The sequence below is a fragment of the Anabas testudineus genome, chromosome 4 (assembly GCF_900324465.2).
Source record: "Anabas testudineus chromosome 4, fAnaTes1.2, whole genome shotgun sequence".
In the NCBI taxonomy this organism is placed as follows: domain Eukaryota; kingdom Metazoa; phylum Chordata; class Actinopteri; order Anabantiformes; family Anabantidae; genus Anabas; species Anabas testudineus.
Window position 1 is genome coordinate 4,444,675 of NC_046613.1, and position 144,179 is coordinate 4,588,853.

The 144,179-nt window shown below is 38.5% G+C and overlaps 2 protein-coding genes across 3 annotated transcripts; one reads left to right on the top strand and one right to left on the bottom strand.

The window, feature by feature from the left end:
- Window positions 1-43,027: 43,027 nt before the first annotated feature.
- Window positions 43,028-107,175, top strand: LOC113152830. 2 transcript variants are annotated; one of them, XM_026346295.1, is made up of 5 exons: window positions 43,028-43,298; window positions 48,044-48,165; window positions 52,353-52,400; window positions 97,058-97,263; window positions 105,643-107,175. In XM_026346295.1, exons 1-5 carry the CDS (start codon window positions 43,241-43,243, stop codon window positions 105,842-105,844), a joined length of 636 nt encoding a protein of 211 aa, XP_026202080.1. In that variant the 5' UTR covers window positions 43,028-43,240; the 3' UTR covers window positions 105,845-107,175. The 2 variants fall into 2 exon arrangements, with proteins under 2 accessions (XP_026202080.1, XP_026202081.1); XM_026346296.1 differs by having other exon boundaries at window positions 43,028-43,247.
- A 22,071-nt stretch (window positions 107,176-129,246) lies between these two features.
- Window positions 129,247-141,788, bottom strand: lmo4b (LIM domain only 4b). The gene is made up of 5 exons (XM_026346496.1): window positions 141,284-141,788; window positions 139,499-139,739; window positions 134,947-135,043; window positions 134,078-134,233; window positions 129,247-130,485 (listed from the first exon to the last, which is right to left on the bottom strand). Exons 2-5 carry the CDS (start codon window positions 139,732-139,734, stop codon window positions 130,477-130,479), a joined length of 498 nt encoding a protein of 165 aa, XP_026202281.1. The 5' UTR covers window positions 139,735-139,739; window positions 141,284-141,788; the 3' UTR covers window positions 129,247-130,476.
- Between the last annotated feature and the right edge of the window lie 2,391 nt (window positions 141,789-144,179).

The window sequence follows — 144,179 nt, forward strand, 5'->3', positions numbered from 1 at the left end:
AAAATGAGAACTTGAAATGATGTCAAAGTCTGGTGTAATGAAAGTGAGTGTTTTTCTATAATAGATCTCAGGAACTCAGGAAATCATCCAATTATCTTTTCACTGAAAGAAATTTTTATTGGAAATGCTGATGCTCAGAGATGTTTTTTCTTGGTGTTTATTGCCTGAATTTAGATTGACAGTTCTTTGAAAAGTAAATTCCACTTGGATTATTATAATGCTGCTGGTAATCATTATGGGTTATTGGAATTTATCTTCCTGTCTATCTATCTTTTGATGACAAGACTAAAAATTAAATTAAAAGTAACATTTGAAAACAAAAAGTATAAAGAAAGATATTAGTTTTGTCAAGGAGTATTATTACAGACAAGTTTTATTACTGACAAAATTACAGTAATTACAGCTTTAATGCAGTTTGTTAATGCATTTTTTAAAGATTTTCAGCTTTTTCAATTAAAAACTAAAATGTACTATCTAAATATAAGCAAAAGCTTTATCTCTGCAACATGCTAAAACATTTTGAAATAAGATGTTTCTAAACGATATTGTTTTACATGATTCCACACCTAGCAGGTTAATTGGTGACACTGTCATGACTGGGTATTAGAAGGAGAATCCATGAAAAGCTCTGTCTTTGCAAGCATTGATAAGTTGTCGTTCACCATGACCCAAACTTTGAGAGAATGTTGTCTATCAATTCAAAAAGAATATTTTATATATACACATAACACTGAAAAGATTAAGGGACTTAAATACACTGAACTATAGTGGTATTTCTGTGTACTTTATGTTTTTGTTGATTAAAATGAGACTAAAATTAATATCCAAACCACTGAAATGAGGCTAAAACAAGGATCCATGTTTCCAAAAAGACAAAGCTAAAATGAACAGAAATATCTAGCAGTCTGTTGGCCTTTCAAAATGCATCATAAACTGGACTGACCTAAGCAAAGCTCTTGGTTTGGTTAAACTGCTTTTCCTGGTTTGGCCACAGCCTTTTTGACATCTTTCATTAAGACACAAAAAGAGGTGAATGTGGTCCAGTAGTGGAGTTAGGTGCTTAAGTTACCCTGAGAGTCCTGCTGGTCATTTAGTGGCGCCATGAACTCATAGCTAATGACTGAAGATCAATGGCCAGAAACTTGACTGTGGTTTGTTTCAGTGTTATGTTTACCATTGCTGCACCACTGACACACTTCACCTCAGGGAGAGAAAAAAAAAACAGGCTCAGGAAATACATTTGCTCAAAGTGGTTTTAGTTGCTTATTAAATTTTCAACTACATGAAAAATCACTGATTGTATTAGTAAAACAAGACAGTATATCAGCCAAACAAATCCTAAATAAAATTCCCCAGCATGTCATATGGCGCTGTCAGTTCTAACATCAGGCTTCATCTCGACTAGAAACACAAATTGTACAAATGTGCACAAATTTTCTTTTTTAAAGTCTATTAACATAACTATATATAAATAAACAGAAAATAGAAATCACATTCACACAACCAGTCTGACACAAGGCTTTATTTATTTTCTAATCATTTTATGTAAAAATGAAATAATAATCTTTATAATGTATGAAATCAGTAAGGAACTGTAAAAAAAATATTCTTCCCTGTAAGGGATTACATGAAGTGTGAAGGAAGCATCGCTCAGCACAACCGACCGTGTGACTCAGCCTTCAACTGATTTGAAGGACAGTCAGACATCGGATCTCATGCATGTTAGGCTAAAACATCAAGTTATCTAATTCATAGAGAGTATAGAGTATATTTTCATTAAGTGGAATCTAGGGGTGGGGATAAGATGCTGTAATGCTCAAGACCATAGGGGGACAGAGCAGTTTCCTTTGCTTGTTTTGGTGATTTTGGCTGTTACGTTATGTTTTTGAAAGGGGAGTTAATACATTTTTTCTAAGTCAATTGTTGTATAGTCCCTAGCAGAGTAAATAAAAACAGTAAAAAATTCTAGCTCCTCTCTTACATTCAGTGATGTCTCCCACTGAAGATTGAAAATGACTCCCAGCACCACCATGAGCCGCTGTGGTTTCGGGCTCATAGCCCACATTCAGACAGGGGCTCATCCAGGCCATTTTTTTCAAATATAGACTTATTATTACCTTCCCACAATAAATTGCTCTGGAGGGCTGGGGAAATGCTGCTCTCTGTTTCTGTAACAGTGGCATCTCAGATATCATTAGGAAAGTACTATGGAGGGGGACAGCAGATCAATGGATTCCACCACAGAAGCATTAGTACACTCTGTGTATGATCATTTTACTGCACAACACCGCCTCTGCGTCTCTTACTGGAAACAATTCATGCATTGTTGCAGTGAAATTAATCCTCTGAATTCATAACCTCAATCAGATATTCAATTGGCACTACCCAAAATAATTGTGTGGATGCCTACAAATGAGAAACAAATTTTGCAGAGGCCGAGGCAAGACACAAGCAACGCTGCCCATTCAATATCCCATGCTGCTTTCTCATCTGTATAAACGAGTCTGAGCATTTGGCTTTATTTTATGTCATTTTCCACAGACAAATACACTAAGTATTTCAGCAACATAGTTTTTTCTAGAAAATACTTTTGCAGATCAGCATGTCATGTTGTGAATCTGGCTGAGAAATATTGAATTCTCTGCAATCCAAACATGATGGAAATTTTGGACGTGATTATTCCTCAGATGAAAATACTCAGAATTGACATGCTGAAATTTAAGCCTAAAATACTGTAAACCAGACAGATATGTATGTACAGAAATACAGAACACAAAGGGAACAGTAGATCTTTTTAATTAGAGGAATTTAGCTTGGAAAATTGACAGATAATACAACAGAGCCCCTCAGTCCACATGAGGTGAAGTGTTATTTACCTGTAATTAAGAGGATTCTACTAATCCAAGTGGATGCACAACCTTTGGAACTAAGTCTAATAGGTTTCTGTGCATACATAAGCTATGCTGTACAATAGCAACATGGTTTACTAGTGAAAAAAAAAATTCTGTCAAAACCAGCTGCAGTATTAATACACATACTGAATCACAATCCTTTTGAATCCCTTACAAAACCTAATTATGTTTAGGCTTCAATATGTGGAATTAAGTTATAAAACATTAAAACAATTTCTGCATTCATTTGTCATAATATGTGATCTGATCTTTATTTAAGTATTAAGTATTAACAAATATGATGTGCCAAAAATAATAACATAATAATAAATCTTTCATGCCTTTATTTAGAACAACCATAAAAACCTCATAATGCTATTGTAAAAACTATCTGAACTCTTGGAATAATAAATATAATAAAAAAACAACAACAACAAAACTAAATTTGTTTGTAGGTCTGGACTACAGCTACTTTGCCTGACAGAAATCACTCAAACATTTTGACTTTGCTTATGTGCTTATGTGAGCCATCTCTGGCCAGTACATAAAACACTGAACAAGCAGGGTGTTCATGGCAGGACACCATGAAGGAAGCCGCTGCTTACTAAAAAGAACATTACTACACACCTGAAATTTGCAAAAGAGCACATTGACACTGCACAGCAGTATTGGCAAAACATTTTGTGGACTGATAAACTAAGATTTGGAAAGAGCACACAGCCCTACATCTGGTGTAAAAAGGGAACTGTATATCATCATGAAAACATCTTCCCAATCGTAAAGCATGGTGGAGGAAACATCATGATTTGGGTCTGCTTTGCTGCATCAAGGCCTGACCAGCCTGCATTGATTGAGGGGAAGATGAATTACCACGTCTGCTGAAACTCTGTAAAAGTTGGGTGATGCTACAGGACAATGACCTAAAACACACAACAAAATGGCTTCAGAAAATGAAAATCCACCTTTTGGGTGACCAAGTCAGACCCCAGACCTCAACCCAACGGAGATGCTGTGGAACGAATTGAAGAGAACCACACAAATGAGACGTCCAGAATTTTTTCTATTATTTTAGGCAAATTGTATTTGTTAATACCCTTGACTTAGATGAAGATCTCTTTGTCTTTTCAATTTGATATATATTTTAATATAATGTATATGGTTCTTTGTGGTTTATTATAATTGCAGTCTGAAAACATGGAAATAGATGAGGTCAAAATGAAGATTTTTTGTTCTAAATGTCCCATCATGTAGATTGCCTAGTAAAATGTTGTTTTTACCCGCAACCCCTCAAAATTTCACAAGTCACATCTGCTGCAGGGGGCAATAAATATTTCAGAGAGGTTGTATCAGTTAAGTGACTTGGTCACAATGAGAGAAGCTTGCAGGCTGAATTAAAGATGTACTCTGTACAAATGCTGTGGCCGCATTAGATTAGCCACAACCTGTAATCTGTCACTTAGTTGCAGCATGCCTTGCTGTTTGAACTGATGTAAACTGCTGCTGTCTGGGCACAGAGATGGGGAATGTAATGGGGATTCATTGATCCACTGGTCTTTAGCTGATTGAGTCAGATAATTAAAAAGCCTCTTGTATCAGTTCCATTAAGGATTGTTTGTGTTGCTTTTTTCTTCTTGCTCTTGTTCTTGAACAGCAAAACTTAGAGCTCCAGAGAGCTGCTGGAACACAAACATATGTCTTTTTGGCCCAATTTTTAATGTATTGTTTAACCAGTTTCATTATTAGCTCACTGATAAAACACACACTAAGTGGCAGCGTTAACCTGGATTACGTGGAGATGTTTTTATGATGAGATGTGAGATAAAAAAAAAAAGTGGCTGTGTAAATCTGAATATTAAGCAGCGTGTGTGATGTGCTAGGATCACACATATTCCTCCAAACAGGATCTAGAGTGACTGTGCTGTCCTGAAGCGTGCAGGCTGAGGTCTGCTTTGTACCTCCTCCAACAGGCCAACTGTCCTCTGCTGTCACTGGAAGCTGCGCCAGGCCTCCTCAGCAATGGCTATGATGTCTGCGGCAATGCTGAAAATAGCCATGCTGAGCTCATTAGCAGATTAGGTGTTGCAATGAATCTGTGTGGTTAGAGCTCCGAATCCTGATATTGTTCCTCCAGGATGGCAATTACAGCTGATTGACGTGTTGGCACATGGGGATGAAGGGGTGGAGCCCACAGCCTGTGCCTAGGGTGGGGCTTCACATGAAGGGCAAAATAATCTTAACATCACCATCCATGTCACTGGCATCAAATGAGAGATCTCAGTGTTGTAGTTGTGATGTAAGTCATACTTTACTTTGCATCAACAGAAATCAGCACTGACTCGCTGCAGGGTTGTAGGTTGTGCCTAAATTACATGCAGTGAAAATGTGAGTGTCTACCCACAGTTTGTCTTAAGAGATTGTTGTCAAATTTAAATCCTGTGGCTCAAAGCCGTTAGCACAGTGTGCACGTCCTTGCATACCTGGACACAGTAGCACTACAGAGAAGGATTCATTGTTGTAATTTCTCCCCTTTTTTATAAAGAATTTCTTTGCCCTCTCTGGGGTTTCCAATCATGGCTAATAATCAAGTGAGTGTGCCATTTTTACATAGATGTTGTAGTGGGATTACAAATGACACCCCAACCTTCTCCCTTTGAAAGGCAATCATTGTGAGATGCCAGTGACTGACTGACCCCTTTCTCGTTTAAATGCCACAGTTTGATCTGTTGCTGTTTAAACTGCAAATTTTAAAGAAAATTTTAAATTTAATTGTATAGGAATCTATCAATAGGATGTCAGCAGTTGCAAGAGAATATTTGATTCTTGCAGCAAACTGGCACTGAGGTGTCTGTTTATTTCAGATGGGTTGATTGAGAAGATTTGAGCATGTTTTTGAACATATTATTAGTTATGAACTTTGCATGAAGTGCACATTTTATTATCAGGGTTTAGGACATGTATGTATAGTGTTTTTTGCGTGGTATTATTTTGGGTACATTATATTTGTTAATACTCGTTGACTCAGAGTAAGATCAGATAGGACAGGATATTTTGGACAGCAGACTGGTCTGTTGTTGATTAATTCAAATAGATAAATTCTTGAGGGATGAAACATTAAAATACAAATTTTGAACTGCTAGGCTTGTGTGCTTTCCCAAGAACAAAAAAATAACCGCAATAGTTAAGTCATGGATAGATGAGAAAATATTATCTGCCATCAAAAGAAGACTGAGGATTTGTACAAAATTGGAAAACTATGGAAAGTTGGATCCAAATACTTTGTCCTGATGCAAGGGAGAAGTAGTGCCAAAAAGAAATGCAAGATCTTAGGGACAAATGAATATCAGGCTACAACTAATGAGGTCCTGAGACAATAAGTATCAAAAAATAGGAAAAAACTAATTGATTGCTGATGCCCTAAGTATCTTTGCCAAGTCCTGGACCATAACATCCGTTTTATGTTATGTTTCTACTTTTCTGCCACTTAAACAGAGCCTTCTCTGGAGAATAGGTGAAATTAATCACTATTTGAAATTAGCAATAAAGGCATTGTAGCCAGATGACTGAAGGGTGACGATGACCTGATGTCTGGAAACAAACCAAAGGTTTCCTGTCTCATGTATCAAGTGGAAACCATCTCTATGATGTTGTGTTTGACATTACAGTATTCCTTAAGGTAATATAAATATACAGAAATGTAATAATTTTTCAAAAGATTTTTCATTTCTTAAGGTTTACCTGGTGCTCTTTCAATTAATTTGTCTTGTTTTTGGACTCTCATTATATATTTTTATTCAGTGTGGGTTATGGGTATGGTGTGGGTTGTGTTGGTGTAGGTTTTCTGTGTGCTAAATAGTTTTCATTAGAATATAAGGTAGCCATGTTGGATTCTGCATCCATTGTTAGAGGCATAAAGTGGCTACTTTTCCTAATTATACTGATATACTACTTATTATTACAATGTTTTAGTCTGTAACTTATTTTATGTATTGGTTTCTCTTATTTAATAAAATGGGTTGTCTTATGTCCTCTTAAATGTTTTTTTTTTAACAATGTCAGTCTATGGTGTGTTTGTATGCCATTACATTTAAAAATCTGATGCAATGCAGAGAGCCGGCATGAATGAATACATTTAAAGTCGGGTTTCTGATCTAGAGACCATCATCAGTCCTAATGTGGAAAGTATTTGGTTTATATATTTAACCATATTTAACATAATTCCATATAACCTTTGTACTTTGCTAATGCTAAATTGTAGTTTATTATTCTTCAAGTGCATTCAATTCAATTTAGTTTTATTTGTTCCAAATCACAACAGAAATAATCTCAAGGCAGGTTTTGTAGGGTTTAAGACATTACAAAATATAACTGTATACAGAATTATATAGAAAACCCAATAAAACTCCCTTTATAGAAAGTAAGTCTCACTTTATATGTGAGGAGAAGTGTTTTAAACACTATTCTAGATTTTACAGGGAGCGAATGGAGAGAAGCTAATGTAGAAGAAATATGATCTCTCTTGCTAATTCCAGTCAGAACTCTGGCTGCAGCATTTGGGATTAACTAGAGGACAGCCTATTAATAGTGAATTACAATAGTCCAGTCTGGAAGTAACAAATGCATGGACTAGTTTTTCAGCATCACTTTGGGACAGGATGCTCCTAAGTTTACCAATATTCCCCAGATGGAAGAAGGCAGTTCTAGAGATTTCTTTTATGGATGATGTAAAGGAGATATCCTGCTCAAAGATAACTTCAAAATTACTCACAGTGTTACTTGAGGCCAGTGTTAACAAAATAACCTCTGTCTTGTCTGAATTTAGCAGTACATCATCACTACAACTCGCAAGAAGTCTTGGTCGATGTAAGTTATTTTTACTTAATTACTTTTACTACTAGTAAAAGTCATGTTAAGTGGGAAATATTTTACTGAATAATTTCTGTGTTCTACTATTTATTTTGCTGAGAATGAACTGTAAGTCAGATAATAAATTGGCAACAATCAGCATGTTTTGCACCTACTTGTTATATATTTTTAATTTGAAACACATTTCCACATTATTCATTACATTTAGCATAGGAGAAGAAAAACCATGAAACCTTTGTATGGCATTAGGAGAATTTTGTGCTTCATACTCATAAACTATCCTTTTAACTGTCCCTTCTCTAACCTATTATAGCAGGCTAGCATAACAGAATAGCAGATTAAGGCTGACAGTGTCACAACATATTCCTCTTTCAAAGGGCATTGTTTGACCCCCTGTTGTCAAGGAGTGCAAAGGTTTCCACAGTAGACTTTAATAAAACATCACATTTTCCTCTTATCTAGTGTTCCTTTTCTGAAATGATCACAGCCCAAAAATATAAATACATGAATACGAAACACTGTTTGTAAACAATAGAAAAGAAATCTGGCCTTTCTTTTTTTAGGTTTATAACAAACATGGGTACTGTTAGGTTGCACTGCTTTATTAAAGAATGGCAAAAAATGAGGAGAAAGCTTGTTTCAAAATTAAATATCGCAGCATGGTAGGAAGCTCAGCATTGCAAGTACTTCGACCCATTGACCTATCTGGACAGCCTGAAGTACTACAAACAGCAGGAACAGTGAGGGCTGCATTATTTCATGTGCTTTAGTTGACAGGCCAAAAACGCAGTCAGGGTTATAGTAAGTTTGGGCTTGGGAAGTAATGGATGGAAATAAATGCTTTATGGAGAGTTGTGTGTGTTAGGGCCTGGAAATATAGGATAATCAGATACAAAGTAAACCACATTTGTTGTATTAGCAGACAACGCAAAATCCCTAATACAGTTATTGATATGTACAAGTTACACAACACTGCTTGTGTGTCAGCCTATGTTCACGTGCGTAAACGCAATTCAAAAGTGTATTTTGTGGTTAAAGTTTATTTTGTAGCTTGTTTTGTCTACGTGTATAAACTGCCTTATAAAGACCCTCAATTCCAAGTATTTCTACAGAAGATAGAGAAATATATCAAGTAAACACAGCTTGAACTATCAATGTTTCATCTCTTTCATTGAAATTATAAATCACTCATGGTCAATATAGGACTTTGACAAAAAATGTCAGAAAAGCACCTCATTAATGTCAAAGTGAAAACAGGATTCTACAAAGTAATGTCAATCAAATAAAAATATGTAAGGTGAAATCAGTGTTTGAATTAATGTCCCCCTTCAGGTCAATATTTAGTAACTGCACCTTTGGCTGCAAATCTTCTCCCAAGCTGTCTTGCTGACCGAATAAGATTGTCCACAATGATTGTCTTATATTTTGCTGCATTGATCTTACCCTCTACCTTAACAAGCCTTCAAGGGCCGGCTGCCAAGAAGCATCACCACAGCATGATAATGCCACTACCGTGTTTCACAGTGGGCATGATGTGTTTGTGGTGGTGTGCAGTGTTTGGTGTACGCCAAACATAAAGTCTTGTCTGATGGCCAAAAAGCACCATTTTGGTCTCATCAGACCAAAGAACCCTCTTCCATTGGACCATGGAGTCTTTCACATCCCTATTGGTGAACTCAAGTCGTGATATAACACAAGTTTTCTTCAACAGTGGCTTTCTCCTTGCTACTATCCCATAAAGCTTTGACACAAGTGTCTTTATACTGCATTCACTTGAGACACATTCACTGCACTCAGCTGATCCCCATTTTACTAATTGTGGGACTACTAGCACCAAAGGACCTAGGACCTCTGTTGGATTAGGTCAGTCATTTTAAAGGGGTGAATATTAATGCAAACACTGATTTCACCTTACATATTTTTATTTAATTGACAATACTTTGTAGAAATCTGTTTTCACTTTGACATTAAAGAGGTATTTTTCTAAAAAGGTTTTGTCAAAGTCGTCAACTTCTTTGACCATGAGTGATTTCTAATGTCAATAAAAGGATGAAACATCCAAGAGGGTGAATACTTTTTATAGGCACTGTAGCCTACAATTCTTCTACTAAGCCCAATAATCTGGGATTAAAATACCTAACCAGTGTCATACGTATTCTTCAAACTTTTCTTTAACCATATTGTCATGATCAAAAAGGAAGATAACACTACTGCTGTTTTATTGGAGTTTCAACTGTAGTTTTATCTTATGATTTAAATAAGATTCTATGTCCTGTTTGCTCTAATGGTTTAGACACTGTGTAAGATCTATAGCTGGCAATATACACAGGTTAGAGTACATCTGTAAAGTAAAAAATACTATATTATGCTTATAGCTGTTTGACTGTATAATAACCTCCCAGTATATTAAATGTTCAGGTGATTTAACATCATAGTTTTATTTGATTTGTATTTTCATCACTTAATTTTTTTAGCCTTGTGGTTTGATTCAGCAGCATTTTATCAGCTTTCTTCAGTATGTGTAGAGCCTAGATGCAAACCTCGCTGCAATGAAAACCTGACGAAATCAAATAGGAGTAAAATGCAGTTAAAGTGCTACATAATGTGTTTGCTACATTATGATGAATATGCTCTCACTTTGTTAATGTTAAAAGCCTGAGCCTGACATGCAAAATAGCCCTAATCCACTCTGTGTTTTTTCCACGTTTCTTTATTTGACTTTTATTGATGTAGATTTTATATGACATCTACTCTGTAAGTACTTAAGTTTGATCTGCCTTGGCCTTGGCCTTTATCATTTGATAAATGTTTTTCCTCTGAGTGCACGTCAAGTCCTCTTACAAGAATTCCACGGCTTTTACCAAAAGCCATTGCACCAGGAAGTAATCTAATAATGAATACAACAACAGTTTACACACTGCCTGCCTTTGTACCCATAATATAAACAATGGAACTGCAAGCATCCAGACCTCCTCTAATGGAGTACCAGAGCAAACACATTCATTTAATCAGAAGCCTTTCTTTCAAAGCAAACTGGCCAAGCAGCAGAGGATGAGAGGCTAATGACCCATGAGCAATAAGCAAGTGTTAGGCTGAATGTGCTCTCACAAAAAAGAAAAAAAAAAAAAAGCTTTTACGGAATAGCGTATCAATATTTTAAAGCAAAGCCTCTATGGCAACCCCCTCTAACTGGATTAACTGTGTGATGTGTTCTGACAGTATGTTGTTAGTGGTCCTCCATTTGCTTTGTCTATCATCTGATTTTCCCTTGGTAATCCACAGAGCACCGTTATATTTCATAATTTGTTTTGCTATCATGGCTGATTTGTAAATCTGCAAATTCTAATTAGCCATAGCTACTGTTTCTAATTTATTAAATATTAAATGATTCCTGTGGTGGAGTCTTTCTTCACATTTCCCAGATGAAAGTTTGTGGTATGCAAATTCAATTGCCTTTTAGATGTCAGCACTTTTTTTAAATGTCCCATTTTTCGAGTGAAGACATTTTCCCTCTTGTTGTTTTTTTTTTTTCTGGTCTGTCCTCGATCCTCCTTAAGTTGATATTTATCAATTTCTTTTGTGTTTTGGTTTTCAATAGATGTTACGCAGTGGTACTAGAGCAGTGAATAATTTCAGTGTTGTAATAATCTACTTTGTTCACTTACAAAAAACAACAATGCTTTGCATATTTTCTGAAATTAACTTGTATACTAGACAACAGATGTGTTTTTTTCCACTAATAAATGAATCTGTATGTTTTGCAGTCTGTACTGCAGTTGTGCTGGTAGTGATTGGTTTTACAACCGAGAAGTTCTAACATTGTTTAAGTCTGTTTCCTATTAGCTGTGTCCTATGTTGAAACCAATACCAGGGTCAGGGTTAGGATTTCATGTACAGGTCAGACATTGAAATATCATTGTGTCCACCTGTGTTGAATTTTATGTATGGTTAAGGTCTAACAAAAACGCAGAGTGGTCTGTAATACTTAGTACTAACTATTTATTTCTAAATATATTTCAGAATAAACTTTAAAGTAAAATGGTGTATATTGTATCTGTAAGCTGTACAGTAGCATATATTAAAAAAACATCAATAACAAAAATTACTGGTAAATAGCACAAAGACATGTTTTTATTTATAAACAAAATGAAAATGAAACAGGTGAAATATTTTAGGATTCTGCCCTTAGATTCATTTGAGACTGAAATTATTTACTTTCCTCAAATATGTGTACACTTTGTATTGTCCTTAAATGCCTCACTTCATTTACATTTCCAATTCCTCATGTCACCTGCTGCCCTCGAATGGCTCCCAAAACAACGCTTGAGATTAAGCCACTTCTCCCTTTAGTTTTTCGATTTTGTCACTATGTAGAATTCTCAACATTGATTTGAAGTTGCTCTGCAAAGACCTTGAAGATAATGGAAGATACTGTATTACATTTAAGTGTATTCTTTTGTAAATGCTTTTACAGTACATTCAAATGTGTATACTCTGATCAGCCACAACATTAAAACAACTTGTGGTCTCAGTGTTGTGGTGGACAGGGGTCAGCATGGGCACTCTGAAGGGTCTGCAGCTATGTAGTTCCACACACATCAAGCTGTGTGTTGACACCCGTTGATCATAATCGCCATTACATTTTAGTTACATTAAAATAACCAGGTGCTTTAAATGTTGATGTCTGTAAGTAACTAAAAGATGACAGGAGATATGGAAACTGACAACAGAACATCTGGAAAGTACAAGGGAGATAAGGAATGGAGAGCTGGGATGACAGAACTGGCAGATTAATTATGCAAATCAAATGTTTGATCATATTTTATATGTTTGAAACATGCAGGCTTAAAAACACTTCCAACCAGGACTGCCTTTACTCTCAGCCCTCTTCCTTCTTCTTGAGTCTCTTCCTGCTGCTCTCTCTGTTTTATGCAATTTGAAATGTTTTTAAATGCCACTTTTATTCAAGTGACAGACATTTATTGAACGCCCACTTATCCTGAGTGAACTTCACACTAATTAAGTTTTAAGAAACACATCCATCAAGCTATTGAGGCAGTTAATTTACTATTGCAGTGTGAATCTGAATTTCTCCTCAGGATGGTGTGCATATATTTCACACCACGTTGTGCTGTGCCTACTCAAACTAGAATAAAGATTACAAAACTTACTGACCTACTGTGTTATAAACAGAGTTTTCTGAATAATCTTAGACTATGTATACAGTTAGTAAACACTGACATATACTCCTCACTGTATAGCATTCAGTGTATTAAGTGGATTTTGCTTAAAATTCAAATAAAGAAAACACACTCTTCTTGTTAATTTCCACAAAAACAGAAACCGAGCCAAAATTTTACAAGTCATTACCACAAATTCTGCCATTCTTAACTACACCTCCCTTTATTTTAGCTCCTCTCTGTCTCTGTTCTGCCTTCCCCTTTGCATAATAAACCTCCACCCAATTTGTCATGAAATCCCTCATTTGCTGGATACTCAGAAAGGCAGATTATGCTTATTTTTCATTTGGACAGTTGGAGATGGAGCCAGGTGTTTGGCAGCAGCAGAGTGTTCAGGTGTAACTGTGCCGGTGACGGGACCTGACGAGCAGTCGCAGATGAAGGATGAGGCGTGGAGGATTTTGGGAAGAGGGGCACCCCACGACCTGGTCCCTCAAGAATACCCCCCACTGATCTAGAATAGGTAAAACTTTCTTTTGAATCACTTCTTGCTAGAATCAGCTTCTATTTCTTAATTAGCTAGCTAAAGCCATATTGGAAATACAGCTGTTAATCTGGGAGACTAGAGAAGTGATTCTGCTGTGCTCAACAAAAATAAGTCAGGCCTCTTTAGATGTTGGAGGTGTGATCTGTATCTTATTTAAATCAATCTGCTTTGGCTGTCATATTTATTTTGAATTATACTGACATAAAAGCTGTTGTGTTCAGGGGGACCTGAGGACCTGACAGTGCTTGCTTATGATCAACTTTCTAAGATGTGCTACTGTAATTCTGTGAACCAGATGAGTGACACATGAGGGCATGCATCAATATGTGGATAAGTGGTTTTCTAAACTTTGTTTACCATGGACCAAATTTAACTCAAACTCTAGCTTTATTGTTGGGGTGGGCATTTATAATATTTAAATCGCTGTACAATATAAAAACTTTTTAAATGTGGCATTTTTAAGCTTGTCAGAGGTTTATAATATTATTATGCATAAAATGAGCTGAATACACTATATGATGGACAAATGTCACCATCATTGTTTGAAAATCAAATAAGCAGATATAAGGATTATCAATCTAAGAAGAATTTTAGAAATACTTTGGTAAGTAGGCAGCATGTTATAAACACGTTAATGTAGCAAAACAAGCTACAGCTAGCCTACTATGCATGTGCACTAGAAAGGTGTGACACGATGCAAAATTAGTATAGGTAATACATCATCACAGGTAGCTAATAGAAAAACTAGACTAGTGGCTCATATATATATATTGTGGATATCATATAAAACGTCAATTTCAAAACAAAGGTTAATATTAATGTGCATAAGGGTGGTTTAACATGTTTGTTAGACCCTAAGTGTATTTATAACACATTTAAGTCTTTTTATAATGAAAATTTCACAGAGCACCTTTAATGTTCTGCTATCCCCTTTGCTAGTGTAAAATAAACATTATAATTTCTTTAAAGTCAAGTATAGCTTGTAAGCTATATGTATATGTATATGTATAGCTATAATTTTAAGGTTTAAAATTATTCTTAAGCAGTTGTTGATTTGTCCAAAGTAGCTACGTTTAGCTTTGGCAGAGTCATGGCAGTCTAATGAAATGCATGAAGTAGTCACTTTGGAAAGTCTTCAGTTCACTAACTGCCTTGTCAAGAGTTCATTTGTGACATTTCTTCTTAATGTGGTTCAGACATCAGTTATTGCAGAAGAAAGGTGGGTAAAGATTCCATAGCTCCATTAATGCTACAGCAACTGTACAAATACATTTTATGGCAAGAAACAAGTGCACCGAGAAGACAGTCCATCATTACGTTAAGAAATGAAAGTCAGTCAGTCTGAAAACTCCCCTTTAGTCTGATAAGCCAAAGTTTGAGATTTTTGGTTCTAACTGTCTTTGTTGCACGTAAAGAGGGTGAACGCATGATTCCTGAACAAATGGTTTCTATGGAAGAGGAAGTGTCATGGTGTGGAGGTGCTTTGCTGCTGACACTCTTGGTGACAGACATAACTGAGGACGCACTTACCCAGCTTGTATACAACGTATACAAGCAATGTAGAGGACATGCTGTTCCATCAGGTTTGCACTTAGTGGGGCCATCATTTAACCCAAACAGCTCTAGATGATGTAAGAACTATTTGTCCATGAAACAGAGTGATAAAGTGCTGCGTCAGATGACCTAGACTCCACAATCACCCTATCTGAATCCAACTAAGATATTTGGGCATGAATTGGAACAGAGAATGAAGGAAAAGCAGCCAAGAAGTACTCAACACCTCTGGTAACTTCCAGATAACTACCTCTTGAGGCTGGCTGAGAGAATGCCAAGTGTGTGCAAAGGTGTCATCAAAGCAAAAGATAGCTACTTTGAAAAATCTAAAATATAAAACCTATTCTGGGTCATTTGACACTTTTATGTTTACTACATAATTCTATATATGTTCTTTGTAGTTTGGATGTCCTCAGTATTGTAAAATATTGAAAGTAATAAAAATAAAGAAAAACCACTGAAGTAGAACTTGTTCCGTTTCTAGCTGCACAGAAATTTCACACTTGAAAATAGGGTGAAAAGTCCATCTAGCACTGTTCAACCATCCACCAAACACTTCTGAAGAACCATGCATTGAACCCTCAAAGAGCAATTCATGCCTTTTGCTTCTCTCTTCTGCTAGCGTTAGGGTAGGCTGTCTGCATTCCCAGTACACTGTGTGCACATGTGCTTGTTTCATATAAACTCTGTGTTTCTATGTCCAGGACAATGTTCTTACCATGCACGTTTCACCTTTTTATGTTCAGTGGAATACAACAAAAAAGGGCTTCTTCTTGCTGTTGCTGCTGTTGTTTCAATTTTATTCTCCCATCCTGCTGTGATGTAGCATGTTAACATACAATTTTGCTTTTTTAACTTAGTGTGTTGACCTTTTAAAAGGAATGATTTTGAGCATCTTTATATTTCCTGTCATGTTTGACATCCAAATCCCTGGGTTTGACTTTTCTAGCAAGTTAATTTTGTGGCAAAACTGTAGCCATGCCTGCAAGCCAGCTCATCTCAGCACACAGCCCGTATCATGTAAGCCAGTGAATTGAAATATCCTCTGCTTGAAATATTGACTCTAATATCTCATTTGAAAAATTCATGCAACCTTTTGATGTTAAATCCATACTCAATTTTGCAGAATGTTATAGGAATATGCAGAAAGGGGATAGGAGGCATTATTATGTTTTTTTTCCTGCTGAGAAATTACATTTTATGGCTGTAACACCAATCTCCCCTGTGTTCTTTTTAGTCCACAAGAGAAAAAAGACGAGGCCATTAAGGCAAAATGAAAAGAGCTATTGATTGGGCTCTTATGCCTTTTCTATTTGCCTCATTTCCTAAATGCATGATAATAAGGGCTCAGCCACTGAAACTAACAATACTCCTTAATGAATCGAACTCTAAAGAATTAGCCTAAGTTTGCATAATGATTCACAGATGTTTTCATCAATGGCTGATATGCATTTGGTTTGTTGTTTTGTGGATTCATGTTCCATTTACCAAATAGACGCTCATCTCCTTATAGCATTATGATGCAATCAAGACATTATTTGATGATTTCTGTTTTGAGAAATGCATGGCTTGTTATCAGAGATGTCTGGGTGACATTTTTAAAAGCGATCATATTAAAATAATGTCACAGTTGATGTATTAGATCTAATAAGAGTAAAATGGGAGCAGTAGGTTATAACAAGTACAGAAAAACATGCTTTTAGCTAATGGAGTTTGTCTTTTAATACAGAGATGGACATCACAAAGAGGGAGAGTAAAAAGAAAAGCCATTGTCAAATCCACTGCCAAATTAGTGCCTTATTAATTTGGAAATTTGCAAATTGTTTACCCCAGGTAGTCAGAAAAAATTGCGGGAGGCAGGTTGGCTTGTCATCAGCCCGAGTCATGCAGACAGTTTAAGTGTTACTTAATTAAAATTAGTGCAATGTGAGATGCCCCTCATTTTAATCATTACATGATCTCAAACTGCCTACAATATCCTTGAAAGGATATTGCAAGATGTTTTGATCACAGTAGGTGCAGTTCTTTATTGATTAACTGACTAAAGTGTATGCTATACAGCATTCCAAATATTGCATAGTAATGATGTATATGGCAAAATATATTTTTTAGAAGTTACTAGAATAATTAAATATGGCAGTTTGAAAATGTAATTTGACTTACTTAATGGCTAAATAGATAGCTACTTTATTAATCCCAAAAGGGAAATTCTGGTGTTGCAGTAGCCATTACATAGGGACATATACACAGATGTCCAGTTGGAGTCAAGGATAAACTGATTCAATTTTGATGGTCAAATCTCAAGGTCACTGTGACCTCAGTTCCCTCCCTCCCATCCATCCCTCCCATTCTTTTGAATGTCATATGTGAGGGAATTGCTTCAAAATTGTTTAACATTGTTTATTTGGACTCAATAATCAGCTGACTAGATATTTGTCGTCAAAGGTTCTGATTCTCAGAAACACCTTGAAAGAAATATGGCACAAGTGTCCATTTGGACTCAACGATGAATGGATTCAGTGTCGGTGTTTACAGATCAAGGTCACTGTGATCTTCTATTCATCCCGTCTGCTATGTGCTATCATAGGGTTACCTTAAAGGAATTTCATTACATCTGTCACAAATGTCTAGTTGAAACTATACATAAACGTATTAAAATATGTGTATGGACTGAACTAATGGCCTTTAAAATCATGACCAGCCATACTCTGCTTTGTTGGTCCTGTCTCACTGACTCCATGAAAGAAGAAGCACTTGTGTGTACTGATTCACAGTAGTTGTAGTGATGCTGACAATACAATTAAATTGAAAATATCTTATATCATGGCAAGAAAATTACCAAATCTATATCATTTAACATATTTATTTCTCAAAACTAAACAAGTTTATTTGTTTACCATGTCAATTCCACCGGATAACTTTGATTATCTTTCAGAATCTAATCCTGACCTAATTAATTCTGGTTGTTGTTTTCCTTAATGTATCTAACTACTTGGACAGATATTTGCTCCTTGTATTTGCATCTGTGATGAACTTGCCCAAGTTTTTCCTACTTTGTCCTACTTTATCTTGCTTACAAACTCTTTGGCTACAACAGAACCATATCAAATTGCTGTAAGTCTCCTTATCAGCGACGTTTGATGATCCACTGATTCTAGGTAAGTTATTTCCTTCTGGGCAAATTATATATTATGTGTCCAAGCAGCATATCTGAACATGAAAGCAAAACAAGGTTATCTTACAGCCCTCACTCCTTTGATCCCAAAAAGAAAAGTAACATCGTTAAGTAAGATGTTATTTATTGTATCTTCACTCCACACAATTGTTTTGTCTAATTTGCTTTGGCTGTTTAGGTTTGCATTACCTCAGGCTACACATTTGCATAATTAGCAATTGGAGCAGTGTATTGTTGAGCTAAGCGATCAGAGGTGAGATGGTTTCTTGAAACTGGTTTTAAAATTTATATTCACTCTTAAAGTAAGAAAATAATGTTTTCATGACCTTAATAACAAAATGAAACTATTAAAACAATACTGAAATACTTGAACTCAGGGTAATAGTTGATTTCTCATTACTGAGCTGTTTTTTTTTTTGTTTTTTTTTGGTTTAGGTTTTTTTTTTACATTTTAACTAATAATGTGATTCATGACCATTATTTTTTTTAGGTTTTATTCTCAAATTGTTACAACCTCGTATTAATTGTACTCCCTCATGAGTCAGCAGTCTCACTATGTGGCACTCTTAGCCTTTTTAAGACAGTGACAAACCCATGGCAACAGTGTCATGCTTGGTGAGCAACCCAGGGGATGTCATTCAACACTGAGAGCAGTGCCCCTGCGGTTAAGCACATGGTCATTTATAAGTGAAATTTATCACAGAGATGGTCAAGGGCAGTAGAATTTAGAGAAGCGGTGCCAGCTGTAAGGTGGCTTATCGTGGGCCCTATTACAGTTCTGTGCCTGCTGCAGCAGCTTCTTAGCAGCACAGTTTGCCCTGCTGCTCTATTTCGCTGTCTCAGCTTAACTCCATCCTCCATTCGCGAACAGTCACCTGCAGAGGGGCAGATGGTCTCATTTCTCCCACTGGGACTGGGACTCGCATGCAGCAGTGTTTTAGTCCTTTGGAATATGCGTAATATGAATGCTTATTGTAGAATTAATATTGCTAATATATTTAATGCTATTTTAAACTTGGATTTGTGTGAATACTATCATCATCTTAACATTTCATATTCAAATGGACCAATGGTTGGACCACTGAGTGGGTTAGCTGACCTACTTTGGGAAGCCTGTAGAAAGTGGGTTGTGGGTCATGTTGTAGACATCAGTTATACCAACAATGCAAGTTGCAAAGGCTACTCTGACACTTACTGTCCACATTTATTTGTTGATGGACTGAATGCACATTCTGGTGTGAAAGGATGTTTCTACAATCTGATCTGACTTACTAATAATTGTTTCATACTTCCTGTATGAGACACAAGGACGCTGTACAGTGTTATAGTTTTAGCTTCATGACACCAGAATTGTGTGTTTGTGTTGTGATATTTACATCTGTTGCTTGTGGTCACATTAAGTAGCATGTATTTGACAAAAGACAACATTCATATGCACAGTGTTATGGATGGAGGCTTTCTTTTATGGCCATCTTGGTATGGTGAATGGTAACATTTCAACAATGTTAGAAGAAGACAGTGAGTGGCAGGGCAAGATTATCCCAGACAGTTCATATTTATAGATACATTCACACTGTGTGCCTGTGAGTAATTTGCAATTTTTGTAATCACAAATGGCTAATTTTTACGCATGCAAGTTCTGATGCTGAGGTTTTATTTTCCTGCATACACAGTGGCCGATTTGCCTTGCTTGTCCCACATCTCAACATCTCATTAATATTGCATGATCTTGTTAGTGTCTTCTACTTCTTTTTTACCCCTCTGTATCCTGGCTGCAGAAGCTGGAGGGTACATCTGAAAGTCAACTTACATCTCTTGCTTTTACCAAACTTGCAGACATGGAATAGGCTCATATCCATCCAAGGATTATCCTCCACTGTCTCCTTTCCAAAAAAAATCATTATATGAAAGTGTCAAATGAAATGAGATTAGTTTCCTCTTCTTTCCTCTCTGTGGCGGAAAATACATTTTATGTGTGATGTTCACCCAAATAAGCCAAAGGTTCAGATGAGTAGGTTCTCGACAGTTATGAATGAAGACTGTACAACATGAAGGTAATGACATAAGGAGGAGCGAGTGAAGGTTTCAGAGAGCATTTGGATGAATCATTATCAATGTTGTTGTGAGTTTAACACAAATCATTTGACCCTTTGTCACAAAACATGTTTAGTGACATTAAGTCTGCACTGAACTGGTGTCCATATGTGGAGGCTTTCTCTCATTACAACAGACAGTCAGGGCAGAAGCATTTACATATTCAGTGGTAATGGCCGCCACACAGGGCCAAACAAAAAGGCTGCTGTGGAGGAGTAAAACAAGTACTTGAATAATAATGAAATAATGATAAAATCAGTTATTGTGTGTGTTGTGTCTAAGGTTGAATCGTGTAAGCTTGATGCATAGGCTAAGCAATAATCAGTGAGTATCAAATGAACATAATTTGTAGCCTTTTATTTAAACCAAGTGAATTTGAATTTAGTGTAGGTGCAGACTGACTGTTTATCACAGTTACTTCAATGATTAACCGGTTATCATATCATAGCATAAAAGTAGTAACTGCTGTTACTACTTCAGTTCAATGTCACAATTTCACTGTCCAAGCAAAACCTGCTGGCGATATATGCTGCAGCTAGTTTTGGACCAGCTCGATGCTACTGTAGCTTGTTGCATTCTTGCCCAGGACGTTTGGAAGTGAGTCTAGTTAAACATAAAAGGGAAATGAACAATTTTACAGTTAAACCTTGACATTCTGCAACTAAGATACTAAGAGCTCTGCTACGTTAGGCTGAGAAACAGAATGATGTGCCATTTTGTTTGTTTTGTTTGTTTGTACACTCGTCTATCTTTGTATTTTTGTACATTTTGCCATTTCTGTTTGTGACATGGAGTTCATTTTGTTGGTTTGCCCTAAATAACAATGATAAGTGCTTCATTCATTCATTATGTTTGTATATGTGATGTATGTGTTCAGCTGACAACATGTACTGGTGCTTTAATAGATTGTTTCCCTTTTTTATTTCAAATCTTCTGTCATACATTTTCATGGATGTACCTACCTGTCTAGTATCATGACATCCCCATTGCTTTTCTGTCCCTCAAATGTGGGGTTAGTCTATGGTTTTGCCAACTGGCAGGGGAATTGTCAATGCCAGTGGACACCACACCAGGTAATAACTACATTAAACCAGCCAGCACAGTACCTCCTAGAAATTCTAAAATTATATTCATCTTAATGTGACTGTTATTATCAGCAAAATATAATGTTTTTGTAAGGATCAAGAGTGTGCATTTCCAGTATCTCAGGACAGCGAGTGGCCCAGACTGCACACACAGACCATCTGCCTGCTGAGGTTTCATTCTGGCAGGAAAAAAAAAACAAAAAAACAAGGAGCTTTTGTTTTACAATGAGCAAGTGTTCTGTAGAAGTGCTGTTTTTATTGGAACAAGGTGTAAAATGTGAGACTGTCCCCTTAACTGCTGGTAATTGCAAACACGGGCCTGTACAAACATCTTTAAAATAACTTATGGGATGACTTATATCTGAGGTTAGCAATCAAATCTGTTTTCAGTAATGTTTCAAATGACTGTGAAAGCACAATGATTCCTCTTTAACACTTGGTTCAAATAAAAGGTAAATCTACCGTACTAAAGGATGGCACACCAAACAAGGTATGGTGTGCAGTGAGCATGTGTGTTTAATGTAGAGAATTTAAAACGAGAATTCAGAGAACTCTTTGGAGATTACATTTTGTTAATTGCCATCATCCATCAAGCATAACATTCAGAAATGGAACAGCCATTGGACATTTAAGATAATGCTTAACTTTTATGATGGATCACAGCTTCAGTGCTCGTGTTCAATCTGGTTAATGTCTGAGATAATAATTTAGTTTTAATCAGTCTGAATTTGTATATTTTAAATCACCACTAGGTCCTGAGGCAATCAGTGTCTCATCTGGTGCCACAACTACTAATGATAATTTACAGCATATAATATAACAGCTAAAACAGATTCTGTGAAAGAAAAAAAAGTACATATAGATTTTTAGATTTAGTAGTTGGAAAGGCGTACAGTATTTATAGTTAACATGAGACGGGCACAGAGTAGCTACTACATGTCTGCGTCATTGAGAGTTATCTGCACACAGATCAATTCAATTCAGTTTTATTTATATAGTACCAAATTACAACATAACTTCACATATTGAGGTCAACACCTTGCAGGGTTATATAGAAAGAAACCCAGTAGAGGAAAAACTCCCATTATCTGAGTGTTAAGCCTTTTCTCCTTTCCTGAGAAGTGGTTTACAGACTGCTACTCATTCTCTGAGATGGCTACTTGATGCCCTTCTTTTGACAGTAACAAAGCTTAATATATTGATTTTCAGAGGATTGGCCATTGTCTACCTGATCACACATTGGATAAAACTGATCCCGTTTCCATAAACGGTGCTGTGCACTATGTCCCCTTAGAAACTTTCAGTGTAGCAGCAATTTGATCAGGTGTTTTCTTTTGGTGACGCCAGCTATGACTCTAGTTACATGGCAGAGTACATTAACAGTGTTTCTGTGTATCTGCAGAAACAGTATTTCATTGTCTCAATATACGTTTTATTTGTTTCTACGTATAAACCAAACAAAGAAACGCATCACAACAGAGGTCTGCTCTGTGTTTATGTGCCCTGGAAGCCTCAGTTTTTCACATCATACATTTTGCAAGTTAATTTCTGATTGCCTCCAATCTAGCTGTGATGTCACAAAAGCCTTTTCGTAAGTGTAAATCTTAAAGGGAGAATTAAGATGAGCACTCAGATGCTGTCCTCAAGCAGATGACTGTGAGAAACAGCTTTTTAATGTCAAGTGAGTGAAACAATGAGCAAAACACATTTTTGAGAGGAGGAACACTTACATGTAATTGAGTAATTATATGGTATTGGTGTATACTGTGGATTATTACATGAATATTTATAAAGATCACAGCAGTACCTCAAGTCCTTGAAGTATTTCAATCTAAATCTTCCTATATTAGAAGAGCTAATGATAGACAATTCATCAGTGATCTCTTCATACAGTTCAATGTGTATTAGGTGAAGCAGTGACCAGTTCAGTAAAAATAAAATTTAAAAAAAGGGTAGAGTCTGTAGTGAGCTTCCACTTGCTACTCATAAACTACTTTTATTTTGTGTCTGGCTTTCCAGTTCCAGTTTTTTTTTTTTTTGATAGGGAGCTTCACATGTTTCAATATACCAGTGGCAAGAAAAAGTATGTGAACCTTTTTGTGGATTTCTGCATTAATTTGTCATAAAACGTTATCTGATCTTCATCTAAGTCAAGAGTAATAACAAATATGATGTGACTAAAATAATAACACAAAAAAATTCTGATATTCTTCATATATTTTTTTTAGAAAAAACATAAAAACCTTATAGTGCTAATGGAAAAAGTATTTGAACTAGCATACCTGGAGTCTTGTTAAGAAAATTACTTTGGACGTGTGGACTGACAAAAAACACTCAAACTTTGTGAGTTTGCTCCGCACTAGAAAAATGTGCTTATGTGAGCCATCTCTGGCCAAAAGGAGCTTTCAGAGGATCTACATCACAAATAGATGATTTACATAAAGCTGGAAAGGGTTAGAAAGTGATGTCAAACACTCACCAGTCTACAGTTTGGTAAACAATCTACAAATGGAGACACTTTGGGACTGTGGCTGCTCTACCAAGTGGGCGACCAGTCAGAGTAACCCTAAGAAAAAAACACTCTGAGGTTTTTATGGTTGTTCTCAACAAAGGCGTAAAAGATCAGAATTCTTTTTGTGCCTTAAGTAATAACTTTAGGCAAAGACTATTTGTTAATACTCTTGACTTGATGAAGATCAGATCAGATTTTATGACATGTTAATGCCGAAAACATGAAATTCCAAAGGGTTCACATACTTTTTCTTGCCACTGTATATGTAACGGGTGAAGAGGTTGCAACATTCACACAACCGACTTTCCAGCTTGACTTTCAAAAGACATATGTGTCAATATCAATAAATGACAAGCAGGTGGAGCTGTGAGCAAAGTTAAGCTCAGAAAAACTCCCAGTAACATATCATTGAGGTTTTTTTTTTCTAAAGAGGCAGACGTGCTGCTGCTTTATTCCTGAGAAGGTTCCTCATAGATGGATAGAGCCTATTATTACTGTGCAGCCTACGTAGCATCAAGACCTCGCGTCCCTGCACTTACTCCTTATCTGACATAACTAGAGGCTAACTGTCTCATTTTAATTGATGTTACTTCCACATCTCTGCTTTTTCCTGTGTACTCTGACGCTACTGCTGGTTGGTGCTGTAAGTGACAGCGTGGAGAGGCGCTTCTAATCCGGAGGTGGCAAATAATCAGAATAATTTGGGTGCTATGTGTGTGTGTGTGTGTGTGTTTGTGTGGGGCAATTGGCCTGTATGTACCGCTTGTCATTTTTTCAATTACTCGAGCTGTGGTTAAATGTTCATTTTCAGTAGTCAGCCCGGAGCAAAAACTACTGAGCCCCATTAGGTTTTACCCACAGCCTCACACTCATTAGTTTTCTCCGGTCAAACGAGAGTGAGAGAGAAGCTGGGCCGGCCGTTCAAAAGAGGTCAGGGTGGAGTCTACTGCTCCTTACAGCCACAGCAGATATTGTTAAGGAATTTCCTGCCAGTATCCTAGAATAGGAAGATTGCTATGAAGACTTTGGTGACCTTTATAAAGCAAATCAGCACACTGTCCTAAGTGACCTTATCTTTTTTTTTTTCCTCTCTGTCTTTATTCCTTTATCTCACATGTAGGAAACTACTGACCTGAAGCTGATAATCACGACAGCACAAGGCAAGAAGTAAGTACAGTGGTATGCAAACTAATATTCCATGAGTTAAAACACAACACAAGGAATATTTACATACGTAGGGGACTGGACAACATGAGATCAATCGCTCATTTTGTAAAAACCTGTGAAAGTCGAATCAGGGTCAACTATTTTTAAACTAATACAAACAATGTAAGGCTGCTGGGGCATCAAAAACCTTTAGTATCACATTTGGCATTGTACTTGGAATAATGTTTAGAATTGCACTTGGTTAAAATGACATTTGTTGTGACGTCTTTGACTTCATTTGAATCCCTGCTATTGGGTGTCCTCTCAATAACAATACAGCTCAGTATCACACTTGTCTGTACTACAGTATCTTCTAGCAGGAGACGTCTTGGTGGAAGTGAGAAGAAAACGATCCCCTTAAGAGTGTTTCTCTCTAGTCGTTTTTGATAGAGATCAGTAATTATAATATTGTTTTCTTTCATTTTTAAAACATCCCAGAAATTAAGATTGCTGGAAACTGTTTATTGAAAATGTTCATTCTCTCCCATGTTAATAGGCACGGGGGCTTTTATCTTCCCTCTTGCATCTAGCATGATGCTCTCAGAGCAGTACAAGCATCATTAACCAACGTCCTCTGTTTCCATTGACCTGAGGGATCCTGTCTTGATTTTGTGCCGCCACGGCTCTGCCAGCTAAATGGAGGTTACAGAGAGATGGCATCCATTATTGAGGTATTCAATTCAAATGTCACCTGTTTCCACTTGGCACTGTTTTCTCTCTCGTAATGTTTGCTCGGGGCATGGAGGGGGAGGAGGAGAGGAAGGGAGGATGAGGGACACCAATTTTTGTGCCTTGTTGTCTAAGCAGTGGGGAGGGACTTTTTAGCAGGCATTAGCGGTTACGGATGCAAGGTGACACTGTTGTAAGTCTCGCCACTTCACCTTGCACTTTGACACCTGGACGTTCTCTCACACTCTCTTTGCATGGTTAGTATCCTCCTGAGCACAGGCCTCTAAAACAAGGCTGATTGTAACTATTCATCATCCAGCCTCTGCTTAATTGGACCAAAACTAGATTGTAGGGGGACACAAGCCTCTCAGGTGCATGTGGATGGAATACAGTTCAGATAAGAGCTGAAAATACTTCAGGCACTCACATGGAATAAACCTACTTTCTCTCTAAGTGCAGGTTACTTATTTGGCCACTACAGACTCGGCTTTCATTACCCGGTTACCCTCCTGTCAGTCTAATTCAGTCCTATCATCCTTCAACCCAGTTGAAATTAACAGGTAATTTGTAAATGTCACTTTGGGTTAGACACCTCATTTTCTTCCTTTTCCAACAATCCAGCACCCACCAGCTAATTTTTCTTGTCTTTTGAATAAGATTTTCATTCACAAATAGAGTTATGGTCCACTAAATAAATGAGAGTAATTGATGAGGGGAAAAAATGTGATTTACCGTAACCTATTAGAGTCAATCAATGACATACTACCCAGGATTCCTTCAGTTACCGTAATGCTTTGTGTCTGCTGATATTCTGAGCAAGTGAAATGAGATGTGATGAGATGGTAAACGTCCTGTAGTGAAAGATGTCACACAAATATATACCGTATTTATATTTAACTCAGAAGCACAAAGCGCAGAAGTTTCATATACCTTAATGGTCCATTATTATCAAATTCATTTACACAGGCTGTCAGATGGCAACATCACTGTGTAATGGTCTTTGTGATAATCTTTTCACAGACAAAACATAAAACTTCAGAGTGCAAATTGATGCTGCATTTTGGTGGAGACCAACACAGACCTACAAGAATGTAAATATTGGACTCACATTATAAATAAGAGTTTTGAGTTCTATATATAATGGAGCACATTTGCACGGTTTACTTGAGTTTTTCATGAAGGCCACTAAAAACAAAGTGTCTCTATTTGTAGATTGTTTGTCTACCCGTAGACTGGTAAGTTTCTAAAGCCTTTGACATCACTTTGTAACGCTTTCCAGCTTTATGTAAATCATCAGTTCTTGATCATAGATCCTCTGAAAGCTTCTTTTGGCAAGGCACGGCTTACCAAAATGTTTACATACTTTTTCTTGCCACTGTATTAAAAATGTTTCATTAGCAATGTTGATGTGATGACCAAGCTGGTATGGTATGGTAGGAATTTGTGTTTTATTTCACTCTGCTACAAGAGTATTAAAGGGAGAACTGTTCCATTGACTCTAATGCAGCTTTTAGGACCAGGAAAAGACTACATTTACACTTTATGACTATATCATAATATTACAACATCCAAATCCCTGATAATATCTACTCTCATTTGAACATAGACCAACTCCAAGTGGCACGGGTGCAAAATTTGTTAGAAGCAATAACTGAGATTAGATAAAGCATCATTGGCTTTCATATATAATGTAATAAATGTTCATATTTGAGGGGATTTGCATAAAATAATTCAAGTTAAGTCAATGTTATTGGTATAGCTTTTTGTATTCAAGGTGCCTCAGCATAAAAACAATAGTTTAACATTATAAAATCATCTCAAAACAGATAGTCCAGATAATGAGGAAATAAAAGAAGTAAAAAAACAAATAGCTAACCATGGCTTTAGTTTGTTTTAAATGTTTTAACAAGATGTACTTCTAGAATTTCTGTTATTTGTTCCAGAAAGTGAGAGCAAAGAAACTGAAAGCTCTACCAGGTGGTCTTTCTGGTCTGGCTGGACTACAATCAGTGAGCAGGACAGTAATATACTGGGCAGTCAAACCATTAAGTGCTTTATAGACAGCAGAATTAAGAGTTAATTCTGTTCTACTAGGAGACAATGAAAATATTGAATAAGTGTTTGTTTGTTTGTTTGTTTGTTTGTTGTTTGTTTGTTTGTTTGTTTGTTTGTTTGTTTGTGTGAGCACCCTGGCTGTTGCATTCTGAAAGGGCTGTGGTCTTGAAATAGTTATGTTGTTATTTTGGTGGTCCAGCAAAAAGAGCATGACAGTAATCCAATCTGCTAGAGATGAATGCATGGACCAGTTCTTTGAAAAGCAGCTTGAGATGCAAGTCCTCTAACCCTGGCTGTGCTCTTTAAGTGTTAAAGTTGAGACTACCATAAAGAGAGCTCTAAGGTTGGTACTTCAGAATTATTGCTGTTTAATTGTTTGGACATCCACCTCTTGATATTGTGGATAAAGATTCCCATCTGGCTTTTTGGGGTTTAGATTATCAGAGAAGAGATAAATGTACAGTAATGTGTCATCAGCATAATAATGACAGGATCTAATATGTTTTCCTCATAATACAGTTTAAGTTAAAATCTAATGGTCTTATGATTGATCCTGTAATATGAAATATGACATGCAGCACTGAAATCAAGCAAAAGTAAAATCAATATTTTTTTACATCTCTGATATAAAGGTAATTGATTACTCCGATAAGGGCTGTTTCAGTGATAAGATTACTTCAGAAACCTGACCTGACCAAGCAATGACGCATTAACAACATTCAATATGTCAAATGTAAGAGGGAAAGCTGACTTAAACAGTTTGGTGGGGATAGAGTCAAGGGAGCAGGTGGAAGAGCTAAGCTGCTTGATTACTTCATCAAGATCTTGTTGGGAAATTACACAGTGGTTGTTCTATCATGCATGACTGTGAAGAAAGGTGCATATCAGAGGTATTTGTGTAGGAAGATGGAAAAGTCCTAAAAAATAACTAAATAAATGTCACATTTATTAGATGAGTGGAAACTGTGGAATTTATGGGGCCAAAACCGAGATATAAATTTTAATATTTCATTAACAAACATATGATTTCATGGAAGATTTCATTCAAACAAGAAACTCTTTAGTTTTACGTGGTGCAACACAACCAATAATTTCAGATAGAGCACTACAAGTGTCATTATTTTACAACAAAAGCATGCAAATAGAGATTGAAAGAGAATGACTCAGAATTAAGCTTTTGAACATCCATTTCTCATATGCAATAATTGTCTCTAAGCTGTTACATGACCATCACTCAAAATAGCCTTCAAGCTAATTCCCCAATCAGTCAGTGCACTGGCTAAGTGGAATTCAAGACTGATTTGCTGATTTCCCCGTGTGATACTCGTGTGCCTCCAGCCTAAAAGCCTCTTTGTGATTGATAAATATGAGAATTGAGGAGACATTGAGACTGGGAAAAATGCCTCTCTCATTAAAAATATGGTGTTTGTAATGAAGAGGAAATAGAATTAGCACTGAGAAGGATGAAGGAAAGCAAATTGCTGTAAATATTGTAAAGGCTGATCGGCAACCTCCTCCTCCTGCCACAGCAGAAAGTCATTATGTGGGTTTTGGATATAGGTTCCCCATGACCGCATATTTATTATCTATCTAAATAGAATCACTTACCTCTGATGCTGGCTCTGATAGCCAGTCACCACAAATATCAGTTCCCCCCTGTGCCTCTGCCAGCAATTTTACATAAGGCCAAATGATTATGCGCACGACCAGACAGGATTGCATTCTGTTGTTAACTTGATTCGTGTTTTCCTCTGAGAAATAACCGTTTGTGGGGGAGATCTTTTTCCCTTTAAGAGTGTAAATTCAACACTGTTTGACATCCTCCATGGTGGAAAATGAGGTCAGTGGTAGAAAGTCAGAACAGTTTTGAAAAAGAAAGATGCCTTCTTGTATTTCCATGACTATGGATGTGGTCATAAGTTTTCTCTATGATCCTATAACTTTATTTACTGTACCTTGTTTGTCAGTATAGTGTGATTTAGCTGTATTTTTACTGTGCAGACATTCAGGCGTAAGGAGTTCTAGCAGTAAATATGTGTTTTACGGAGGGGATGCAGCACAATGCCTATTCATGAAGGCAACATATGCAGTGCTCTAAAGCATGTATGCACATAGGCATTGGCCCATTTATCAAGCCAGGAGAGCTAATTATCTCATACCTTGTGATACTGTTTTCAAGGCCTGCATTTCATTTTGCAACATTAAAACATACGTGGTGGAGCAGAAATGGTTTCCATGAGTATGAATGCATTAGAAAATTTTGGGAGGTGATGTTGTATTAGAACTCCACAGGGATATCAGCATGCTACACCTCTTTTGGTTTGTCATTCATCTTCCTCCATGAGGGCGGAGAAAGAACCAGTGGGTAGTGATGCCTTCAGCCAACTTGGCAGGTTAATGAAGGTAATTTGATTTCATACATAATGGCTGCCCATGCCACGCGGGGCTTAATTGTACTCGGTGTCTGCGCGCTGTTCGTGGTACCAGCCGAGGCCCTGTGTATTTCCTGAAGGTTGTGCAGAGGCAAACAAGTTCCTTATTCAAGTGAAATGGAACCAATAGCTCTGTTTCATCTGCTAATAGTTTATCTTATTTCCCAGGCAGCCTCTGTCACAGTGTGGCGGCGGCAGCTTAGTTTTAGTGAATCAGGCAAGTTCATTACTACATAGCAAACAAACACCATAGTAGGCCTTACAGTCCTGTTATGATTCTAAAGGAACACGCTGGTGCTAATGCTGCCCTGCTTGTTGCACCTTGTTTTAATAATATCCATTGTAATTCTGCTGTTGCTGCTTGGAACATCAAGTCACTCGGGCTATATTTCAGAGCTGTTTAAGTTGTCTTAGCTGTGTGAATTTTTTTAGTTAAGCTGTCGTCCATCTACTGATTATATGTATATTATATGGTAATGTTATCCTAAAAGTAGCACATTTGAATTGTTATTCAGAAGAGGAAAGAAAAAAACTATAAATAAATGTGTCATTCGTCAATAAACTGAAAGCATTTCTTGTGAGAATCAAACAAGATGACAGTATAATGGTAAATGTCTGAAAATACATCATCCCAAAGGTTTTACTCACTTAATAATTGGATCCTAATCAGTAATGGTGTTCATGCTATTTTCTTAAGACCTCTTCATTTGATCATTATCTACAAAGCTGTTATAGATATTATAGGATGTATTCCGTTACTCTGCCATATAATCTAAATGGATCTTGTTTCAAAGCCTCAAGGACAGTTGAGCTTGATGAGTTTGATTAGGTTTCACTTTCTCACTCATTTTCATCTCCATGATGTCTGTAAACATCGTAACGCAAAGATCAACATCATGTTCTAATAGAATTGCTCATATGAAAGAAGTTTTAACAGCCATGCACATGTATCGCAGATGACTTAAAACTGAGAACATATGAGATATGTGTAGTTACACTGCCCTTTGCTTGTGGACGAAGTCTTTTCTAATCCTATTTGTAGCCCCTTCACCACTACAGTAGTTAGGATCAGCCTGTTAGTTTGTGCTTATCAAAGCTGCTGTTCTGTGATGGTGATAGTTGTGGAGTGAAAAACAAAGGAAAACACCAAATCAATGACCAGTGTTTAAGGTATCATTGTCCTGGGCAGGGACAAATATCACAAAACTAGTTAAATGAACAGTAAGAATATATTTAGTGATGATTGCCATCTAGTTTTTCACATGGCAACATTCCCTCAGTAACCTTGTGTTAAACCATCTCAATCTCTAAAGCAATGATTTTTTTATTGATCCTCTTTGCAGCTCTAACATTAGCTAATTTCACTGACAGGACAAACTGCTGCAGTTCTGACTGTGTTGGGTAGGTACCAGCAGATTAAGGTTTCTTAAATTTTGATGTAAGGTAACTGTGATAACCGTGGGACTTTATATCTGCTTGTGTTTATCTGTCAGTGACGCAGTCAGTGTTTTAAATGTCACAATTCTCTCCCTAATAATCCATCTTTCGCATGGTTTCAAGATAACTGCCAAGAGTTTGGCTTTGTAACTAAGTGACAAAATTACAATGAGATATTTGACAGTTTTTTAAGTCTTTTATTAGTATTTATTTGCTTAATGAAAGCACATTAAATGTGTCCATATGGTACTGTTACAGTTAGTATAGGCCACAGTATTTGGGCTAAAAATGAGGCAAATACTTTTGGATCAAGCAGGGGTTAAGTCAGTACTACATGAAGATTTTAGTAGCATATAGTAGTTTGAAGCAAAGTACCCATATGTGCCACTGCATATTATCTTTGACCTCCATCATCAAGACCCACAACTACCAAGACAGTTAAGCCTGTCTCGTTGTCCTCATGCTGTTACAATGTTCATTGAATGCCATAAACTAAAAGCCATTGGAATTAGAGTTCAGAGTGGATAAGCACTCTTACAGATACTCTTACTACAACCTGGTTCCTCCTCACCTCACTGCAATCAGCAGTCCTCACTACAATCCCTCACATTGTGTGTACAAGCCTCAATATTAAGCCTTTTGTCCTCCACACTCAATATATTTAGAATTTGTCCTGTACTCACATTGTACATGCAGGTGTTTACTATTGACTTCATTATTTCCAACCTTAAATTCATCCCCAACACCCGCAAAAGAAGAAATTTATTGGACCTTTAGCAGTAAAACAAAAGCTAGGGTAGTGCCCTAGTTTGAGCTCTCCTGTCGCTGGCTGACCAGGGTTGAGAGAGATGATAGACCTATCAGTCTGTATACTATATCTTTGTCTTAACTAGAAAGCAATAGGAAGATTGTCTGAAGTGAGATGAATTTATTAAAATTAAAGACAAACCACATAACCACTCATCACTCTTGATAATTAATTTTATAGCAGTAATTAAAGTCAGTGTAACAAGCAGAGGCATAAAAAATGAACCCAGTTCACCTTTGCAACGTCAGGTACTGTTAAAATAATAGTGAGTAATAGAAAATAATAAATGAATGTGATCAAAAATTAGGCTTTTTAATGGGCTCCACATCTTTGATGACAACATTAGCTACATACCACTGCCAAACCAGTATTATTCCCTATTTTCTGGAGTCAGGCCAAGTCAAATGTACTGAAGTGTAATGGCACTGAGAGTGTTGAGTGGTTTGTTGGAATGAGCAACTTTGTTTGCTTTTATTTGAATATCAACAGCCTGAATGTATGACCTGATGGAAAGAGATGCATCCTTGACCTTTATTCAGCATAACACTTGTCGACTTGTTTATACAAAAATCTTTTACAGTATGTTCCTTATACAGGTTTTTGGTCTTTTTTCCCACCTGATTCATTCCAGAAGCGTGTTACACTCTGAATTTAGATTATGACACTGAGCGTCCAGCAGTAGATAGTTCACTCTGGTACCATGTGGGAAATTTGTTAGAGTACAGAAGAGGTATTGGACAAATCAGCACAGAGACATAGAGTAAAGCTGGTTTGTTTATCAATGTGTTTTCTGTTGGACCCTTCTCTAGCCGTAGTATTTATTTTCCAGTGCTTTTTTTGTGTTGTCTTTGAACACAGTAACTTGGTAGTCACGACAGGCTGACTGCTTTTCAAATATAGAAACTTTCCTTTTATAAGGTCAATATTCATGGTTGTTTGGCTCCATAATCTACCATAAAGCCAAAGCCAAAGTCCACTTCTGAAAATGGCTCATTAAGATTTTGATCAATCTTGTGCTTTCGGTGAGACAGACTTCGGAAATGCCATCAGAAAATTGCATTTCCCAATGACATTAGGCGCCCAGTTGACCATCCAATTCCATGTGTTTCTATTGAGATGTTAAGCTCTGATATCATTTGGGTCAGAAAACCTGCTTTTTTTCTCTAAGTGAGGCAATTAAATTTCCTTGATGGTCTCTGAGAGCACTTAGCTTAAGAGAATACACTTCTAAATCAAAAAGCTTTCAATCATCTTAAATCATATTTGGGAGAAATCTGCCCCCCAGTGTAGTGTCACATGCAATGCTGTCGAGCATTTGACAGACTAGTGCTAGTGAGACAGGAGGAGGACATAAATTAACGGAGAAATATTTATGGACTGTTGAATTTATTGCATCTTTCTCAGACACTGCCACCAGAAATGATACTACAGGCAGAAAGTTACAAAAATAGAAGTTTGAAACAATCATCTAATCAACAAATTAGATTGAATTATCTTTTTAAAATGTTACAGACATAAGTCATTACATGTATGGAAGCATGGAAGCAGCCAATAGCTAACATTTATATTATAATATGCTGGTACAATACTGTCCTTACATTTCCTTATAATATTGTACTATAAAACTACTGTAGAAATAACAAGCTGGTGACTTTTTGTAACTTTGTCCCGTCTTTCACTTTATATGTTACATATGTAGCCCTGAAATGCATAATTTCCTAAAGAAGAAGACGACTCTTTCTTTAGGCCAGAAATCTAATATGTTCTATTCAATAGAAATAGAAATACAAAATCATACTTAGACAACACACAGAGGTTTGACGTTACTGTAAGATTGTATGTCTGCACTTTCAAACAGCACTTTTTTACATTATATCATGATTAAAAAGTGAGTGAAACATACCATTATCTTGGTCAAGAGGTTTTGCTGGGATTGCTGCAATGAGACCTCAAAAAATCAAATAAAGCTCAGAACAACCACTAACAACATTAACCCGCTCCCTGACAGCTCAGATTATTGAAACTGAGATTGATGGTTTTCAAAGTAAAACATTTCACTGCAATAAATTCTGCAGTATTTGTGTTTCAGCATTAGGATCTAATTTCTCAGTGACATATTTATTTGCTCAAAAAGATCTTTATGACCCTAATTTGCTCACATACCTCTGTAGTGCTCTTAGTGACAAGTTCTATTAAAGAAGTGAAACATATAAAGCGCTTTAATAAAGGTGAGAAAAGCAAGGAGGCCATCTGGCAAGCCTGAAATAGATGACTTTATTCTGTAACTACCTGTTTACTGGTTTAACATTCTGCTCTATTTTACGACAGCTAATTAGGCAGGTTTTATAACCAGGTTTACTTAACTCTGTCATGCAAGGATAAATTACCGTTTTGCACTTCTCACTTAATCATTTTAATTACCACAGGCAATTTATCAGGCTGTCTTCAGGGTATGAATAATTGGAAAGATTATTAGATGAGAGTATATAGTGTACATATCAGGATACACAGCATTACTGAAAGAATGTATGCTGAATTTTGAGGAGATTCGGGGGAATATAACATATAAATGTACTATGACAACCCTTCATATTATAGTCAGTAACGTCCTAATCATTTGTGTTACATACAACCATTTTACAATTATTCAGAGTCTGTCCTTCTCTAGAGAGCTCAGGAGTAATAGACAGGAGCTCACCGTTACTCAGGTTTACACATTTTAATGCTTGTGTGCATAGGGAGTGTGTTTGGGCTGGCCCTTTGCTGACTTTGTCCTGACATTCATTCCCACACTATAGCAGCTGTAAAAGAGGGATGCATCAGATGCCCCCTCCGCACAGATCAAAGAGGGGTGTGCCACACTGCTGTGGGCTTACTTGAGAGACTACCAACATGAAAATACCACATCCCAGTCCTCAGTGGGGGGCCGGTCTGTAATTGTGTCTTGTCAGACCTCCACAGTCCCTCTCACAGCTTCGTACCTGACATTTTCCTCCAATGAATTTATTTTTCATTATTTGGTATTTTAGTGCCTGTGCCACTTGTGACCAAATTTAGCTCTTTTCTTTTACCATGTGTACTGCAAAGCAATGATAAAAGTGTGTGAAAATTGCACTTTGTATTAAAAAAGAACACTACCCCCATCAAGAAAAGGTCACATCAAGCAACTGATGAATGATCAAATGTAAGAGTATTGTATTAGTTTGTATTTTACTGGTTTATCCATGTCACTCTGTAAAGCATTTCGCTTAAATAGGAACTGTTATGGATGGACACTTAAAGAAAAAAGAAAGCCCTATAAGTGATCTGGGCTTTGCTTTTCAAACCCAGAATCAGAAATTCACCATGAAGTCATTTTATGTGATCATACACAACTAAGAAGGATATCTATGTGACATTTTATAGAAGAAAACTCACTACTGGAGATACTCGCATCAGTTGCATCAGATTTCATCAAATATGACACAGTTACATAATGAAGGCCTACCACAAGGATTGTAAGCTCAAACCACCATAATTCATAAGAAACAGCAGCAAAAATGTAAAAGGCTTCTAGTTTGCAGTTTTACTGCATTTCAGTTAAAAACAAAATACAAAAAACACCTAAGAACTGGATTGAGTTTTCATTTAATTTTCATTATGATTGTCAGTCAGAATGACTGAATGACTTCCCTCAAAAGCCTAAATGCACCTTTTAAGGGCAGTGGAAAAGTTCCCAGTGGCAGTAGGTGGCAACGTCTCTTACTAACTCATATATTTAGTCAGCAACACAAATTACAGTAACTGTGTGTACTATGTATAACCTGACTCTTAACAACACAGTGATGAGTTCAGTACACATACAGTGCTCAGTGCTGCACCTCCGACTTAATGCGGTGCTCCTTGAAATCTCCCCCTGCTAACACACTGTATGTTACTGAGAGACTGAAGATTAGCATATGACATGACAGATTACATTAAATCATGTCTGCGCTGTACTTTATGACATTAGCCTCTTAGCCCAGGCATACAGATGCATGCAAATGCTCCGCCAAACCCTCTTATTTAAATCTGCTGCATGACATGGCACCTTTGATATGATTATTAGTCATCTAAGCGACTTGACTTCACCCTCATCAGATAGGAAATGTCAGCGAAGGTGAGAAATGATGGCCACTTTGAACATGAACCTTGACAAGCTACTGTGAAACACAGGGAATCAGGCATCTGACTGAAAATGTTATTTAACAAAGGAAGTCTGTATGAGGGAGAGGTTTCTCAGTTTTCTTGATAATTTCCTTGTGAAATGTTTTAAACTTTCCACATAAAGTATCACTCTCACCTAAGCTATCACAAAAAAAGAAAGTTTAGGATGTGGTTGTTCTTTTCATGCTGCCCAACTCATTAGTAACAGAAGTCAGTGTGCCTCAGTCAGAACTGCTGCCCAGATGGCTCTCCAATCTGCCCCATGTAAAGAGTGAATCATCATAATGACACATAATCTGCTGTTTAACACATGCCTTTTGCTTCAATTTTTTAAATTATACACTACAGTAATACATAAATCGAGCTCTCCCTCTTTTAGATCCTGAAGCAATACTAAGAGTTATCACGCAGTGGAAACGAATTCAATGTTCTTGATATTTAAATTTCATTCTGATTGTCAGTCACATCCAGTGTTTGCATATAGCGATACCCACAGTCTCCTACTCTTTGGGGAGGCAGGGATTGTAGATACTTCTCTCCAATTATTCCCAGTGTCATCTGAGAAGCCCCCAACACCACTCGAGTGTCTTGTCTGTGCTCTGTGGTCTTTAATCTTAATTATAAAGCTATCATTACAGCACGAACCCTGGGCTGCCAACAGTGGAGCCCTGGGCTCATCTGCTCCGAATCAATCAAACTAAGTTCTGCACTGGAGGACTTTTTCTCTTTTTTCAATCAGGTCATTTTGATTCTCCCTTATCTCATTTTCATAATTATGCTTGTCCTTTCTCTAATGAAGTGAAAATGCTCTACCTCCCGAAGCTTTACATGGTCAAGTCAGAATATTTAAGCTGTGTAGAAAACTTGAACATCTGACCTTGGTTTAGAACTTTGTGACAGTAACTGTTTTCACTTTTCGGCAGTAAACAGAGCAACTGCGATTAATCCAAAAGATCAGAACGTGTTCCCGGCAGTGCATGTTAATAAAGTCTTGTTAATAGATGACAATGGGACAAGAACAAAATAACTTAAGCAGTTTATTGTTTATGAGATGATGTTAGATAAGGAGTTGCACGTCTGCATAGCGCCCTTATTCACACTCAAATTGTCAGCTTCTGCTGTAAATCAAGGCAGTAACGTTGGATGACAAAGAGAAATTTGGCAGCCAATGACAAATTCTCCCTTTCTCAAATGCAGCTGACATCTTAAAGCTGTGATCAAGTTAAATGATCAATGGCATTCAGTACTCCTTTGAGAAGTACCGTGTGTGTGTGTATGTGTGTGTGTGTATGGTGGGTGGTAGGGACAGTGTCAGAAGGAAATTGGCATGACCTGCATTTCTCTGGTCAAAACTGTAATTACCATAAGGAGGACACCGAAAATTTATTTTATGGAACAACACTGATATTGAGACTTGATTGGTGCCATATCTCTGTGGTGGGGACCGCAAATACTATATACTAAATATGACAACAATTTCATTACAGACAGTTAACTGTGTATGTCCTTCCTCATAAAACATTTGCAAAGCTGATTTAAAGCATTTCAAATCCAGCAGCGTTTCTATCCATGTAACAATATCAGTATTCCGCCTTCTTCTTTCCTGCTTTTGCTGTCACTTTGAAGCATATCTTGTCATGTTGCCTCCATCTGTTGGTCAGTAGAATAATGTTACAGCATTAGTAGGACTGTGCATCACGTCACCTGCATGTGTGCATGAATGCATGCACATGCTTGTGTATGGGAACAAGGTGAACAAAACTGGGATCCAATCACTGCAGTACATGAGGCCTAAAACTTAGAGGACTTTGAAAGCAAGCTAGCTTCCAAATAACTTAGACCATCTACTGTAGCTAAACTAAAGAGATTTTATTTTCTGTGCTTTCTCACCTAAGTATACCACAGCAGCTAGGTTTATGACCAGCACTACAGTTGGTGGGCTTTCATATCACAGAGATAGTATGACATGCCCCTGTAAAAATGTACCATGGAATTTGACACTGTGTCTCCTTGAAGTACCAGTCCCCAAAGCCAACCGGTCAACAGCTGCCAAAGGGAACGACCACCTGAAGCTTAAGCTTTGCCTTTGGTGTAGAGCTTTTATATACCAACTGTGTAATATATACCCTATTCATTTTCAAATACAGTAGTAGAATAGTAGTAATAGAAGATTAGAACTAGAGTTTAACAGATAGCGAACTTGTGAACTTTTAGTCTGCAGCGGAGAATCGCCTGTGAAATCCTATATAAAGACAACCTTTAAATCGCATCAGTCATCATTAAAGACGATAAAACAGATCAAAGAGTGGTTGAACTGAGCTTTTCGACTTTCAAGGCAGTGCAGGTAGTCCACAGTATTGCTTTCCACTGCCCATGCCACCTAGTCATAGCACAAAGGGAAAAGAGCCTGACAAGTGCGCATGTGACAGAAGATTATATTGAGTTCATAGGTCACATATCTTTGATGCATAAACCCTCCAAAATACCTTTTATTGCAGTCTAGGAGAAAGCCAAAGCCTTATTTTAATGCAATAGAACGGAGGTCTTCATCGGTTTTAAAATATGCAAAGAAGTACATGCTAACATTAACCACTGCCTACATTATTTATCCTCCTGAAAAGTGTTTTATCAGCACAAGACCTGCTTTACTTAACTTTTAAATATTCAAATTACAGCAGAACTTAAATATCTACCATGCAAGAAAAGGGCTCTTTTACATTTGATTTTAAGATTAAGCTCACATTTCTCATATGTTTGGTTATGTTTATTGCAAATTCTGAAGAGCAGCAATTTTTTAAAGGAAATGCCACAGGCTCAGCTATACATAACAATCAATATTCTTTTCTATGTGGCTCGCAAAGATTCAGGAAGTGATGAGCGTTCAAGTTCTGCTCGCAATGAAACTAGGTACACATGGAGTTTAGACCAAAGGAAAGCTTAAACTCATGACTAACAACAAAAAAACGCTTTAAATGTGTGATGCTTGTAGCTGTAATATAATTATGTGAATTCCAAGATTACTGTGTGACGCAAAGTGGACTTCACTGTGTTTCCTAAACATAGTTCCACTTCCACGTTACTTCAAACCTCACCTCACAATGTTTGTTAGTTGAATATGAAGTAAAACCAGTGTTTTATAAAGTGTAAAATACTGTAGATTTTCCACAGTAACACCATAAGATCATAGACTAACAGAGTAATCTGAAGCAAGTGACTTTGTTTTTTTCCATTTCTTAGACCTTCGTGTTTAATTTGTTCCCTGATGTGGATGTTATTTACATGGCAGGAGGGTTTAGGGGGAGAGGGGAAAGCTTTTACTGTGGTTTACATTGGCCATGTATCATTAGGCTTACTAAAAACTAAAGAGCTGTTCCTTGCTTTTTAGCACTCAATCTCTCCCCCCTCCTGCTTTTTATTCCCTAACACCCATCACAAATTTGGTCTGGTATGTGACTGCTAATTTATCCTTTCAATGTATGATATCCTGTCATCTCCTCATTTGTCCCTGAGTGTTTCTAATCTGAGATAATCCTAGTCAAATCCTTTGATTGTGTGTTTGGACCTGATCCATCTCTAAAGAAGCAATTTAATGGGCTTCATGGCACTTGGTGTAAAGTAATTTATCTAGTGGATTGCATGTGAATGCTTGTTTTAATAAGTGCTCTTCATGAATAGTAGGAGACATGCCATTTAATTAGGCAGAGTGTAGACCTATCCCATCCCTGACAACTTCTCTGAGGTTTTTTCTTTTATTTTGCAGCTGAGTGCTTTGATAGAGGAGGTGTGGAAGATTCTTCAGGTTTTACATCTGCATAACGCAAAAGCTGGGTGTTCTTTTGGGTTTAGAAAGGTTTTGGAAGTTCTTCTAAGAGGTGCTGTGCAATGAAACTGTATAAACACAGACAGTGATCAGAAAAGTCTCTTAATGATGCTATATTTAACAAACCAGTCACATCATAGATACAAAGCTGTTTTTAATCGAATATATGGCAGTCATTTGGGGACAGCCAACTTAAAAGATAAACACAGTGGGTTGGTTTAGTCAGCTACACACACCACACATGCTATTGTTTTAGTATCAAAAACCAAGTAGATGGGTATGCAGACAACAGTGAGGACTGTAAATTAATAGCATTTCTCGACAGTGAATCTTTAATTTAACTAGCATTTAACAAAAGCAGGCTAGTGGCTAGTTGATCACCTACTACAACATTTAAAATCTAAAGTGTTTCCAGCAGAGTTAAGTCAATAATAAAGGCCTTGTATAGTCTCAGATGTGCATACTGTATATAGATGATACTGTGCTGAAAGACCAAGGCTAAGGCTCCATAACCTGCCGTGCACACTTCTTTTCATACTAAATTTGGGAAACGTTCCACATAGTAGCAAGAAGCTGGTAGTAGTGAGACCAAGCATGTTTGTTGTATTTGACTAAACACAATATTAAAAAGAAAAAGAAACTTGTAGAATGGCACTGACTCCTTCACAACAGTGTCAAGGACCTCAGAATAAACGTTACACACCTTTGACGTGAATGTGCACTGCTGCTGCTGACAGTCCAGACCCTTAAAGCTTGGATTGGTAATGAAATTTACAATACAGATAATGTAGTGGACCCAGGGAGTTTGAATTGGTGTTTATACTTCTTAATCAGATAATCAGTATCAGTAATGTAAGATGTGTAAATAAAGACACCACATTATTTTGATATTGCAGTGTAGAGTTTTTTGCATCCGCGACACTCGTTCGTAGGAGGAGTTTGGTGAGCATGGAGAGTCTGGCAAACCGTTCTGCGCCTCAGGAGAGGAAAGCAGTGTTCTGCCAACACTGTTTACAGTGGAGGTGGGGAGCTCCTGGCCTCAACTGCAGACATTGTCGGACAGTGGAAGAAATATTTTGAGCATCTCCTCAACCCCCCCGACACGCCTTCTGTAGAGGAAGCAGAGCCTTAGGACTTGGAGGTGAGTTCGTCCATCACCCAGACAGAAGTTGCTGAGGTAGTCAATAAGCTTCTTGGTGGCAAGGCACAAGGGGTGGATGAGATTCACCCTGAGTACCTTACAAATCTGAATGTTGTGGGGCTGTCATGGCTGACACAGCTATGGCTGACACGCGTTTGTGACAGTGCTCTATTGAAGAAGGGGGACTGGAGGGTGTGTTACCAACTATAGGGGGATCACACTCCTTAGCCTCTCTAGGAAAGTCTATTCAGGACAATCAATGAGGTTTTGGATCAGCTCTATACCCTTACTAAGGTGCTCAAGGGTATGTGGGAGTTCGCCCAACCAGTCCAAATGTGCTTTGTGGTCTTGGAGAAGTCATTCAACCATGTCCCTTGTCGTATTCTGTGAGGGATGCTTTGGGAGTATGGGGTCCACGGCCCTCTGTCAGGGGATGTTTGGTCCCTGTACGGAGCAGGAGTTGGGTTAACATAAGTCAGACCTGTTCCCAGTGCATGTTGGACTCTGAAAGGGCTGCCCTTTGTCACCAGTTCTGTTCATTATTTTCATGGACAGAATTTCTAGGCGCAGCCAGGGGCTGGAGGGAGTCCGGCTGAAATAAGCTTCCTCCACAGGGGAGGTGTTAAGGACATGTCCCACAGGGACAAAGACCCAGGACAAGTTGGGCAGAAGAGCTGGAGGAGGTGTCCAGGGTGTCCAGGGATAGGGAAATCTGGGCATCTATGCTAAGACTGCTGCCCCCGCGACCTGGCCCTGGCTAAGTGGAAGAAGATGGATGGATGGATGCAGTGTAGAACCCTAGTAATACAATTCTGTTACATATAAAATACATTCACATTTCTCACATAATTCTGTTTTAATGTTAACTTGCTGATATTTAAATCGTTCTTTTTTGCCACATATTAACCAGTCAGTAGTTCTAAGACAGAAAACAGAAGCTGTTGAGGGGACAATCAAATGCAACAACAGGGACTAAATGCAGACAGAAGTGTGGAAAGTTCCAAAAACCGTCATTTCCCAGCAGTGAGCATACACAACAGTTTGACGCAATACATGTTTTTTTTTATTTTTCAGGAGAGCAGTTTCCTCTATCACATGATCATGCTGCACTATGAAATCTAGTTAACTTAAAACTTTTCCATAAACTAAAACAATGTGTGTGTATGTAAAACCAAAAGTCTATCTCTGTGGCCTGTTAGAATAAAGAAATTCTCACCACAACTATTTTTAGATGTGGTGCGCTGTGCATTCTCTACAGCTCTGCTCACTGCAGAGCTGTTTGCTTTTTTTTTTTTTCTACTTCCTGTCTTGATGTGCCCAAGTATGCAGCTATGATTGGCTGGTCACTTTGACAACTTCCTCAAAAACAAAAACACAGAGCGATCAGCTGAGCGAGTGCACCACTACGCAGTGCAAATAGAAAGCAAGTAAATTGCTGTTTTGACACGTTAATTACTCTCTAAATGTTTGTATAACCCCAGCAACAGAAAGCAGAGGAATGTGAACACGGAGTGGGGGGAAACTGCTGACACCTGGAAGTACTCAGGAGTGGGTCGGAGAACTTTTGTCACAGCACAGAGTGAAATATGGGCAGTGAGTACCATTCACTGTCTTCCGCAGAATCATGCAGGAGTTTACTTGTAGGTATGTATCTCGTCCTAGAGGGTGTCATGACATGTAATGAGGATTATGAGGAAAATTCAGTAAATCAAATTACACTTACTTAATTATATCTGTTGATGCATAAACTCACTGCACTCAGTGTTGTTTCAAGCTGTAGAAATTCCACCTAACTTGCCATCTGAACTGTAACCTGAGCCTGCATGAATGTGATGACTCAGAGTTCTGCCTGCTGACAGTTGAACTAGAACTAAAAACACTCCCTCTCTGACAGTCTGGGTTGAGTGTTCAAATTGGAAATGTAGGAAACTAGCATCACTTTTTACACTATGTGAATGTATTTGAAGACAAAAATAAAGGAATATAGAATAATGAATTTACATGTATACATGTACATGTATTAATCCTAAATGCTGCTACATACAGTACTACAAACACTGAACCACCCTAATAATTTGATAACCATCTTTAATCTATATTTAACAATAAAGTGTTTTATTAGTAATAATCTAGGTAAGCATATGCATACTGTATATTAGAGTGCACGTACAGTAATTAAACACAATAGGTAACTAGACTCAGCAGTTATATTGTTTTATACCTACAGTATTGCTGCATATCGCATGTGATGTTCAGTACTGCATGCACAGCAGGGATGTTACAAGTCCTCTGTGGGCTGTGAAGCATCTCTCCGTGGAGGCATGTGGAGTCTTCTCATCCACTGACCAAGACTGCTCTCAGCAGCACTTCTTGTTAAAGGGGCACTCCACTGATTTTTCATATGATGTTCAGAGCACTCCACAGCCTGGGATAACAGTTAACATATCTTCTGTGGCTCTGGTGGGAGCTTTTTCGACGGTCTGTAAAAATAACTTTGGTGATGTCATCAGGTTTGGACTTGAAGAAGTTCTCCAGTAGAAAGGCTGGGCAGCAAACTTGAGGTGTTGTAGTTTAAAAGACAGTGGCTTTTACCAGGCAGACAGGATCTAATGCAAGATGCTAAAGAGCCCCTTTAAATTATATGCTCTTTTAGTTAAGGGAAATCATTGGGGTGCTGCCATACTATGGTTCCAGACCTCTTTTTTGTGGAGAACATGTGCTCTACTACTTCTTACAATGTATGATATCCTTCTTAAGTCACAAGAATTCATGACTCCAAACAGTATCTGTCAGTAAGCTGAGTATATTTGTGCAGTTACAACCATTAAACCAATGTGATATGCTTCTGAAGGCCCAGCCATGTGGTGAATTAATGTCATGTGAAGTAAATTCCCTTATTTGTTTTTCTTTCAATTTCACATCAGCTAAAACATTAGTGGACAGGTCACAAATTGAGAGGTTTTGCATGTATTGTTAGGCTTTGATCAAGTTTTAGGTCATGGAAAAGGTGCACCTCAGCACCAGGCAGATGTGTCAAATTCTCATCATCTGTGTAATGTCACTTTGTGATTTATGAACTCAAGAATATTCTAGCTAGAGAAAATAATAGGCGGCTTCACATTGGTCACTAATACACTAATCCTTTCTCCTAGATGAGCTCTAGGCCTGCACTTCAAAATTGTGACTGTTGTGGTGTTAGTTTACCAACCCCCCCCCCACCCCCCCCCACCCCATCCCCCATTGTAACCAGATGGCTGTCACACAGGCGGTTCCTCGCCCAGACCATGCTGATTTCCCATCATTCTTTTGTTAATGAGGTCGTTAGCAATGCAACGGACAATTAAATTATCCCAATCTGGCATTTTCCTCGCTGATTTACTGTAGAGTGTACTGTGCAGTGTTTGACTGCTTGTGTTGAGATGGTGGCTTTTATCCCTACTATTTTTTTCTATTATTCATGTCAGTGGTAGTGTGCACCATTGAATTAAAACATCAGTGACATATGCCCACCACTAAAGTTGGTATTAACACATATTCCTCTGTGATAACGGAGACAAACTTTGTTTTACTACATCATCACCCTGTATGGAAACAACACAGCCTGGAGCTGCTGCTACTGCTGCTACAGCACAGAGGAAGTTTTGTTAGCCAGTTAGTCAAGCGCTCACCTTCATGTGAAACGCTGCTCAACACTGACACCGCTGACAGTTAATTATGGGAGTCACAGATCACGCAGACGTGTCAGCTCGGCTACGATTGACATGCCACATGTTTACATCTCTGTTGTAATGTTGTTTTCCAGTCATTTTCTCAGCAGCAGTGCATCCGTTATTTAGCTCCAGAAGTGCCTCAGGGCTTGCCATAATGATCGTAAAAGCAGTACAGATTCGAGGAAATGAAATGTTAAAAAGGACTCTGTATAATTGGTGAACCTGCCATCACAGTAACTTTGGAAATATTTTCGGTCAGGCTGTTGAAACACGCAGACTGCCTGTTAGCTACACTGTCATACTCTATAGGTATGTCTCTGCATGGCTCCATTATTTTTTGCAAACTCCTCTACACACACACACACACACACAGTTATTCTGACAATGAGTGAAAACCAACTAAAACTGATCTACTGTTAGACGGGTAGACTAAAAGTAAGCAAACATATGAATTTTGACACACACTCGTATTTGGAGAGTGTCTCACTGGAGTGATTTCCATTAGTAGGCCAGGTGGTAGGTGTCAGTAACAGGGTGGTAAAGAAAGTGGCAGCCAGACACCACACATTTATCTAAAAACACCTGATTTCTGACTTAACCATAATGAGTGTTGAGTGGGGAGGAAAAAGTTCATCTGGTTTCTCTATTTCACAGCTTGTCCCAGAGATATTAATGCAAGTAGAGATATATGCCTGGTCAGTAATAAAATCTGCTTACACAGATTCTGATGGGTTCCATTAAAAACCTATCCTTTGATTAAAAGATGTTTCATCTGAAGATAGATTTTCACCTGGAGCGATCCAGTTCAGTGAGAGCCCCAAAAGAGACATGAACTTCTGAGGCAGCAGTTTATGCCTCAACTAGGCGTGCGCACACATCACAGCCAGTCCTCACTGCTGTCTCCCAGTGTTTTTATGGGATGAAACCAACAAGTCTGGCTCCCAGCTACTGTCCAGTATTTAGCTTCAAAGCTCCTCTCTGGGGATCATCGCTGACGAACATTTTGGTGAGGTTTGCTTTTAATCACACATGCAAGTTGCAGCACAACGGATCATAAAACAATGGTTGGATCTTGTGGTTAATCCCAGCCCTGGGCTACAGCCGCATGTCCAGCACATGATGTATTCCACCACTCACCTTTTATGTCCACTCCCAGCTGAACCAGGGCAGATCATTTTACTGTGAGATATTAGGCTTCATTTCAAAGCCAGGAGTTCAAAGCAGCTGTTGTAAGTTGTGAAGGCAGCAAAAAAATTGTGTCATTAACTAACTCCAAAGACTTTTCACCCTGTTGCCAAACACAATCAGTCTGCGATTCTATATGTATTACCAGGCCTGTTCAGATTCCATGAGCTATTTTAGTGAAACTATTAATACTCATTATCACAAAAAGGTAAAAAAAAGATTCTGGTATCATACGAGTCACTTTAGAGACATTTATACATTGTCAAAATGTCCATTAATTGAATGCAGGTTTCATTTATTCTCACTGTGGGGACTTTAGACCAATAACTCTTATTTCTAAAACATATGGTAACCTCACCTCACCACAATTTTACTGATTTAACTGTAGTAGTAATTTGTAGTCCAACAGTGGACTGGACTGTTAGGGATATCATTTTGTCCCCTTTTTATTTCATTTGTGAATAAGCTGGTAGAACTATGTAGTTATAGTTGCTCAGACTAAATAAATAAGCATCATAGTGACAATAATAAGTCAATGCATTATAAAATCTATGCAGTCTATGCTTTACAAATGCTGATTTAAATGAGCCAGTCAGATGCTTTCCACTAAGACAGCCAAGCTCTTCAGATTATAGGAGTTATAAAATAGATTGAGTCATTTATGATCGTTGTATGGCTTATACAGGAGGACACCATTTACTTGTATCATCTCTTTATTTAGTCAGATTATGTATTTTTCATGTATTCTCTATGTTGCCTCTGGCTTATGAAGATATGTAGGGAATCCCAATGTAAGCCAAGAGGCGATTTGTAAGAGGCCCATCATTTCCATCTTCAAACTGTTCATAAACGCATATTAACAGCAAACCAGAGAAAAATTAAGACATGTAGTCCTTAGAAAATGTGCAGCTTCTGTCCTGTGGTTTCTGGTTAATGAGAATTCAATCTAATAAAGCTCTGACATTTGGACAGCCAATGTGTAAAATTTACTTGTTAAGATTCAAAAAATCTTATCACCAATAGTATTTCTAGAAACACATTTTTTTACTACTTAGATTTAAGTTATTTCTGCAGATTTAAAAAAACAACCTTATTTATATATAGGCTGAAGTAATAAAATGACACCTGACACAGTGTAGAAGTCAAATAATGGCATGTTTATCAAAAAAAACAAACAAAGCAGATGAACAGAATTCTTGTAGTGACCATGATAATCAACCAGAATAATGATCTGCACTGTTGTGGTCCATTTATTGTCTTTTTGTGAATGTCAAACTGCAACAATTACTTTCAAAGCAAATATTCACTATGCTCCCACTGGAGACAAAAGAGGTCTAAAGCTCGCTTACAGTACGATGTGTGGTGAATGTTGTAATAGGAGATAAGTTGCAGTATACCACATAGGTGAACATTTGAAAAAGGATTAGCCCTTGATGCAATGTGAAATCATTACCAAACCATCCGTAACCCCTATCTTCTCCTCTTCTTCTACAGAGACATCAGAGTGTTTTATATGCAGGGACGTTGAACTCGAAGCCAGTGACCCACTGAGGAATTTCTGTGACTGCAGGAATTTACTTGCCCATCACGCTTGTCTATCCACATGGATCCAGAGGGTAAGAAACACTTTCCATGTCGGGAACCGTGATATTTTGAATTTCAGCTTTGCCTTTTTTTTCCTTCCTCATCAGACATTTGTGAATATGTGAAGGGTGAAAATATCTATGTTGGATTTCTAACAGTGAATAAATGTGTTTGCCATGTTAGCATTTCTTATTGAGACTAAACTTTGCTGTTTGCCTCTAGGTACTGAGGTACCTTTCAAATAGCTATACCAATTAGTTTTAATGAGGGTTGGTAACAATGATAACACGTCATCGTTATACAGTTGAAACACAAAGGTTGAAACTGTGAAAAGTATCTCGTAATGGACTGGCAGAAATCCAGGAAACTACTATGCACCAGACACCTGTCACCTACTGCAAAATAGCTCATTAACATCTGTAGTACTCCTTGAACCAGCACTCCTGTTGCAGTTACTGCTGTAGTGTTTTTCCTTTGCACCTCCCAAAAGACCACTTTACAGTCCTCTCTGTTAATGAAATGTACGTTTCTGTAGGTCGCATACATTTCTCTTTCTCCTCGGTCACGGTGCTTATTGTTGCTCATGCTAATTAGTCTTCTACCATTAATTCTGCGCAAACTGCTGCTGCCAGAACAGGGAAAATATATAAGTACCTCAGTGTACCAGTGTGTTTTCCCCCAAAACAGAGTGAAAGCTAAAAAGTATTAGTCAAGAGGGAAAATGTAAATGCCTCACCATACACATTTTAACCCCTTAGCTGCAGTTTTTCATATCTCAAACATCTGCAAGTATTATGATATGATACATACAATACTGTGTGTTGGGGCATACATACGGAAAGTTAAAGCTGCACTAATCCACTCTTTAGTGCGAATGATAGATCACAAGCCTTTGTGTAATGTGAGGGTTGTTCAGAGTGACAAACTTAGAACCTATGAGAATTTTTATTAACTATTCCTCTTTAATGTTTTTATTTTACCAACCTCTTCTTTCCTGTATTTGATTCACTTTACTTTTACTTTTTATCAGGCTCTGATAAAAACTTGTTTGTGCACTAGTATTAACACCTGTAGCGATGGTAGTTTTGCTATTCAGTCTTTATAAATACATTGGTTATCATATTATTGCTGTCAGGGTTCCGTCTGACCAATGGACCAATGAGCCAATCAAACAATCAGGCTGTAAATGCAAATATTGCTGCAAGCCTGCTGGATGTATAAATATAATATAATGTGTATAATATAATAAGTTAAATGTGCAGCTCTGGATTTCTGTCCCAAAGTGTGGATAAAAACATTAATGCAGCTTTAAGTGTCTGGTTCAACTGCTAATAACAGATAGTTTACTAAAGTTCAATGTACTTGTCAGCCTGATGTCATGAAAGCTGTCTGGGTTTGGACTCTGAGATTCCAATTTTATGAACTGCACTGCAAACTGGATGGGAAACGTAGGCTCCAGTGTTTAGGGAGTTTGAGCCATACCAGGGACGTAACATCAGGATACTTCAGAATCTACTGAAGCTCTAACCCTAGCTTCACAGAAGTTTAATACTAAATATGGCTCTAGTGCCATTATGAGTAGAGTGCCAAAGAGCAGATAAACTAAAAATTGCCATGATCTCTGTCACTTCTATTCCTACAATCTGCGTTCATTCTTGGACTGAACAGCATCTAATCTATACTTGCTGTTTTTCAGAATGTCTTCTTCCAATCTGAGATGCACACAGAGTATCTAGTGCATGTTATTATTTAAATGTGAACATCTTCATTAGTATGTACAGTATGCAAATTGCTATACAGTGTGTAAACGACTGTAAATTAATCAAAGAATAAATGTGTTTATACTGTTCAGATGTTGTTGTTGTCCACTGCTGGGAGCTTTGGATGTCTTTGGATACTCTACAAGTGGTAGACAACATGCTACAGCAGACCTTTCATCTCCACCACCCAGCTGTCAGAGTGAAGAGCCACTTCCATTAAGTGTGTGTCTTCCCACTATACAATTATATACAGACACACACACTGTGGCTCATGAAGAAAGTGCACACACAAACACACAGTGAACCCTGCTCTCTGCTGAGAGTGTGTGCTAATGTTACAACACTACTTTAGTTTTTTGTGTGTGTGAGAAAGAGAATCAGACAGAGAAAGAGAGAGGGAAAGAGTGTGCAACCTTTTAGAGGGCTCAGGGTAGGGAGCCCCTACCCTGAGCCCTTTTACAGAACAGAAATCAGCAATTGACCTGTCACTTTTGCTCTGATAGCCATCTCTGGAAAGCAGGTCATGCACATATGTCTAAAGTGCCTCTTAACTGCACTTTATGAAGCCAGAAAATGTAATCCAATAATGATTTGACGTGCAACAGAGAGAGCCAGCCAGCTGGGAGCGATAGCATGCGCCGTTACCACTGCTAAAAGCAGCTTGAACCTGAAAAAAAAAAAAAAAAGGCAAATTCAACGTCCACTTATTTAATTTCACCCACAACAGAATGACACAGATGTTGTCACTAAACAGCGGGCAGGCTCAATTCAAACACAACAAAACGGCATTGGCATTCATTTCTACAACTGTTGATGCACACTTCAGAGGGATATCTGAATGAGTCTCATCTGCACTGAGGCCAACCATACGCTGTCTTTTTTTAGACTGCCTCATTTTTGCCCCCACCAGCCCCCCACCCTGGCCCCCCCATCCCCGCTCAGGTTCCCAAAGACAAATAGCATGGCACAAAACTAATTAGTAACCAGGAACTAGTTAGGAGATGCCCTTTGAAAAACATGTCCTGAGGCAGTATTTAAATATAGGGACAGAGTCAGTGACTGAATGTGCCTAGGAGATCCCGGCCTCCAGGCGCAGCAGCACTTTGACCCCTGACCCTCATTATAGGAAGTGCATTCCTAGAGGGGTGAAACCCCTCACAGCTTAAAGTACAAGGGCATGGGAGGACTGCATGGTTCTACCAGCTGAGTGTGGCCTGGTGTGTCTCACTGCCCAATCCCACAACCAGCTTGAGAAAATACAGAGCAAGGACGCAGACTTTCAGATAGTAAAGGCATACACCCTCTATCCACAAAGAGAAATACAGTTTTAATGCTCATACGTCAGGTTTCACTCTGTTGAAGTGAATGGAAATAGTATTCTGCAAAAAAAAACCCCAAAAAATCAAGACAGAAACTAAAAGAAAAAATAAGGATTTATTAATCCATCCATTTGAAACATGTGTGAATACACACAGTAGTAGTTAGAGGGAAATAATGAGAGAAGAGCAGCTTAGAAAAAGCTAACAAAATACAGCAGTGACTGAGCAGAGAGCGAATCATTGACCAAAGTGTCAGCAGACGAAAAAACCTAACGAGAAGATGAGTTTACATGTTGACATGTATTGGACGTGTGCCTCATCAGTGATATATACATGTGCACGTTTGTGTGCGTTTGTGTCTCTCCCTTATGGCTTGATAATTTTCATCACCGCAAACAGACTTGGTTTACATTCATTAGCCCAACACTCACAGCAATCAGGCCACGGTGCCGGGGGCAATGGTCCTCTTTATAAAACCACATTGCCTAATAGCTGTGTTCTATAATTGTATGCCATTAACATCTATCAAAATGTGCTCCTACATGCCATGCATATTAGCAGTGGATTTGGCACTTTGTGTTTGTACAAATGCTTTTCTTGTTATTAGCATCTTCAGTTAGTTAGCGCCAGCCTGAGGATTATTGCCAGCAAGTTATTTTTGTTTAATGCGCAGTTCTATCATGTGAAGTGGAACATGTGGTGTATGCATTTAAACAGCATCTAGTTATGTATGTCTGACTATTAATTACTGTATGCTACAGTGGTCTGCAAGGTGCAAACACAAGAAAAAAAAACAGGACTGGTTTATGTTTTGTTGTGTTTTTGCTGTTGTTTTCATGTTTAGTAAAATACACTTCCTTTTTCTCTTATTGTGCTTTGTCTAATATTGTCGAGTTGTCACCTCAGGGCAGCCACAGTATACAGATTTTTAGCATTGTAATTAAATAAGAATTATTATGCATAATGCACATTTAGGTTAAATATGTGATCACATTTTCCCAACAAACATAATTAGTTTATTGATCGAAACACAAACAAATGATTTGTCACTCATGCATGTCATTCTGCAGTCCAACTTTAGATCTGTTGTTTTGATGCTTCATTGTCACTAAATTACATCAAAACACTGTTTCCTAACAGGGGTGTGGGAGTGAAGACAGGTTGCGATGCATCATCTGCAAGGCCAAGGTAAGCGTATTGATGCGTGTGTGTGTGTGAGAAGGGGGATATTATAAAAATTCAATGAGATATTTGATGATGTCTCATTCTTTTAATCTTACTGTGTGAAATGTAGGTAGCGAGCATTTAAACAAACACCATTTAAGTCATTAAACAGTGACTGCATCTCGCAAAACAGATTTAAACGGAGCAGATCCATAATACTAATGAGCAATCAGGTCTTTGTTTTGCTCTGTGATTTAGCTGATTTGCCAGCAGTTGCTTATGAGCTGTAAGCTGTCTTTTATTCCTTATTATTGCTGCAGAACACTCGCTGCAGAAAAGGAAGGAGAATCATTACAATATTTGGCAAAGGATACAAGCCATGTAATGACAAAATCTGTATTCATTTCATGAGCTCAAATTAATCACGCTTTCCTGTGGTACATCCCTAATGCAAATTTTTCCGTCAACACATTGTGTCTTGTGTTTGTGAGTTTATTCGTATGAAATGGTGAAGCTGATGTGTCATCACAGATGGGGTTGCATGCTGGATAAGGTGGCTACATTACTAACCATCTCAGATTAGGAAGTATGCTTGATGTGTTGTATGTATTCATGCTTGCGCTGCAGGTCAAAGCATCACAAGCTGGCTACTGAGTGTTTTATTCATTGTTTGCTCTACAGCGGCGGGTTGAAAATGTGATCTTTGCTGTCTGTTCGTGTGTGTATGCATGAGAGGGATACACTCTGTGGAAGAAAATGTCACAGTAACTCTGACAACGACCTTTCAGGATTTTAAGATATTTTAAACATGAAATCTTGCGCACACACACAACCACACACACACACGGATTCACACGCCGATGAAAGTTAAATTAAACATTTAGTCTGCGGGAAGTCTCTACTGATGTCAGTGAGCAATGGTGTTTCATATTAGTCTCCATTTGGGCTCGAAGAACAAGTCTCATAATGTTGTCTTTTATACAAGGCAGCGTGTCTCTGCTCCATACAGCTGGAGTTTGTTACTGGACCAACACAGTGATGAATATGTTTTTAACACTCAGGTGTGAACTTTGAAATCTTCTCTATTTCTGTATAAGAGTAAGGAAGTAGAAACGTCATTTATACCACACATTTTAATTATTATTATTTTTTTATTTCTTACTTTTTTTTTTTTATTTTATGACTAGTTACTAAAAATAAGACTTAAACCTTATTATGCATGTTACATAGGTTACTTCTTTGGCGTGCACCGAGTATAGAACTATGTATTCGATGAACATGCATACCCACATAAAGCTGGTTATCACACATAGTGATTTAATGTGCTTATTCCTTTCAACATTCAATATTTTGTAGTGCCATATTAGTTTTACATCGCATAGTGGGTCTAGCTAGTGTCAGATCTCATGGGGCCAGTCATTGCGAAAGCAACTGACCAGACTGTGAAACGTCACAAAGCATCTATATGCTGAAAAAGAGGAATTAAAAAAATTAAAAATAAAAAGGCTAGCTAGTGGAATCTAGTTAGCTTAACAATGTTTTCCATTATGTTATTTTAGTACCATCTGAGTCACTTGCAGTTCCAGTGAATTCAGTACTATAAAGTAATAATAATTTTTAAGACGTGGCTATAGTAAACGTTAGCTGCTCTGTACTTTCATTTGTCCCATTGTTGTGATGGTTAATGAGCAGACTGTCTGTAGGTCCAGCAGTGCCACTGTCATGCTGACCTGCAGAGCCTCACCTGACTGTTATAATGGAAGTCAGTGTTGTTTAAATGGATACCATTTTCATTTATTTTCTGTTTCCCTGACAGTATTTGGCTGCAGGCAAACACATTTTTGGGTGTTAAAATCATCTATGCTCGTCTCTTACCTATGAGGGGACATTTCTTGCACTTTTGCAGACCCTCCAACAGACTGTTGCACTTGTCTTGGTCCATTATACCGATGGCATTGTCATCAATTATTAATGGAGAGCAGTAAATGTCTGGGAGACATCCCGCTGAGAGACCAAAAAGCCATGAACAGGGGTTAGTGGCAGGACTGGTGAATGCTGCGAGTGGCAGCTGTGCATTTAGTGAATGATTGTTGGGCAGCTCGCGCTGTATATTGATATGAACTCTGCCACAGCAAGTTAATGCATCAGTATAATAACATTTTAATGTCTGCAGTGGCATAGCCATTTAATATTTGTCCACAGAGAGATGTATATGTAGATCAGCAATGACTGTAATGATGATAGCGATAATCATTTGGCACTGCTGTCCTTCTGTAATGCATTACTGCAATCACCCTTGGTTAACATTAAGAGGCTTTAGACATTAAGACTTTGAGCAAGCAGTGCTCATCATACAGTCTCCAATTCAACATGCTAGACATTTCATTTTCTAGTTTGTTTTTTTTTTTTTTTGCTGTTGTTGTTGATGATGATGCTTTTCCTTGTATGTTGTTTTCCCTTTTTACAACGGGGTCTCAAATGTGGGCCATTTGTATGAGTTATGCTAATTTGTTGGGGCAATGAATGCATTAATTTCATTAGCACATGGCCTCAAAGCAATAATTACCAGAGTAGGTGTGTCACAAGCAATCATGTTAAATTTAGCCAGTTAATTATTAAGATTTTATTCTGAGGGACCTGGATTTGACATGAGTCGCCGAGGGAGAAAAAAGAGGCTAGGTGCTTGTTGTTGAACACAGTGGGGGTGGCTGTGGCATTGTGGGCCTACTGGCAAGATTTTTGCATGTTGACAGCTCACATTCTGGACTAATTACCGAAAATATCAGAGGGCTAGCTGGTGTTCGGTCAATCCAGGAGGGTGTAATTATAAAGAAAAGGAGGTCCAGAGCCACCTAATGGCCTCTGCTCCCTTTGATTGGAGTCCGGTAGAGAAGACATTGGTGGGGAGTTGTGAAGGAGAGACAGAGATTCACAGCTCCCTTCCTCTGCCCTGATTAGGCCAACACAGAGTTGGGGTCAGGAGGACAGAGCGTCTATCTAATGATGTACTGTAATAAAAAAAAAAAAAAAGGAATTCTTGGCAGCAGGAGGAATCAGTTATCACAAGTGAAAACTGTTGGAGAGAACTGTGCTCAGAAGAAACTGATTGATTTTTTTTTCTGCCAATTTTAATTTCAGTAATTTTAGTATTTAGTTAGCATGCAAACATTATATGGCAGCTAAAACTTCTAATGTTAGTGTTATAGGGCACTGGTAAAGACTCAAGCTCCCAGGTCGAAATTGTTATGCATTTTGACTATGACAGCAAACATAGGGTCAGAGATTTTAATCAAATGTCTGGCCAAAAGACAGCATTAGAGAGATCTAATTACATCTGAAATTTGTTGCAAATTATATATTGCTTCATGATGAATATGCTTTTGAAAGCATTTTGAAAAGTACCCAGTTGTCACACCTACACTGTTACAAATGAGCCAACTAACATTTCTTTGTTCCGGTTTGTACACACTGTAAAAGATGTGAACATGTGACCCAGCATTAGCATACCAAGTTGTCAGGATGTGAAACATCAGATTTTAAAAACATTAAATAACTTTCATTGTGATGGAGTAAAGAAGTAGCACATTGAGGCTTACATCAATCACTTCATGTAATTTGTAATTTTGACTGGGGGGCTTCAGTCTTCAGGTTAAATTATGCGTTATAGAGCAAATTCTAAGTTATACAGAGCTTATTTGAAATGCAGATGTCATGATTTTGTATGTTTTCTAAAGCATCTATCTACATTTGTCACTGTTAGATTGTAAAGTAAATCTCCAGTTGTGTTATTCGCCATTACATAGCTGGATATTTACATAAATTAATTGTCTTAGCAGCAATTATAATATAAATTAATACCATTTTAAGGAGAGTGGACAGTTATAATCAGAAAAAAAATGTCTGCCTAGACAAAGCACAACTGTAACCTAAGAGCTTGGTTTCTACTGTATTGATGCAACTTAAAATCTCCCGACGCAATTTTTAAACCTTCCCCACCCCTGTCTTTCAAGTGTCTCCTTAAAGGTGCTAGCATTTATACTCCCATCCCCCTTTGAAATATAATGTTAATCATCACTTGATTTTATATGGAAAGCAGCTTATCCTTTGATTTTGATGAATGCAGCAGCTGCCAGACTCTTCATTTGACTAAAAGCAGGACATTCTGCTGAGGCCTCTCGTATGTCACTAAGCCTCTGTCAGGACAGTAGCGTGACAGGAGATGACACATGAAAGGAATTCCTCCTCATGGCTTTCCCAGGACAATGGAACATGGCCTTGAGGTGGTGTGTGCGAGTAGAAGTGTGCCTGCATGTGTGTGCATGTGTGCGTTTTTTAATAGTGAGCCACTTTGTTACATAAACAGAACTACAGCAGCACAAAGTTATTCTCTTTGTATTTCCTTTTAAATGTGCTTTTTTTTATTTTTACAGTATTTTATTTAAATAAAAACTGTTGTTAAGAATTTATGGAAGGTGTCTTAATGTATTAGTTTCTATGGCTGCTGCTGACTGACTTTTAAGAGTCACGGTTCACAACATGTTGTGGTAGGTTGATGTGGACAAATGTTCACATCAACCTACCACCTACAGTCCAGTTATCAGGATTTTCTGACCGCTAGGATGAGAATGCAAAAGTTTTCTTTTTTTTTTCCTGGCTACATTTCATCCACAATTGTTGTCTTTTCTAGCAAAGACTCTTGGTAATTTCACCCTTTTTATTTAACCTCCATGCCCTCCTACTCTTTCCTTCCGTCTGTTCCCAAGCACTTTTCATTTGAGTTCCTGTTCAGGAGGATCCTGAGGCTGATTCAATTAAGTTCTCCTTTAATTGGCTTTCAGGCATCCAAACTGAAACTGATGGAGAATTAATAACAGCTCCAGTTGGTCTCCACACTGTTTGCAACCTTGGAATCATCCTAAAAAAATGGGGGCTAAGTCAGTCCCATGTTCCATGTGTCTGTTTTAGTAGTTCAGCTGTGAGGAAAACGTGGTCACAGTTGCTGTGTGGTCCCTGCTCTTGGTATGCAATTCATCTCTTTGTCAACACCCTTAGACGTTTGGTGCAAACTTTGTACCCACAGAAACGCAGCAGAAGCCAAAGAAAGCTCTGCATAAGTACAGTCTGTTTTACAGTTGCTACTTTTGCTAAAAGATTCATATGATTTTACTGTTATCCAAACCCATCAAATGCATCAATTAGTGATGAAAGATTAAAACAGTCTATGCATTCCTGTTGAACCTTTGCAATATGTTCTCTCTACTTTGTTCTTCATTGAAGCACACGTTGTACAAAGTAAACACAAGAGCAATTTCTCTGTCTGACAAGTAGTTCTCTGCGTGTATGGCTCTGTGTCTAGAGAAAGAGAAATAATTTGCAGTCGCATTACTATTTAGGTAGCTAACAAAAGGCGAGTTGTGAAATGGCAGCAAATTATGGCTGCTAAAATTAAGGTTTGAAGTTCACATATCATTAACAGCCATGAAATCAACTTCTCCTCTGACTATACTCTCCCCCCAGAGTCTGCCTTTGTCTTCAAACAGCGCCAAAGCAATCATTATGCTCAGACATAATGCACCATAATGACAGTAATTTCAGTATCAAATTTTCAAATGTTAGGCCTTAATTCATTGTGGTTAAGTAGCTTAGTTGTAATTCACATTTTCTACCCTTCTTAGCAGAGTGCTCAAGGAATGAGATGTCTAAAGCAGGACGGGAGAGCACCGCATGCAGGAACATTTGAAAGCCTGTTCATTTAAATACTCTCAAGTGTCAAAGACATGAGATATGTGCGACATTCAAGGTTTATTAGCAGCAAAACAGAAGGAATAATTCTGTCATCTTTTTGTTGATCACTGTCAAATTGAACTTTATTTTATACATTTTTAGCCAGCTTTTTAACACACACACACACATATATATATATATACATATATATATATATATATATATATATATATATAAAAGAAAAAGTATGTGAGAATGAGTATGTAAAAACTTCATAGTGATAGAGGAAAAGTATGTGGAATTAACAACTGGTTGACCCCGACCCCTGGCAGCAATACCCTCAACCAAGTGCTTCCTGTAGCTGTGGATCAGACCTGCACATTGTTCGGGAGGGATGTGTGTGGCTCTCTTCAAGTTGTTTCATAGCACCTCTATTGGGTTGAGGTCTGGGCTCTGACTTGGCCACTCCAGAAGGCTGATTTTTTTTTTTCTGAAGCCATTCTGTTGTATGTTTTGTGTCATTGTCCTGTTGCATCACCCAGCTTCTGTAGCATCAGAGTTTCAGCTGACGTACAGACATTCTCACATTGTGCTGAGGAATTGATTGATAAACTTAGGAAGTTATCTTCCCCTCAATCAATGCAAGCTGGTCAGGCCGTGATGCAGCAAAGCCGGCCCAAATCATGATGATTCCTCCACCATACTTGCATTATGAACTTACAGTCAGACAACACACATGAACTGCATGAACTGAAGGAAAATATTCTATCCCAATTGTTTTTGTTTTTACAACTGGACCATTCCATTTAAAAGCACTGTTGTAGATGTCCTTTGCATCATTTTATGTACAAAATTAGCCCTCTCATGTTTGCTGGTGTTTAAATGATTAGGTTGACAAAATTCTGTATGTGTGATATTGTTAACAAATCCCATGAAAAGACCAAAACCAGCTGTGTGTTACTCTCATAAGACTTTCTAACTCAGCCCTGAGGCCATTTGCTCCATCCTAACAAGAGAAACATGTATTTTCATTTTTTTAGACTATGTCAATTCCTAAAATAGCTAATATGTACCTTTTAAATTAATATTATTATCAGTATTATTATAAGACATGGATTACATCATTATTATAATTTATTTACTTTCCACAAACACTATACAATATGGCAATATAGTCGAGGCAAAAATTATTAAAAATAACCGCATGTAACACATGCTTGAAACTACATCTAAGCCCGAAGCTTATAAGCTCAGACCTAACTACTTAGGGCAGTTGTCTTAGGAACTAAAGTGATTAAAATAATGCACAAAAGAAAATGTGCAGAAACAATTAATGTCAATTAATGACTATTTGAATTTCATGTGTTTGCTTCGTTTTACCACAGCTAACCTTCCATATATGTAGATGTTCATTAATTAACATTTTCCTCAGAGCAGACCTTGCTAGTGTGGATCAGTATTTTCATTATAAGGGCCCCCACAGTCATTATGCACAGAATCTTTTGGTTCCAAACTGAGCTGTAAATTTTGAGAGAATCTGACACCCCTGCCCGAGGGTTACAGCAGAATGCTAACAAGGCCACAGCGACATTTCCATCTCCATACAGTCAGTCGCACCATACATCAGCTCAGCACTGAACATCTCCCAGCAATGCATGAAGTCAGTGACAATTTCAGACATAACACTTTATTAGTATCCCTCCCATCTCCGTTGTGTAATGAATGAGGCCATTTAAGCAGGATTTACGATATCTTTAAAACTTGATTGCTTAGAATTTGAGAATTATTCATAAGACTAAAGCATCATTTGTCATAGAGCGAGTGCTGTTTTGGTGGGAACAAATGGTTTTGTTGTAGTTTTTCAAATGAACTCCTTTTCATCCACTCTTCAAATAAGCAATTTGTATGCACATATGTCTGCACAACAGCTGTAATTAAAGGGAATGTGGCTCAGGTGACAACTCATAATCAAGTTCTCTTTATAATGCATTGTGCCGGATACGGATGAAAATGTATTTTATTACACTGCAACTTTGGCTGAAACAAAGTCTACACTGCTCATGCACACTCAAGACTGTGGTTCTGAGGTGTTAAGGAATATATATGTCAGATTTTAGTTTGCTTAAAGCTAAATTGTGTCTTTTTCTTATTGAAAAGTGCACTTAAGGAATTATATTATCTCCCCTTGAGTTATATTGTCTTATTTCCACCATGAGAGAGGAAGGAGCATCCTCGCCTTGTTACAAAGATTATTGTGCTCACTTCCTGAGGCAGTGTGACCATGCTTTGTCTGCGATGCCCATATCATCTCAAGTACACAAGAATCCTGAGGCAGAGGGTGGGGACCCAAGTGAAGGACCAGTTATGTCCACACACACACACACACACACACACACACACACACACACACACACACACACACACACACACACACACACACACACACACACACACACACACACACACACTGCTATAGCTTGGAGGCATGGCTTACTATAGTCACAGCCAAGAATGAGGCCTCTCAGGATAGATTTACACACAAATAAAACCAGTATTAGTTTGGCTCACATATGAAGGAGAACTGATAACACGGTCTACATTTCAATGCTCAGTTTAAATGGAGTCAATTTCCTATGGCCTATTTAAACCAATTCCAACCTGCAAACACAATGAAACCAAATCTGATTTTAATACTCAAAGACCTCAAAAAGGTTCAAATGTCTACTGAGAAGCTGCTTAGAAACATATTTGGGAGGTTGAGGATGTGTACAGTTTTTTAATGAATTAATCAAGCACCACTGATAATGCTGTACTTGTGAAACTGCAAGCAAAATGAACATGATAGAAATTGTACATTATATATAATGACTTTATAGCAGTCTTTTTGTATTTCTAAATTGATGCCTGCAAAGGTTTTTAAGACAAGATAGAATGCCTTCTTTTTTATTCACCATTTCCCGTTCCTTCATGCCAGAAACTGCATAATGCTATTTTGCTACTTGACTTCCATCATTATTATGATTTCATTATCCAGCAGACACGGGCTTCAAGTGTCAACAGGCTGTAAGTATTTACATTTAAATGAATACATTTAATTGGCATACATCATTCCACACTAACTAATGACGAGAGCAACATAAAGACTTAATTTGACAAAATTAAAAACAAGTTCTAATTTGAATTGAAGCTGTAACAGCAGATTTTTTTTTTTAAGCAATTACTCTGCTGATTATTTTCAGGCTTAATCATTATTATCCAAAATTATGTCTCTGTTAACGGACAAGAATGAGTCAGACAATAAAGATACATGTTAAAATAATAATTTCAGCCTTATTTGGACGAAAATTTTGAACATGCACAGCGTGTTCATCTTGGCAGAGGTGTGTGGATCCTTGCGCTTGCTGTGTCTTATCCTGTTGGGTGAAAGAAAAAAAAAAAACAATGGTAAACTTTAAATCCTGAGTTTTGGCAGTAGGCAGATATAACCGGTTAAAGCCAGATTAACACAAGGAAATGTATATCTAGAGGAAAACAGACTTCACTTACTCCAGAATCATCTGTTGAGCCTCAGGATCTAACAACATATCTACACACACAGCATAACATAAGCATCTCTGGAAACCATGCAAACAAAATCTAGATTAGTTTGTGACTTATTGAGTCATTATTACATTTTTGGTTTATTGCACAGCTCTAATGGTGAACATTAGAACACCACTGGCATAATACTGGAGCTACTAATAACCTGTGGTCTTGTTTGTTTGAGTGACATTACATTGTCTCTCTTCTTCAATATATTTTGAAGGGCAGAGTCAATGGTTCTACTCGGACCAAGATCTGTGTAATTTTCAGAAAACTACACATTATGTACATTGCTCATTAGCCACGTTAATGATCAGTTTTAATTCATTTTGTTGGAAATCAGAAAGGTTGACATTTTAATTTCATTTATATTCATCCGACCTAGAGAACTAAAATAAAACTAACATAATTAACTAGATTATGCAGTTATTCCCAAAAACTCTTTATTACCCATTAAACCTTTTCAAAGGCTTCATATAGGGGATGCACGGAAGGTCGCACATGTGTGGGTGTGTTATAAAAATCCCCCACAGCCATGCTGCAATACCTCAACAAAGCTGTTGATTAGTTGTGGTTTTATGTTTGGATGGTCCATTTAATTAGGTTATGTATGAAACAAAGGCCAGCCAAAAGTAATCACAAGGATTATTTACTCTTGTTAATTGAGGTTCCATCCTAACACCACAACTTAAAGGTTAATGTTCTCTTGCTATATTATTTACTGTCCATATTCCAGAGGCCGACAGTCGAGAAGGGAAGGGGAACTCCACAGGTATTGGGGGGTGGGGGTGGGGGGGTATGGAAAATGATTTGTAGCGTAATATTAACAGTAGTTGAACTTTAGATATTTAACGGCCCCGCTTTAAGCCTTCTGAAATACTGTACAACCTTCATTTTAATAATCTTACTTTGGCTCAGGTGTGATGCTCAAGTTTCCTGGAGCTTTAGGTGGGTGCAGCCCATCGCCACTCCTAATCTTTCCTTTAACTAACCACCAATAAGTCTCCATGCACATGTAAATCATAGAGCGAGCTTTAAAGTGAATTGAAAGGTAGATTCAAAGTGACATAGTGTGATTAATTCTGCCGCTCTCTAAATGACCCTTAGTTCTGTCTTCATAGGAAAGCTGTTCTAATAGTCTTTCCAATAGTGATTAAAATTACAAAAATGTGAACCTGTAGGTTAATAAAAATGGTAATTTAACTAGTATCTGATTTAATTGACTCTGAAGAAGTACTTAAACGTGTTTGCACTCTGGAAAATCTACATGGCTCAGCGGCAAAGAAATTGGAATATCCTGCTGTCAGGATAATAAATTTGACTATTTCATCACTGTAATCTTCATACAATCTGCCTTTGTGCTGGTCTCTACCACTCGCCGCTAATGTAATAAATCACCTCCTTGTTTGGGATTGTTTCATGTGTTTTAGAGTAATTGTAATATACTCAAAAGACCCCAAGTCTGGTGATCTACCGGTGTTCTTAACCTTTGTAGATTTAAGATTTGGAAAGTTGAACTCAACCTTGCACCTACATCAAACGTCTGCTGTGTTGCAAAAATGGTCTTCGTCTGTCACTATGTGAAATCTACAAAAATATACAGTAAGAGTTTGATACAGACTGTAATTCATATTAACGCCCATATTTAGCAATCATAAGTGGTAATAAATCGTTTATAACACTATAATTTGAAATAAAATAAAACAAGATTTGTCTTTGTCTTGACTTCCAAAGAGCCTTAATAATAAAAAACAAAAGAAGACAAAGCTAAATCTAGATAAAAACTACATCTAGGTGAAAATCAATGCTAGAGGTTCAAACTCTGGGAAAATACAAGTTAGAATTGGATTGGCCATATTGCATGATTTTCTATAAAACTTGCAATATAAAGAGTGAAGAGGACCAGATGAAAACTAAGTTGGTAATAATATTTAATCAAAACATGCAAAAGTCCAAACTGTCTTGGCTTTTTGAGTTGGTTACTAACTTTTAAACGTCAGTTTTCACCTAGTGTCAAGAATATTACAGCAAAACTTCAGGGTGCAGATTTGTTGTTTTCCAAATATCGTGTTTCTATTTGTTTAATTTAATATGGGGAAACACTAAAGAAGCTTTTAGAGTTTTGTGTTTGTTTTATGTTTGACCTAAAAAAAATATCTTTCTCCCTGATGAAGTTTACTTTTTGTCCTTTTTGTACAAGCGGATATTAGTTTTCTGTTTATTTTTAAAGGTGAAAAGACGTTTAAAAAACTAAAAAGTGACTTTGTTTTATTTTCCAGTGCTCAAATAAATGTAAGATAAGTACATTTCTTAGTATTTATAAATGAAATATAGTTGCATTAAAAGAAGGACATGGTTTAGTGTGACATGTCTGCGATATGATTGTGGATCTCGACAAGGCTTGCAAACTCGAGAATTGTTTCAGGATTCTAATTTCTTTTTATTTTCATTTCTTATTTATATGATGCCAAAAATATGCTCCCATGGCTATCATTTTTCTGTGGCTGTATGCAAAAGCGGAGAGCCTAGGAGGATATATCTTCTTGACCCATCACAGAAAGACAATGAGCTGCAGAATAGTGGTGTCCAACTGGGAGGACTGAGGGTGGGCACACCCACCCATCCTCAGGCCTCCCTCTAAAGACAGAGTCATGTTACAGGTGAAGAGACCCATTACTCTTGTCTCTATCAGCTCTCACTGCCTTTCTCAAAAGCCAGTGCATGTGTGCTGGTTTTAGGGATTACTGTATGTCAGTGTTATATCTCTGGCCTGTTTTGACCAAACCAGGGTTCAGGTTTCTGACAGGACACAGTATTAGATATCTGTGATGGCAGCGGCAGGACAAAGCAGCTTGTCCCTGTCTCCAGTAAATACCAGCACAGTGTCATCCTTTGCATGGAGACTTTAGTAATAAATGGTGTTGCAGAACTCTCCACTTTTTAGGAGCCGTTTGCCCCGGGGCTAGGGCTAATGGTTTTCTCACTCCCCAACAGGCCCTCAGGCCCCAGGTAGTCTCACATTGTCAAGCTGTTCTCATTAACTCCTATAACTCCTAGAGAGATAAGTGTTAGACAGACACATACTGGAGGCCACAAGTGGAAGTGCAATAGACACAACAAACATGTTGACACACTAAAGTACACAGTCAGTTGTTTGCTGTTTTTTAGGTTGGATACAACTTTTTACATACAAACTGCTACTCAAACAAACAGTCTGTATTGTTTATTGGAGATCAAATTAGTCCTCTATCTTTTAGCAAGTAAAGGGACAGAAATATCCAGGAAATGTTAACATGTTTTAAAAAATGTTAATATTATTATATTAAAATTATTATTATTATTATTATTGTTGATGTTGTTGTTGCTGCCTTTACCTTTCTTTACAGTTACTTCAATATCACACTTAAATGCAGAAATTAAACTTAGCTGCATTCTACCACTGCACATTTCCATTCAATTATTGTGTTTCTTTTTCATTTTTTTCTCTTTTGATTTTAATTGGACTTAATTGCACAGAAAATGTGTCACTGAAAATATAATTCAAACATTTCTCCTCCTAATCCTGGCATTTCTTACATGTTTATATTTTCCTATTTGAATTAATCTACTTACGGCTCTCACTGATGTCCACATAGCCTAGAACCTAAGGACTAAATGTACAGAAAAAGACACCACCATCAAGGATATGCAGATCTCTTGTTTTCCCCACTGTAAAACATTTGTATTGTCACTTTGTATCAGCGCTGTGAATGCAGTACATTGGACCTTTTTACCATCCTGGATACTCTCATAGTTACTAGTTCAACCTTTCCTCCTTAAATCGTACATATGCCGATCTCTCAGTGTTGCTGGCACTAAGGCCTGAATCACTGTAGAGTAAATGATACTGTGTTAAGACATGGTCTTAGATAGAGACGCTCACGTTATTAATTTACTCATCTATATATAAATCTCAGTGGTGAAATATAGCACATACATCATTTATATGATTAGATAACAAGGTCAGAGAATTGTTCCTAATTTCCTGTGTATAAAAACATTTTTGTTGTGTTTGGGTCCGTATTTTTTGGGGCAGAACTTTTAAACTTTTAAAAGATAAAAATGTAAAAATATGCAAAGCTTTTCTCAAGTCAACTCTTTTTTTCTGTTTCTTTTTATTTATTATTTTCTTTATGGACTATATTGTTTTTTATCAGACTTAATTCAGAGGTAGAGATTAAAAACAGGTTTTTGCTATTTTCATATTTTGCACCAACCATAAAGGCTGAGATTATTTCAACTCATTAATTATAGTTTATTTGTGTTTTTGTTGTTTGTTTTTTATTTTGAATTTTTAGGTTTTTAGGGCACCTTGGATGTTAATTTTGGAATATCCTACATTTGACACCAACCCTGTGTCCTGAAAAATTACGTTCCTATGCAACTAAACTCCAACTGCAAATATGTTTTTGTAGTAAAACATAATCAAACAATAATTCTGTTTTTATGCAATTTATTGTTTGAATTAATTAAGTTGTACATGTAATAATGTAAAGCAAGCTGTCGGGGAAGTGTAGGGTTAGGTTTTAGCAAGAATAAACTTATGTTTAGGGTTCAAAAGTTTATTTGACGTCGAAAAAAAGGAACATATGTATATCGCATTGCTTAGTTTATGAAAAATCTTGGGACCTTGTTACTGATTGGATCTTTGTAATTCGTAAAGATGGGAGGGAATATAATTACATTTCCTTTACAGTAGAATGCTGTCAAATATAACCCACTCTACTGTTTTGTTTAATATAAATGTCATGCAGCAAATACTAGACACAAATACTAACATGCATTAGTGTCTTGACTAGATTGTGTTGTTGTTTTATTATAGGGTTTATTTGCTTGTTTTCTTTAGTAGATCACATGCAGGACATCAATCCCTTAATCAGTTTTTCCAATTGGGTTTCTGTTGTTATAATGCAGCTGCTGCATTACTGAAAATACCAGTGAATTAAAGCAGCATTATAAAAAATGCACGTATACAACACATTTTTTTACTCTTGTCTCCTTCTCTTCGCTGTGTACTTTTGCTTGTTGAGGTTGAAAAGATTAGGGGAAAATAGTGCATCATAAACTGGCTGTAGGCCTCAGGGCAACAGTGTCTGTTCTAAAGCTGGATAATCTCATATCAGTGTGCGTGTTCATTTAGCTTAGAAGATAGGACCGTTTTAGAAGCACCTCCTTAGGTTATTATGAAGCTTTTCATCCTCAAGATGATAAACTCATTCTGGCACCTGTGTAATTTACTAATGACACATGATTTTAGCCTGCATTGACTGTGAGCCGGGGAGGAATTACAGTGCACTGCAGAGCCTCTGCAGATATGCCAGGCACTGACATTGAGGCAGAACCTGGTTGGGTTGTGTTTTAACTTCTTTAATTAGGTGTGTTTACTCTGTATTTTATTTGCAGAGATCATGGAGGAGCCTGGGGAAAGGTAGATTTAATTAAGGGGCACTGATGAAAGCACACAGCTCACACAATCTCCAAAGTGTTTCCTCTGATATTGCTGCAAAATATCCTGATGACAGGTGGTGCTGGGGAGGAGTTGACACGGCTGCGAAATAGAACGATTTGGATTCATTCTCACCATGTGTAGGTGGGAAAGTGTTATAGGTCTTCTGTTATATATCACTGGACCCCATTTAGCTGCTAAATAAAATCCATTTAAATACACAATCTGACTTGTGCAGGAGAGTGGGATTTTAGGAGTGGAAACATAAAAAATGTGATTGCACATAAAAGAATTCTGATGGTTGGTGAGATAGTAGAAATGTACGAGCAGCTTTGCAATTAGCAAGTGCAGGCCTGCCACATTGTCAAATGCCCTCACGCTCTGTCTCTGCGATAATTGTCACAGCCCCTCTCTTTTATTACAATCTGTCATAGAGTCAACCATATTCATTAGGAATTCTTATCTGCTTGTGCTTTAACATTTGCCAGATGGCACGTTGGTCTCAAAAGCTAATAATGGTGTAGTAAGGAAATTAAGACTTTATCAAAAGCTACTTAATGCCGGAAAAAAGGAAGATCAAAATACATTGATGTATTAGTTGATCCTTGATGATCCCATCTGTGAATGTGTAAAAGGTGTATCGTTCTCATCTTATATCCTCAGAATATGCAAATGACTGTGGAGAGCAAAGCTGAAATCTAGATTAGGTTTAGCTTAACTAATCTCCTTCAGTCACAATTTAAGTTTGATGGAGAGAGAAATCCCATTTTATACACACAGATCTAATCTGGTGTTCTAACCTACAGTACGAAGTCTGGGAGTAGTAAATAGCCATAAAATGTGTAGAGTGAGATGTTAGGACATGGACAGCTACACAAAATACAAGGAGCTTTAAACTTCTCAGACATTTTGTACACCTGCCAATTCCCAGCAGAGGGATTTACCTTTGCCACAAGCTGCAGATGTACTGGTCTAATTAATACATGCACCGAATAGCCTAAATCTCCCTATAATAGAGCAAAAACAAAAAAGGCTGTTTGTGTTTATCTCTATAACAGCGGCACACAGGGAACAGACTAAGAAGAAGAGAAAGTGGATTTAATTTGATTTAATTGGCCATTGAGATGCTTGATATACTTTTTATCTTGTCTTCAAATAACATAATAAATAACACACAGGAGAGCTTTAACACCAGTGAACAAATGTAAAGTAAATATGTGTTTCAGCGCATATACATTTATAAATGGACAAAGTTAATGTCAAACGTGAGCAGAAGGTCAGCCATGGCCAGCACAAACACCTACATTTACACTAATAACTCATGTTAGAATTTAGCTTAATCTTTAAAGTCATAGCCACATTAAAAGTTGTGAAACAGGTGCTGCTAGGTGTGTGCTGATGTGGCAGCTACTCACAGGCCTAGTTGTTGAACTGTTCTAGCCAGGTATGTACCAGCACTAGTCAGTCACGATAGCTCTTTCACTCTCTATTTTCTCTGAACTGCATTTTTTTCAGTGTCAGGATTGTTGAAATACCTTTTAATAGTCAATGTGGAAACTAAAAAAAAAAACATTCTCTGTTGTTACTTTGCTGCTCTGAGTTTGTGCCCTCAGTACAACTCCTACAACTTCCTGCAGATGTTTCAAATTAAAAGCCTACAAGGTGGAATGAGACAGATTAAGAAGCTGTGATGAATTTAGTGGGAAACATCAGTGGACAAAGTGTTGAGATTTACTCAATAGGAACCTAACTAAGTTTGAAAACAGCAAGCAACTAGAAATAAGAGCACAGAAGGAAAAACTCCGAGGGGTGAGGATCACATGACTCTGATGTACGGAATTACTGCTGTGGATCTGTAGCATTATTTATTCATTATACTGAATTTATTAAGATAACAGATAAATGTAGAGGAGGTTTGGAGTTTAGATTAATCACAGACAGCGTAAGCTGCAAATCAAAACGGGAACAGATGAGGAAACAATAAAATATGGAAAGAGAAAACAGGGTAAATTAGAAATAATGGGCTCTCATATAAAGCCATTTCAAGGCTTTCATATTTTTATGATACTTCTATTACTCTTACATAAAACACAAGTAAAGTCGGCTGTTAATATGTATTTCCTCTTGAAAAGTAGGCCCAGAACAGAGGGAGAATTTCAGCAATGCACAATAAATAGCTGAGAAATGAGGCTCATGGGAATAAGAGGCACAGTCCTAGATTTTCCTCCTTCAGTGACATGTTGAATAGTTCAAGAGTTATGTGCAAAAGTTGTGGAGGATAATGTCTGATGACATAGACTTGTTGTCACATTTTTCATCCACTACTATCCAGTCCCATTGCATTCTGATCACACCTCTTCAGGCAGATAACTATTGCCTCAGGATTAATGTCCCAATTTCTGCATCCTCCAACACATCACAGTTAATGACCTTGATTTAAATCACAAGAAGGTGTGTAAGAACTCATATTACTTCCAAACAAGAAAATAGATCAGCCTTTAGGGGTTGTTTTTGTCTGGCCCTGTGCTATGCAAGTTTTGCCCTGCCGCTATCAGTGAGATAGGCGATCGCTTCCACTCAAGCTGATTGATTTAGTGCTGGTTTACCAACCTGGCACATTTTGTTTATGCGCATGCTATTTCTTTTTTTCCTTTTTTTTCTTTAGTTTTAAAGTCAAATTCTTTCTGGGTTTGCTGTTTGATTGTCAGTGCTTGATGAGTCTGACACAGTGAAAAATTATGTAGGTTATGTGGCTTTCTAAAATGAAAGGTACGATAAGCTCAGAGAATGAATTAGTGCTACTTTAAAGCTTGCCACATGCTTTCAAAATTTCCAATAATTTCCAGTATCTAGGCTAAGCTGATGACAACATTGCAAAAATGTCAAGGCAACCTGCTTATAGGCCTATAAATGATTTTAGGCTCAGAGTGAGGTGGGGGTGAAACCTGAAATATGTGACATTCACATTGCATACACACCTCCCCCTCAAAATGCACCAACACACTCTCTCTCAATCTGTCTTTCTATTTTTCTTGATTTCACACACATGAAATACACATTCTCGTACTTTTCCCCGCATGACTCTCTGCAGTTATTTTAAGCCTAAATGACACCATGTAATACTTAAAGTGTAATACAAAGACACACAATACTAAAAACCCTGGTACAAACACAGGTGGAATGTTTTTATTAATACTAAACATAGTAAATAAGAGTATAAACTAGTTTCTCACTGCGTCATTCTCGCCATAGTCAGATTCATTAACTTGAGTTTGACAAGGCTCTAATGATTACCATCCATTTTAAAAATTCTCAAAAACACAGATTAACAAATAATACAGTTAACATAATGTGGGACATCTACACAGGTATCATTTTTAAGTCAACTTAGTTTGCAGCTTTATATTTCTGTTAGAATAAAGGTCTGCACCCTACAGCAGCTAACGTGTCAACATTAAGTGGCAGTGGATTCATTGCAGTGACAGGATTCTTACTCAGTCTCCTTCTAATGCTGTTCCTGTAAAGCTAATCTGTGAATATAAGTTTGTTAATGATCATTATTTACTGATACAAGCTCAGTACGTATTAATGGAAAGCAAGTAGCACGGAGATGGGTGTGGTGTACAAAGCACAGGACTGACAGGTGCTGTGTGTGGTTAAGTTTAGGTAACAAAAGCACTTTGATTGCTGAGTTCATAGGGCAACTATGGACTTGTCATGTGTGTCATTGACTTCTGGCAGACTCATTTCCTGCTGGCTCCCTGTGCACAATATTGGTATAAAATAATCTACAGATCAGATCAGTCAGCTCTTTTCAAATACTACCCTGCTCAAATTCTGAAATCTGTCATTTTGCTATCGCCAGTTGGGACACTGACAGAAAGCTTTTTAAATATCTGCACCGTATGTTACTAATAAAACTTTGGGTTTTTCTCTGTGAATGAAGAAGGGCAGAAACCAGATTTTGCCTATGGTCCATGCATGACTACATGATCATTGTGTTTTTGACATGGTTTGGGTGTGTAGATTTATCAGGTACACCAGTAAAGTGTTCTGTGTAGGTAATTTCAGCAATGCGGCAAACTGAAGAGCTTTTATTTAGTCCCATTTGTTGCAGACCTACCGGTACTTAGGTTGGCATTTCTTTCAGTTCATCTACAGAAATATGTTGTTTGTGAACTCATCACTCTGCTGCTGTGAAGGTATCTCAGTCATCACATGTGAAATTAGTTTCCATGTAGTTTTGATGGCACTTACTTGGTCAATGAAAATAAAAAGCATCTGCCTTAGTAGAGATGTGAAGAAGGACAAGAGATGCTTAATTGTCTCGCTGGTGCTGTTAAAAAAAATGCTTTTCAAATAAAAACAGAAACACACACATTTTGAAAGTGACAACATTGGTATCTAATGAAAGCATGAAGCCTTTTAGTTTAAAGTCTCCACTCTGACTTGTAATCACATCCTTTTAAATATCAGTGGGAAAAATTGATCAGATGAGTAGAAAACTATGCAGAAGGTTGCAGTGGTGCACGTGTGATGAAGCTAATTAGACGACATAAACTGCCAGATGACGTCACATGTGGCATTAACTGGCTTTAGCCTCCAAATGTGATGGTAATGTTAAAAAGTACGAAACTTATAGCCTAATGTTATAGGCTTAGTTGCCAAGTCCATTCAGTAAACAATTTGTTGTGTGAAATATATTTTAATAATGGGATCCTTTTTGTTATTAATTACGTAGATGGACACATAGACAGTTTTTTTTATTAAGCTCTCATTGCTGTGAACAAACACATCCAGGCACATCTGGATTTGATCTCATAAGGCCTGAGGAGTCTGATTAATCACCAGAGTAACCCGAGTACTTGCAGATGTGAGATAATTGCAGAGACGGGCTCTCCAAATAACTTCATTTAGAATTTGCAGAAGTTACTTTGTCAATATGGCGGGGTGATAGGCAACCTATCTCATTTCCCTACTTCTTGTGAGAGCAACATGACCTGCCACAGTCTGTAAGGGGATATGCTATTAGCGACTTATCAAAGGCAATGAATATATGCTCAACATTCCATGTCTATGTACTATTTTAATCTAACACATTTTAAAACCTGTCCTTGTTATTGGGTAAATAACATGTGATGACACACACATGCAGGAGATTTGGAAGATAAACGTGCACAGGCAACAATAGAGTTTGGACTTTGAAATACAAGCTGCAAAGTATCCTCATTAATTGTGTAAAGTAGAGTTCTCTGCAAAGAAATGACAGAAATTGTGTAATGCTGAAATTCATGGGTAGATATGCTAGCTAATTGGCTCTTTAAAAGCAGGTTAAGGCATTTAACAGGCCTCAAATTGGTCTGTTCTCCTTCAGAGCAAGTTTGGAGTGCCAAAAATAATTAGGGTGGTGCTGATTGTTATGGACCCCATATCACACTAAGGCAAAACAGACAGCAGGGAGGATGCCAAGGGAAGCTTTATGAGTCTCATTTGAGGTAAGCTCAACTGATGCTCATTATACACTGTATGGTTGTGTGAGAGACAGTCAGGAGTACAGATTACATAAGTAGCTGCAGATTTGAAAACAACCATTTGAAGTGTGTGAGTCATTATTAGTGGAATTGAAACTCGACATGGGAACACTTATTTTTGGGACCCACAGAACAAGCTATAAACATTACACTCACACTAATGCCAAAAGCATATCAACCACATTTTTGAGCTTCATGTAACGCAACCAGTATTCTTATATTTTAAACAGGCTACCTGTCTCCACTGCCTGTGTGTCAGTTTCATGTCACGTGAATAAACATGTCTCGAAGCTCTTCTCAGCTGTGGCCTACCTCCAGTAGGGGTCCTTAGGCAAGACCTCCTAGCTCTTACCCAACCAGCCTTTGTACCTTGTACCTCACTGTAACTCGCTTTGGATGAAAGCGTCTACCAAGTGACCAAATGTAAATATAAATGTAGATAATTCTTTGGGGGTGTCTGTGCATACAAATGCTCCACAGAGAGCACCATAACAAAATATTACAGAAAATAGAGACAGCTACATATAACTACATCAGGACTCATAGAACTGGGCTTACAATACACACAACCAACATTGTGTATGTTCTTTTTTAACCATGTTTTTATGATCAAACGAATTATAAATAAATGATAACTATTCACTGTGTTCCTGTAGGCCCCTTTCTACTCTTTGTAAACTCAGCCTTTCCAATGAACAAGTGAACATGTGTTCAGTATAGACATGAGTGTGAAACTCTATCCTGTGAATGATAGACTTCTGGTATAGGTGTGTCGTAATACTGACTTTATTATGGCTAGCTTGTTGGCATACAGTTGCTTATTTACACGTTGAGCAGACTCAAAGCCACGCTGGCCTCCATTTTGAGCATGTTTGAGCCCTGTTGTCCTCTCCACCAGCTCATGAGAAAAATATTTTGCTCTTTAGCAGCTAAATGCTTCAAAGTTAATCACAGCTAAAATTATTTTTTTGTCTTTTATGTGGTGCTGGACATATAGGGGTTTTTTTGAATCAGTATTTCAATTTAAATTTAGTTCTCATAAACAGGAAAGTGGTTCCAGAACCTTCAGACCTTCAAATGATAACCTACGTGGCAAATTTGCCAGCATTTGAAACTCTCACAAAGTGTTGTCTTCATTGTTTGATCGAACATTAATCGTCAAATACCCCTCTGAGCACTCATTCCTCTTTTGCAGCTGTTTGGGGACTTCCACATCAGGTTTCATAATGCTGACATGGAAACATAGTGAACAGTCGGATGTCCTGGTAGCCTCATTCTCCCTGCTAGCAGAGCATGTCCCAACTTTTGTCAATTTATCAATGTATCGTGCACTAGTGGGCACAGTTTGAGCCACCATTAGGACAGGTGCCTCCATCCATCATGGCCAAGTCACTTATTCCACCTTGTCAAGGGAAACTAAATGGAGCTTTTAAAGAAATGTAAACAATTCTCAGTGGACAATCAGAGGACCCATCTCAACACTCCAACTGGAGAACAGAATACAGAGAGAGCTCAGTCTACCATTAACATCCAAATCTTCCTGTGCTCACACTAACGTTTTCCCAGCTGATACATCCATTAACTAGTCTGACACACTGATATGCAGCATATGAGCTGCTATCCAGACTGTTGTTTAAACTCCTCTAGCTGTGATTATCCTATTGTCTTAATTACCCAGAAAATACTATAACAACAGTGGATTTTTCCATGTTGTAAATGCAGCTAAGCTTATTTCTGGTTTCAGCTAAATTATTAAGCAGTGGAAAATCTATGAAAACATGTCTCGTTCTCTAAGACACTTACAATGGCATTTATGATTACAAGTGAATTAATAATAGAAAAAGGACAAAATATTGTATGCACTTGTTCGCTGCACAAGCAAACTGACTAATTCATGTTTGAACATATCTCGCTGACACTTGTTTTTTGAGAGTTTCATCTTGACAATTAAAATCCGATGACAAGTGCTCCTACCCCACACCTACACTTCATTCATTCATTCATATTATCTTATATTGCACACAATACAGCCAGAGGTGATGTGCATTACACAATTAGAAGTTGTGAATGCACAAAGCTGTTAATCAATCCCCACCAATCAGCCAGAGTGATGATGGCATAACAACCATCAACACAATGAGGTGAGTAGAGAGCAGACAGATTGATTTTCTAAATCAACATTTGCAGTCATGAAGAAAGTTTCTATGGCCCCTAAATTAGCACTGCTTTGTAGGTTACACCGCATCAACTTAGCACTCATGCACTATACACTTCATATTAAAACAGAGCCGACAGGTAAGAAATATGGAACCATGGCATAATATTTTCCCACACATTTTAAATATTGTATATGTCTAGTTAAACTTAAATCATTGGAACATATTAACATTTGGCAACTTCTAAATGTGTCAGCAATTGCATTGCTCTACTTCTGTTTATACAATGGAAATGTTTATTTTTACTTTGTTTATTTTTATAATCTCATGATAATTCACTACATTATTACACCATTACATCATTACCTTGGAAGTCATAGGTTTCATACATAGGTGATTTCACAGAAAACATTTTAGCACTTGATTTTATAATCTCATAACAAGTCAAAATGTCTGCTATTAAGAAGGTCTGCTATAAAAGATTGTTTTTGACGAATTAGTACAAAGTTAAAGGATGAGGCCGGTGATTTTTTCCATCAAAAACTGCGAGTGAACTGATTTTATCAGTGTAGCTAAAGCTTAATATACAGTTGCATATTACTATTCATTATGTTTCATAGCTCTATTGTTTAAAAACTATTAGAAACACTTCAGTGAGCACTCTGTGACATGTGTCTTCATTAACATCAATAAAGACACTTTGTCTGTCCCTTTCCAATGTGTGAAACACTTTGATCTATAATTGTCTTTTTGAATTCAGTTTTTAGTTCATTTCCATAAATGCAGCAAGTCATGTCTTGTACATGTAGACTACTCCAATGTAGGGATGATTTTGATCTTTCAATTTAATAATTAAAACTTTGGATTGGGTGTTGTAAGAGAGCACTGAGAAAAGATGTAAGGAAGGAAGCTGAACAAAGAGATTTTTCTGCCAAGCTTGTATAAATCAGTAGCCAGCATATCTGAATCATTAGGACTAAAGATAAAACTTAAGAAAGATACACAAAATATCTTGAGTAGTTGAATGGGAACTCACTAAGACAGTCACTGCTAATGTATGAATGGCTACCAAGTAGTTCCTCAAGAACTGTAATTGAAGGAGGTTGTGTCTTTGAAAGTAATAAGAACAAATGGACCACTGATTACCTGATAGAAAGGCCACAGTTTGTCAGGCTGGGGAACTGCATCTCTAGTAAAGTCCTAAGCAGCACTGGGGCTCCACTGTTTTGACTCCATTCCTGTATAGAGTCACAGGAGACCCTTAAGTTTAAATCAAGTGTTGCCATATTCAGTAGTACTCTGATGATACTGCAATTGTTGCAGGAGAGGAGCACCAAGGAGATGGTTATGGATTTTCGAGGGTCTAAATCCCCTCCTCATCCAGTCAGCATTTCTGGTGTGGACATTGAAGTGGTGCCAGCCTACAAATATCTAGGTGTGCATCTTGACAATAAGTTGGACTGGTAACTTAACACAGACATGCAATATAAAAAAGAGCAGAGCAGGTCATTAGACATCTGCAGGAAGATGCTACGTTTTACCAAACCACGGCAGCAAGTGTGCGGTTTTCTGGGGAGGCAGCACAAAACAGAAGGAGGCAAGGCAGCTGGACAAACTGGTGCCAAAAGCTTGTTCAGTGCCTGGAATGAGGTTGGACTCACTAGAGGCTGTGGTGGAGAAACACACCCAGAAAAAATAGAGACCATTCTACAATACACTGACCATCCTCTACACAACATCCTGATGGATCAGAGAAGTAGCTGCAGTGGACGACTCACCTCACTGCATTGCAGGACTAAAATAAACAGGAGATCCTTCAGTCCCACAACCATCAGGGTCTACAACCTGAACCTTTGAAATTAATAAAGTTTATCTTATCTAATCCTGTTTTATCTTATCTTATGTTACAGTATGTTATCTTCAGTCTACCATACAGTGGGGCCTCTTTAATACATATAATAATACTTAGGATGTAATCATGTATTTATGCTCTGAATATAAACTTGAACTAATTTTACTGATTCAACATAATAGTGACAACAATCTCAAATTCAGGCCAAGAAACAGTTTGGCACACAACCCCTGTAAAAACTGAACTTTCATTTTATGTACAGATTAAACAAACAGATATAATGTCTGACTTTAGAGCTGCTGGTGGGCGAGATTTGTTACCTTTGGACCGAGCCAAGTGAACTGCTCCCTTTCTTATTCCAGTTTTTATGCTGAAATAAGCTAACCGTGTCCTGGCTCCAGCTTCATATTGAACAGACAAGGTTGAAAGTGATAACTGTCAACAAGAACACTGAAGGAGTGTGTGTTCCCCAAAATGTCAAACTATTCAGTTAACTTCCAGCAGTTTGTTCTCAAGTAACTTGAGAACGTATGTGTGGGCCTTAAATAAGAGGTTTTCAGAAATATGCTTACTCAGTAATCAGCAGTTGATTTTTTGATTTCTTACACAATTTATGTATTTTTTCAGTACTGGTTGTTTAAGTTGGGAGGTAAGCATGCTATTATCCAGTTACACGTATGCGTGTGGGTGTAACAGATGAGTGTAACAGATGAGATGTGTATGCTTAGACTGTATGAAAAAGGTTGCCAAATCCAAGTGCACTGAGACGATATCCTTGACAGCCACTGCATTGGATTCTTGACCAACACAAAACAATATTTGAGGAAGGAAAATATGCTAAAATGCAATATGCAAGAATTATTGGAGTAATTTCCAAAACCCAATGTATTCGAAGTGTTAACATTAGATTAAATGGAGCCACGTGTTACTATGAGAGGAATTCAGTGGAAAGTATGAGGGAGCAGCAAATTTAGCAAACCTCAAGAAGAGCACTTCTGTTGATTAGCTGTGAAGCTCTTGTGAGGTCAATGAAAGCCATTGCACACACTATACAGCACATGTTGAATCCTTTTACAGAACCCAAGTATTATTACCTCTAACAGCTTGTATATGTATGTTGATGCAAGACGGAAAAAATAATTAATCTAATTATCATGCTCGTGAAAAGACTTCTTTATGGTTATAAAAATAATAACAGTAACAACATACTGCAATATGATCCACAATTACTTTGAGCAAAGACATGGAAGAAAGAATATCACACTTTTAATCCAGACATATTTCGCCTCATTCTGATATATTGTTATGAAGTGAATTCAATTCAACACGAAAGTAATTATATCTATTATATTCAAACAAAATGTTGTAAACCTTTGGCCACGCTAATCACATCTTATTTTATTCTGAGTGAAGACTCTAGTTGGCTGTTTCTTTCCTTTCATATTTTATATGCTTATTATCTAATTTTCTTTTGAAGGCCTTGATTATTCCCACTCTGAAAATGAACAATAATTGCTGCCCTACTGCTTACAAAGTCTGTTGAACAGAAGAATAAAAGAGTAGTCTTTTCAATGGTCAATCAACAAAGAAGTACATTAATCATTATCTTACATTACAGTTTCTTGTTTTGTGCATGAAACATGCTTCTGAAAAAATTTAAATGTCTTTTACCCTCCCAATTATGCATGAGATTTGTATGGTTATTCTGAAACATAATATGAGCAACACACATAAAATAGAATTTACAAAAAGGAAAATGCTTTGATCACATACTTTACAGTATGCCTTGGGGAGTCTTGCCTGAGAGTCTTCGATGTGAATCAGTGCATGAAAGACAGGTCCAATTGGCCCGGGGTGACCCTCAAATTTAAACTCTTTAATCATGTGCTCCATGTCAGGTGTGTAAAAAAAAAAATAAAAAAAGGTCCCTCTTAGTTGATCATTTTTTGCCATTATTGCACGAGGAGGAGCAGTGTGAAACAATTTGCTGCTTCTAAATACACTTTTAGCTATTACACACAACACTAGTGCTTGCTGTGAAAGACATTATAGAGGACAGAGACAGGATGGGAAGAAAAGCCCTAACAGTTGTTGTGTTAATACCTTCATAAACACTGGGATTGCAGCACCTAATTACCATCAGATGGATGGAACTGAAAGGTCAGTCCTAGCCTTTTTTAGCCACGCTACCAACATGGCTCTAGGGATATTGATGTCAGTCGGTCCATCCCTCAGTCCAGCATTTTGGTGCAGAATGAAATATCTCAACAATGGGGATGAACTGAATGGATTTCCATTAGATTTGGTTTAGTCATCCACTGTCCTCTGAGGACAAAGCCTAATAAGTTATTGCTTGACATTTCAAGCACTATCAGCAGACTGAAATTTCCACCTGTCCAACATTTTATTTCTTAATGAAACGAATATGATGAAAACCTATGGACTATTTCTCATCATTCTCATCTGAAGTTTTGATGAAAGCTAATGTTAGTATAGTGACGTTCTAATGTTAGGTGCTAAGTTATAATGTTACCATGCTAAAAATGTATCGATAAATAGGTATAGAAAGACATAGTCTTTTGTTATTACAAGCAATACAATTCACATAACATAGTCATTTGATCCAATGGTTATACAGAGCTATTTATTAATGCAACTTTTCATTTTTTTTAACACTATACTTCTAACCTTTCCTTTAGTATCTCTGCTGAGACCAAAGTGAACCAGAACTTATTTATCGGCCACCCTGCCACTGGTCACTACCACTTGGTTTTTAGATTGCTGCCCCAAAAAGCAGCTGTTTGACCAGAATTCTTTTGGTTAACCAAGATCCAATTTAACCTTTTAATACCCAAACTCTCAGAAAGGTTTATGTGTGAGTTATAGTTGTGTAATTGGACTCGTAAGACTTGTGGGTTTGCCAGGCATGTTGGGTAACCTATCCAGTGTTTCACCACCAGATTTTGATGCATGTAAAAATATGGTTCAACATTAACATTATGACTGGTCCAACAATGTCTGAGACATTGATATTCTATATACAGTATATTGATTATCCATATATAGTGAAATATAGTATACAAAGATTTTCTAGTGGCCAGTTAATCCTCAGCTTGACCAGAATAAGCAACACCAAGCAGCTGCCTCATGAGCTAATCACAGGAAGAAGATTCATCCTAAAGGAGAATTATGCATTTCATTCTGATAATTGTGACTTGTATGGGCTGTGGGTCACATTCTTCTCTGACCACTCAAATGTTGCAGTACATTATCGTTGTATGTACACTACCACCTACAGCTAGTGAGGCCTAAACTTTTATAAGTAGTGTGAGGTGTTCCTCCTCAAGGGAAGTACTTTTTTTTATAATGTAGGGGGAAAAAAAGAAAATAAATGGATCAGAAATGTATTCTTTACCATATCTTTAAACCATTTTAGAATATTTTTGGCTGGGTTATAATGAAAAACTTACATATGGGACCTTAATCTTGACATGGCAAATGCAAATTGTTATCTGTTCACAAACTAAATTCAATTGCTCTTGCTGTATAGACATTCCTGTGCGATTTAATAGGGTCTTCTTATTTCTATATGGAGATAGAATTCGAAGACAAATAGGATTTAAGGAAACACATTACCTCTTGTCCCTCTCTGAATACAAAGGGCAGACCTTAGTGCTATCACAAAGAAAACAGCTTAGCAGCAGTGCATTTGTTTTCCATTCAGAGAGAGAAGCACTTTGTCTTTCCAATCGTTACCTGTCTGTGAATCAGTTGCTCCATTAAGGAGGGCTTAAAGAGGTAGGTGCTGTCTAGGGCTAAATTGCAATTAGTCGGCCTGCAAGTGAGGCTGGCACCAGTTAACTTGGGATATTGGAGTGCAAGGGCCCCGTAATCAGGCTTTGGTCATGTAGAACAATGCATAAAATTAAATTGACATTAATGAATAATTGTGTAATGAAAATGGAGGAGTAGAGTTAATTGCATGTTACAGTGAGTGTAATGCCCAGATAACCTTGTGTCTAATGCTATTCTTAGTCTGGCTGTCAAGGCTCTCACCGTGGCTCCTCTCGGCAGGAAGTCATTAAAGCCAGGGAGTAGATAATGCCAGTGTGCCGAAACCCAGAGTAGCTACAATCTTGCAAAGACTTTCTTCACAGGCTTTTTTTTCCTTAAGTGGGGTATGCTGAAGTCATTTGTACACAGTCTGAATGAAATTAAAGGTCACCAGTGCTACACATCTATGTCTGGATGGGCTTTTAGAGTAGAGCCCACTCAACTATGGGGACTGTCAAACGGTAGAATGAACACCTTAAGCTGAGTGAGAAGTAGGATATTTGCTTCTGATGAAGAAGACTTGAGTGACAGCTGCTCTGGCTAATTCATAAATGTAATCCATGTTGAAGCACAACTTCCAAATAAAAGTATTCCAGCAATTAGATGCTTCCAGTTATGTGCTAAGCGAGTCTAGCATACCTATGTATATATATATATATATATATATATATATATATATATATATATATATATATATATATATATATATATATATATGCTTTAAAAGACACCAGGTGAACATTTCCGGTAATGAATGACTGATGGATGAGTATTACTTTGGGTTCAAGCGGAGCTTTTCTTTCAAGAAACTTTTCTGGAAATCAACAACACAAATTTCAGAACTTTCTTTCTTAATTTTGTTCTGAAAAACAGAATAAAATTATTTCCATCTTATATAGAAAGTAAAGCATTAACACAATCAGAACTGGTCAAAATCCTTTCACATATGAATCTGAAGATGAAACATTTAGGAGCCTAACTGTACATATGTTCTCAATGATAAATTAAAGTATTGTTCAGATACCTTGAGAAATTTCACGTCCACATCAAGAAATAACTGCTTCTGTCTGTTTTGCATTTACATGAAGCAAAGGCCCAAGGGTCCAAATAAAAATGCTATAAAGTCTCAGCACGGGCCCATCAGCAGCAGCGTCCCATAGGGGTAATCACAGAAAACAACAGCAATGTATCAATTTACTAGCTGCTATTTTGCCATTGTCTCAGCTCATTAAGTTGGAATGTGTCCCCAACATCCCATTATCATAGGAACATGCAATAAATAAAGCTAAGGAAGCAATATTATTGTAATTTTCTTAATTGTTTCTGATAATCACTGTTTTGTTTGCTTATTGCAAATGACTAAATGCATCTTTGACTAAATGCATGGTATGCAGTCATCTAATAAGCGGACTCCAAGAGGAATAAAACTGGCCATGCAAAAGGGTTTTTAAAGGGTGCAGGTAATGCCCAGTTTTGACTGCTAAGTAATAATATTAATGAATAAAGAAGTTATTGTAGGATTATTCTGTTAGACTAAATTTGTTTCAGCTAATGCACCTAATATTCTGGCAACTGAATGTCATGTGTTATTTATACTTTAAAAATACAGTATGTACAGAAGGAATTTCTTGACTCTACTTACCTTCTAATTAAAAACTGGAGGACTAAAAAATACAACATATTTTTATATTTGAAAGGGTTTCTGTGTGTGAAGTAGGCTTCTGAGAATTCTCATGTATTGTCATTTCATAATGACTACTGCCTCAAATGTTGGCCAAAGCATGGCTTGGAGAGTGTAGCAGAGATTGTAGTAGAGCAGGGAGAACAAGAGTGCATTGATTTTGAGTCTCAGGCTAGAGCTAGTTTAAGTTGCATAATGTAGCTTTAAGTAATACCAATAAACATGATGTCACTGTATTCAGTTTCACATCTCCATGTTCTTCAGGGCATCTGTCTTCTGTAAGCTATGGCCTAGATAGATTTATCCTAGATATGTCAATCTTAACCTTTTTATAGTTTTACATTTCAGTGGAATGGCTTTTACACCATGTTGGGAGAGATCAAAAACTGTTGTTGCATTACAGATATTAAGCTGCATGGTGATAGACCGTGGCATGATGTAATGCTTTTAATCTTATCACAGACTCTGTATTGAGGATCTGGCCCCTTGTGTCCTGAACTGTATGTGTATGGTTTCATTATAGATGGTGGTGACAAGGTAGTGTTTCCATGAATAAACCCAATCTGGTACAGTTTTACCTTGTTTCATTGGTGAAAAAAGCAGAACGTCACAGTGGAGGAAGTAGGCCAATTAATCTACATCAACACCACCCCTACCCCCACCCCCCACCCCTTATATTCTTCACTGTTTTCCACAATCCAGAAGTTTCCAAAAGTGGAGTCCCTGGAGAGTTTCCTTTGGCTTGATAAGTCGTTTGCTTGAAGAAGTATCTTGATGTGGTGATTTGGGACATGCTACTGTAGAGTTTGAATGTTATCACCAGTAAAATCCAAGCAGGGGTTTAAACTTCCTCAATGTCTGCACATATTGTGTAACACATTACAGCAACTTAGTGTTAACCAGAGGCTGTTCACATAATCTATTTAATTATTCCCTACTCATTTACACATGCCTTTGTCCTTTTTGACTGCTTTTCCTCACATTAGCCACAATTTTAACTGAATATCACCTTACCTCATTTATCTAAATGAAATATTTTAGATGAATATTGAACTTATATGTGCAACACTTTTACATCACATTAAGGATGAAAACTGTCAAAGCCCATCTGCAGTTTTTGCAGCACCTAGACTTTACACTGAACTGCATCACTTTAGCAACACATACATGTGTTAAAGTCACATACATTACACATTCAAAGAAATGCAACTGCTAGTAGGCTCAAAAGCTGAATGTTTGTGTATGTGTCCTGTTTTTTAGTTAATTTAGATATGTCTGAGGTGGGTCGTTAAAAATATGTCAGTCACAAGAAGAAGTCCTGACATCTGTCCATAATTGACAGGCTGAAAAAATTATTCAGTACTTGAAGGAGTTTAGAGATTCAGGGTTAATCACCCTGATTTTTGCATTTATTAATTTAAAATACTGCATTTATATCAAACATGATAGATATTTCCAAGTCCTGAAAAAAGCCTTGCCACCTGAAATACAATATTGCTTTCATCACACCAAATGCCTTCTTCTTACCCACACACATTCTTAACTTTTTTTAGTTTTTTATATATAGTGGCAAGAAAATGTATGTGAACCTTTTGGAATTTCATGGTTTTCTGCATTAATTTGTAATAAAATGTGATCTGATCTTCATTTAGGTCAACAGTATTAAGAAATATAATGCGCCTAAAGTAATAACACAAAAAAAAATCTTTTTTTTATTGAGAACAACGATAAAAACCTCACCATGTGAGTGGAAAAAGTATGTGCATACTTGGAGTCTTTGGCGAAGAATACACCAAAAGGAGCTTTCAAAGGATCTACAATCAATAATTGTTGATTTACAAAAAGCTGGAAGGGGTTACAAAGTGATTTCATAGAAATTTACCAGTTACAGTTAGGCAAACAATCTACAAATTGAGACACTTTGGGACTGTGGCTAATCTACCAAGAAGTGGGCGACCAGTCCAAATGACCCTAAGAGCACAACAAACACTCATTGAGATAAAGAAGCCACCCAGAATGACAGCCAAATATTTGAAGGCATCATTGGAACTGGCTAATATACTGTATGTTTTCATGAGTCTATAGTATGTAAACCATTGAACAAGCAGGGTGTCTATGGCAGGACACTAAGAAGGAAGCTGCTGCTTACTAAAAAGAACATTGCTGTATACTTGAAGTCTGCCAAAGAGCACATTGCACTGCACATAATGGCAAAATGTTTTGTTGACTGATAAAACTAAGATTAAACTATTTGAAAATAAGACACAGCACTACATCTACATAAAACTGCATAAAAAGTGCACAGCATATCATCATGAAGACATCATCCCAATCGTAAAGTATGGTGGAGGAAACATCATGATTTGGGTCTGCTTTGCTTCATCAGGACCTGGTCAGCTTGCAGTGATTGGGGGGAAGATGAATTCCCAAGTGTATCAAAAAATTCTTCTGAATAATGTGAGAATGTCTGTACATCAGCTGGAACTCAATTACCCAAAACACAAAACAGAGCCTTTTGGAGTGACCAAGTCAGAGCCCAGACCTCAACCCAATAGAGATGCTATGGAACGACTTGAAGTGAACCACATACTTTTTCCACTAGCACTATGAGGTTTTAATGGTTGTTCAAGACATGAAATATCTAATTATTTTTGTGTTATTATTTCAGGCGCATTATATTTTTTTAATATTCTTGACTTAGATCAAGATCAGATCACATTTTATAACAAACTAATGCAGAAAACCATGAAATTCTAAAAGGTTCACATAATTTTTCTTTCCACTGTAGATGAAATATATATATATATATATATGAATAAGACTGTAGATACAACCTGGCAAGCAAGTATGCATATATACTGTACATATACCCATGTGCACTCTCCTCCAAAAGTATTGGAACAGTGAGGCCAATTCCGTTATTTTTGTTGTAGAATAAAACATTTGGGTTTGACATCAAAAGATTAATATAATATCAACATTTCAGCTTTTATTTTCTGATGTTTACAGCTGGATCTGATACACAACTTAAAAGATAAATTAAATAGCACTGAATGTCTATGCTCAGTTTCTGTTTTAGGTTTTACCTGTTCTGACTGCATTTATAGTTGAGAGGTGTAACCAACATTAATCAGAGCCGTAGTACAAACATTAGCCATAGCCAGTATAATCATTAGGAATGACCTAAAGAAGCAAGAAACCACTGGTGTACTAAGTAACAGACAAGGAACGGGAAGACAACTGAAGTCAACAGCAGTTGACGAATACAGAAACACTGGGAGACCTGTAAAGAAAAACTAAAACTACTGTTAGTGACATCAGCAACAGTCTTCAGAGGGCAGGAGTGAAGTTATCACATATCTACTGTTCACAGATGTGAAATGAGCCTGAAAGAAGCAAAATGAACTCATACATCAATAAAAACATGTTTTTTTAACAATTTATGTTATCTTCATCATGCAGCAAGATTTTAGACTGGACAAGTCTCTCTTCAGACGTAAACCCTAAAGAGCAGCATTTTACATGCTAGAGAGAGGAGGGAGTAACCACCCAAAACAAACAACAACTGAAAGAGGCTGCAGTGAAAGCCTGGAAACATAATGTCAGTGGGTCACAGGATTGATGCAGTTACTGCAAGCAAAGGATTTGCAACTAAATTAAAAACTAAGTCTTATTTTCTTTAATCTATTTTACATCTAAGTGTTCCAATACTTTTGCTCAACTGAAAATGGGTGGGTCCAAACAAAAGGTGCCAATCTTCTAAGTTGTGGATCAGATCCAGACATAAACACCTAGAAATAAAAGCTGAAATGTTCATATTCATCTTTTGATGTTGAATTAGTGTATAACTAATTCATGCTACTATATGCACCACAAAAGCACAATATTGCCAATCATATCAATTGACATGGTGTTTAGATTAGATTAACCTTTATTGTCATTATACATGTACACATACATGTACAAGGCAATGAAATTCAGTTTATTAACGAGCCTTAAGATCCTGTTTTGATGAGTATACCTAATTCCAATCTAGTTTTAAGACTTTGATGCATTTATTTTTGAGCCTATGTCTTACTGATATAATTTTTTCTTTTAAAATGATCTCACAAATCTCGCCTCCATATTATTCCAGAATAGGAAAACATATAGAACGCTGCACAGAGAGTGTTAGCAAAGGGGGCTAGTACTTCTGTTTTTGCTGTGAGCCACACTAGCAAGTTAAGAAAGTCGTATATGTGTTCCAAGCAAACAGTGGCTGACAGCTTTACCAGTTAGTCTTTAGCTTATTCTCTAAGGTCCAGTCAAACAGAGCTTCCCATAGTTCCAGCTGTGTCTCCCACTCAAGTCTAAAGGACAGTATGTAATGCTGGTCTCCAGGACCTGCTTGACAGCTACTCATGAGCATCAAAGCCAAATAATCAAATAATCAATTAAGACTGTAATAAAATGATCCTACATTGTTACAGATGAGCCTTATTGTCACTGTACATTGATAGCAGTGTCTTGGTCAGTCTGTCAGATGCACTATTTTATCCATTATTTAACTTGTTGTCATGTAGCTACTGTACACCAAAGGGTCCCACGTGTAGTCTTTAGCACGACTGCCTGCTGGCATGCACATTGTTTTTAATAGGGTCCTTGCAGCAGGCAGCGAGTCAACCATTTGTGTTTCTCAGCCCTTCTTCTATAATCCCTTATGGTCTCTGGCTTCTATTTCTACAACCACATTTAAACAGTACAGGGGTTTTCCTTCATCCTTGAGGACTATGTTTCAGTTTGACTCCTGTACATGTCTAGGTCACAGATAAGCAAAACAAACTGTATAATACTCAGTTTTAAAGTGAAATTTATCTATTCTGTTGTAGTTTTTTGAATGGCTGCATGCTGTCGGAAACTCTTGGTAATAGTGTTGTTTAATGACAACATGAAAACAATGTTGTAACTTAATAACTTTTCACTATGTGAAATCCAGATGTTAGCAGCATGATCTGTTAGGGCTGAGCAAAAAAATATGTTCCTAAGTTATTTTACCTTACATAGGTAACATAGCAACAGGCCTTACTCAACACTTCCCATTACCCAGAGCCCTTTTTGTAAACGTCTCAACTTATGCTCATCTACATAAATAGATAAATCCAAACTGATCAGGTGGTTAAATTGTTAATGTCAGTTTATAATTTCTATGTATATCAAATAAATGAAAAATTCTGGGCCTAAAGTCCTCATGAGCCTTTAAAACAACTTTTGTGGCACTTTGACGCTCAGGGCTATGCCGACTTACCTGTCTGAAAGGGAGCAATGAATAATTTGATCACATTTTTCATTTCACTCGAGTGCTGAACAAACAGGAATCTGTGATTAACAGTTTTAATTAGGATTCTAACTTGACAAATTCTTACAGCCTCGCAACGTGCCTAAGATGAATAAATCACTGGCCTGGGATCATCAAGCTGCCTGCTAAGTGAATGTGCCTCGAGATTACTTTGTGATTCCACAAACTGTGAGTCAGCCAAGGCTGAGTGTGTTTAACTAATCCTCTTCCCACCACATGTCAGGTGCAGGAAGTTTATGTCCACTCAATGAGCCGACTACCCCGCTCAGGTATTGGGCCCGGGTGATTTTCAGTATTTCTTCTTTGACTCTTGGAAAGCTGGATGTCAAAACTGAGTGGAGCCAGTGGCAGGTGGCCTCACAGTGTGTAACACATCTCCACACACGAGTTATGAGGGTAATGTAAAAATAATGGTATAACATGTGGGGGAATACGTTTATATGTTAATCTAAAGGTGATGCTGGCTGCTTGTTAGGGATAAACTTTTTTAAAAATTACAGTTTTCAAAATTTCAGTGGTAATTTAGACAAAGAACAAGGGAGACAAGAATCCCAAGGTTGTATTTGTTGTTAATTGGGTTTAAACTGATGTTGTTTGTTTTTAATTGGTTATATTGATCCCCATTCTCTGTTACCTTGGCAACAGCTTTCTTTCCCAAGATTGATTCCACATTGAGCTGTAGTTAAATTAAGTTTTGCTAAAAAATCGGTTTATCATCTGTGTTTGTTTTGACTAGTGTACATATTTTTATAGATAAAATTATAATTTTGTAAAGATTTGACACGTTGGTACTTGTTTAGACAGGCACTAAAAATTGACTTATCATTACCATACATTTGTCTATGTTGCAATTCAAAATACATAGCTTTGAATTTTACTCCAAATAGAGTTATAAAAAGACATAATTTTCTCTCCTTATAGTGCACGGTCAAAACCATACATTATGTCTTTGCAGTTCAAAAAGACATCTGGTTAACTAAATGTATAATAAAATAATATGCATAGCTCATGATCTATTCAATCAAACACAGCACTAAACTCAAGCAGGACCACGCCAGCCTTTTTATTACTGCCTGTATTATTCACCCACTGATCTGAGCTCCAGGATGAAAACTGTGTTAGTAAAGTGACACTATATTTAAATTATATACATGCTGAAAATCTAAATCAAGTTTGTCCACTGAAAAATAATGTGTAAGTGCACAACACCACTCTTTCCATTAACCTGCTAGAGCGTGATAAGACTTCTGTTGGCACATGCGTGCAAATTTGTGCTTTAGTTTTAAAAGTTGCCAATAAATTTCTTCGTATTCAAGTATCTAGACAATCCATTATTCGTACTTTTTTATTTAGTAGTCAAGTTTGTTCTTACTGTGCAGCACTCTTCTTACTGCGCACTGTAATTTTTGTAATAACAGTTTGGTTAGAGTTGTAGGTGGTGATACACACCATCCCTCAGCCCCCATGACCCGCCCTACTGCCAAATTTAAACATCAGTAATGTGCACCGGTGTCTGAAATTCCATTGTGAAATGTTAAATTTAAATCTCGATGATATGCAGCATAACTATTGTAATCAGACATCCCAAGCTTCGCCTCCATTATTAATTGTCCAAAGCGTAATGATTTATTGTAGTCCTGCAGAATGATTATTAATTTTCTGGTTGATTATACCTGTGGGCGGCAACAACACTGTTCTGCATATAAGCATCTGCTAAATGAAAAAGTATTCTTCAGATGAAAAGATGTCCTTGGAGAAACAACAGCTCATTTTTACTTTAATCAAACATATGTAAAAGTGCCGTTGATTAAGGGTACTGCAGCATGCCTTCAAAGGGGAAATAGGTAATGAACATTATCTGATGATTTTCTTTGTTCAGACTTGTAAAGTAAAAGAAAACTTTATTGTGCACGTGCAGTAAAGCCCAAGTTACTGTTCTTCTTTTGAAACATTTGCATGCTGTAACTTAGCAAAGCATTTCAGTGCTGCACTTCAAACTGCACCTGCACCGCAACAAAAATGTGTAGTTCCAGTATATCACTCCTGGTGTCACACACTGGAAGTTTACATTCCAGCAGAACAGCGGCGAGTGACAGGAGCATGTATACAATACATGCTGCTTTCAACCAGGCAAGTCTGGGTCCGCCTGAGCCGCAGCAGGCCAAGTTCAAACTTCCCTTCAAGAATCACTCGGATCTCAACACTTAGAGGAATGCACAGGTGCAGACACTTGGCCACAGACAATCCCAGCTAACACTTGATCAATCTGACACTTTGCAGGGCTGAGGCCAATGGCAAGTGCCTGTGGGATTGTGACTGGGGCTTGTGCAACAAACAAAGAACAGAGTCCACTGAGCTGTTTTTCCCTGCCGCTGGTAGTGCAGTGTTCTGACCTAATATATTTGTTTCCTCCTGCTCATTTACAACATCACAGCTGACAGTTGTGTAATAACACTTTTACTCTGATAAACTTGGCATGGGTATCCAATGGCACATTAATCCATCCATGTGCAATTAATCAATGTTGGATCACATTCTGGTGCTCTTAACTGCAGGCTTCCACCTACTGTACATTTACTTCACCTTGTTTTTATTAATATTCTGAACTGAGCAGTGTCACTGTTGATCACAAGAGATAACACTGTACCTCAAGATTCCCTAGACCTTTCATTAACTAAATTAAATTAAATATTCAATTAAAGAGCTTCACTCATAAAATTAGAGAGGACAGATATGATGTAGTATTCTAATTATATTGATTAGAGATGTTGCTTAACACCACAGCAGTCTTATCTGAAATTAGACATGTATTTGTTTGGAATGGTACACCTGACACACCAGTGCTGAAGAGGAAAGGCAGCGCTCTGTTTACCCCGTCCTCTCCGGCCACTAAGAAGGGAAGGCAGATTAATTAACAGACCTTTGCAGCCAATGAAGACAGGTGGCAATAATCCTGACAAGAGACATATCAGAAGCCTCTCATACAAAACCAATTTCAACTGCACTCCATTTTTCAAAAGCTCATCAAGGTGAAGAACGACAGAGTTGAACCCGTGTGGCTGCAGAATTTGTTTCTCTCTGATTGCCTTGTCAGGATATCTTATCCGATGGCAGATGACCAAAACCCCACTCCCTCTTCCTCTGACACACAAACTGTTTCGCACAATGCCTTCTCTGTTTTTCCCGCTAACACACTCTCATGCACATCCTCTCACACTATCTTACACTTCCCCACAAGGAGCCATGGAGCCACAATTGACCATCTGCCAAGTTACTGTTGGTACGCCTGTCAAGCTTTCTGTTCTCACGCGGCACATGTGCGGTTTACAATAATGGGGACAGATTCCTAAAATTTGTATTAATTGAAACAGAGGTAGACAAAAGCAGTCATCTTTCTTCATCTTCCATCAGTTTTTCCAGCGAGACTACAGTGTCTGGTGTAGCTAGCCAGCAAGTTAAGCCAACATTAACTCCAGTGTCTTCTGCTGACACCACCATCAAAAGGTGGTAAATATATGTTTAACGGCTTTATACATGATGCCATGTGAAAACACTGATGCTAAAACTAAATGCCAAAAATGACTAAAATATCTTCATACTCACCAGTGGATGATGGCTATGTAGATGACATTGGAATAATATAATCTTGAATCGTAAGATTAATCTAATGAACAAACTTATATGTATGTTACAAGTATGATAATGACAAGTGCAAGATCACTGTTTTTTGGCTTTGTGTACAAATCTTAGCAAATCACTCAAAGGTTAGAGTTATACATTGTTTTTCATGTTCAGGTAGCATGATTCTGTTTTTTTGTTCTGTTTTATTACAAGAGAAAGAGACACTACTGACACTGCTACTCAGGTAACAGCTGCTATAATTCCCCAAATCCAATGAAGCACAGTGGTGAACTACTAACATTGCCTCCATTGTCAATGAACTGGTAATTAGAGAGGCTTAAACTAAATTTAAACCCCGACATAATAAAGTTAGTTGATGATATGCTAGCCCTTGCCATGGTTGCTTAATATGCTTGATAGTTAGTTAATATTGAAGGCAGTTAACTAGTTCATCATGATCATGCATAGACATTGTCAAGGACTAGAATGAAAATATACTTTCACGTACCCCTCACACCAGGAGGCACCAAGTACATTTTCAAGCAGACCCTATACTGCGCCTGGGAGCCAAGTGCACCTAAAGACATATTACTGGACTACAGGTGTGGGGGCAATGATTAAATCTAAGTGTTTTTCACTATTGGTATCAAGAAACATTCTGTGGACCAGAAACCACTCGACCAATTATGGGCAAAGATTTGTCTGTGATTATTCCTTATTTGCATAAGTCGTGTGGTCTACTTCACCAGGTCTTCAAGTGCTGCATCAGTGTATACATACACTCACTGGCTGCATTAAAATAATTGATATATTTCTAATGTTTTGGCCTCTTCAAAACCTAGCAAAAAAGTAGAATTAACACCTTCATGACAGTTTGTCCAAAAACAGAAATTATAACCTTGTAAAAGTAGAATTCATAGCAGAGCTGCTGTATTGGATTGTATTAGACTGTAAGTGGCCAAGGAGTGTGCAGCATAAAACAGCTGTAACACAAACTAAATTGTTTCCATAGAGGACATTGATTCTATTTATCTTAGTTATTGTCTTAGGTCCAATGAGGTTATTTATCTAAAGACAATGAACCCCTCTTGGTTTGTAGCAATACAATCAGCAGCACATTAAAGTAATGCCACTATCCATTGGCAATTAGTACATAATAATGTGCTGCACTTGCATTAATGTGATTGAGCATGTCTGCAGTAGGGATATACATATGTAACATTCATTCCCTTCCTTTTTGCCACTCCAGCTAACCCTTCTCAAGAGAGCTTCTGTGGTCGATGATAGGATCCACCCTGATTGTCCAAACAGCATCCCTCAGGGACATTAATTTTCAAGCAGTCCCATGAGTAAGTCAAAGGAGAGAAAGCTCACAGAGCATGAAGAGTAGGGAGTGGAAACCACACTCTATTTGGAAAAAAGTCTTTTTTTTCTGAGGGAGAAAGTATAATGGCAAATTAATTTTCCAGAGATTAATGTACAAGCTAAATATTTTAGTGCGAGTACTTAACTTCTAAAAAGTCAGAGGATGGACAATAGCTCACTCCCTTCCCCCTCCCCTGCTCTCCCAGTGTGTGTTGAAACAGCTTAGATGCATAAGGAGAAGAGATTCCAAGCTGCCTGATGGCTCTCATCAATCACCTTTCTCCTTTGGAGGTGTGGTGCTGGCTGGGGGGAAGGGAGCATGGAGGTGAGAGGGAAGGCATCAGACTTTTAATCTCAATAAGTTAATAGACTTTCTAGTCTGGTCATGCTAAGTAGCACTTCAACCCTGTTGTTAGCAAACAAACAGCATGTGCATGGGAGCCAGGTAGGCAGAGGCTGTTTGGCATTTCCACATTACGCAGTTCATTTGTGTTTTGCCTGAAATTAGGAGATCTAAGTAAAGTTTGTCGATACACCAACAATGGCCAGTTAAAAGTTAGTACTGAGCCAGTTTAGGCAATCAAATCTACAGATCTCTACTTCAGAAGGTACATATTCTATAGCCTTCAGAGCATGATGACAAATTACCGTAATAATTGCAAACTTCTAACCCACCCAGCACATAATAATATGTTTAACAGGTATGAAACACTCACAAATGTCACTTTGTGTGATAAAGTGACTGTGTTGATACCTGAAAGGTGAATTAAGCATTAACCTCTTCTCTTAACAATAAAAGTGTAGTCATAGATTAATCTTGTACCGTGGTGGTGGTGGTGCCATGTTTTCCAAGTCTTGAAAACCAGAAATTACAGAGCAAATAGCAAAATTAATGATTTCAACAGTGTGAAGAACTACTAATATGAGCATGCATTACTAGCTAGTGTACTGTTAAGCTTGCGGTATTTTCGGGGAAAATGGATACTTTTTTCTCTGTATACCCACAATACTTCAGTCTTATCTCTTGTAAAAGTAAAATATATAGTTTGAAAATACACAACAAAGGTACAGCTTCATAAAGCCACAATAACAGTAACCTTTGAAAACAGGCAGTCTGATTTTCTCTTCTTCTCTCTGAATTCAAGGACACATTGTTTCCAATATTACTTTGCATTTTGAGGTTTTTTCTGCCACCGTCGAAGCCTAATAAGCATGGCAAACATAACAAAAGAGGACGACATTGAAAGTTATGCAGTTGTTAATCTGGCTGTTGTTTGCAATTCTTTTTTTTTCTGTTGCAGTTATTTACAACCTGAGCACATTTGAGAAGATGACTCTAAAACTTCTAGTTTATTAGTATCGGTGTTCAATATTATCAGAGGGACTGTTACTGTCATTTAAGTGACAGGTCATAAATATCCTGACCATTACTTTATGATGATAATATTGCATTGTGCATATTGTGTCCACTGTACTATACCAATGTAACAGCACTTAATTAAGTATCCCCATCCCTGACAATGTGTATGTGCTAGTGGATGTAGTTGTACTAAAGGAGAGGCAGTAATATGGAAAATATGAAGAAATTGTATTTGGGCTGACTGTCCAGCTATTAATAATGATTGTGTTTGGAAAAATAGTGTCCTACTTTCAGAATCTGTGGATCCAAATATTCCCAATAGGCCGAACCCTTCCTGTATTGATTGATTGGTATAGTGTTTAAAGGTCATAGTCATAAAACATGAGGATGTAATTAATAGACTGTGCATTTTAACCAATTGTTAATGTATGGATTGTTGACTTTTCAAGTTATAGCTTGCTCCTCAATCTGGTGTATGCATTACTACGTGTTATTTGAATTTGATATTAGATGCAGAGCAAATGTAATTTCTGATCAAAAAGCTTTCCTTACCAAAAAGGGGGAGGTAAGCTGGCCAAGCAATACATGCACTCCTACTTCCTTTAGGGAAGAGATGGGCCATTGTCTCTCCTCTTTTCATCTGAACCACAAGCCTCCAAAATAGTAAAAACATGCTTACATTCCATGCAGAGTCACTTAGACAAGACAGGCCTGCCTCCTTATGATTACTTTACTCATCATCCACATAGATAATTAATTTGGCTGAGGCAATACAATAACCATATAGAGCTGCTTTTAACACGATTCAAACTGGCTTGGCCTTGAAATGACTAAAAGCTGTGGTCCCACTCATGGATGTGACGCTAACAGCTTCATTTAACCATGCCTTTTCAGCATTGTCACTAAAATGTGTTCAATTGCTTTCAGTCTCCCAAACCTTAAGGACTGACCACCACATTTAGTCTCCTCTTAAAAGCTTGTGTTATTAGGTTCCATTCCCTAAATAACAAAAGAAAGCCTTCACTGTGTGGCAACACATTTGCTCTGTTGTTACCTTGGGAGCTGAGTTTATTCATATTTCCTCTAAGATTGAAAACATGTGTTTTGGTTTGTGAAGACATTTGTCTGAATGTCTAGGTTTTCTCTGGCAAAATGGATGGAATAAGCTTACATTTTGTTTTATCTCTAAAAGCCCTTTCACCAACCATAACTGGTTTGCATTATAAAACCAAGTGGAAAAAAGGTTTAACATTAACTGAATAATTATTTTGATAGAAATTTCAAAAGTAATAATTTCAGAATTATTAGTTGCCATGTTTAAAATGAACATAGACAAAATAGATGTTTTAATGTATTGACTAGTGTCTGATCTTAAGCTTTAGATTGTAAAATGTTGTGTTTAATAAGCGCAAGGTTCTTTTAAAATGGCTCAAAACCAATTGATCTACCAGGACAGGAGGGAACATGACATAAAAAGGCTGCAATGCTTATCTGACACACATAGATAGTTTGAAATTTAAAAACAGGTGTTTGGTTTTTATTTGGCTGCGCCACTGTTTCATCTTGAGAAAGAAAACTCACCGCAAAAGAACCCAATGTGAAAGGTAACCACAACCCAGTAATTTAATAACAGTGACTAAAATCAAAGGTGGAAAAAACTTCAGGTCTAAATGCATGTATCAGTTCCTTAAGAGCCTACTGACATAGCTCACTTGTGGAGGAGCAAGCCTAGACAGAAAGGGCTGAGTAATGAAGATGGATGCATTCTGTTATCAGGCAGCCACTTACTGGGGCCTGATGTAACCTTAAACATTGAGGATAGCTCAGTTGCACAAAGAGTCTAATTAATGAATAGCAGCCATGAAAGCGGACAAGGCAAGTGTGCATTTGCAGATGAATTCCAGACACTAATCAAACACTGTTCAAGTCATTTGGTTTATTTCCAGAGAGAGGCGATATTTGGCGAGGAGTTAAGGTAGTGTTTGCAAGCTCGCTTGATGAGCGCATGTATGCATGGGTGTTTTTTCTGTATGGGCCAGTGTGTGTCTTTGGGGTTTTTTTCACTTTATGTTTGAGTGTTTTATACAGTTGCTGAAGTGCAAAGTCTGTGGAACTGTATGTACAGAACATGTGTGAGGTTACATATTAAAAAAAAAAAAAAACAGGTGAATAGAATTAATGAGGACAAACTCCAACTAGTTAAATCATTAAGGAATAGGTTTCTATCTTTACATCAATATGCATCTAAATCTACCTGTAATTTTAAAAGCTGTTTTATAGACTCATGTATCATGATTACAGAGCTAGGATCTAATTATTGGAATGAAATAAAACTTAAGTAGTCCAAATAAATGCTTCACAGTGCAGTCATGACAGTAAAAGGAGAGGGCGCATATTGTGTGACAGCCTTCTGAAAGGGAGTTCAAGCTTGGCAAATGTCATGTGACTTTATGAATGTGTCCAATAACAGAAGTGCAACACAAGGAGGAGGAAAAAAGGTTATTTTGGAGGTTCAGCCATTCACAACCTCACAATATTTCACACTTTAACATATTGAAGTCTAGCAGATGTAATAATTACTGTGCAGACCTATGTTACCATCTATGTTTAGCATATTGGCATGTTAAAAGTTGCTAATTAGGGCTAACTAAGAAGTTCAGCCAAAGCATGATTTGTGTTTCTGCATCAAATCTATGCTGTACCTACAATGTAGACGTGGACCCTACACCATAGCCTGACATGCACCTCCTTTAGAAATGTAACTACACGTTGCTGCAACACAAACCCCAACTACTGTGATGGGTGTAACTCAGTATAGATCACTTTAACCAACATCTTCTCTGTTTGCTGCGTTGCAATAAATTTGCTGAAAGTAACTGCAATGCAACATCTACAAGCTCCAACTCCAGCTCTAACTGAGTTTAAGTCACTGGTGTTTGTAGTACACTGGAAAAAACCTGCCAACTACTAGTTAGGTGGTGTAATTGCAGAGTGACAGGTACAGGGACTAGTACTTAGTCTATGTGTATATTCGACACAGACGCATAAATCAAGCTCAGGACTTATGAGTGTTGCTCAATCCTGTTCAGTTTGCTGGTACAACAGTGATTGCGTCATGAGGACTCAGACTTGCATGTTGTTCTCTTGTTATTCAGTACCAGCTCCAGAGGAGATCTCCATGGTGGTCAGTTACCGTCCAGTGGCAGACATGGCTTGTGCTGATTACTGCATTGGTTTTGCTGGGTCTGGTGCCTTATGTTGTTTACTGCATGATGACCGCCTTCACCAATCCACCTCCACCTACCACCTTTAAAGTGGCAGCGGCCACTTTTGGTGTTCTCACAGAGATCCTGCTGATCAAGTGAGTATTTTATTTTGTACTCTGTGTTTATTAACCCTCATATCTGGACCTTTTAGAGTTTCCGAGCCTTATTAATATTAATATTAAGGATTCAAATGATGAATGTCTTTCTACTGTGGTTGTATTCTGGTCCTAAATGTGTTTTCATCTGCCAGATGAAAGCAACTTGTCATTTTTATGTGAGTTTGAAAACAAGAAGCAGTGACCGTCCATTTCACCCAAATAATCATCTCTGAAAACATGTTGTTGTCCGACCCCCAGCACCTTCCACCCATCTTGTTTTCATTTAGTCTTCTTTTCCATTTTAATAGTGCTAATTGGAACAATGCCTGCGGTTCTGTAAACCATTAGTAAATGAACAGCCTGTTTTTATTAACATCTAATCATCATAAACAATATGATTGGAAAGCAACATATGGCGAATACTGTGGTCAGATTACAAATACAGATTATGTAATCTGTAATTGCCTAAAGCGGTGACTGAATCAGGCTGCATATTACTAAAAATATTCATTACTTATAATTATGTTAGGAAAAAGAATGTTATTTTACAAATAAAACCATATTTTTTTGTGATGTGTGACTTTGGTGACTGACCTTAATCAACTGAATGTTAGGATTTAGTTCCCCTGCTTAATGAAATTCACTGTAAATTATGAATTTGCAGTAGTAAAAGCGATGTAACCATCCAATCATCCTAAACAGCTTTTTGTGCCGGTACCAAAACTAAAACTTTGTGTTCTACATCTCTCCTTCCTCCAGTATTTGTCTTAACAAAAAAGAGGCTGTTTGTAATTAACTCAACAAGGCTCGTAACTTTCCCCCCCATTAACTGCCTTTGCAAGGAATGTGGCTAGTGAACTTGTAATTAATAAATATGGCTGCACTAGTAATGTGCTTCTGCATCATTATCATGTTGTAGCCCTTATCCACGCTGGTAATGAGCTGCAATTTTTTGACAGGAAATTGGTTTGTTTACAACAAATTCAGCGGCTTCAGAGGAGCTACATTCTTGGCAGGAATCGGCTGCAGGTATTTGCTCATTGTTTGAAATGACAGAGGTTCAGGTAAATTGTCATGCTAACATTTAAGCTGCCGAAACATGAACAGTTTCTTAATGTGTTCAAAATAACTTAATGCATATGTTACTTTGAAGCTTCAAAGCCCAAATTCAGAAATGAAAATAGTTCAATCCGTGTCACAGATTAAGTACTGTGTGTTACAGGGAAGAGAAATGCTGTATACATGTCCGTCTGCTTAACACGCAGCTCGTGACACTGGAGGTATTCCGCTGCAGTAAACAGGTTTGCTGTCAAATGATGCTTACATTATTAATGGTACAGTAGGAAAGGTTTGGTGGGTGCTCTTATTAATATTGGTGGGCCTCACAGACCCGTGCCCCGTGGTGCTTGTGCTGTCTGGGATGTGCCAGCCTCCTGCTGCCCCCTGTCAGGGTGCATCTCAGTCACTTTTCAGCCCCAGGGTGGAAGTCCTTGTAAGGAGCAACCCCCTTGTCTGTCACCCACCACACAGCCTGTTAGTTTCTGGAACAGGGCTCGAAGACAAAGATAAACAGTTCAGAATGACCTTTTACTGTGCTGGACCCATGTTGAGTACTCATGTGATCGTTTACAATGACTCTCAATGAAATGGCAACGTGCAATAGGGCCTGCTTGATGGCGGCAGGGCTACAATCTTTTGCCACCACCCCAGTGATTAAGCGTCTGTGTCTCTTTTACCTGTTGTCAGTTTCCATGGTTACAACACTTCAGACACAACCAATCAAATACTATACTATGAAAATCAGTCATTAAAGGCCAGTTCTGTCATTTTTCTGGCCATCTTGTTAATATGTGTAGTTCTTTTTATTTGAGGCTTCTCCTCTGTTTCAATTGGAACTTGACTGGTCTCACAGACCAAAGTCCAAACAGATCAAACTACTGTATATTTGAGGGCGGGGGGGGGAAGTTGGATTAAGCCTTTTGGGGCCCATGTGAAATCAGTATGAAATTACTTGAAGTGGAGTTACGTGAGTCAACGTACAGCGTATGACTACAAGTTTGAAAAAGGGAAAAAAAAAAAAAAAATATTGCCTCTGCTAGAGGCTAGCAGCTCAAAACAAGCAAAACACACCTGAATCCGTGAATAGATGACTGTGATTAAGTTGCACTGTGAGTAATATAGGCAGCAGGTTTTGACATGTGGGGAAGAAAATCGTGTGGTATAAAGAGGAGTATAGAATTTGTTCTGCTGCATTGAATTTGATTTTTTTTTTTTTTTTTAACTTTTCATTGTGAGTCTGACAATGTTATAGGAGTACAATGCTAAACAGGAGGAGTACTCTTTTAATGAATAAGGCTACTAATATTTTATATTCTTCTAGTAGCAGCAAATGTCATGAAAAGACAAAAAGCAACAGTGAATTCATTGAAGTGGAGCCTGTGCAAAATCCCAATATGTTGTTCCTCTGTGCCACAGAGCTTCATTATTGTCCATAAACTATTAAAAACACATCAGTGAGCCACACTGGTTGACATGTTTCTTCATTAGCATGAGCACACACACATACACATACAAACTGCTGCTGTAAATACTCTGTGGAACACCAACCATGTATTCATCCAGAACTGAAAATAGTCCAAATGCACTCCTGCTTAATTAACATTAGTCAAGAATGTCACTGCCCAGCTGCTAAAGAAATACTAAGCTTTTAAAATGTAACTATACATTTGTGACCTGTTTTTAAAGATTGATGTCTCCAGCTGCAACTAATGGGCTTGGGATGGAGTGCCAACGACAGTGAGTTGAGAGATGGACACATTTTCAGTTTTAGTTCTCTCATGGGATTCGTTGACAGTTGCAGAGTCCACTTCTCTATCCATTAGGTCTGTTCCAGTGCCACTTAATATGATACACGGTATTTCTCACAATTTACTTATTCCAAATACAAAAGATCCTCACTTGAAAGTTCCTTATACACCTTAAATGTGACATTTGAAATTAAAACCGGTGTCTGTACACACACGCGACAAGACCCTGCTTCTCTTTAGTGGATCACACCACACCAGTTTGCACATTTTACTCATACAGCAGTTTTGGACCTGTTGTGTAGTGTTAACAGTCATCAAGGATCAGCCGTGCAACTCCAGCAAGATTTGATCAGTTTTATCTTAACTAATACTAATCCATCAAACTTTGTCTGGATCAGCCCTGATACAGTCTTTAGGACTGATACCTAATGAGTATATTTCTGCTCAGTTAAGTGTCTTAGTTAGTTACAAAAGGAGAAGAAATAGTCCTGCTTATTATGACACAGTAGAAGCAGCGAGAGCAAAGGGACCACAGCCTCCTTAGGTTCAAGTAACAAAAGCTGCTAAACAACATAACAAGATCCCCCTTCGAATTGTCCAAGGTCAGCATCATTTGTTCTACTTCCAAACTTCTTTAGATGAAACTTTCTCATTTCCATCTAAGTGTATCGCACTCTGGCTTCCCTTCAACACTCCAAAATAATCTTTTTCGTCGTCCTCCTCCTTGTGCTGCACTTCTGTTATTGGACACATTCACAAAGTCACATGACATTTGCCAGGCTTGAACTCCCTTTCAGAAGGCTGTCACACAATATGCGCCCTCTCCTTCTTTTACTGTCATGACAAGAGCTGCGGCGCGGAGACAGTGCCCTGACCATGCAGCTCTGCACTGTGAATTTTTATATGCCATTGCCTGGAGGTTAGAAACTCTCATTATGCCGTGTTAGATTTATTAAAATAGATTATGGAAATGTTAATTAAGTCATTAATTACATTATTTAAGCAGCATTGACAGATAAGGCAGTGTATGTGTGTGTGTGTGTGTGTGTGTATGTATGTATGTGTGTGGGTGAGGGGGGTGTCGAACTCCCTGGGTGGTTTAAAAGGATGTGATTGGTGACAAGGGACACTGTGGAGATGGCGTCTAACCGCTAACGCTGACATGATACAAAGTGGCCTACACTGCTCTCTCACCTCACGCTACTGTCTGCAGCAGTTTGCAGAGCTCCCTCAGGACGAGCAGCTCTTCGCCCTTTTGCTGACAGAAGTCCACACAAAGGTACAAATAGGCTTTTTGAGGCGATGACTGCACAGACGTTAAGAGAATTAGTGGACAAAGAGAGCACTGTGCATATTTTGCATTCTGCTTTACATTTTCCTGTGCAAGCATTTGAACAAAGCATTTGCTGTGACATCTGAGCAAAGGCCTCAAACCATATTTCCAAGCTGTTCCAAAAGAAAACACAACAGCACAATTGTACAATGAATTACCCACAAGTTGATACTATGGACTCTCTTATCTGTTGACAGTTTAGTTACCACAAAGCACAAGAAATGTGTTTTCCAATTCTCTGAGAATTGAGCTTTTCTTTGTCCCATCAAACCTATATTAAGGGAGGGAAAATTGCTCTGATCACACTTGATAAGAACAAATGATAGATGTTGTAAACAAGCAGAAAGCTTCAATTCTGATCTGAGCCATTGATTTGCCTCAGCAGACAATTACTATGTGGACTGAGGTTATGCATTCAGTCAATCTGCTGGAAGAGAGGGGATTTTTCTGTTTGCTATCCCATGCCTGACTTTGTACTGAACAGTTCCTAAAAATGTTAAACTGCATTTTATTACCTGTTATAGTTGGAAACATTCAGGTGGAAATAATGAGCATCAGGCTTGATTTCTACACTGTAAAAATAAATCTGGCATTTTTACGGAATAAAGCTGGCAGCTGTGGTAGCAAGAATAATTCTGTAGAAAATACGGTAAAAATTAAAACGACTTTACTGAACAATCTGTAAATTTTAACAGATACGTTTTTGCCAAATCTGTAGTAAATTACAATAAAAACTATTCAAAAAAATGTTACTGTCTATTTCAGTAGGTATGGTATGCAATGTTTTATGGCAGGCAGAAAAAAAACCTTTTATCAATGTTTTGACTATAAATTAATTAACATTAATAATAACATGTTCTATGTTCACTACAATGAAGTGGACTTAGCTACGTCATGCAAATCTTATTTTGAACAGCGAAATCTTATTTTTTAAATAGTAAAGTGCAGGTTTTTAGGAACATTTCAATGTTATTCTGAGATGGTTTAAATTATATTGGCTATTATAAGCAAGACTTACTCATGAGAACTTTTATTAGGGAGGGTATAAAAATAGTTCACACACTAATCACCCACAATAGTAAAATCATCTAACATTGTGTAGGTCACCCTCTTTCACTGTGCAGCTACACAGTCCCACATACAACAAACTGTGGTAAACGGTGTGTTTTTTCTGACAGCTGTCGGTCATGCTAAGCACTGAAATTTTCAGTTTGTGCTATAGTTGCTATAATGGCATTTTATTGTAATTGTACAAAATCTCATCTGTAAAATATAACAAATTTACTTATAAAATATAATAGTTTATGAAAAAAAAACACATTATTGTAACACATTTTGTAATTTGACTTTAATTGAGATGTTATTTCTATTACAGTTTAAAATACAATAATCAATTAATTACACATAGAAATGTGATTATTTTAACATATTCTTCTTTCCTTTACAATTAACAGTTTTGTTTGGTTAAATAGTTTAAATATTAAGTAAATATTACTGTAAATAAAACACAGCTTCTTTGTTTTTCTATTTACATTTTTAATATGTCATGATTCTACTGCACTTTACTGTTAATTTCATGACATTTTTTACAGTGTATGGTCCTCTGTGTTGTTGCTAGGCAGTAGTGAAAGGTGTATATCTTGATATTAAGTGGCCACTGATTGTAGAAAATGATACAGTAAGGCTGTCCAACCGCTCAGAGTCAAGCTGTCATGATTAGCTCAGTCGCAAACACCTAATGATAACTAACTTATTGCTGTGACAAAAATGCTCCAAGATGAATCACATGATGGAACTACAGCCAAGACTAAAATTTGCACCAAAGCACTATTGGTAAAACCTCATTCTTTTTTCTTTTTTTCAGTTTAATGTCTTTGAGTAATATTTGTTTGTGCCCTTGGTGAATAAAATTTTAGGTGTTTGAACATATACTCAATACTGCTCTGACATCACCCACAGCATCACACAATGCAAATTATCAGAGGTAGTTTGGCCAATCACCAGATTGTAACAGCAGAGTCGCCTAAGAAGAAACTGATCATTTGCATTAGCAAAAAAGGCTATCTACAGTGCCTATAATAAGTATTCATCCCCTTGGATGTTTCATCCTTTTATTGACATTATAAATCAATCATGGTCTATACAAGATGGTGACTTTGACAAAACAATTTCAGAAAAATACTTTAATAATTAAATTTTAAATATTAATTTATATTAATTTTAAAGTGAAAACAGGTTTCTTCAAAGTATTGTCAATTAAATAAAAATATGTAAGGTGAAATCAGTGTTTGCATTAATATTCACCCCTTTAAAATGACTGACCTAATCCAACAGAGGTCCAGATATTTGCTGCTAGTAGTCCCACAGTTAGTGAAATGAGGATCACCTGAGTGCAGTGAATGTGTCTCAAGTGATTGCAGTATAAAGACACTTGTGTCTGGAAGGTCCAGTGACTGGTTAATCAGTATTCCTGGCTTCCATTACACCATGAAGACAAAAGAACACTCCAAGCAACTCAGGGAACAGGTCATTGAAAAGCATAAGGCAGGATACAAAAACATCTACAAGGCACTGAACATCCCCCGGAGTTCAGTGAAATCCATCATCAAGAAATGGAAGGAATATGGCACATGTCTAAATCTGCCTAGAACAGGCCGTCCACAAAAACTGAGTGACTGTGCAAGAAGGAGATTAGTAAGAGAGGCCACTCAACACACGCTTCAGCAACTGAGATAGGAGAGACTGTACATACAACTGTTGCTCGGGTTCTTCACCAGTCAAGGTTTTATAGGAGAGTCACAAGGAGAAAGCCACTGTTGAAGAAAACCTGTGTTATATCAGGACTTGAGTTCATCAATAGGCATGTGAAAGACTCCATGGTCAAGTGGAAAAGGGTTCTTCGGTCTGATGAGACCAAAATGGTGCTTTTTGGCCATCAGACAAGTCGCTATGTTTGGCGCACACCAAACACTGCACGTCACTACAATCACATTGTCCCCACTGTGAAACACGGTGGTGGCAGCATCATAGTGTGGGGATGCTTCTTGGCAGCCTTGCCTTGAAGGCTTGTTAAGGTAGAGGGTAAGATCAATGCAGCAAAATATAAGACAATCCGGTTGGACAATCTTATTCGGTCGACAAGACAACTACGGCTTGGGAGAAGATTTGTTTTCCAGCAAGACAATGACACGAAGCATACAGCGAAAGCTACACAGAAATGATTTACCAACAATAAGGTGAATGTTCTTGAGTGGCCGAATCAGCTCAGCCCAGACATCAATTCAATAGAAAATTTGTGGATGGACTTTAAAAGTGCTGTTCACACCCTATCCCCACGCAACCTGACAGAGCTTGAGCAGCTTTGCAAAGAAGAATGGCAAAAAAATTCCAGTGTTCTGATGTGCAAGCCTAATTGAGACCTACATTCATTCATTGATCTACTGACAATGAAAAATGTTCTATATTCAAATATATTTCAGTTTTTCCCTACCAAACTGCTCCTGCCAATTAAAGTATGGTTTAGACAACTAAAAGTTCTTATTGTTAATTGTTTTTGTTTTAACAATGGATGAAATGACTGTGTCTACTGTAAGGTGAAATTCCATCTTCTGGTGAATATTGAGGGGTATAAAATAACATTTACAATATAAAATGTGTTGCTCATAGTAAAAAATTCATCCCTCAGCATTTTGCCCTTTTAAGCTGTTTTAAGGCCCACAGCTTTATGTTGTTCCTTCACTCTCACTACCCTTGTTTCCAGCCACAATAGACAGCAGTTTTCAGTGAAGAAGCTCTGATAAACTCGCTGTACATGATTCAGTGGCACATTCAGCTGCTACACAGCCAGATAATTTTTTTAAGGTTGGTGAAGACCCATATAGAGCAAGGAGAATGACTACTGAAGAGATCTTTGACTTGACCAAAAGATCAGCTATTGCAGGTTTAAAGGAATAGATCACATGTTGGATAAATACTGTAAATATACTGTAATATTGTTTTGGATACTTGACTGTATGGTCACGTCAAGTAAGTAGGCTAAGTGGCACCCTGGTTCAGGCAGGAGTTTCTACATGCACTGGAGACACAGTTAATAAGAGGAAAGGGATTTAATAATAAGATCAAGATTAGAATTATGTTATTAGACTAACAGTTATTTAGTATGAGTCTTAGTGTGAACATAGTCACAACCTCAGTCTGCTCTCCCTTAATGTTTGTACTCTCCTGGTGTTTCCTCAGGTGTCTGTCGAGCTACATCAGCAGTTGGTACCGGCAAGCTGAGCAGAGCTCCTTCACAGTCCAACCCAGAGGCTTTGAGGGGGACAGATTGAGCCCAGCCCGGTGTAGGACGACTTCAGCAGATACAGGTCATGCCGCAGCAGCAGCATCACACAGTCAAACGGACGAGAGGAAAGTGAATGTTAAAATCTGGATGTCTTAGCCTTTTCTGAACTGCTAACAGGAGGAGTATACAGATTTTGGGGTAAGAGTAAATCCTTTGGGTATTAGATGTGCCTAACAGCCATTCAAGATATCACAGTTTCAGTTTATCAGCATGGCATTTATGAAATCTTACACTTTAAAACCTATTTTTGAGGTGTCAGATATTCTTGTTTTCCCCTATGTGAAACCCTTTCGCTCTCACTTTATTCAGTGGATATATTCTCACATATTGCAAATTGATGATGGGGAAGAGAATGCACACCGCTTCCATGAGTGTGTTCAGGCTCAGAGAGGAGTAAAAAAAGCCTGAAATCACTCTCTTTCCTTAATGATGCCCACACAGAGACAATGGGGCGCCGTTCTGATTAGTGTCACCTGTCCTTGTGCATCTCATCAGCTCCATTATGGCTCTATCTCCCATGCTTCTTCTGCTAATTGAATAGCCTGTGAAGTGGTGACGAGCATGGGGGTGAGAGCACCGTCTGTCCCGCTGCTGCTTTAGAAATGAAAGTAAAGCTTCCCAGTGAGACACTCGTTCCTAAAACATGAACCATAGACCACAAGTAGCCCTCATGTTATATTTCCATGCTGTCATCCGTAGATTATCTTTAAATATAACAGCTTTGAAGGAACATTTTCTGTATGTGATGAGGCAGAGACTGTGCAATGCCCCACTTTTCTTTAGTGTATAAGGCAGAACTTTGATGATTGATATTGGCCAGAAGATGCTCAACAACAATGTATGAGTGTGTCTTTCAATATGTTCTGACTTCCACTCTCAATCCCGTATTTCCCATAATACAACCATTAGCATGTTTTTCTTTGTGTGCTCAGTACCATCATCTGTCATACATACCTTTAAATTTAAAGAGGTGGCTGTGGATGAGTTAGTAGAGCAATATGGCTGTTCGGTCCCCGGCTTGTCCTGGTCACATGTTAAAGTGTCCTTGGACAAGACACTGATCTCCTAAATAATAGCATCTTGAATTGTAGGTGTCCTCAACAAGTATTTCCACATGGGATCAATAAAGTATTTCAAAATATAAGATAATAAGATAATAATAGCATCCACATTATTTCCTCAGACATAGTTTTCATGGAGCCACAAGACATTGTACTAGTTCCACTTTAATGCATGCATATGCTCTGAATGTACTGTAAATAAATTCTCTTCTATATGTGTGTGAAACTCTCTGTATATTACTGTATATTCAATCATTATTTTCAATAACTGAAATGTGAATAACCCACTATGTTGTTCAAACCTTTTATACTTATGTGGAAACAAATAAAAAGTGGAGCAGGCTTCTATCTGCTGTTTATATTGAATGGTTTTCAGGTCTATGTGTATTTTAGTCCAAGAAAAATACATAAAATATTTTTCAGATCTGCAAAGAAAACCTTGAATTAAAAAAAGCAGTCTTTTATTTTGATTGTATAAACATTGCCAGCTGTGATGCAGGGCTGCAGTGTTGGTGCCTCTACTGCCAGGCAGGAGCTCTGTTGTTATCTGCATGTGCTTAAGGCACAGCTAATGTAAAAAGATCCTCCTCACTCTGCTGTGCTCTGCTAGCAGTGAGCTCTGCAGGCTTATCCTGCTCAGTCCCTTTCCGTTTTACCTCTCGGTCACAGTCAAGTGACTCTCAGCTGTGCACCACCTCAGATCGGGCCTTTCTATGGACAGAATAGAAGAAGTACAGCAGTATCTCACACTGCGGTATCTGGTAAATGCCACAACAGGATTGCAGAAGCTTCCCAGTGTCCCCATGCCTGTATGGCTCCGGGGCTTAATGTGTGTATGTGGGGCCAGATGGACACTTTCATGAGTGTATGAGTGTGGATTATTCTGCCGGCTACATCTGGGGCTCCACATGGTACAGCAGACTGCAGTAAGAGAGGCAGGTGGGCACGTGGGGAGGGCACCCCTCCACTGGGCTGTCTTACATCTATACCCACCGACAGGGCATTGCTGCAAATGGCAGCTCGAAAGGTTACAAGAGCATCCTGAAAGACAAATGCCTCTCTGAATCCTAGCTGGTATGACCTCGTCTGTCTTTACCTTCTCGTCTGACAATGACAACAGCAGCCTTTTGTTTCCAGTTCTACCATTTGAAAAGTGAAAAGTGAAAAGTTCTTTCCATTAAATTTACTTGGGATTTTTTTGTCCAAAACACTATCCCCATATGAATCCATTTGGTATCCATTTGGGTAGAGTGTCTTGCTCAAGGACTCTTGTTAATGTGACCAAGACGAGCCAGGGATTGCACTGCCACTCCCTGTGATTAATGGCCTACCTACTCTACCTCCTGAGCTACAGCTGTCCCATAATATAAGCATGCTACCACCATCATCACATTATGTTCTGATTCATGGTGGTCATTGTGTGCATCACTGGGTCAGAGAACAGATCATATGACAATGCAGAAGGCAGACAACACAAAGTGACAGTGGATTACATGAGAAGACACTAGTGCTGAAACACACACTGAATGGCTAAGTGATTTAATATGCAATATGAATCAACAGCAGTATTCTTTTATTTTTTTGGTCATAACACATAAGCACAGCATTTGGTCACATTACCAAATGTATTCACTCATCATGTGAATACAGAGCTTTGCTCTTTGTTTGTTTGTCATTCATCCACTTAATAAGTTAAGTCCAATACTCACCTTCATAATAGTTTTGTTTTGGTTTCCACCAATTACTAAGAAAACCCAACCCAAAACAAAATGCTGAAAGACACTAAAATACTCCATACAGCTATGAAGACGCTGTCTAATAGTAATCATTTTCTGTGAGTTTATCACTACAAGCTTCCCCTTTTAGATTTCACATGAAGGAATATACTTCAAATTCCCAAGTTTTCAATGCTGCATTCTCCAAATGTTTCATACTTTACAGGTACAGTAGTTACAGAAAGCTACATAAATTTGGATTATTGAGTGTCTGAAGCATCTGCAATTATGGGTTTCATTAGAGACTCAATATTAGCAGACACAAAGAACTTTATTCTGAAAAACATAAGTGTATTCTTGTTTGAGACATGATGTTTATTCCATGTGAGATGCTGGCCCAGTTATCAAACAACAAACAAACAAACAAAAGAGCATAGAACACATGATATAATATGGACCCAGTAAGATTGGGAATAAGTGGTGATGCGGTGGTGTTAAAGTTGAAGATTTGTACAGAGTAAAAGGGAACTTTAAGTAAGCCCCCTGCCGTGTGGAGGGTGCTTGGTTGGACCATTATCATCCTACAGGACAAAGACCCAAAGTAAAACTCCAGTCAGCTGATATGCTGTCTATAATGGAGAGTCCAACCATCTCAACCCAACAGCTTGACTGCATTTTATACAAGATGTGCCTATCGAGCCAGTCCAACTAGTGGCCCCACGAGTTGGAACAGAAACATTTCGGTGAATCCCTTGTGCAGTGTGAATGTAGCAGGGAAAGGGAAAGTCAGACTCACTCACAATAAGAAGACTGCTGAATGTAGATACATGGAATACCTATAGCTTGAAAGAATGTAGATAATACTATAAAAAAACAAGGTTACCACTACATTTTAAAGTATGAGAATTAAAAAAGGATGGCATTGCCTTTCAGGCGGATATTGCCTTTGACATTTTAAGATAATTAAAATCTAACACATGGAGGTGGTGTACAGAAGCGGCAGAAGTACACAAACTTGCCAGAAAAGTACTCCACCACATATATAAGTACCACTTCTGATTATTTATGGCAAATATTAAGTACATAATGTACTCTGAGAAACTGATTTCTCTGGGCAATAATTCAATTGAACTACGGAGGAAAAAAAAAAAGCTAAAGTATTTTAAACACTATTGAACTTGGTGCCACTGATAAAGTGAATGTACAGGTATAGTCCAGGTTTGTTCAACATGAGTGTTCAGGCCTTGTTTAATTCAGGTACAGATTCAAGGAGAGAACAACTTCAAAAACCTCATTTCTGAGAATTTCACTCGAAAACATTCATTTCATTTCTTCTATTCAGAAATCTCCACTTTATTTAGCAGCAATGGTGGTGGTTATACCCAAGCAACCTACCAGAAAAGAATTATTAATATTTACTGTGAATTCATTTCACTGCAAACAAACATCAGAGGTGAAAAATCAACCTGCTTCCTATGAAAAGTAAAAGTAACATACACGTTCTTCGTTACTTCCCACCTCTGGTTGTGTATCAACATGCTGCCAATATATAAGTTATAAGCACATACTGTGAACTTAAAATCCTAAATCATTTCATTTCAGATTTGCAGAGGGCATGCTCACAAAGCTCAACCCAACTTATTAATGCCTCCCACTCATATTAGATTGAACTGTAGCCAAGGTCTTTGTGAAATCAGAGCTCATTAGACAAGTCCACCTCATAATGAGTGGCCAGATCCATCAGGAGTGATAAAGCTCCCGCTCTGTGCTGACTGAGATCCAGTTAAACACACCCGCAGTGCTTCAGACCACATGTGAACAAGATATTTTCTTTGAAGCACCAACATACAGATTGGAATCGGCGTGTCACAGTGCCAAATATCCTAGGTTGTGAGTGACAGGGGATCGGCTTTAGTGTTGGCTACCTGTTGAGGAGGATTAAACAAAATACAGATGGTGTTTACATATAAAAAATGAAAACAAAGCAAATCTCTGTTGTGCAAAAATGCTTTCATCAAATGAGGTTGTAGTTAAAAGTATAGAAAAAATGCATTTGATGCTAATTAGCTGCAATGCATGAGGTCCATACCTTTTCACAAATCACCACACTTCTGATCAGTGCTTCATTCATTCCTCTCTGTGTTCCCTTATGGTTTCTTCATGAAAACAGAATCTGTGGCTGCAGATAGGAAGTCATGAGTGATGTTTCTTTGGCCTGTGATAGAATCACAAATGACCCTGAGATCACCTCTGAAGAGCAAATGCTGCTGAGTGTCCGGCCGTGTACTGGATTCTGGCCGTCAACACAACGCGAGTGCGGCGCGGCCTGATCTACCGCGGGTCTAGCTGAATAAATTAAATGAATTACCAGCTGCCTTGTGCAAGCTTGCAGGATGCAGGGTGGCATGAGCACGCCATTACAACAATGATAAGGATATCTGCATGGCCTTGTGTTAAAGGAATTACACATAGCATCCAGAGCCTTTAAGAGACTCTGACAGTTTTGCGCACACTGGCAAGTTAGTATGACATGGAAATGTGTGTGGCTGCAGAACGGCTCCGCTGCCGCTTGGCTTGAGTCAGGGGCACTGAGCGGTTGGCTTGCTGAGAAGTCAAACAAAAAAAAGTGTTATTGTGATGCAAATGGACACGGTGTTGTGCTTAAACAATGCATTAATATGTCTCTTTTGAGCAGATAACATCACGAGATGCAAAATAACACAAAACGATGTCCTCTGAGGTTATTTAAAGCGATACGACATCAAATCCTGACATTGCAAGAAGTGCCTGTCCAACTGGTTTTGCCTACAGCTTTGATAAAAAGGTGATGAAGGATAGAAGGCTGCTTGTGAATCCCAGCCACTACATGCGCTTGGCCATTTACATAATATCATGTATATTGTATAAACTGAATTCAAGACTTTCTGCGCGAAACGCAGGTGGAAATGCTGCAGCTTAAACACAAGACACGTGGCAAGGTGTCCGATAACTTTGTCTTCCTGTAATCTGATGCCGTGCAGAGAGGAGGGATCGGCCTCACTTCCCCGAGGTGATTTATGATTGAGGACATGTTAATAAAAATATCAAAACAATCTGAGCTCTGGTAGAAAAGATACTGGTCCGCGACGTACATCATGCTCGACAGGCCTGTGCAGGGAATCGCCTGCTCGGTGATATTATGCTTGTGTGGATGCCCCGTTGCCCTGCTCTTGAATAGAATATGCAGCTGTTGTTTTTTTTGTGAGGGTCAGTGGGGGTAGAACTACTCACACAAGGTGACGTCTGCGTGAGCATTCTTTGCTTGATAGCTGAACTGTCTTGACATCATGGGCCGAAAAAAGGAGACGGGACTTGCTTCCCTTCTTTAAAACCCTGCGCCAAAGCTTTATTGAGCTAAACGTCTGTTTAATTTCGAGCTACACGGGTCACCTGCCTTTTTAAAAGCGCACAGTATGCTGTCATATTACACCCAGTGGCACAGGATTGAGGAACACGCTGCTGTTACTGAGTAAACACCCCTTTAAAATCTTCTCTTACCAAAGAAAGCATGTCTGAACTCACTGGAGAGACAGATTTCAAATAGTTCATTAAATGCCTGGAATGACTGGATGAAAAGATATAGCGCTGTTTCCCCCTCTCTCGCCTTTGATGGATTTATATTGAGTATGGGCGTGGACGCAGAGTAATTTAGTATGTGTTAAAAGCCAGTGCAGGGATGTAGCCTGTAATACTCACTCAATTCCACGTCCAATATCACTGTTCCTGAGATCTCAATGATTTTCTGTCTCTGCGTTGTGCCCTGACACATAATCATCACAAAGTACACTGCCAAAAAGAAAACGTTCTGAAACATGCAATCCACTTCAACCATACACCGTGTACTGATGTTGTCAAAGTGTTGCTCTGATGCAGTATTAAGTCTCAGGTTGTTCTGTGAAAAATGTCTTTACATTTCTGGAGGCTTTTGTGATGCCTTCGCTTGCTTGTCAAATGCTTTTAATACATCTGATTGTTCATTTCAGTGAGCTTTCCTCGAAAAAAACACGTGTAGCTTTCTACAGTTTCTTCCACAAAACACTCCGGTGCTCGGGAACAGACGCGTAGAATTCTTGTCTGTATAGGTGGAAACATTCATCGTTCTCAAAGGTCCGTGCCATGTTAAGTGTTACCTTGTAATCATGGCGTTTATTATTTTTTTCACCACCTTTTTCTCAAATAATCAGTAAGTTAAGACCGACAGGTGACAGGAACACATCACCGAACAGGAAGGCAGCTGAAGATGTTTACCGCAAAAAGGTAAAGGTAGTGTAACTGTATATAAGAGTAAGGTTTCAGTGAAGCAGAGAACAGCCAACTCATTTTAACTCTGCTACAGGACATCACGTATGGTTGTACGTATGTATTTAAAGTATCTAAGTAAATAGGGAGAAGCTTGTGTGATTTGAATTACAACCTGGGATTTACTTTTAGATTTTTACTCATCTTGGTTACAGTAGTATTGTATTTAACACATTTCACATGGGCAAAGAACCACATGTTTTAAACAAGCCATGTTTTAGCCTGATTAGACTGTTACCTTTTCTATACTTTTTTGTAAAAGCACATTTGAACAAGTATGTAATTCAAACAAATGAATTCAAAACACTTTACCTAGTTCGTACCTAACTGTGAAATACACTGCATGGTTGTCTTTATCTCTCTGCCTCACCAAGGCCTGCTGTGTGTTTTTTGCACAATTAAATAACAGAATAGAGTGATTTTAAAAAAAAGTATGTGAACCTTTTGGAATTTCATGGTTTTCTGCATGAATTTGTCATAAAATGTGATCTGATCTTCATCTAAGTCAAGAGGATTAACAAAAAAAAAAAGGTATGTGAACCCTTAGAATAATAACCTCAATGACCTTGTGTGCACAAGTTACACAGCATGTGTGAAAGTACTTTGACTGACAAAAACCACACTAACCTTTGGAGTTTGCTCCACACAAGAAGAATGTGCTTATGTGAGCTGTGCCTCGCCAAAAGAAGCTTTCAAAGAATCAACGATCAAGAATTGTTGATTGACATAAAGCTGGAAACGGTTACAAAGTGAAGTTCACTAGTCTACAGTCAAACAATCTACACATGGAGACACTTTGGGACTGTGGCTACTCTACCGTTGCTCTAGGTGACCTCCAGCCCTCTTACTTTTTCCCTCCCCTGTCCAAAAACATAAGACAAGATGTTTCCTACGTCTCCTCCTGCAGTTGCCTTTTTGGCCCACAGCATACACTAAAGTGTCACGTTGACAACAGCATTGCACAAGCATACACATAAATTATTGCTAATAGTACACACACTTACCAAAGTTCACTTGTGGGTCACCCAATGGACCATGCTGAGCGCTTAAAGAGGCCATATCATTGCATAATTACAAGTACCAGTGCCAGTACCATCCCGTTCTTCCATTGGTTCCAGAGACTACTTAAGCAAACTGTGGCTTTACAATTTCATCCAGCCATACACTGGAATTGAATCCAGAGTGTGATAAAAGGACAAGAGGACAACCTCATCAACACAGATTACCACATGCAGCATTACTTCATTGGTGAAGGACGTAACCAACCCCTCTCCTCTCACTTACAGTGTATTTTTGAGAGATATTCACCTATAGTGGGCAGGCTTTGGAAGCAGCTGTCCGCAAAGTGCCATGAACAAATGGAGTACGGCTGGTTCTGTCCCAAAAAAACAGACGGCGAAGTCAGGAGCAGAGTGCTGACAAAAGTATCACCGCTAATGGGAGTAGGTGGACACAACTGGACACATTGTGTTGTTTGTGAACTGTTTAATATGGACACCCATCATCCTTATTGCAGAGTGAAGGTACATCTAAAAATAAATATAAAAAATAATAATAATACTATAAAAGACACGCTAACAGGTAACTTTGGTTGAGCTGCTTTAGTTCTCTTAAAGCAGGAAGTCAACAAGCAGACTTACATTAATCTACATATTTACATTTATGGAGTCAGATCCAAAATGCAAACACAACCGGATGTTTTACACAGGCCTTTTCCTTTGAGTGGGAACAAAGAGGACAACAATAGCCGAGTATACTGAAGGGACAAATCAGAGAGACAGTGAAAGACAGTGACAGCACAGCTTTTATTATTGATTTCAAACACCAGTCGTGGTTTGGAATCACTGTCTCCTAACAGTACAGGAAAACATTACTTCAAGACAAATTTCACCCAACATGAGCTGTTGCACCCTGACACTGGCAAAGTTAGACTTGTATAAATGTCAAGAGAGACATGTCCTCCTTTTGTTCGCTGCAGAATTTGCCAGCAGCTCATTTCCTCCAGGAACGCATTAACAAAGCAGTTAATTCTATCATTAATTAAAAGGAATCACAATTCAGTGAACACTTCAAATTAATCTATTGAGATTTGCTCTCACACAATGCTCACATTCTATTTTCTTTGTCTCATCAAAGAAATTGCAGCTCTGGAGGCTTGTTTTTTTTTTTTTTTTTTTTCCCCCCCTTCTCATGTCATTTACGTCAGGCTGGTCCTGTGTAGCTCAGTTAGCAAAGCATGTCACCATCGCTGCCAGGTTTAACGGTTTGGTTCTAAAGGGATCCATCCATGCAATAAATGAATACACTCATAGCGTTAGAAGGTTTGGCAAAAAAACAAAAAAAAAAACACAGTCTGAGACGCATATTGTGAAGGTGTGAATACTCATAAACAGATTTTGAGCATCATTAATTAAATGTAATTGCTGGTGTTGTAACGTACATGTTAATACATTAAACGGGGCGCCCTTCGGAGTAGTGAGTTCACGTGGCATTGATCTAAAAGGCTTTTTTTTTTTTCTTTTCACTATAAATCCCACATTTAGTCAAGAATAAAGCAGCTAAATAGTTTTGTAACGCCGGCAAAATATTTGATCTGGCCATTGGCCACACTGAGCTGTTTATCTCCACAGTCACTGGAGTTGGGTTATAAATACTCTGTGCTTGGCGTCTCCACAGTATGAAGCTACTTGGAGGGTGATAAGGTGCTAATTAGCAACTGTTAGCAGAAGTAAAAAACTACATCCACAGAATGAAGCACATCTCGCTTTTGCCACCGAACGTTCAGCTGATGATCCTTTCTTCTCTGCTCGCTGACACTGAACCGTGAGAGATGTCCCTTATTAACACTGTGTACGAGAAACACTGTGTTTTTTTTTCCTTCCTTCCTTCCAGGCAAGCCAGGTCTGACAAATTAAGGCTGTGGAGTCATTAGATTTAGATAAGAACTTATCTTTTACTCTGAGACACACTTTTATCTATTGAATTTTTCTTCTCCCCCATCTCTTCCGTTCACTCTTTTCCCCACACTCACTGTGAGATTGTTAAAGTAATTGGGATGTTATGTGACCAGAAAGGCCAGATAAGTTTTTAACCCCGTCATGGATTAACCCTACATGTCGAAGGTAGGTCGCAAAAAGTGCAGGTGGAGACATGTTGAGACTCATTTGAGGGAATCTTGATATAATATTGTTCGAAGACGGCTTATTTATTCTGCGGGCACATGTGCTGGGAGCTCCAGAAATGACTTCTGTATGCTGTCAGCAGTTATTAAAGCATGGAGTGTATTTTTAGGGTCGCTGAGCAAGACTGGTGTAGTGTCTCCATCTCCAAGTACATCATTTAGAAACATTCAGCCAGGTTTCATCACATGGCTCTTGAAAGCTTTTTAAATGACCTTTTTAAGGTTAATCGCAGCCGTGCTCTGTTGAACTAAAGAGAATCTGCAGCAAAGTTGCTCTTATTACAGAATGCACAGAAGGATAATTAGGAAAGTAGCTCTCCGAACATCAAATAAACAATGGCTGTCACGTGCTTCATTTTTGCCTTAAAGATGTGGACGTATTTGACCCAACCTGATCTTAATTTCCACGGGAAGAATCATAGCCTGGAGCAGCTCAATTAGAGCTTTGAGATGTATTATTCTTCAAAGCAGAACATGTGAACAACACCTGAAATAAATGAGTTAGACCCTTACGGCAGCAACAAGTGCATTTCCATGATCCCAGTGTTTAGAATCGTTTGTTTTAAAGGTCAGCGCACCACCTTGTTGATATCTAGACATTTCTTTGTAGCACTAATTGTGTCTGCATTCTTGACCACTTTGTCAGACAACTCCGCACTAGAGCCGAGAATTCAGAGGAGTATATGCTGCTTGTTTACTGCGATCAAGATAACAAGGACAAGTCTGTGAAATAACGAAGGCCGGGGCCGATGCAGAAAACACTATATTTTCTATTTTAATGGCGTTTAAGCGTGGAAGCTGGAGGAGAGATAGCTTGAAAAATGTAACTAAAGGATCGGATTCAGTGAGGCAAGGGTAGCTGTTGGGCATGATGACGGTGCTTTGATGTGAGCTATAACTAGCTGTAAGCTCAGCTCGGGCGCATCACGGCTGCATCCTGACTGATGTGGGTATTCCACTTAGATGAGGGCCACTTTGTCGTGTGTGCCAACTGTACCTTTAATTTCAAATTCTCTAATGTCTCAGATGGGATGACATTAAAGGCCTGGGTCATTAGTGTATTGTAATGTTTGCCCACAAATGTGTGAGCTGGACTGTCATCTCTTGGAATTTTGTCATATTCATCAATGCTCTGCATAATGGGCTGAGAAGCTATTTACATATTGGATCAAAATTGCCAGAGGAGAGCATTAATTATTGAAAAAGTGACAGAATCAAAAGAGCAGCTTTTTCCTCTTCATAGTTTGTTGTCTGCACAGACTGAAAGCCACTCTGTGCCCAGTAAACACAATTATCTCAATTTTAAAGACACTGCAGGCTTCTTTTTTTGGCGAGAACATGCTCGACACAAAGGCCACAGCATCTTCTGTCACCACTGTAAAATGGAGGTTTGCCCTTCATGCTGCGCTTCCCCAATAGGCTGTAACAAGCGTCTGGGTGAGGACGTGGTACAGCCTCTGGAGAGCCACCTACTGTACAGTGTGCGTCTTTGTTTCAGTGTCAGTCTGCTAATGTGGTTAGCAGGCTTTGAATAATAGAAAGTGCAGAATATTGATCACTGTCACTGAGAGGGGAAACATGTCCTGTCTTAATTATTGAATCTAAAGCAGCGAGCTAACAAGGAAGTGGACACAGCGTCGAGGACTGTTGTGCATATTAATTCCAGCTAGTATCTGCAATGAATGAGCCTCGAATGACATTTGTCCTTCTATACAATGAACCACAATGCGCCACCTTAAATATGCATATGACACACAGTATTTGTGTAAATGTATTATATTATCATGCTGACCCAGATTGTATTTTTTGCAGCAGTAATTCTAGTACAATATGAATTAACAATATATTATACCAGCATTAAAAGTATCTTACCTGACTCATAGCCATGGTTCTGCATAGTGGAACTTTTCGATTCAGCTGTAATTATTTAATTTTTATGCATTTTCCCTATGGGGATCATTAAAATTTCATCTTGATCTTATCTTCTTAATCATGATCTTAAAATCTCTTCGAATATGTTGGGACCTGCTTTTCCACTGATGCAGCAAACCGTCTGTTTTATGCTGAATGCTAAGTCCTCACGTCTCTAGATGAGAATATATTTTAACATTATGCCACTGCTGACTTTTAAGGTGTCTCACACAGCAGACATCTGTTTAAACACAGCCATAATGGTGGATAATGAAGTTTGTTTTACAGCGCTGCCACACTATATACAGTAAATCACATGCATAGGCAGTGGGGACAGTAAGGATTTGAAAATGCAGACAGATACATTTTACTGCATTTCCCCCTCGTCCACAGTGTCATCCCCTTAAGCTGCCAAGAGAGTGTAGGGGGGTGAATTCATGAGGGTCTTCTGTAATAGGCTGGCACACACACAGGCACAGCCTGTGGAACCTTACAGGCTGCTGAAGCTGGTCTTGGCATTGCTTTTGGCAGCTATGTGCTCTCTCACACTACACATTCTTTCTGAAAAAAGAGAGAAAGTTTTAACTAGCTGGTCTTACCATTCCTTTATAAATGAGGAAGCCCTTGGCATAAATAGATCTACATGTTCATTTGGTGTATTAACAGAGACACACAGTTAAAGAGTGTTCATTACAATTGTAAATTTCTGCCCTCAGGCCCTTAGCCTGGCGCTAGATTACATGAGGTCTATGCTCACGGACAGCGCCTGGCATCTGATTGAGGGTCCAGTGCAGCTAATTAATTTCATTAGAAAGTGAAGTCATCTTCTAGCAGGAATTAATATTTGGAGCGTCATGTTGCTAATTTATTTCCAGATTTAATTAGCTCAGAGAAGAAATGTTGCTTGGGCAAGAGGACTTTTTAATTATCAGCTTGGATAAATTTGAAAATGTTGATGCCTAAGGGTTGAGTTAATTAAAACCTGCATTATTTTAACTTTAATTAGCTCCCATCTTTGTTTTTCTTCACCATATGGCCATGTCCTGTAGTCAAATTTAGTTAATTAAGCTAATTAAGCTAATCATTTTAATTACTCAAGACAATGTGATTGGATAGAGGATGACTACAAGTTTATAGCCAAGTACTTGTTTTTCATTAAGTTGAAGGGACAGAGTTATTTCTGATTGCAGTTGGCAAGCATAGCAGAGTAGTTTGAGAATGTGACAGCCTCTGAGATATTAAGGCTGAAGTCTAATTGCATTCCTTGATAATAAAAAAATCTTGTCACCAGCACAACTCTTTTAGAGGAGAAATGGTTTACTACACACTCTTTAAGCTTTCTGCTCATATGCTGATGTTGGCTCCTTGTACTCCATCTGATTAAATAATGTCTACACTTATTCATGTTTAAAGAGGTTCAACGTCAGGATAGATGCTCTGTTCACTACAGGGAGCAGGAGGGAAACACAATAACACATATCTCGATCTGTGCTACTAGATAAAGTCTTTGTTCGTCCTCATGGTGAGGTAAACATGAAACCCTCGTGTCCAGCCTGTCTCTTTTGACCACGGCAGGCCATGCATTTGAATTGTAATTGAGTAATGCCTGTGGTTGCTGGTGAGAGGACCGCTGCCCTTCCCCTTAATGACCCTGGAGTGTGGGACGGCCGTGGTGCAGGTTCGTGTGAGCCGCTAGCAGCTGTGCGTCAGTCTGGACACAAGCTGCGACCATCCAGAAGCCAGGCCTAGCTGACAGATGCAGAGGCTAAACCCAATAATGAAATGATACTGGGAGACATCATGTCTGTGGTTTCCATCATTGTTAAAAGATTTTGGTAGCGAGTACCCCCACTTAGGTAATTTGTTTCCATGTATAATCCTATTGCTCACTATTAAATTAAACCAACTGGTCATTTCAGTTTGGAGCCTATAAATAAACTGGTTGCTATGTGCAGGGCAGTATGTGGGACGTCTCGTCTGATTAGAGGAGAAGCACTTAATAATTTGAACTGAAAAAGGTGACCTTCAGTGTCAGGTGACCTCAGTGGTCTGCTACACATATGGCCCAGCAATATTCCTAATGTCTGCTCCTAATGTATTTTTACAATCCTGATCCAGGACCACTCTCCACAGATTGTTTTGGACAAATGTTGACATGTGGTGCGCCGGCTCCGCGCTGGAGCTGTTTACATGGTCAAGAGCACTAATGTTTTGGACGACGGGCGCACTGGTCAAGAGAGATGATGGCCCCTCTCTGCTTTCATCAGAGTGACTCTGTGTGTGTGTGTGTGTGTGTGTGTGTGTGTGTGTGTGTGTGTGTGTGTGTGTGTGTGTGTGTGTGTGTGTGTGTTCAGGTAGGGGAGGAGCCTCCAGCCTTCTCATGGCTGCGCTGTAACTTAGAATGCAATACGAGAGCAGAATTAGTCACCACATCCCCAACAGGCATCCACCCTCTGTAGTAATGTTTCTGTCACACCACCTGCATACACTAAGTGGTCCTGTCTGTCATTACAGCTGCCAACTTGATCTGCCGAGCCACACATCTGGATGTTTGGTTAAAAACAATCAAAAGGTTTATGACAGAGAGAGTCCTAATTAGTCTCAAGTAAGAGGAACAGTTGCCAAGCTTGTTCCTCAGTTCAACCCAGTCTCCTAAAAAGTAAGCCTCTATGCAACTGTATTATGTTTATTGTACAATGAACATGTGTTGATATCATCAATAATCAATATTTGTTCCTTCATATTATTTGGAAATATTTTCCAAGAATAGCAATAACATGTTCCCAGAAACCTTTTTTTATCTTGCAGCAGAAGGATGTGGTTGGGTTAGGCACTTGGTTAAGGTTAGGAAAAGATTATAGTCTGGCTTAGCAAACATAAATGCTACTTCAGTCCCCATACAACCTTATTAACCTTTAACAAACCCACAATCTTTCTTTAACCTTAACCAGTGCTTTACAAGTGCTTTTCGTGCCTAAACCCAATCCTACCAGGAGCTGAACTTTGGTTTGTGGTGAGATAATTTCACACTTTGCACATCCACCACTTGAAACTCTGTCTCTGTTATTAATCTTTTAGGAAACTTGGTTGCTCAGATTAGCTGAAGTAGCACTGTTAACAATCCTTTCATTTTAGCTTTCACACTTTCAAGCTTTCACTTTCAAATAAATACACTGCTAATACAGTGCAGCTGCTGGTTTGACCTGCCTCAGGTTTACTTTTTCACTAGTTAGGTTTCAGATAAAAAATCACCATCGTTAATGTGAGTTGTGGTCATGTTTTATTTACCATTTATTTCATGTAGTGTAAAGGAATAAAGATGGGATTACCTCTGTAACCACAGCCTAAATTAGAAACACACACTGTATTAAAACTAGTCAGGAGTTAAAGCAGCATTTACACAGTGTAGTCACATATTCAAATTGAAAGAACCTGTACAATATTCTGATATTTGTACCCATAATTATTAATGTTTACTTGAATATTTACAGCAGTTGGTTAACAAGTGAAATCAGATATGGACACTATGTTGATCCAGTGTGTGAGACTAGCCTACTACACAGTGAATACATTTTACACAGATATAAAATAATGTAAAGTAGTTTGGACGCTATTTTAGGAGTGAAAAATAAAGTAATCTTTGTTAGTAACTGTGAAACTGCTCAGCCACACAAGACATTTTCCAAAAGAAACAATAAGATATGAAAGAATTCAGCACACACAGTGGATAATAATGTTTATGCTATTCTTTGTTTTCACTTAAACCCCATTAAAATAATTGGAGGTCATTTTACTATCATCATTCTCATGTAAGCTGGTTTTAAAACCGATCTGTCAGTCCAGCCCAGGTTTGGCCTGGGTTTGGACCACTGTCCAATAAGCCTCTCCACCGGCCAAGGAGAGCCCGGTGAGAAGCGGCTTAATAGATTAAGATGAAAGGAGGAAAGTCGTGAAGCCTCAACTAGCAGAGAGAAAGGAGAGCATCTGCTCAAAGGCCACCACCCCACGCCCGGATCACCACCTCCAGAAGAACTCGGGCACGGAGCCTCCATCTCCGCAGTTCCACACTAATTCCAGTGCCCTCGCCACACGCAGGCTAATTAAGGCCATGCATTTATTTATGACTGAGCTCATTAAACAGAGAAAAAGATGGTCGCCGCTCTGAAAACACATTAGTCCCCGAGGAAACTGCCTGTGAAGTCGCTCTCCTCAGGCTGTTTCAGGTCACAGATTTTGAATCTTTGTGACATATGAAGAAACAACGAGCTGCAATGTCTAAAAAAAATAAAAATAAAAAAAACCATCAGTTCTGAGGCAGTGAAGTGATGGTGCAGGACACTCTTCAGGGTATATTTGAAGCTGCTTGAACTGGTCCCGTAATTACATGTATAGGTCATTGACTGGAGGATGAATAGAAACATTTCTGTTCAGGGCTTGTGCTTTGCATTTCTGTCTCCGGGTATTTATGAAATCTGTTCTTTACATTCATCATGTACTCCCTCTTATACAATATGACAAGTGCCACAAAAAGAAGTGACACTTGAGGCTAACAAGCAATGATTAATTTATATATATATAATAGATATAACTTAACTTAGATAAAGAGAAAATGGCTCCATCCTCAACTACACTCCACCACCACCACCCACTTTTTTATATCACTATGGTATTTAAGTTAATTTAGAACTTAGGCAGCGCAGAGCTATGAAATCAAAGACCCTCAGGTGTATTTTCCCTCCCTGGAGTGATTGTCTTTCTCACTCTCTCTTTGTGTGTGTGTGTGTGTGTGTGTGTGTGTGTGTGTGTGTGTGTGTGTGTGTGTGTGTGTAAAGGGCATAGACAGAGAGATCCAACACAGATCCTACTCCCTTCCTTGTAATTGCAAAGATAATGCCAAATCACACACTGCTTTGCTGAGACAACTCGCAACTTGATTTAGTGCTCTTTAATGGCTCCAACTTTGAAAACTCCGAGAAATTCTTTGTTTCTACTTGCACTGTTGAACTGCTCCTCTAAACCGGTAGCATAACTAAACCGAATACTACTGTGTTGTACGTTTTCATTTAGAAAAAGACAGATCTCTTCTTATTCATCACCTACAAAATGGTGCAGGGGTAACAAAATCCACTCCCAATCTAATCAAGGTGTTGTCTTTAGCGAGCTATACTGAAAACAGGCTGTGAAAAAACGAATTCCTTCCCTTAATTCTTTTTTTTTTTAAACAATATTGGTGTTAAAGTGACTACTGGGATACGCTTTATGATGTGTTTGCAGTGCTGCAGGCACAGAGGGGCTAAAATCAATCCACAGGATACCCGCTCAGGGCTTCATTTTGGATGGCTGATAAACAACAGCATTTGGTGACCTTTTGGTGTTCTTATGGGGGATTTAACCCCCTGCTCAGAGCTGCACCATGCTGGTGGCTCCAGCAGACAGGAGCATCATGTGCGCTGGAACTCAGATGGGACTTTTTCTGCAGGCATCGCAGAACACCTGCACCTGAACGATATCGCGCGTTAAGGTCCTCCAATTCACCGGACAGTGCATTCGTTTCCTCATCCACAGTCGCTGACAGTGTGCGTGGGGGTCTTTTGTGTGTGTGTGTGTGTGTGTGTGTGTGTGTCTGTGAAGGGGTGGGAGGGTGGAGGAGCAAACTCTCTACTCTCTGTAGGACTCTGTGTGAGATGCTTTCAACAGCAGGCAAACTGGTTCTGCACTTACTGTGAGAGGAAGCTCTGAGTGTTTAGAGTACTCAGGCCACTTAATGCGTTATTATTGTTACTACATTCTTGAGGAGAATGGAGGAAAATGGAAAAAGGAATGCTTTTCAAGAGTCAAACCAGCAAAAAGGGAAGAGAGAGAGTGTGTGTGTGCGCGCATGTGTGTGTGTTTATGTGTGAGAGTAAACATAACATGAATGTTGACTATCTCATTCGTTTTGTATTTATGCTCAATTTTTCATTGTCTCATAAAAGCAGCCTGAGCCCAGATGTCATGTTTGCAATATTCTCTGGTGAAATAAACATTTATGTCGATGGAGAAAGAGCGGCTCCCATTCCTTTAGAGTATTTATTTGAAAAAGATGGTGAAGTTACTTGTTTATAAAATGATAATGTTATAATAGTTGTTCTTGGTGTGATTATGACACAGAAGTTCTATAGTAATATATAAATATATAGATATTACATACATATGTTTAGCTGGTTTCATATGCTACAAAACTTTCTTTAATACACAGTATTGCATGTAAATTTCCACTTTGAGTAAATGTGGCTATAAGAAGATAAGAGTCCTGAGGGCACGAGGTGCTTTGTTACCCTCGCTGCATTACGAGTGCATTTCCACCGCGAAGGACATCTGAGCGTAAAGTGAGCCTCTTTTTGTCAGGAGGTAAGAAGCCTTTTAACAGTAAAAAGCAAGGCTTTACCAGTGCTCCTTGCACCGGAGTTCACAGCATACATAATGGAGAGGATAGAGTTACCTGCTACTTTAGGCCAAACATGACTGCCAATAATTGCCTTACCAATATTTGCATGTCCCTCTCTGTGTTATTGAACACCGCGCTAAGTAACTGAGAACCCCGGCTCAGGCACTATTTTAAGTTGTTTGCTGATTCCACGCTGGGCTGAAACAAGACAATTATGAACCGCATTTCACACCATTATGGTGTTTTACGGGGCTTCAGGTTGCATTGAAAGCCTGGAGTCTAGCCTACTGAATACCATGCTAATGTACTAACTATACACATACTAGTACTAGATAGTGGGTGTGCTGCCACGTGCAGAGGGGGTTCACTGTGGGGGTCCATTAACTAACCCACCCATGAAGTCTCTTGTTAGGAAAAAAAAAATCTATAAATTCAGGAGCCATTTCTCAGTTCTTAAAGCTGTCCATATTAAAGTCTGTGTGTTTCTTTGTTTTGTTTTTTTGTTTTTACAACAAAGCAAAAATGTGCAAATACTTCACTCTGTAACTCTTAAATATTGTGTTCATATTGTTTAGCTTTTTTCCAGCGACTATAAAATGCTACGTAGGCTCATTCTTTGACCACTGTCTCTTAAAACTGGAGAATTATTAAATAAATATTATAGATATATATAAATATTCCACTCTATACTATGATTTGTGCACAGTGGTTGAATGTTTACTATATTTTGTTTGAACTAGTAATCACTCAGATTTATAAATCATAAAGCTAAGATGACACTGGTTCATCTTAGCTTTATGTGTGGCTCACAAACAGAAACACAGCGTGTGATTGGACGAGAGTGATTGAAAATGGCTGCTGACACTGCCATTCACAAAAGAGCATCGGTTGTTTCCATGGTCAATATTAGATAAAACATCAAGTCAGCACTTTAGAATTTTCTAAAATGAAATAGTTAAGTAATAGTTAGATACTGTAGTGCATAAAACTAAATGCATTTGAATTCATTTTTATGTAAAGAACAGGCAGAAATGCATCTCATTAAAGTCAAGACATTCTGTTATTTCCCTTTACCCTGCTGTCAGACACTCACACACCTCTATGTAATGAATCCAGCGTGGTACAGATGATACTGTGACCGTTCATGCTAATCTTTATAATACTCGCAGCGTTTTTGCATGATCATCATCACCGTACAGCATTGAGCTCCTACTGGCGCCACTTGTTGACAATATAGAATATGTCTGCTGTGACGTTATCCAGTTCAAAACTGACCTTTAATGCTCTGTTAACGTACAAAATGAGAGAAGACGACATAAGGTCAGTTAAATTGGATTAATTTCTTCAGTCAAAAAGGACTGGCTGACTGTTGTTGAAGTTATTTCTGTCAAAGTAAAAATATCAGTAGGAGTCTACAAAACATGATGTGTACCACAGGGATAATGATAGTAGGTATAGGTAGGTCTTTATTGTAATTATTAATCAAATAATAGAAACAAGAGGAAAAGGTTGAGACAAAGCTCTGTGCTGATAGATGCCCCCCTTTTTAAAATGTGAGCCTTTCCCTCCAAACCTCTCTGCATGTCCCTGCCGGTCGAGATTGGACAGATGTTAACTATTATGGAAATGAGATTTTCTAAAATACATTTATAGATGGCTAATTAACTACTCCTTCTGACTCCTGGCATTCGGTTGTAAATACCTTTCAATCGTTTTAATCAGTATTCATTTGAAAGTTTGGAGTTCAGTGTGAATTGCATGTCTTGTCAAAATGTGATAAATAGTTTAGGAGATACAAATGAACAAAGGAACAGACAAAACCCCTTGGACCTAATCAGTGTAATTACAGAAATGCTGGAACACGATGGTGAGATGCATAATTTTCACAGGTTTTGGCAAAATCTGATTAAGACTGGCCAAGAAAACAGATGGATGAATGGACTAATGAAGGACCAAATAAAGAAATTATAGTTGAATGATTGTTTGGAGGAAGTTCAATATAGGAAATATAGGAAATGGCTAATACTGGAAAAACGGTTTCGAGAACAACATACAAATAACACGTGTCCACCTTGTAGAGTTCCCATATTGTAATAATTAATGCTATTAATGTAATATGTAATAACAATAAGTGACAAACCTTTTGACCTTGAAACACTCGGCTGGCTAAAATTAGCAAACGTACAACACAAACTATCATTTATGTTAATGGTTGTGAGCTTAGGCCGTTTTTCAAATTAGCCATCAAACAGATGCAAGTATGACCAGTGTCCTAAACCTCAGTGCTAGACCAAATGGCAAAAGCGCAGAGAAAAGGATAGGGCCATCTGTGGCACCAGGCTGCTGTTCCACTGTGAGATTTGTTTCAGATTCACATTTGTTTCATAACAGTTTTTCAAATGGATGGAGCGTATGATCGCAGGCCGCGTGAAGGCAGCCCCTTCCCAGACCTGTCCTTTGAATAAACCTAGAAAAATGTTGTTATTATTACCTATATATATATATATATATGTGTGTGTGTGTGTGTGTGTGTACACATTAAACATTAAAGGAAACTTGTTTGGCAGCTTCCCTCGGTTTGCACAGCTCGTCATGCAGAGCCCAGCATCTACTTTACCATAACAATCTCCCAATCACGCTGATAATCAAAAACGTTCGGCAGAATGAAGACATAAACTAATTACAAATAAATACAAGGTGACTAATCATAAGTAATCCAGTTGTGGGGCATCAGCAGGCTCCCCAGTGAGAGCAGGAAGGAGCTGGAGTTGAGGCAAAGTGATTTCCCTTAGGCAGACATGCCATTTGAGTGTGCTCCATTGTTGTGGGTGAGATCCATTAGTCCTCACTCTGGTTTGTCAGATCAAAGCCAATTCTCACATATGGATTATGTGTAAATAGTGTTTTTTTAAAACATAATTTCAGTCAGTCTGGAATTTAGCAATTGGACTTGTTCAATAAGTTGATTTTAAAAGGCGTATGAATGTGTTTGAGTGTGTGTGTGTGTGTGTGTGTGTGTGTGTGTATGTGTTTGCACACGTGTACAGCTTATGTGTGTACGTGTGTGTGTGTGTGTGTAAACTGCTTAATGGAACCAAGCGGATTTCATAATGGAAAAGGCCAGCGTTAGTTTAGCACGAAACGCTGTTGTTCTGATGCGGATTACTGAGGTCACTTTAAAGCAAAATCAAACCGCAAATCAACTTAAAGGATAATTCATTTTTAAAAATCTGATACTCTGGTGTTTAATAAGCAGGTGAAAGTGGAATGCATGCTCTGCATATCAAGCATGGACCACAAGTGTAGCATGTTTCATAATTCATACTGAAATCATCCTAAAAGACCTTAAATCAAATGCATGAGTTAAGCTAAATGAGGATGATGGTTTTGAAGCATTTTCATCTAAGTCTTAATGCTGACCACATTTTGTGGATGTTTACATAGCTGTTCCCACAAAATTCCAATTTTAAGTAGTTCATAGAACCTCCAGCCAAAGCGCCCTTTAAATGTCATGTAAAAAAGCTGAATTATCCCTTGAGATTGTTTTAGTTTTTGTTAATCTGACCATATTGCTTTTGTGCATTTGCAATGAGATTGAGCTCCAGGAGGGCGGTTTTGAAGTTCAACTTACCACTAATGTTTACCAAGCAAACGCAGGGTGTATGATAATATTTGCTGCATTTATTCTGAAATCTGCTAAATTAAAATGGTTTTCTTTTTGTTGTTTACTGAAGTGCTGACTTAAGTTATGACTGTTAACTCCTTGTGTTTATCGACTGCGAGTCCAGACAGAAATATGGGCTCTGTCCTGGATTTGGATCTGGATTTTAGCATAGTCATATTAATCATTTATAGCATCAAAAAATGTTGCAGGACTTCTACCAAGTTGGATGGAAAAAGTTCAAATACCAATATAAGAAGTCCTCACAGACTGAGGGGAGCGTGTGGAAGTTGAACAAAAACATGGGAATGACGAGGACCTTGATGAGTAACCTTCCCCAAACGACTAAATCAATGACACAAATGATTTTTCTGTCTCAGTGGTTTAATGGATCCGTTTTCTTTTGCAGATTTTGGGGGTTGGTGGCTGACAGTGGGCCAGGACGAACAATACCCTATCTTCATGTAATTGACACTCACACAATTCCATTTGTATTTACACCCGTGCTTCTCCTCGGCTGACGTGTCAACATGTGTCCTATCTGAACCTACTGGCTGTAGGCTCATTTGTGGCCTACTGAAACAATGAAGGCTAAATGTCATGAACGTCCATGCACACGATCGGTATTAGAGCTTTGCCACAACATTCACAAACCATAAAAACCCTTGTAGGACTCAAAAACTGTCTGCTTATACTTTCGGGCATTCGGAAACTCTGGCATTGAAAAGAGCTCATTTGGGAGACTCTTGTTGGATCCCAGTTCCAATTTGAACTACAAACGTTTGTTTACTCGTCAGGCCTATTTCCGCTTCTATTTGAGCTGATTTTTGCATGAAAGTCTTATCCTGTGCCGCAGCATTGTTTCAGCGAAAGCCCCTCTAGCTCATGAGGGGCCCTGACTCTGATGATAAGCGCATCAGCCATTACCGGGTCCCTCCTTCAGACCTATTAGGTCTTGCAAGGACTTCAAACACCAATTTGTTCTGCAAATAGCCCATTCAATTTGTGCCTGCCAAAGACAGACACCTCTCTCCCTCTCTGCAGTAATTGAATCTTCAAAGGGACATTTTCCTCTGTTTCTGTCAGGTATTAGAGTGATGAATAGCAAATGGTCATTTGAACAGAAAGAGAGGATACATGTTTATCCGCTTTCAGTTAGACGCTCATCATGCACCTTGATGATTGCTAGGCTGCAAATGAAACGGCAGCGCTGCAGGATCTTCAACAGAGGATTTTCAATGGTAAGGCAGACACGCACCGACATCAGGCCTTTAAATGACAGATAACTTCTTGGGCACTTAGCTAAGGGGAAGTTGTAGTAATTATGTAATTTAGACAGAGACACCACCTAAATGCTTCATTGGGGAAAAACAAGTGAGTAAACATTTACGTATAAATATAAACCCACATTCATCAAACTCTAACACATTCTTAAGTTTTACAATAAATTTATGGAGGCTTATAATCTTCAGTATTTTTATTAATTAAATACACCATACTGGAGCAAATGTATCGGAAAATATCACAAATAAATTTCTCTTTCATTCAGCATTTATATGTTGGTGATGATCTCTACATTACTGACTGTAAGCAACTTTCTTCAGTTTGCCATGGGTTCAGGTTTTGAGGAGAGGAGGTGGGTGGTTGGGGGGCTGGAGCGGAGTGCGGAGAGGTCGAATGTACTGTAGCCACGCTTGGACAACGACATTTACATGCAAACTGTACATACATGGTAGTTTTACAAATACACCAAGAAGAGTGTTCATGATTTGTTTTCCACAAAAAGCCACAGATTTTTTAAAACCCCATCTTTTATATATATATATATATATATATATTTATATAGACCACCAAAGAAAAGCAACAAACAAAAAAAAAAAACATTCCCCTTTGACAACACTTAAAACCTATAAAGTGGAAACACCATGTTGTTGGGAAATGAGTATAGAAAAGGAAGAGAAGAAAAATGAAAAGGTCCCAGTTCCCCCCCCAAATGTCTTTAAACAAATTCTGCAGAGTTGAAAAGCCTGCATCTCTTTAACCTCATTAGTCTTTTTCTCTTTCCCTCACTTCAGTCACAACATCCTCTTGTGGGTTATTTAATTTTGTCTTCCTGAAGAGTCCCCTTGGATTCTGATCGGGCTCCTGTCTTTTAATTCCAAGGTCATGGAGTCCTCAGCATCCCGATTGAGGTGCGTTAAGTGCAAGTATCCACCCATACTTGGGGAAAAGCCAAGGTTGAAGGCTGAGCGTAGGGTATGGGTTGCAGAAATAAAAGTCAGGTTACTGGTAAGATGGGTAGAGGATTCCTTTAGGGCAAAGGGCCTGGGAGCACAGCTAAAAGGCTGGGGTGCTGCTGATCCACGCTGTCTCAGGTGACAATGAGTAAGGGCTAAAATGAAGGCACACGTCCTGCTTCCCACACAGCTCCCGCCTAACACACCTGAATAGTGACAGACAAAAAAACAAAACATTAAATAATGGCAGGCCGTCCTTAAGATCATCAGTTAACAAAATGTCATCAACGTTGCTTCCTGATGAATCAACTTTCCTCCTGCTCCAGTGTTTCATTTATTGATCAGTCAGGCTTTGAAAACCATCTGGTGTCCCATTTACTTACACAGTTAGTATGTGAACCTTTTGGAATTTCATGTTTTTTTGCAATCTGATCTTCATTTAAGCCTGAAGTATCAACAAATATAATGTACCTAAAATAATAACATAAAGAAAAATTCTGATCTGTCAAGTCTTAATTGATTAACAACCGTAAAAACCTCATCAGTGATAGCAGAAAAAGTATGTGAACACTAGTGACCTCAAAAAAGCTAACTGAACTCAGGCATTAGCATACCTGGAAAAAAATTAGTTTGGAGTTGTGGACTAGAGCTACTTTGACTGACAAAAACTGCTTAAACTTTTTGAGTTTGCCTCGTACAAGAAGAAGATGCTTATGTGAGCCATGCCTGGCCAAAACGAGCTTTCAGAGGATCTACAATCACAATTGTTGATTTATATAAAGCTGGAAAGGGTTAGAAAGTGAGAACAAGACAAGACTTTAGAAATTCACCAGTCTACAGTCTACAAATGGAGACACTTTGAGACTGTGGCTACTCTACCAAGAAGTGGGCAGTCAGTCAAAATGACCCCAAGAGCACAACAAACCCTCATTAATAAGGTAAAGAAAGAGCCAAAGAGACAACCAAAGATCTGAATGCATCATTGGAACTGGCACTTGGAACACCTGTGTTCATGAGTCTACCAGCAGGGTGTCTATGGCAGGACACCACGAAGGAAGCCGCTGCTTACTAAAAAGAACATTTCTGAACGCCTGAAGTTTGTCAAAGAGCACACTGACACTCCAAAACAGTATTGGCAAAATGTTTTGTACATTGAAAAATGCTTTGCTGCATCAAGGTCTGGCCAGTTTACAGTGATGACCCAAAACACCAGATCAAGTCCACAACAGGATGGCTTCAAAAAAACAAAATCCACCTTTTGGAGTGGCCAAGTCAAAGCCCAGACTTCCACCCAATAGAGATGCTATGGAACGACTTGAAGAAAAAAAGAATATGACAGAGCTAAAGCAGTTCTGCAGGAAGAATGGACTAAAATTCCTCCTGAACAATGTGCAGGTCTGATCCACAGCTACAGGAAGTGCCTGGTTGAGGTTATTGCTGTCAAGATGGTCATCCAGTTAACAATTAACAGTTCACATACTTTTTCCACTAGCACTATGAGATATTATTTATGGTTGTTCTTAATAAAGACATGAAAAATCAAAATGTTTTAGTTTTATTATTTTAGACACAGTATATTTGTTAATACTCTTGATATAGGTGAAGATCAGATCACGTTATATGACAAATTAATGCAGAAAACCATGAAATTCCAAAGGGTTCAACATACTTTTTCTTGCCACTGTAGCATTAACTTAAAAGTGCATTCATGAAGCGATTCTCTTTGGTATAATTATAACCACGCTCCAACATAACTGCAGGAGGTGTTCAGTCCTGTGAAACAGAAAAATGCAGGGGAGTAAAGACAATTATCTGTCTGGGTTCCATCAGTATCCAACGTTTTCATCTTTCTTGTTTTGTTTTTTTTTCCTCTTTCATAATTCTAAGAGGCGATTTATTTTTGCCTTCATCCCTGAAATCACTAGGAGGGCTTCAGTCTATTAGTAATTGCAAACTCCTACTTGGAGGCTAATTAAAGTGACTGACGCTGGGAGGGTCTCACTCCCCTGGGTCAAAGCAGCTCTGTTCGAGAGAGGTAATTTGTCTGTTGTGAACAAAGAGATTAGAAAGAAGCTGGGAAGAAAGCTTAATAAATGAGCATCAAATGTCCCACGCCCTGAACGTGGACAACACCAATTATGTCATAGCAAAATCACACAGAACCAAAACAATGGTCAGTGTGTTCCTGTGACTGCTCCATTTTCTCTCTGCTAAACCAGCCTGCACTTCTCGACTCAATTTATGTAGTTGTAGTAGCTGTTGAGGATACATGAGGTGTATTGATTTTGAGAGGAGTAACTCTGTGTTATTTGAGGCTGTCCAAATTCTTCTTTAGCAAAAGACATGAGAACGCTCGTGTGATGAAGTGCTTCATTCTCCTGATTTCACTCACCGAGATAACAAAAGCATCCTGAGAGTGTTCCCACTGAGCGATGTGTCTCTGTTTATTTAATAATTCTCTCTCCGCTATAATTAAAGCACCAGGGCCAATATTCAGATTGCATTTTAGCATCAATAATTCAGCGGTTTTCACTACAATTGATGTTGGTGCATAAATAAACAATGAGGCCTCATATTTACTACGCCAGCCGTGCTACAAGAGACACTGGGGGTGGGAGTAAGGACTTAAACAGACATTTAAAATTAAGCTAGATAATGCAGCAGCTTTCAATTTAAATGTGAGGAGCTCTAAGAGCTGATTTGTAAAAGTGACAAGCCCTTAAAAGGTCTGTGACGTGGAGGAAGGGAGGGAATGAGTGTGTGTGTGTGTGTGTGTGTGTGTGTGTGTGGTGTGTGTGTGTGTGTGTGTGTGTGTGGGGGGGGGGGGGGGGGGGGGGGGCTTAATGGAGTTCTACCTCTCTTCTACTCACAAAACCACTCAAGGTGAAATGCATGCTCCCAACAATATAATTCCTCTTTCAGTCTGACTGTGACACACTGCAAACACCTCCCATATCTCTCTGTGTGCTGTGTGTGCAGACAAGGTATCAATAAAGCTCCTTGTTGTGAGGCAAAAATGATTATATCTCCTGTGGGCAGAATGAAGCTGTCCTGAAGAATGAAGTTATCCTTCGTATATGATTAGGCCTTCTGTTTTGCTTTCACTGGAGGCATCAAGATCAAATCAGAGAAAGCCATGATGACAGCTTTCATGATGTACAGTGCTGCAGTTTGCCGTCTGTGTCCAACCTCAGGCCTTGGATACATCTTTTTGGCCTTGGTGTAATAACTTAGCCCAGGTGATCCCAGTCTTGGTGATAGAGTAGTCAAATGCTGTTTTAAACACTCTGCATTAACGGTAACATGTGTCATTTTTCAGCACAATTGCAAGTCTGGCTCCAGGACAGCAAATAAATTCAAGATGAGTCGAATATGTATCTGCTCATAACAAACTGAGTGCGAGGACAGCAGTACAAAAAAATAATTTTCACATGTTTTGTGCTGACGCTTAATACAGATTTTCTGAGTGCGTGTCCTCCAACAAGAATGATGGAAAAATCCATTGGCTGTCTAAAAATAAAATTCATCTCTGCTCTGTAAGATTTAATATCTGCTGCATGCCTTGCAGTGGAGTTGAATCGACGACATCAATATAAACAGAGTGAAAAATGTTGGTGTGAAAATTACAGATGTTTTTCTTTTCCTGCTAATGACTGCAGCTGACTGATGACAAGCTCTTACTGGCTCGCCCTTTACTTTGAAATCATCAGCCTGCTGCCTGTCCTAATACTTTGAAAAGAGACCACAAAGAAGTCAGGAGCAGAGAAGTTCAGGGTGGTGGGTGGGTGGGGGTCTTACCTTCTGGTCAGGCAATAGAGGGTTCGTCTGCAGTGAACTCAAATGACCGTTGATGAGTGCTGTGGGTCTGTCGTGTTCGCAGAAGAGGCTGCCATTGATGTAGTGGAACCGGTCCCCGGGAACGAGCCGGTTCCGGCAGGTGGAACATGTGAAACACTGTGGAGGGGGAGGCAGGGAACAGAAAGGGAACTGATCACAACCAGGCCTGCGGACCACAAGGCAGCGCTCGATCCTATTATGTAATAGCACCTTGGAGCCAACACACATGCTAGTGAACAGATACACACACACAGACCTGTTTGTATTTCTGCACAAACGTGTGTCCAGGTACTAATTAACAGACTTTTTAAAGCTTTTTATGATTCATTTTTCATTTTGAATGATTGTTTGTTCTATAATAAATTTATTTTTATAATATAAAGTATAAAAAAGTTTGTTGTATGAAATACAGATTTACTGAAGCACATTTTGATGTTTTGATGAAAAGCAGCATTTCTCACAATGTAGAATCTGAATGTTCTTCACTAATAAGACATCTTAATTCAGACAAGCTGCATAATGAATAAAGGTAACAACTTTATTTATCTATGTAAGCGGCACGCCTGAGTGGACCATAAGGGTCGGTAGTTTGATCCCAGGCTCCTGCTGGCTGCGTGTTGTAGTGTCCTTGGACAAAGCGCTACATCCTCAACCAGTAGTATCAGCACCTTGAATGGCAGCTGTCCTCAACAACAATGTCCCCATGGAATCATTATTAAAAGTATTTCACAATCAAAAACAACAAAACAAAAAACAACCAATAACAATAAAAACTGAATGTAGCCTTCCTTCCTTTAGTTTAAAGGCTCATAGAGAAAAGTGAAGTTTACCTTGAGATGGTACACGTTGCCCTGCGCCCTCATTACCAGTTCGCTGGCTGGGATGGACTGACCACAAGCACTGCAAGCGCCGCTGTTTCCAAATAATCTAGCAGAAAAAAAGACAAAGAAGAAAAGGAGCAAGTGTTACAGTCTGCTGAGTGTGTGACTCCATGAAAACTGCATTCAGTGATAAGTTCACTATTCCCCAGCTCCATTTCTAACTTAAAGTAAAAACATGCAGGAGGAGGGAAGAAAACAAAAAGGAGGGAGAGAAACAGAAAGTCATCACAATATCAACAGAAAAATAAATCCTCCAGTCCTCACCCCTCTACAAGCATCTAGCGCTGAAACTGCATATTACTTTTGGTGCACATTTTTTGCAACCTAATAATAACCTGGAACATAAGCAATCAGGGCCTAAGAGGATTTGATTGTACATCTAGGCGGAGACATAGTGCTTTTGCCATTAGGACTCCTGTGAATGCTCTGTCAGTGCCGTGTTTCCATTAGAAACCCGTAGCTACTCGGGTTGATATATAATGTGCATGGGTTAACCTTTTCAATCATGGTGTCAACACTTTAGATTTGCTTCTGCTCATCTCTTACGTCCCTAACCTTCTCTCTCTCTCTCTCTTCCCTCTGCCTCTTGATAATGAAATGCTTGCTCCAGCTTCCCTTCTATCTTCCTTCTGAGTCCACAATTTAGATTACTTCATCTCGGTGAGCAGCAAACTGAATGAAATTTCGATTTGAGCAGAAAGTAATTTACTGGGATCTGGACCCATTTGTCATCATATCTCACCGGGTGTTTGCTCTATCACTGCACTTTTCCTAAGCAATCAAATAAGACCACAGCATCTGACATGCTCCGGAGAGAAGGGGATAGAGAGGGAGAGGGATGGAAAAAGAAAGGGATACGGTGAGTAGTTAACATTGGTGTGTGTGTGTGTGTGTGTGTGTGTGAAGTAAAGTTGTTAAAATTAACAAGAAAAAGAAGTGTTGTAAGGCTTACATTTTTTTCTGTTCAGACATTCTTGAGGACAAATTTATGAAAAGTATTTAACAAATTCACGTTGAGACGAAGACTAAACACTTGCACCATCCCAACCATAACCCAAGCAGTTGTTAGATATATTGACAAACAAACAAGCCAGAGCTCTCTGCAAAGGGACACAGAAATGGCTTTCAATAAGACAGGCTAGGCAGAAGCAAATTTTGTCTTGGCATCATTTGGAAAGGCTCCATCAAAACTCAATTTCAGAAACTAATTAACTGGAGACTGTCGTCACAACACTGCCAATTCGTGGCTTGCACTGGGACAAACATGATAGTGGAAATGAACATATAGAGTCTTGCTTTAAGACTCTTGTGCTCATACACGGTGTGTGTGCACAGAAGCAAAACTACACTTCTTTCCTGCATATCAAAGCCGCCTCATTCTAAAACTCAACCTCAGAGCTCAGATTAAACACAAGCGTTCCTTGTGTTCAAGTTGAATTTATTCCTCAAGGAGCTTCCTCCGCGAGAAAGCTTTTGAGAGGTGTCGAAACAAAGACAACGGGACGTTTTCACCGCAGCCTTTTGTATTTTACCACAGTGTAGTACCAGGTTGATTATTTTTAACAGGGGATAGCTCTTCATAGTATTTGATTTAAGGAGCCAGAGCTTTTAGGTGCTCAATTAAGCTGCTATATCGGTTTGAACTTGGGCTCTAATGGCCTCTTCTGTCACTGAACTAAAGCGCCGAGGTGAAGCAGACACCCCAGGTCAGTATAATTAAGGCCAAGGGACTCTTTATTTGCAATGACACATCTGGTTTCTGCCTTTCTCCCTCTAAAAAAGCAGTGGTTCTTAATACGTTTCTGGAGGATGGATTTATCTTGATTTATCTGTTTTCTTCCCCCGTGGATCTGACTTTGCTACGACCAACACGTCTGATTAAATTAAATAACAAACAAAAAAACACATTTGGAGCTGTCTGTTGTGTATATAGGCAACGACTATTGGATTTCATTTCAGCACTGACTGCCAGGTGAAATATAGCATGGCTTGCTGCTAGGCTGTCTGGTAAATGCAGACCTCATTCACCAAGGCCTTTGAGTAGGGTAAAATTACCCCACAACAATGATTTCTGCAACACAGTCCATTAAAAATGCCTCTCTACATCAGCAGCCAAAGCACCTTAAAAGCACTAGGCCATATTGATACTGAAGCGGGGCTTTGCATAATGGCAGGAGCTGCATTAGAGAAAAGGGTGTAGGGGGCCGGGGATGGGATGGGGAGAGGTGGGTTTAGATTGTGAGGATGAGGGAGAGTGCGCGTGGATCTGTGCTGTGAATGTGCATGTGTTTTTGGAGGAAGGGGGATGGGGAGGTGTGCAAGCGTGCGTGTGTATGTGTGTTCAAGCAGGGGTGGAGGGGTGGTGGTGGATCAGCCAAATTACACTTGGTTAATTCAGAGTAACAGATCTGGCCCCAAGTGAATTGAAGGCCTTGAATTAATTCTGTTATGACAAATCAAGATAAACGTTTCCCCTAAATTGCATGCGATTTAATTAATTTCTGAGATCCCGTTTTTTTTCCTGGCCTAATAGTTCACATTCTCTTGTGCTGTCATAGTGCTTGAGTGGGCAGACTTCAAAGTGATATTAAATAACCAACTATTAGATTTACCTCACACATTCTATTGGAAAAGTGCCATTTAATTACCTAGGCTTATTCAATTAAGGGGACAGCATTCTCCCTGAATCCAGCAGCCACAAGTAAATTAATTCTCCCTCTACTAGCAGCCCACAGAAATAATATCACCTCCAGCTTAAAACAACATGATCCCCATAGCAAAAACAACTTTGGCTTTACGACTGACATTAAAGCTTTTTGTGGCGCTGCATGGAAATGAGAAAGCCGCTGCTTTCTCCTGTGATGTTTGTTGTGATATTCCTACTTGATTGATGGGAGATGGGTATCACTGCTGGCCAGACATACACCCTATTATGGGCATGATGTGATGCGTCTCCACTCGTGGTCAATCAGATGAGCATTTTCATATCAGCTGTATTAATATAAGTTTGGAGATATATCTGAAAATGGATGTCATATTGATAGTTTGGCAGTCTAGTACAAAAATGGGTCTGTCCCTTTAAGATGAGGGGGGAAAAAACAGCAGCAAATGGCCTTCGCAATAATCCCTCTTCTCTATCCGTCTTTCTCTCTTGCTCTCTCTCAAAAGCCAATTTGGTTAATTAAATGTTTTGTTTGCAGTGTGGCTCTCATTCATTTCGGACACGTCATTGGGAGAGGATACAAGCCAGGGACCAGATCTCATTAGATAAAACCCATCAGGACTAAAGGAAATGGAGGGGGACTATAATTAAAGCATTTAATTGTGTAGACTCACTGTCAGATGTTTTTTTCCCCCACTCCTGTCTTTATCTCTACAGAGATCTCATGGTTCCATAATATGCGTTTTAGCTCTTCCACCAAGCATGCTCTCATTACAAGTGGAAAGGTGTATCTGCATTTTTCCCCCTTCCAATTTTAATTACGTTATAGTCCCATTATGAATGAAGCACCCCATTGACTTCCTCATCCTTTTTATGAGGTGGGTGTGAGAGCGCACAGGCACACTTCAGATTTTGAATTAGATTTAATAGCAGCGTTGCATGTTGACTGCGATACAGTACCATGTTTTAGAATAATGCAAAAGAAATTAATCCATTTCAGATACATTCATTTATTATAATTCTTTCTTTGTTTAGTAAACTGAAGTGTTACAGAATAACACATTAATTAATAGATCAGCATTTTTCTTCCACCCCAGTGTGATTCAAGAAAGTATCTGAACTTTCTTGAAACTGTGCCTGGTCTTGTCACATCAGACTGCTCTTATCAATAAGCTCTGGTTGGGTGTCTGGCTCTCCTACTTCAATATTTAAAAAAGCTTTCTTTGCTAATTAATGGTGCTTTCCTGCTACATGAAAAGGTTTAAGTATATATTTATAAAAAACAAGAATAAAACCCAAATCGAACACTGTACACACTTCCCTGAACAAACATACCATAAATCATACAAGACCAATTTTCTGTCCTTCAGTTGACCATGAACAGCAAACAGGACAGATATGCAGATGGCCTGCAGAACAACTCATTTGTTTTGTGCTCTGTCAACATGCCAGCATGTCTGACCTCTTTCGGGGGAGACCAGGGAGACTTCAACCAGGATACTTTAATGAGCACTGATGATGTTAGTACAATTTGAGACACATGTTCTGCAGAAAAACATCCAACCTTGCAGCTCATTGCATGACGAGCAAAGATCTACGTAAATCAAGACCTGGTTTTAACTTAATGTCATGTTATTGCTTTATATATTCCAGGGCTTTTAAAAGTAAAGTTGTCTGGTTTCTGAATAATACAACTGTCCAAAAGACTCGTGCAACATGGGTAGTGAGTTAACTGAAGCATCAGAACAACTTACGTGGTAATAACAATCGGTGACAGTCGTCTGAAAATTTGCACTCATCTATGCAATACATTTGTGCACTACGAGGTCTTTTTCTCACCTGATATAGTCGTTTCTACAGAGGATCATGCCACTTTTTGTGTAGCACGACGTGCCGATTTCGCCCAGCTGGGCCTGGCAGCAGGAGCACTTGAGGCATCGGCTGTGCCAATAGCTGTCCATGGTGTAAAGGAGGAAGCGGTCTGCGATTTTGCCCCCGCAGCCTGCACACCGCTTCCAAGACAGAGAACCTGTGCCCACTGGTGGTGGCTGGCTGTTGCCTCCGGGATTCACCATTGTCCCTAAAAATACACACAAAGAAGATGATGTTGACAGTTCCATCAGTTGTGCAGGTCACACCCAGAAGGTTACAGCCTCTACTTTTGCCATGTAAATACCAGTTTGCACACAGTTGGGGAGCAGATCTGAGAACGGTCTGAGAAATTTAGAATTTCTTTACAATTGAGTGATGTGACATGAACCACACTCCAAAATTGAATCATCAAATTTCAAATTCCAGCCTCTTGAACATCTTGTTGCATCGGTGTGGTCTTTGAACGGCTGCAGATTGCAAAACATACCAAAGCACAATAGCTGATCTCATTAAGGGAACAGTTCAGAGTCCTGTCCTGCTACAAGAGAGCTACAAGTCATTTAGTACACTAATCTGCCCTTGATCTGTGTCTCATCCCCATGCTGTTGCTTCCTTGGACCTCTCATGATGAATGTCTGTTAACTGATAACACCGTGGGTCAAAGAAACAATTACACAGGACAGGCTTTTGTTGAGCTGAAATTCTAAATGGCATAATGCACTCTTTTGCAGTTTGACAAGCTGGGAGGTCGTAGTTTTTACAAAACGGAAGGAATGCTGTATGAATAGGCTGAAACAGACACATGTTGACATGTTGCTGTGTTTCCCAATAACTGCTGCTTTGTGGGAACTGAACTATTAATACGATCTGCCCTGTGAGCTCTAGACCAACATTCAACAGCACCTAAATAGGACACATAGCCCCCATATACCACAGAGCTCCTGTAATGATGTTAAGTGTTCTAATCTAATAAAATGCAGGCATTTGTTTCACCCGCTAAATGAACGCAGGTTTCTTTCAAATGTAGTCCTCTCCAATTTGGTCAGGCAGACTACATGCCTGGATAAAGCCAAATCTTTGTTGAAAGGCAGGTAGGCTAATTAGAGATGGGAGGGGAGGGGAGGGGGGGGGGGGGGGTGCACACAGAAAAGCATTCAGTAAGCCCATTAGCGATGGCTCTTAGGGACAAACCACAGCGTACCTCAGTGCTGATTAAATCTAAAAGGAGATGAATCAAAAAGCCGACCTGAAAGTGACTCCCTGGATAAACAAGACAGACCATCGTCAAGTTTCATTCAGAGAGGAGTTTCTTTTTTCCGCTGAGGGATGGAGGGGACAGGAGGAGAAGTGGGAAGAGGAGGGGGGGGGGGCGGCTTTTAACTTAAATGGGCTAACTCAAGTAATTACACGGGCAGGCAATTTGGGCACAGAGACCAAGATAGAAGAAAATAAAGAGAGAGAGAGGGAGAGGGGGGGAGCCGTGTGCTAAAAGGTCCTGTCCGCTGGCTGCTGCTGCTCTTTAATGGAAAATAACGTGATGCTAGAAGAAATGTACCATCACACTGCGGGATAAACAACCATACAGATACCTTCACTATTAACAGCCTGAAAAGATCAAACCCAGGCGGACTCGACGAGGCTGGTTTCAAGCGGAAAACAGCTGTAATTACGAAGACAAAAAATAATAATAATAATAATAATTATATTAATAATTCACCGCGCGACATAGCTCAAGTACGAAGAACCACCCACCTCGTTTGTCTCTGTTAAGTGTAATGGCTGTAAAGTTGTTCACTTGACGGGCGGGGAGCGGAGCGGGGAGCGTCGGGGCTACGAGAGTCCCAGAAAAGTGCGCGGGACCGGCGACAACCTCAGCGAGGAGCCGAGCTCGTCTCTTCGCTGGCAGCAAATGGAGTTGTCAGGTAGTATTTCCACTGTTCCCGCTCCGCTGCCGCTTTACTGCTCTGCTTTTCGCCCGAACAGAAGGAGTCCATTGCAAGACGCAGTCACGGGGCTACGCATGCCGTAATTTCCTCAGTAAAAACAAAGCAGAGCGTGCGTCGGCAGGAGAGACGAAGGCAGAGGGTAGAGAGTGGAGAGTGGAGAGTGGCCGCTGTTCGCTCCGGTCTCCGGGCTCCGGTCCCGTTAGCTGCTTGCTCGACATGTGTCAGTGACAGGAAGACACCTCCAGTAAAAACCCCTTTTAGCCGCGTGACGAAGGGGCCGCGCCAGCCAATCAGAGCGCGGCGCATTGAAGGAGAATAACAAATCCAGCCAATCAGAGGGAGGCTTTCAGAGGCTGGAGACGGAGGAGACAGAGGAGAGGAGAGGAGAGGAGGAGAGGAGACGGAGGAGAGGAGGAGGAGAGGAGAGGAGAGGAGGGAGAGGAGAGGAGAGGAGAGGAGAGGAGAGGAGAGGAGAGGAGAGGAGAGGAGAGGAGAGGAGGAGAGGAAGAGGAGAGGAGAGGAGAGGAGGAGGAGGAGGAGAGGAAGAGGAGAGAGGAGAGGAGAGGAGAGGAGGAGAGGAGAGGAGAGGAGAGGAGAGGAGCGTCCAGAACACCCCACACACTGGCACGGACAGCTCAGACAGGCTGCAAAAGAAGAACAATCACACTGATCATCATCACAAACACAGAACAAGCCTGGTCTCGGCGGGCGTCCTCAGAAATTAACTGCAATACTCAGTGGTGTCGGCTAATTTATTATCTTCTGTGTTTCTAATTAATAAAGTGAATGATTGGCTACGTATCGTTTCATAAAAAGTGAGATTTGTTGTGTGATTTTGACTTGTTTCCATCAGGATCAGACTGAACTTCTTTTTTTTTTATACACTCAAGCTGCATGGCAACATCCAATAGGCTACATTCATCTCACGTCTGAGTTTAATTAGTTGACATTCAATAACTACTTAGTTTACCGAGGGTGACTCCAACCTCTGGAGAATATCGAGGCCTAATAGCTGCGTAGTGGCGCCATCGTCTGTCACTGGAAATAATCGCAGCGAGGCCTGCTGTCGTTTACAACCTCATTAAGCCTCGGGTCATTGGTTTCAACATCTATTAAGGCTAATCTGCAAGACCTCGTTTTGGCTGAGATCCTTTAATTCATCCAGTCATCAAAGGCACATGCACTGGAAGCAATTGCAACACCTTTTAATAAAAATAATGTGGTGCTGACATGTTTTCCAACGCGATGCTGGAAGAAAAAGGAATATCCGTCCTTTAAATTTAGCTTTTCCCTAATAAAAGGTTAAAGTGTTGCAGTGCAACAGCCTGAAAGTGAGCAAAAACAAGTGACGTGTTCAGTGGAACTTCAAAAAAAAAAAAAAAAAAAAAAGTGTTGCTGTTGTAGAAAAGTTCCCTCAGAGAAAAGTTGTTTGAGATTCACCGGGTTGAGTGGTTTTACATGACAAAACAGCTTTATTATAAGATGCCCCTGGCTTAATTAGAAAGACATCAGATGTATAAAGATGATCTTTTTCTTGACTTTAATTGTTTAATTATTCCTGCAGCTCCAAAGAGATTCTGCTGCATCAAGCTGATTTCCCTTTGGCAAAGCCAGTGCTACTCCACCTTGGTTTGAGCCATATTCTCCTGACGTCCCCATCAAGCCTCTCACTCGCTAGAACAAAAAAACCACAGAAGATGGCGAAGAATATCTTTTCCACCAAGGAATGATTAATTGATATAAATGATTAAAACAGAGGGAAATTATGAAATAGATTTGAAAAGAGGCCTCACGGGAAAAGCTTTGTTTGTTCCAGGCCTATTTTAATGAGCTTTTCATAACTGGGCAAGAGAAATTACTCTGCGTGTTCTTTTGCTGGAGCTCTCTTTGCAAAATAATTATGGCTATTTGAAGTGAGAAGGAGGAGGAGGTGGAGGGGTCAGAGAGCTGTGTGTGGGTGTGTGTGTGTGTGAGGGGGGGGGTGTTCCCTCACAAATTGATCATCTCCTTTCTCCGCTGAGATCTTTCAGTTCTGTGGCAGTTTCCAAGCAGCTGCATTATAAAGCAGACCAGATTAAAAAAAAAAAAAAAACAGCGACACACAACAATATGGTGTAACACTACTTCAATGTTTAAACAGGGACAAGAGAGCGTCAGATGTGGCTCGCAGTGTTGATTCTCCCCACAGGGGTGATCTCACCGAGATGAAAAGGAGACCACGGTGCTTCATAATGAAGCTGCTTGTCCTGTGGGAAAAAGCAAGAGCGCCACATTCAATACTGTGGTTAACTTCAGATTGGGATTCGCCTTGTGTTATATTCTATTAACATAACACTGAGAGGCCAATTTCAATTGGCTAGTTTACCCACTGCAGGCAGTCTTCTAACTAAACAACATGCAGGTCACCATAATGTTCTCAGACGCTCTACTCATAAGATCACATTAGATTGTTTACCACAGCTATGTGTGGCCTTGTCTCCTGTTTGTGATATAGCATCACATTCACTTTAGTGCAAGTGTGCGTGCGCTGTCTTTTAGAGAGAATGATATTCAGTTAGCTGAGCCAACTGATGAGAGAAGATTAGAGTTCAGATTATCTGCAGATAGAGGAGACCCACTCCATGACTGCACAGAGGATGGCAGACTCCGCAAAAAGATCTCCAAATGAAATCTACTGAACGAGCAGCAGGCTAAAAACACAT

What these genes read in the sequence shown, in the direction of transcription:
- lmo4b (XM_026346496.1), bottom strand. Translation starts at nt 139,734, where the DNA reads ATGGTGAATCCCGGAGGCAACAGCCAGCCACCACCAGTGGGCACAGGT. An exon ending in TGTAGAAACGACTATATCAG is followed by an intron (nt 135,044 to 139,498) that starts GTGAGAAAAAGA and finishes TTTTTCTGCTAG; the next exon opens with ATTATTTGGAAACAGCGGCG. An exon ending in GCAACGTGTACCATCTCAAG is followed by an intron (nt 134,234 to 134,946) that starts GTAAACTTCACT and finishes CCCCCTCCACAG; the next exon opens with TGTTTCACATGTTCCACCTG.
- LOC113152830 (XM_026346295.1), top strand. Translation starts at nt 43,241, where the DNA reads ATGGGCAGTGAGTACCATTCACTGTCTTCCGCAGAATCATGCAGGAGT. An exon ending in TATCCACATGGATCCAGAGG is followed by an intron (nt 48,166 to 52,352) that starts GTAAGAAACACT and finishes GTTTCCTAACAG; the next exon opens with GGGTGTGGGAGTGAAGACAG. An exon ending in ACAGAGATCCTGCTGATCAA is followed by an intron (nt 97,264 to 105,642) that starts GTGAGTATTTTA and finishes GTGTTTCCTCAG; the next exon opens with GTGTCTGTCGAGCTACATCA.